This window comes from Chanodichthys erythropterus, chromosome 16, assembly GCF_024489055.1.
Source record: "Chanodichthys erythropterus isolate Z2021 chromosome 16, ASM2448905v1, whole genome shotgun sequence".
Lineage (NCBI taxonomy): Eukaryota > Metazoa > Chordata > Actinopteri > Cypriniformes > Xenocyprididae > Chanodichthys > Chanodichthys erythropterus.
In genome coordinates, this window is record NC_090236.1 from 2,367,746 (window position 1) to 2,495,313 (window position 127,568).

Genomic DNA, 127,568 nt, shown 5'->3' on the forward strand with positions numbered 1-127,568 from the left:
AATATAAACATCAAAATACACGTTTTTGAGGTACAACTTAGCGTACCTTTGTCCTATTTAAACCCATCGATCTATTAGACAAAATAGGATTTGTTTGGCGTTTTTATTATTAGTTGTTATGTATCACAAACAATGTCTTTACCTGTTCCATCGTCGTTTAACCTCCTTCTTGGCCAAGCGCGGATTACATAAGAATTACATAATATCTTCAAAATAATCGCACAACGCGTTTAGGCAGTGGAGCATTGCTCTTATTGATTGATTAAACCGCGTACGAATTTGCCAGTCCAACTCTGTTGAAGGATTGGTTCATGAATATTAATTACGTTGCGTGTGGGTGGCCATGTAGTCCTACCTGATTGGCTGAAAATAAAGACGTTAAGCACCAGTAGCTGGCAAAAAGAATCCTCATGTCACACACACACACACACACACACACACACACACACACACACACATATATATATATATATATATATATATATATATATATATATATATATATATATATATATATATATATATATATATATATTTGCCATTAAGAAATCATCTAATACCCAAATATGAAGTGTCTTTAATTATTTTATTAAATTGTAGGGCTTGTTTTGTTTGCTTAAGGGAGAGCTTGTCAGGCTTTTAACTATTAATATTCCTTTTTATTATACAAATGTGTCATTAAATGTCTACAAATTTATAAAACTGATCCGAGATCCGGTAAAATTCATATAGACACTCTGGTTTACGGGTTCACATAATCATTCATTTATCAATTTATTCATTTATTTGTTATTTATTTATTTATTTGCGAACATTGACATTTCGAAACATTTCAAACAGTTAAAACGTAACAAATGCTGCATCCCCTAAAGGTACAGCACTGTTTTGTGAAGAAAAAGTACACACTTTGTGTGTAGCAGAGCAGGCTTTGGGTCTTTAACGGACTGTCGCCAAAAAAAAAAAAAAAACTATTTTTTTCAACAATATCCATATGGGCCGATTTCGAAACACTGCTTCGGAGCTTTACGAATCGAAACAGTGAATCGAATGCCAAAGTCACGTGATTTCAGCAGTTTGGCCGTTTGATAGGAGGTCCGAATCACTAATTTGAAACAAAAGATTCATAAAACTCAGAAGCTTCATGATTCATGAAGCAGTGTTTTGATATTGGCTGTTTCAATATGCGTTCTTCAGCGAGCGTCCTTGTGTTCTTGCTTTACGTCATCATCAACCGTCGAAGTTCATTCCAATACTCAAGAACGCAAGAACGGAGGACGCATGAAAGTACCCGGATGTGTTCTTAGACATCATATAGGTAGACGCCCTATCGAACGCTACTGCCTATTGGCACGGACGAGCCGTGGAGCCGCCATCTTGGACCGGTCGCCAGCTCCACTCAGTGTAACTTGTTTGACAGGTGCAATGAGCTGTCAGCGCATTTAATTAATCATATCTCACTGAATACCTAACTGATTTTGACGCGGGTTTTTTTGCTGCAAAGGTCATTCATGTAGCTATGATACAGGACACATTGTTCAGTGTATTTTAATATTCATAGTAGGCTTAACAGTTATATAATATTCTGATATAAGATATAAAGTGACCAGACGTCCAAAATCAAAATATGTGATGTAGGATATAAGGTAATTTATAAATCACACACTATAAATATGATAAAGAAGCAGAAACAGATAGTTGCAGTAAAATAAGATATCTCAGTAATAGCAGAAGTGGGAGGGGTAACTCGATTTGCGCTTTGCCGTCATGTGTGAATACATTGCTTCCTGATATCACGTGCACAAACACAAATAACAGTTATTATGTCCGGTCGAACAATGTATGTATAACTTCAGATTGGATTGTGTTGGTAATAGGCACTTAACGTTACCTAACGCTAAAAGTAATTTTCGTGCATTGAGCGCATTCTAACAAGTGCTTTCGAACTTCTTTCTGATCTGAATAGTAGGCTAAATTATGTGGAAAACACTTGCGAGGTTCGACGGTTAAGCAGAGCGGTTAAGATAAAGGGGCTTGAATAATTAATAATCAATATAACCTGACGAAAAGATGTTTATTAAATGTTATCCACATTATATTTCATCTGCAACAGCATTGTGTACTTTTATAATGATGCGTTGGTCATTAATTTTTAAATGCATCATTATGCAAAGATGAGGAGAATTCTCTGCATGAAAGACCCATGACTGGCAGATCAACGTGCGACTACATTTCTCTCCGAAATGGTAGGAAAATAAATTTAATTGAATGTGGAGGATTTTAACTGTGACAAGATGATTGACAGGGTAGTTTAAACAGTTATAGGTTGCGTAAATAAGCGACGTTAACGTCAATTAAAGATGCAGTTATGACGAGGTAGTATGTCCCAAAGCTTGTCTACTCTTCTGCTACACACTCAAAAGTATGTACTTTTTCTTTACAAAAACAGTAAATGCTTTTAGGACGTAGTATAAGTAGGCGAATTGGGACGCAGCTTAAGCCGAGTTCAGACTGCACGATTTTAGCCCCGATTTTGGCTCGCCGACAGGTTTTGAGAAATCGCCGACAAATGCCCGAAATCACAGGCAAATCGGTGCTCGTTCACGCGAGTGACAATCACGCAGTGTGAATGAGCAAAGACGCGATCTGATAGAATCGCCGACGAGTCAACGACACCCGTGAGATATTTGGCATGCTAAATATCTGGACCTGTTGGCGATTCAAAATCCTGCAGTGTGAAAAGTGTTCTGACTGAAAACTACATCGGCGATGACTGACAGCCAATGAGAGAGCGATATACAGAGCAGCGGGGAGTTCGGGGAGGAGTTATAGACCACAATATCAGCAAGCATGGCTTCATTCACATAAACATTACAATTCTATCAAACAGAAACAAAGCACAAACATTTGCTTGACCATCCGCAACAGCAGCACATTGAAAAGTTATGTATTTAGCTCCAACTGTCATTGCAGAACACACAATCCTTGTACTTTGCGTCTCCCCAAACATTTCCTCCATATTCTTCTTTTCTTTGTATTGTTTTCACTGCAAATCAGCGCACAGGCAATTCGTATTTCAAGCTTCATGCGGGCTACTATTTTTAATAATAATCCCACCGTGTGTCTCAATCAGCTCCCTAGTTCAGTAGTCAGGGCACTGATCAGGGTATCAGCCACATTCACTTTCATTATGTACTGATTCACTACCTAGGGAGCTAGGGAGCTGATTGAGACACAGGGCCAGTCTCACGTGAGAACTTCGGTCTTGAACGCGTGATATCGCGTCGTTTCCTTGTCAGGTCTGGCGTGTGTTTGGTTGTGAAACGTTGTTTGCGTGCCAGACAGATTTGTCGGCGATTCTTCCTATTGTAAAGTCACGCAGTGTGAAACCTTCTGTCGCCGATTCATCGTGCAGTATGAACGTAGCAGCGACTGAATGCTGGCCAAGATAGTCATGCAGTGTGAAAATAACAGTGACCCGACTGCTTTGAAAATCGTGCAGTCTGAACTCGGCATTAGGAGTACGACCGGTCTAAGATGGCGGCCGCAAATCTCATCGCCCAGCGGCCAATAGGGCGTCTACCTATATGATGTCTATAGCTGTGTTCGAAACCGCTCACTCGTTCACTCATTCACTATTCCCTATATAGTGTATGGCATTTGAGTGCACTATATCTGCATGGAGTGAACGAAATGAAGTGAGTGAATTCAGACACTGACGTATACACTGTGCGTCGGAGAGCTGGAGCTGTCGCAGAAACGGCTCGACGCGATAAAACAATTTTATCCTACATGTTACTTACATTATAAAATAATGTTAATAACAATAACAATCATAATGACTTTATTTTGTAATCATACATGCCTCCGTGCCAGCTTTGTAGTTTAATTGATTGTATAATTGGTTTGTCATGCTTAATATGGGTTCATAATCATTAAATACTATAAAATACTGTAAACAAAAAATAAACACATTAACAAGTGTACATTATTTCATGCATTTATTCTTTTTAATAAAGTTTTTTTAGTTTGTTATAAACTCTCACGCTCACAGATGAGGTGGTGTTTGAGCGCCCTCAGGCGACCGTTATGATTTGAATACGCTACTGATGATTAACGACAGTCCTCTCCGCATTGGATTTTGGGAAATAGTGCTTCAGCGACATCGAATGTACACTCGAAATCAGAGAGAATTGTGGGTAAAAAGTAGTGAACGAATGTAGGGAATTAAGTCACTCACTTAGAATTCGGACACCACTACAAAATGGCCGACACCCGATATAGTGGACTATATAGTGGATAGGGATAGGTTTCGGACACAGCTTATGTCGAGGATGCATCGAATATAAACTTGAGGGAATCGAACCGTTAAAAATCCCAGAAGACGCTGCGGCGGTCGACGTACGGAAGCCTGTAAGCTTTGAAGTTCTCGTGAGATTCCAGCTAACGTTACAAGCTCGCAAATACGTGACGGCTCGTGAAAGTAAACCGTTTGTTTTGCTTAATTTTAATAAAATGATAACCTGAAGAAAGCCTGCAGTATTTTTATTGACATATAAAAAATAATCTTAACATTGACAAAGCATAACAGCCAAAGGCTACTCATTTTCATAAATACACGCGGTGAAATAAAAAGATAATTAAATGAAAACAATGTCTATAATTATATGAAATATTTTTTTGAACAGTTTATGACATTTGTTTGTGATGTTATGTTGTATTTACTGTGCATTAGCCACTTATAATATGCTGGGACGGTCAGTTGAGCAAGACCGCAGCACATCTCAATTCTCAAATGATGCGTTCTCTGTCCTCGCGTCCTTCCGAGATCGTTCTTTCAAGGTCGCCTGGCAAGACCGGACTCCACGAGAATGCAACTCCGTTCTCTGCGTTCTTGGAATTGAGAAACATTGTTGAAAAGTCGTATATATATATATATATATATATATATATATATATATATATATATATATATATACATGGGCGAGGCTAGCCCCATTAAAGGGGTGCTTCAGCACCCCTAAAAAGGAGCTCAGCACCCCTAAAACTTGGAGTAAGAAATGTTATTTTAAAATTTTTGTTCGTCTTTTACAAGGTTAAATAATGTCCAAAACATACTCCGTAGTTTGTGGTTTAAAATGTATGTGTTAAGGATGAAAATGAAAACATTCCCCTTAGCAAATCGTGTCATACTCTTCTCTTCTTCTACTTCTCCTCTGTACCTGCACCGCTGAGCACGACCGTCATCCAGCGCGAAACAGATCAGAGTGAGAACCCCTTATGTAGTGTTATGAATCAACTAAGTTGCTCCAAAGCTGTGTATCACTTTCCTTTTACCTAGAGTTGTTCCGATTCCGAAACCATATCGGTGAGTAGCCTACTGGAGTCACCCCCTGGGTGATGCTAATCCTCAAACCACCAACAGAGCAGATAAAATACCAAAAATTTAGTTTATATATTACTGTCTCTTTACGACCACAACAAACGGGACATTTTTCAGACGCGCGTTCCGACCTCGCCTCAGCGCCAGGTGCAAGTCAAACGAGGGAGCTTCAGTTGAACAACAGTGAACTGCGGTCAGATGAGATGTTGTCAGGCTATGTCGGTAAAACTCAGAAAAATGAACACGACTGTCCAATCAGCTGTTATTCTGTGCTCGTGGCGCGCACTAAAGAATTGCATGCGCAAATGCGCCGGCGCGCACTGCATAATTATTTTATTATAGCTTAAATAAAGCGCAAGAGAAACTGCGAGCAATGACCATCGTTGTTCTGTTGTAAATTAAGTCATGGAATTACCAAACATAAAGCTGCCTCAAAACTGTGCATGCATGTATATATGTGGACATGGTTTTAAAGCTATTGTTATCCAATTTGTTGGCCTTAAAACGTCTTAAAATGCACATATGTACACCAGGGAAATCTAAATTTGGGACCAAACACGATTGAATTTGTGCCTTGTTATTCAATTAATAACTAGGCTATAAAAAAAAAAAAGAAAGAAAGAAAGAAAGAAAAAAGTTAGTTGAATCAATGTTAAAATGATAAAGTTATTTTTCAATAGACATATTTTTTGTTTTTGTGTGAAAAGAGGGTGGGTGGTGGCAGTGGGGCTCATTGACCCTAAATCGCCCCTATATATATATATATATATATATATATATATATATATATATATATATATATATATATATATATATATATTTTTTTTTTTTTTTTTTTTTTTTTATTTATTGGCGCAATAATATCGATATAGGCCGATTTCAAAACACTGCTTCAGAGCTTTACAAATCGAATCAGTGAATTGAGTGACAAAGTCACGTGATTTTAGCAGTTTATCCGTTTGATAGGAGATCCAAATCTTTAATTTGAAACAAAAGTTTCATAAAGCTCAGAATCTTCGAGCAGTGTTTTGAAATCGGCCCATATAGATATTGTTTAAAAGTCGTTATTTTTTTTATTTTTTTTGGCGCACAAAAAGTCGCTTTATAATATTGAGATAGAACCACTGAACTCACATGAACTGAGCCATCAACAATATCTTAATTTGTGTTCCGAAGATTAAAGAAGGTCTTACGGGTGTAGAACGACATGAGGATGAGTAATATATTATTTTAATTTAACTAAACATTTAACGTTAATGACTGGAGCGAAACAAATTATTCGCTAAAGTTTCGAAGCTTCACGTGTTTCAAATCGCCCATCACTGTTTCTACATAATTTGCTGGTAAATGCCAAAGACTATGTGTGCTTGAACCGGTAATTTTCTGCCATTATCCGTTTTTCTACAGATTTGTTATGCAATATGTGACATATGCATTTGTAATGGCCAGAATACATGATGGACATGCAATCTGGTGATAAGTGTATTGATTTATTTTTGTCTCAAAGCCAGTCAACCCTAATTGTCTATGAAAAAAAATGTTGTATGTCATGTATTTGCTTGTATGTGGAGCATTCCCCCCTCCACAAATCCCGTCAATCATTAATAGTACTGACAAACATTTTGTAGACTGGACCTAGGTCTCAGATCAATCTCAAACCAACTATTTCAGCTATGTGTCGGTTTTTGTTTTCTATTTGTATGTTTGGATTTTTTTTAGAATGTTTCAGTTACCATGTTTCTGCCAAATTTACTGATGATCTACTACAATCAACAAGCAACAGGTAATAACAGATACTTTACTTTTAGGAGCTTTTCATGTTGTACTGTGTTACCATATTTTGTCTCTTCAGAGCTAATGCATCTTTAAGATACACCAGAGGAGTTAATACTCCCCCTCCTATTGACTGTAAACTCAAGAGCTGGTCGCCATGGTCAACCTGTAACACATGTAGCGAGAAGACGGTAAAACTCTAAAACTTAATTATAGTCATATAAAACTTATAAAATCCAACAAATATGGAAAATAAAGTCTGTTTTTATTCATTGTAATGATACAAAAAGGTTAAAATAAATACATAAAAAATATATGTCCACTATGCTTCAGAAGAAATTTGCAAATAAATATATATAAATATTTAAACCGTGTATGATGCTTCACAGTTTCGCTTCCAGTACTTGGAACGGCCATCTCAGTTCGGTGGTGAGCGGTGTGTTCACAATCAGTGGGAAGAAACACAATGTCCACAAGAGGGCGAGTGCCAACTCCAGGAAGACCACTGTGGGGACATGTTTGCCTGTGGGCCCGGTGGTAAATATTTCTGCCTGCTGTTTTTATCTACATGTTGTCTATATGCATTTTAAATGTATTGTCTATGTGTTCTCACAGGACGTTGTATTGGACAGCAGCTACGTTGCAATGGTGAAATAGACTGTGTAAATCAGAAAGATGAGACTGACTGTGAAGTGATGAATACAAGAGAAACCAAATGTACTGGCATGTTGAGTATACCAGGAGCTGACAAAGCCACTCAAGGGTAAGATTCAGTACACTGATTTAGAAATGTATTGTCTATTTTAAAGATTGAAATAATGTGCTATTCAGCATTAGAAATATGTTTTATTAGAGATATCACCTTTAAGACAAGTACTGCAGATTATTAACTTTATTTATTAAGAAAGCATGTATGTTAAGATGTGGCATATGTTATTATATGTGTACTCACAAATACCCAGACAAATGCTGGACAATCCAGGGCCGTAACCATCATAGACAGTGAGGGAGGATGTGTCTAATATAAATAGTACTACATATACAGCACTACCAGTATATGAATCAATATCATTCAAATCTACTGTATAATTTCTGCCCATAGCTTCATCACTTTAAGTTTTTGTATTAAAGGGATATGTCACTCAAAAATGACACTTATGTCAACATTTACTCACTCTTATGTCACTTCAGTTTTCTTCTTTGCAACATAAAAAGAAGACACTTTGAGAAATGTCTCTGTCTTTGTCTATATAATGAAAGTCAATGAGCTACGATACTGTTTGGTTTCCAACATTCTTCAAAATATCTACAGGTTTGTAACGACATGAGGGAGAGTAAATGATGGCAAAATGTTCTTTTTTGGGGGGTGGCGTATGTTTTTAATGCTAAATATTAGTAATTCTACCCAAGTGGAAAATTAAATCAATAACTGAATGGCATACTATACATAGCCAAATGTACTGATTTCCAATCTAGCAGATTTGAAGAAAGAAAATTACTTAAATCCACACCATCACATGTGTATTAGCTAGTAAAACATGTATCCTGAATTATTTTTGTTTAATTCCCTCAGATATAATGCTGTAACTGGTGCTTTTATGAATCATGTTCTGGATTCAAGATACTTTGGAGGTGTTTGTGAATACATCTATAATGGAGAGTGGCGGAAACTCACATATGATCCTTTCTGTGAACACCTCAGTTATGAAAATTCTGAAAAGTATTACCGGAAACCATACAACTTCCTCTCATATCATATAATGGTACGCTCTAATAGCTCTTGTTCTATTCTATTATATTATCCCTGGGGTTATTCTGATGAAACAGTGTCATTTATGTTATATAATACAATGTGCTATTATGCTGATCATGATTTTTTTCTTTTCTTTTCATAGTCATTTTATTTGAAAAATTTACTTTTGAACAATTAAGAAATCTCTTTTTTTGTGATTAATCATTGATAAATGAACCTTTAGGGATATTGTAAATGAAGAAGAGACAACAAAGACATATTTTGTCATATTTTATGCATTAAAGGTGCAATATGTAGAATTTTCTGTCCGCTAGAGGTCGCTAGAGGCCTATTCAAAACAAAGGCGTAGCTTGTTGATGGCATGTTTGAGCGTGGAACCTTGGGACATGTGGGAAGGTTAGTTCATTTTTCAATAGTGTCTGTAATTATCAATGACAAAAGTATTCACATCAGTATTTGTTTTCTTCCTAAATTAATCTGACTTTTGAACAAATTGGCTGAATGAACGATTTAAGTGACTCACTCAATAAAAATGCGAATCGCTGCCACCTACTGGCGGTTTCAATATTTAACGTAATTTCTTTCTTTTTAGAATCACTCAGTTATGTTAGAATTTGATGAATGATTATACAAGATTTCATAAAGTTGTGAAGTATAGATAGATCGGTAGATAGATAAAGAAGAAATAAATTATCCAATAATGCTACACATAAAACAGATTATTATTATTTTTTAATTAAAAAAATAATAACAGGCAGCATACCAATGTTCAGCCCCCCCAAAGTTGAAACCAAATCTGCGCCCTTGGCTGTGAGACACTTATTTGAGACACTGCAGTAAGATAGATCGATTTTAGAATATCATATTAAATGCTGGATGACTTGTATTGATAAATTGCATGGAATTAATTTTAAAACGTATTGTATGATGGAGAAAATTCTGTATTACTGTTACTTAAAATAAAGCTGCATCTGATTATGCTATGTTAGCTACTTGACAAAATAGTGTTTTTCTCTGAGGCATGGTAAAGCATGGTACTCACAAACAATCAAGAAAATTAGATTTAAACAATAAGTCTAAACATGTTGAGCTATATAACAATTAGTTTTTTTTTTGTCTATAAACGTAACCAAACAGTTGTTCCCTTGTCTGTTAAAACATGTAATATATTAAAGCGCCTTTGGTGTTTCCATGGTTTCTACAAAATAAAAACGGAAACCGAGGGCAACACGGGTATGACGCAATTGACCGGGGACTCCTCAAACATCCCAGAGCCTTGGTTAAAACTGCAGTTTTCTCACAATTTACAAATAGTTGGAAACATTTGGGATATTCACTGGCCTAGTGGTTTTTTGATATTTTACTGCAAAAATATTACGTATTGCACCTTTAAGGCCACAGACTTGGCTCAGATTGTAAACAAAAAACTGCTGTGTCAAATTTTCATGTTTTGATTGTTCTCTAGATAATTGGTCAACCAACAGGGTTTTCAATGGCTGATTCTTAAACTACTAACAAATTATTTTTATTATAAAGTATTTTACCAAAATTAATTTTAAGAGTATTTTCATGCCATGCCCGCGGTTGGAAACCTTAATGACGCAGTCATGCGGACTTGCTAGACTGTCTCATTATTGCATTTATTGCTAAAGAGGACTCTATTCTAAAAGCCTCAGAAGGACTGGGTGCAGAAGGACACAGTCTAACAAGGATGCAACCTTCCAATTGAGAAGCACCACCGACTGTGCTTTTGTCCTTTCCAGGCACAAGCAACTACTGAGGAAGCATCAGATTATTATGAGGATGCTGTTAGCTTTCTCAATGCAAGAAAGACCGAAGGATCCTCCAACTTTGGTTATTCATTGAGAATCTCATATGTGGAAGTTGGTGTGGAAGAGAGTAGCGAATACAAGTTTCTCAAGAATATATCACAATACAATAATAAGGTAAAGTAATACATTTTGAATAATATATATCAATTCAACACTCTTTATTGTCGCCATGTGCCAGTGTCACCAAGTCTGCATATTATAAACAGTTTGTTTTTTTCAAGAAGTCACTTATAGAATTGGGCAGTCATTAGCTGGGGGGCCTTATTTCCAGAATACAACTGGGTATGTTGGCTTGTTAGCTGTTGTGACCCAAAGAACAAAATGAATATTTAAGGCTCCAGCTTGTAATGACTCTCCCAACCTCTAGCTGGTGTTGACACTTCTGCCTTGTAAAGTCTCTCTTGGGCTGCGTTCCAGTTCGGTTTTAGACACACGCTCGCGAACTTCCCTAAACACTTCCCCTCGGGGGAATCCCTGTCGCCATTTTGAAGTCCGTTCCACTTCGTGAAGTGGACGAGGGAAGTTTATATGGACAGACCCTCGCTCCCTCGATTTTGACCGAGGGAGCGAGTCTACTTCATATGTACACTTCAGGCAGCTCCATAACCCACAATGCAACACGATTGTGACGTCACCGCATATCGCGTTTAATTTACCCCACCACAAACAACTCTATGATATATTAATTATGTTTTAAACATTTAAAACACACATATATACATATAGGGTGCTGTATTAAACAATTTTGTAAGGGGAAAAAATAAATAATAAATCAGCTCCATTGCGGATTCCAAGTGATCAAGGGCATAGGACGTTCCAGTTCAGCCCATACAAAGGTTCCGCCAGAAGTGGGCACTCGTGCAACGTAGCAATGACGTACATCCGAGTCAACGAGACCGAGTGAAGTTAGCGAGGGAAGGGCATTTAAAAACTGAACTGGAACGCAGCCTTGGCCACTAAGTGGCCCCACTGCTATGTTGCTGCTTATTAGCAAAGAATATACACTAACAAGAAGCGGAACTCAATAGAACTTTCCATTGCAACACCAGCACCCAGCAGCAGCCATGCGTTTCTGCCATTTTGGCGTGAAAGTGACTCATCGGTCCACTAGTTTCTATGGCAATATAAGCTGCTTTGTTAAAAAAAAAAGTACATTAAAGCTAAAATCCAACCTGAATGATGACAACACAATAAAATACTATCACTAGTGATCATCCAATTCTTTTAACAGTTTATTTTACAGACTTTGTGTTTAAGTCTTCCACTTTTTTTCACAAAACCTTTGCTCTCTAGAAACCCAGTCAGTTTGGGTTAAAATTCTTTAAAGTATTAGCATTATAAACACTGACTTAATACCAACATATGAAATTACATTAAGGACATGCATTACAAAAATTGGGAATGTTGGACAATAAATATATAACAGAAAATAAGTGTAACAGCTTGTTTTTGCAGTGTTGTATATTAAAGCAAAAGTGTCCAAAAGTTAATAAATTATGTGATAACGGACACAGCAATGCATCTGTATTATAAGAGCATTATGTTTGTAGTGTGATCCATTAAAACATACTATATATATATATATATATATATATATATATACAGTAATGTATATGTGTGTGTGTGTGTGTGTGTGTATGTATGTATGTGTATATAATATATATATATATATATATATATATATATATATATATATATATATATATATATATAATATATTTCAATCCAGATAGTGGAGTAATACTATTATTATTCCATTAGGTCTGATCTATATTGTTTGTGCAAACATGATAATCTTAAATGTATTAATTATTAATTTACTATTGTAAGGCCCGTCCAATCGGCCCAATGGCGGTTTCCCACAGGACGGGGAAGGTTTCTTGGTGTTCGGTCTTTTCAGTGTGGCAAATTAATTTAATTCCAAGTAAACTTTTATCTGACTCCATGTTATTACGACCTCGAATTTAGTTTAGAATATCAATTGATTATTGGTCATTTGTATAATAATTTAGCTATACATTTGAATATTCTATTTAACTCTTTACTCTTATTGTACTCGTTCATTCGGTTCTCAGAGTCGCACAGCGTCCTCACACTGGCCATTCATTAATTATGCAGGCCCACGATCACAAACTCGCCAGTCTTGGTCACTAGACAGAGGTAATTGACTATACTGTTTAGAAGGCTGCTTTCATGCTTGCTCTTTCTAAAAGTATTTTGTTTAGTCCCCATAGATCTGTATACACTTGAATTAAAGAAACACTATCTCTAGTCAAAGGTCATAACCACTACTACAGATAAGCCGACCAATATTACTTCTCTGACAGTAGCTTTGGTTTGTTATGCCATGGTTTCCCACGTACACTTAGCTAGAGTAACATTACATTAAACAGAGGTAAGGCTCACCCTATTTAGGTTGGTCGATCAACATTTTGTTGTCCTAAACGGAAATTCCCTTTTTAGCCTTTACAGTCTAAGTACACTTGAACTAATGCCAAGCGTTAGCCAGAACTCTAAAATCACAGTTGGTGTGCCCTACGATCCACTCAAAACTGGACTTTAGTCCGTTACTAACCTGACGCAGAATTGCGGTAACAATGTAATCTACTGAAGTCAATAATTTCAGAGTAAGTCAGAATAAAATCAAATGTGACAATTTATTAGTCAGGTAAATGTATCATGCCAGTTACATAATCAATTCAAAGATGATCAGTACAAAACATCAAATGCTCAGAAGTACAGTAAGATGCATACTTGACATTAGAAAAATACACATTGCTGAGTGTCCTGGACACTCAGCAATGTAGGCTCATCTGAATACAGCATCGCCTCAAGCCTTTTGCAACATTTCTTTAAATACTCAAGACCAAGACAAAACATCCCCCAATAGGCCTTTTTCACAAGAATCGGAAATCACGTGACGCAGGGTAAACTTAGTTCCGCTATGCGTCTACGGCTATTAGATTGATATGCTCTTTTCTCAAATATCGCTTCTTACCTTTTCTGTTTTGTCTGTTTTCCAAGTCGCTTTTGTATAATCTACAAAGAAATTATTTTCTACTGGTTTGTAGCTTGTACGGCTGCTAAGACCGTTGCTCGAATTTACCAGCAGGTGGATTTATTACGAGCTGTCATAAAGTAAAGGCTACGCAGCTACTCATTCAGCAATTCCCCCGATCGTATTACCTACGACGAACATTATTTATATAATTTATTAATTAAAAAAATAACTCCCAATATATACTTTAATAGGGGATATAAAATCGAGATAATATTGTCGTGAGTTTAATATGTTTTAAAAATATAAGCATGTATTAATATCATATGGCATCACATCCCACATTCAAGCATTTGTTATAACTAATCCTGATCGATAAAAATGATTAAACTAAGACATAATTAATTTCCAACACCACATTGTACAACTATCAGTCTTTGCATTAATGTTGCAACAGCACAATAATACTGCACATAATACACACTTTAAGCTGACGACAGGAAAATGAGTGAGAGACTGAAGTGTTTATATCATAGACTGTAAGGTTTATATCCAGAAATATCAGGTGTTGTATCAAATATCAAATATCAATGTTTATATCCCCAGCACGTTGCTAAAGGCACTCTATACATCCCAATGTGCATACTATCCACCCTAAATAGCACTGAATATTACACATAGACTACTATTTAGGATGGATAGTATGCACTTTGAGACGCAGGCACCGTCTACAGCACACGGAGCTAGATAATGCACAGCCGCGCCAAACGGGCACGAAGAATATTACCAGTTTAACCGCCATCACTTCAAACTATTTATTAAATTAAGCTCTTAATGAGAGCTCTGTAGTCTCACCAATAATTCACCAAGAACGTTCAAACATTTTCATGACATTTAATTCGTAAAACGACTTTGATTCCCGAGCTGGTTCTGATCGAGGCTATCTATCACTGTAACTGGAAAAACTTTTACACTGCGTGGATCGTTCCGGAAGCCAAAAACCCGGAAGTGTGAAATTGGCCTATGTGGGGCATAAACTTGCAATCAGAATTTGCATTGACTAGGGTAGACCAAGGGTGTTCTCACCTTGCTGTGGAACAGGAGGTATTTTGGATGAAGGACCCTGGAAAAGGGGCACACCCACGGTTGCAACCAAAGTATCTCTAAACACTTAAAACCCTTAATATCTTTGGTTTACTTCCATGTAGATGAGACCATTGTACCAGTTGCACTGAGACATTTCAAACGATACCAAACATGTATAGCATTCTGTGATGATTGTTCACATTAAACCATATAGATTTTGGGTGAATTTCAGATCATCTCTGCATGCAGAGAGAAGAGATGGGGGAAGAGGGGGTGAAGGAAGGGAAATGTAGATTAAGGCAGGTGTGAGGTGTGATTGACCCAGTGTGATTGCGTCTCGGATGGGGATGCTAATTTTGCAAGAGAGAGTTCAATTGTTAATATCCATTGTTTTCTCAAAGAGTAGCCCTTTCTAGGTCCAGGCACTCCAGCATCAGTCTTACACTATTAATAAATAAGTATAAAGTTGCATAAAATGGAAATGCTTAAAGTAGGCTAACTACGTTACCTCAGATGTGTAATAGTTGGATTCCACAACTGGTAAAATAAAACATATAAGACAATACAACATTTACTGTAGGTGCCATAAAATTTACCAGTGACTTAATTTGAAAAATGTTTTATTGCGCTTCTGATTTGGTTGTGAAATTCGCTGATTTTGGGTGCGTAAGATGTGAAGTATTCTATGGTCCAGTTGGCATTTTCACCCCATAATGGCGGCCGCGCTACCGGAGCACCATCTAGTGACTGTTGCCCAAAAAAGATAAGAGTTTCACCTCTTGGGTTCTATACTCTTTGGGTGTGTCTCAATCAGCTCCCTAGCTCCTGAGCTCATGAATCAGTATGTCGTGTACACGAATTTGGGCACGTTTCAGTGCCCTGGAAGGATTCTGCGATTGACCCTGCATTCCATTCGGAAGGGCTCAAAAAAATCCCTATGCCCTAATCTCTTCAAAGGGTTTACCCTTTGGAGTGAGAGCTTCGAAGGGATTAAGGGTGTAGGGGTCAAAAAACTCATTTCTGTGTCATATTAATGAGACAGTCGAGGAGGACAGATTGTGCAAGCTGCACCTTTTGTTTAATGTTAGTTTATATATTTATTTATTTTTTGGTTTATCGCATAGGGCTGCACGATTAATCGCATGCTATTCTCACGCGCATTTCGTCAGTAAAGCCGGTTCCCTGATTACCGCTAAATCGCCATCACCTGCTTTCAAATGAAGCGGCATTTAATAGACAGAGCCGTAGATCACTGAAAAGCCACGCAATATCGCGTTCATATCGCAGATGAATCGCCTGCGATAATGAACGCGATATTGCGTGGCTTGTCTGTGAACTACGGCTCTGTCTATTAAAAGGCGCTCCGTTTAAAAGCAGGTGATGGCGATTTAACGGTAATCAGGGAACCGGCTTTACTGACGAAATGCGCGTGAGAATAGCATGCGATTAATCGTGCAGCCCTATTATCGCACCATAATGTATATTGTGTCTATGTATTTGAAACATTTGAATGAACTGATAAAGGGAGCTGTAAAGTATTTTTGTTGAAGTACAATGTCGTTTTGACTCATATAAATATTACAGTAATATAGAAAAATACTAATATATATAATATACATTTATAGGTAAAATCGAACTCTGAGCTTCCTGTACCCATTCTGTGACGACAAACAACTTCACTGTGCAAAGGATCAAGGGGGCCCGAAGTGTCCATCAGTTGTACCCTTCGAAATCCTTCATTCCGAAGGGCCCTTTGAAGTGGCCAGTTTTGAGCACTTTGGTTTGGTTTGGACCCTTCAATATGGCGGCCATGATTGTTTTCATTCCAAAGTGCCCTTCGGAGGGCGATATATCCTGTTTGGAATGCACCGTGAGACAGCTCATTTGTCATTAGTTCCCTTTCAAGGGAACTCGCACTGCGTCGAGAATTGACACTGTGGGAACGCTCTGCGTGATTGCATCATGAAGCACTTGTAAAATCAGTCCAGTGGCGTGACGGAAGGTGGGTGATGTCAGGACCAGGAAGCTATAAAGCGCATCCAGACCAAACAATGCTTCTGTGCATTCAGTAAGCGCTCTTAGTTACATTTTCTCTGTCTATTTATTGTTGTTTGTCCACAAGCATATATTTATCTAGACAGGAGAATAATGGCGAGCAAACAGCGGTTTGAATCGTATGTTCCTCCCTGCACTCACTATACCAGTGGTTCCCAACCTGGGGTCTGGGGGGGCGCCAGAGTTCGCAAGGGGGCTCGAGAGTTTATATGCTTTGAGGTCAAACATGGATACGAAAAACCTTTTTGTATAGTTTCTAGGAATGCTCCAAATGATTGGCCACTTATCCGAAAATGTTGTCAGTTACTTCCTTTGATTCTATACATGGTCTCTCTCATTGCCAATCACATAAACTGATCACATTTTTATGATGCAAAAGACGCGAGCTTGTTCACACCAGCAGTGAGAGCAGCACCAAAAATGAAAAGTCAGCAGCGGCTGGTGTGTGTACAATAACGCAGTGAAAACGTGTAAAAAAAAAATAAAATAAAAATCCATAATTTTTCCACTCTCTTTTCTTTTTTCCCTAACTTGTGAGTGTGTTCTCCTCATTAGAGCTTCAGGTGAAGGGTTGCCAGAAGTAGAGATGCACCCGACTAAAGACCATCTGTTTTTACTTGTCTGTTTGATATTTGGCTACATTTAATTCCTCAAAATTAAATGTAGCCAAATATCAACCAGACAAGTAAAATGGTCTGGATGAGAGGCTGAATATAGTGTATTAATATAAATATCTTAACATTTGCAAGACTTTTGGGTCTGATGGCAGCTGCATCCAACAGGATACCTTTTGACCTGCTGTACATAAGACCTTTGCAGTAGTGGCTCAAGACCAAGGGCTTCCTTGAGGGGCAACCCATTCCGCATGATCAACGCGCAGGTGCTTCGTACTTTGGTTATGTGGAAAAAGTCTTGGTTCTTGTAAGTGTGGAAGTGTGGGTTTGGCCTCTGAAGAGGCCCAACTCATAGACTAAGGTCTCTCAACTGAGGTTGTGAGACAACGCTAACTCCACAGCTCCCTGCACAAGGAAACTGGCGGAAATCATCAGCTGGATCCAGTTACTGCCCGGTTGGTACAGTGCTGGAATTTCTGCAGAATCGATTCTCTGCAGGGTTATCCCCCTCCTCTCTAAGGCTTTACATGGCGGCCTAGCTGCTTACCACGCACCTATGGGTGGTGTCTTTGGGGAGAAACCCATTGGTGTTCAGAAATATGGCAGCTTTGAAAGCCTTTTAATAGGAGTATCTTTACAAGAGGTCTGTGATGGAGCGGGCTAGTCCTTTCCGCAAACATTCATCAGGTTTCACAAGACGGGCACTGGTCAGTACGGCGGTGTGGGTATAAATGTTACCACAGAGTCGATTTTCGATGCAGCGCAAGTTCCCTTGAAAGGGAGTGTTTCGGTTACAACTGTAACCTTGGTTCCCTGAAAAGGGAACGAGACACTGTCACCCTGCCATACGTCCAGCGTGCCTGTGATTGACTTGCTTCGGCCTTTCAGAAGCTGACATTGTTTTGTCTGGGTGCACTTTATAGCTTCCTGGTCATGACGTCAATCACCTTCCATCACACCATTGGACTGATTTCAAGTGCTTCACAACACAATTATGCAGAGTGTTCCCACAGTGTCAATTCTCAACGCAGCATCTCGTTCCCTTTTCAGGGAACCAAGGTTACAGTCGTAAACTAAACGATTTTATCACCATCTATGCTTTGACCTATTTAAGCATGCCTCTTTAATTAAAGCCTTTTTCAGACTGTCAGTCCAAATCCGATTTCTGTGCATATCTGATTAAAATCTGATCAGATTTAGCAAGTGTGAATGGCAAAATATCAAATGATATAAATCTGTATAGAGCTACATTCATATGTGGTTTGAAATCCTTTTTAAATTGCATTTCTGGAAATCTGTTTTCAGTCTGACTGCTCTAATTGGATTTCGCATGGTTTATGTGACTTTCTCATGCCATGTAAAATGGTCAACTTCAGAAGTTGTTATAAGAAACATGCTGCAGAAACAAGGTTGTGTTGTTGTAAAGTGCTGGATGAGCAGAATGTCAATATAACGGAGGCATGTTTTGAAACAAGCGACTGCATGGCCACGCATACCAGCCTCCTACGGTTCTGTCACTGCCACTTGCAGTTGTTGTTGTTGTTTTTGCCGTATACCTACCAACAAAATGTCATTGCCATAGAAACCAATGCAGATATTCCAGAAACTAACAAGTTCCACGGGGCACACAAATCGGATCTGAACACAAATAATGGACTGACAGTGTGAATGAAGCCAAACTCCCTTTAAGACAAGTCACTTCACTTTACACAACTTCCGCCATATTGTGCGTTGCACTTTCTCCCATTCATAGTAATACAAATGCACCATCTTTGTATAAATAAAGTCTTTGGTTGTGTTCAGTCTTGAGTCTACAATGCATGTGTGATCCTTGCCAAGAAAATGTCTTTGGGTTTGCCTTTTGCCCACCTTTTGTTTCTTGCATATTTCTGAGGAAGCTCTGCTTCCTTTATGTTGTATTTTTAAAATTTTAAATCTTAGCCTCCTGAGATTCTTCTGCCCTTGGGTCCATCTGCTGTCTGCCATCCACAATAGCTCATTGCTAAAGGAGCAGTTTAGTTGACTAGAAGACCAGAGATAAATCCCAGCCTCAGACACTCATCACAGTATTAATGCTTTATTGTTATTTAATGTGTTGTGTTTCTCTGTCTGTCAGTGCCATAGCAATCAATGTTCTGTTTTTCCTGTTTCCACCCAAATGGTGCTGTTATTCAAGCCAGAGCTGCATGTGTTTTAATCAGGGTTCCTACGCGGTTTGGAAAAGTATGGAAAAGTATGGAATTTGATTTGAGTTTTTTTCCAGGTCTGGAAAAGTATGGAAAAAAGAAATCAGAGTTTGGAAAAATATTTGTGTTTCCAGACTATTGCCTCTATTCAGTTTTCTAATTTATTATACCTGCAAACTAGTCACTTTGTGGCTAAATTAGCAGTTTTGAATCAAAATATATAATTTATGTGAATCGTTTACATCCGAAGAGTTATTTTTTCGGGGTGAGTGACTGTGTGACACAAGATTCTCATAAGAATTACAAATGGGCTACTACTTTCGTAAACCCTAATGCTCAAAATACTTAATTCGTTTGAGTAGGACAAACTTAAATTAAACAAATTAGTTCAGTTAAATTAACAGTTATGAGTATTTAAAACTTTCTTTTACTTTTGAGTTCACAGCACTGACATATTTCAAGTAAACTAAACTGTTTTAGTTGCAGCAGATTTCTAATTCCCAGCATGCTTTGCATCAGACTGTCTAAATGTTGAAATAAAGTGTTATTTTGTGTGTTTTTGCATAAGATTAACATAGGGAGACATAAGTTAGTGTTTAATGTTGTGTTATGTTGGGATTGACAGGGGGTTCTGTTATGTTAGTTTTGTAGGGTTACCATTCTGGTGAAGAGTAGACCGTGTGGTTAGGTTGAGGATGGGCTGCAAAACTTTTAAGACCACATATACTGTATGTAGTTTGATTATATACATGCAAGTATATATTGACAGTCTCTTTGATAATTATAATAGCATGTGTTTTTTGCTAACTAACATTTAACCAAGATTTGAATGTGATGTTTATGTAAATTAACTATATGTGCTTGAGTAGGGCGAGGCTGAGAACTGTGGGAGCGAAGGAATGCCAGTGATGTGATTGTTAATGAGAGACACCTGTGCACCACATTAGCATTGCTCCACTTCCATGGCTCTCGGCCCCGCCCCACTTGTCACAAAAAAATTAAGTTCTACTAACTTAAAAAAAAATAAGTTAGTTAACTTAAATGTTTTGAGGTAATAAGTTTCCTCAAATGTTTTGAGTATTCTGAACTTATTGAGTTTTACAGTGCATAGACTGGAGTTAGTCACGATCTTTCTTGGCGCTCTGTGGCGTGACAGATCGCTGTAGCGCTCGTGAACCAGCCATCTCTTTGGCTTTACTAGTTACAACACAAAATGATTGAGAATCTGAAGGTATGTTGAAAGATACAGTACAAGTTACCAAAATCTGTCATGTCACATGCAATCGATTAATCAGCGTTTCAACCGCAGAAAGGCGTCAATAAAACAGCTTGTAAAAATGTCACATTTAGCCTACCTCAGAAAAGCCTTACAATGTCCAATAACTCATCATTTAGCTACAAAAATGAACTTTGAGAGGAGCATTTTGATAAATATATGCTCTATAGGCTATTACATATTCATTGTATTTGTACTTAACATGTGCTTCTATATTGAATACATAAATCTGTTTTATGACAGTCACCATTTAAATGTTTAGGCCTACATAAAGAGTAGAAAAATAATTGTCACTTTTATTATAACGTTATTATAAAAACTTCCTTATGTGTAAGTTAGCCTATATGTAAGTAACTTACGATCAATTTAACCTAATATTATAATGACGTACCAGCTGTGGTTCCCTGTATTGTTTACAGCATTAGTTGAGAGATTTTTTTCTTTGAGGAAATTTGCCATGTACTGTACCTGATAGGCCCAAATTAATCAATACTGAATCTAAGGTAATCAAATCAAAATCAAATTGCAAGCTTCTGAATAAAAATCGCATTCAATTATGAAATTTGTCAATGCTCAGCCCTGGTGCCAAAATGTTTTATTTTTTTATTTTTTACTTGAAGCAAATGTTGTTTTTTCCATTTTATGTTCTTTTCAGAGTGCACCAGAATGCTTCCTTTACATGTTAAAATCACAAAAATCTTCTCCTGGGGGAGGATGCCCCCAGACCCCCTACAACTATCTACTTTCTACATGTCACCTTTTTCACCTCTCTTCACTTTGCAAATATGTTTATAGAGTTACGAATTTCTAAAATATTACGGAAACTGCTTGTGCTACTCATACTCGTAGGCTACTCTATAAAAATACTTTGATACATATAATATATGAAACATATGTTTCATATATTATATGTATATATGATATATGATAATATATGATACATATAATGTCGAGAACAGAGCAGATGGATAAATCATAGAAGGATCTCTATAAAGGAAATGTATCGAATTAATAGACAAATTAAATATTCACGCCTATGTAGCGAGTGGTATGGCCGGAAAGGGAAACAAACTAAGTCATGACAACTTGTTAAATGGAATATATTAATACTTGTAGATTTTATCCCCAACAAAAGTTACACAGGTACGTGGATTTTAAGAAGAGAAGGGCCTAGGAGATGAATACTAAATACAAAACTTTATTTCAACAATCAAACACTAATTTAAAAATCACTAAAAGACTGTAGGACCCGGACTACAAACATGAAGCAGTGACATTTCCTCTCTCAAGATCCATTAATCAGTTCATGTGAGTACAGTTGTTCAATATTAATATTATAAAGCGGCGAGAATATTTTTGGTGCGCCAAAAAACATAGAAAAGGAGACCGAGGCTCACCAATGGCAGAAATTGTTTGGAAGGAGGTCTGGAAATTTGAGTATGGAAAAGTATGGAATTTTGAAATGGAAAATGTGTAGGAACCCTGTTTAATGACTACGTTACTGAACCAACAAACTGACTTCTATTTTTACATCTGAAATTATTTTATTTGGCATCTTTATATCATTACAAGCTGCTTTTTCAAATAGGAGAATATTATGCTAAAGGATAAAGTAGTCCTGAAGCCTGGGGACTTGATGGTGCAGTAGAGTATGGTCATCTGCATACTGCAAATAACCGGAAGCTAGTTATAACTTTATAACGTTTTAAATATGGATATTTTTCTTACAAAAACGCATCCATTTACTTCAAAAGGCCTTTATTAACCCTCTGGAGCTGTATGGATTACTTTGATTATGGATGGATGCTTTTTTTTTTTTTTTTAACACCCCCCCCCCCCCACAACCATTATAAACCAGGGAGGACTAAGATCACTTTTAAATATATCTCTGATTGTTTTTTTGTTTTTGTTTTTTCTGAAAAAAGATAGTCATATACACCTAGGATGGCTTGAGAGTGAGTAAATCATGGGATAATTTTCATTTTTGTGAACTATCCCTTTAAGTCATAAAGATGTGGCATAGCTCAATATTCATGAAAGTAAGAAAGGATCATTTTGATAAGAAACATGATACAGATACTGTATACAATACAAAAGACAACATGCACAGTAATAATGCACACAATGTCTTAGAGATATGTTCATTCATAGAAAGACTTAGCCTATGAATTAATTGTGGAGTCCTTTTTTGTGTGCATTATGTCTCTGTCTTAGTATTTCATTTTTAATACATTTGCAAAGTTATCACCATTCTGGTTTTTGTTTTCTCATTACAGAGTATGGAGGGTAGATTGATGTGGGGAAAAAAACTTTTAGCATACGGCTGCAACATAAGAAAATGTGAAAAAAAATGAAGGCGTCTGAATACTTTCTGAATGCACTGTAACCATTTGTATCTTCAATTGAAAATGTAATCACTGTGACTCTATCTGGCACTATCAAAAAACATTGTTTTCTGTTTGCATCCTGACCAGCTGGAAGCAGCAACACTGACTCAACCAATGGCATGAGTTTCACTCTTTTAAATATGTTTTGTTTGTCTGAACTATACAGTTATTTAATGGTAAAACTATACAGTCTGGATAACTACTTGGAAACTGCATGCTATCAGCTTTTAAACATTTTTGCATGTTGTCTCCTTTGCATGTTTAGGAGATGGGCTTTGTCAGGCTGTTGTCAACAGTACAAACGGCTCATTTTAAGATGAGAAGCAAAGACTTGACTCTTGATGAGGACATGCTCTGGGCTCTGGATGATCTGCCTGATCAGTACAATTTTGGTGCATATTCCCATTTCTTTAATGAATATGGTACACACTATGTCACAGAGGGAACCATGGGTGGAGTCCTAGATTATGTTGCTGTTGTGAACAAGAATGCCATGAAAAAAAATGGTAAGTAAATTAAACAACCTATGGACAAAAAAATGGACAGGGAAAATAAATGACTGAACTGTATTTAGCTAGCTTTATTCAAGTTAGAAAAACTAATTGGTACTTGTACTTACCACCTTCTTTTTGCTATTAGAAAAAAATGGGCAACAGATCGGAAATTGCCTTGGTTTTTCTTTGGGCCTGACATATAATAAATTCAAAATTACAACAAAAGAAAAATCATGTGAAAAAGCTGGAACAATGGATGAGAGTATGTAACTGTGTACCCATGTATTTTCTTTTCTTCTTTTGGTATTATACTTTTTGAAATGAAACTTTTATTATTGTTACTTTTTAAATAAAATAAATTAATTTTATTATCTTATTTTCAACAGTTCGTGATCAGTCCAACGGTGCTATTGAGGATTTCTTTGGCTTTGTGAAGGGTGGACACACAGGCTCCAGCAGTGGAATTTTGTCTATCAGAGATGCCAAAAGTTACAAGGATTGGGGGAAGAGTCTCAAATATAACCCTGCGCTAATTGAGTTTGAGGTGCATTTGCCTTACTAACTTAATATACTTGTCATGTACTTTTTTCAAACTTTAGTTCAGGGGTTCTCAACTCCGGTCCACGAGGTCCACTTTCCTGAGTTTAAAGAATGTGCCCTAGAATGCCCTATAATGTCCATTTCACAAGATGTAATATAAGTCTAAGGTGTCCCCAGAATGTGTCTGTGACGTTTCATCTCAAAATATCCCATAGATTTTTACTATGCCATGTTTTAAAAAGCTCACGACTCCATTAAACACTGCATTTAAAAAAAAAAAAACTAAAAAAAAAAACAAGTTCACAAAATAACTCTCAAAATGGATCTTTACAAACTGTTCGTGATGCAACATATCAGATCACGTAAGTTTGGCATGTATTATGTGGATTTTTTAAAAAAAAATTCGATTCTGAATGAGTTTGATAGTGTGCTTCACAGCTAACGTGGCTAAAGCTACACACTGTTGAGGAGACTCCCATAAGAATGAAGATGCTTTATGAATTATACAGACTGCAAGCTTTTTAGGTTTAAAAATTAAAATAACGACATGGCTCTGGTCTCCGTGAAAAAAGTAAGAAACCAGTAAGAAACAATGGTAACTTTAAGCACATTTAACAGTACATTAGCAACATGAGAAGAGCCTTGGTGAGAGAGGTAAAGAAGAACCCAAAGATCACTGTGGCTGAGCTCCAGAGATGCAGTAAGGAGATGGGAGAAAAAAAAAGAACTTAAATGATTTTAGCAAATGACTGCAATATAACAAAGAGTAAAAAAAATATAAAGGGTTTGAATACTTTCCATACCCACTGTAGACACGCGCACAGTAATTGTGTGACTTGTTTAATTTCAGCTAGTATGTTTAATTTCTTTATAGTTATTTCTTCTCTATTTCTCGTTATTGTGATTCTATCATAGATTTTACCAATATATGAGTTGGTACGTTTAAGCACAGCAGCCGAGCAGCTACGCACAAAGTTGCCCCACCTGAAGATGGCATGGGAAGAGTATATGGAGAACTTCAACCCATGTCACTGTGCCCCCTGCATGAATAATGGAGTTCCCGTGCTCTCCAGGACAGCGTGCAGTTGTATGTGTAAAAATGGATTCAGAGGTAATGCCTGTGAGGAGACTGAAAGAAAAGGTAATGTACTTTACCAAAATATAATTCTTACTTTACAAATGTATGTGGTTTGAGTATTGGTGGTATGTCAGAAGAGGCAAAGAAGACTGAGTCACTACAAACTCTATTCTAAATAAACATAATGGCTGTTTCTGAAAGATGAAAAATGGGTGCCTCCATAGGCAGCATACGGAGGTAGGAAGGCAGTAAGGCACAACCAAATCCTTTATCACATCCTGTCTACTGAGATACCTTCATCTGATTGATTTTTGAAGGTAGATGTATCCTTGGCTGCCTATAATATTCCATTATTATGTGCATTCAATTTCATGACACCGATTGATTCCATTTCTAGTGACAAATTAGTATTATAGTAATTAAATATTTCATAATTTTTTTTTTGTTGATCATTAGACCATTATGCTGCCTGGAAGTCTGTACGAAATCAGTTTAGGAGGTAACTTTATGCTTGTGAATTAGGAAATTTTCCCACCATTTAATCAACATGTGACAACACCAGTAAAACCGATATCACCGGGGGGCATGGCCTCCACCTCTTTTTTTTAATTTTTTTTTTAAATCGCTTATGAATTCCGATGTGGCCATGTGCATTTTACTTTCACTTTCAGATTCGCGGCAATTGCTTTAATGGTGGGTTATTATTCTTACTGAAAAACACAACAAAAAAGTACAACGACAAACTCACTTATATTAAACATAGAATGTTTAATAACAAAATGAATAAGAATGCACCATGCTAGGCCTAATATAAAATAACAAATAATAGGCTAACTTACTCAACGTTTTTATAAAAAACTGAAATGGAAACTGTGGAACTACATAAATTAAAAATTCTCTTTTGTCACGCTTGAATGGTTTAAAAGCATTTGTATGACCTTGATCATACATCGTATAATTGTGCTAAATATTTTTAACATGTTAAACTGAAAAAAATTTGCCTCTTTGCTGCTGTGGGCAAATGATGAAACCGGTGTTGCGACTGACCACCGGTAACACGATTACCATAGCAAGCCTATTGTGAAGTCATTCCCTGATAGGGCAGCGAGGCAACAAGTCAACTGCCTAAGCCAGGGTGCAAAACTCAGTTCCTTGAGGGCCACAGCCCTGCAGAGTTTAGTTCCATCCCTGCTCTGAAACACATACCTGTAGTTTTCAAATAAGCTTGAATGGCTTGATCAGGTGCATTTAACCCTTAAATGCATACCTCGGGTCTTTAGTGACCCGGGACGTCATTCACTACCTTCCTCCTCGTTCATTTTTTAAAGTTATACATCAACCTTCTTGGTATTCCTCAATCAATTCATTATAAAGAATATAACAAGAAAAAAATCATAAAATTATAAAATAATGCCTATTTTTGTATTCATTTCTTGTAAAAATTTTATAGGGTCACAAACGACCCGAGGTGTGTATGAGTGTATGAGTGTATATTTTTCTGCACAACAATAATTTAATCTTAGATGACGGAATACGTGCATTTCACCTTTATTCCACAAGGTGGCATGACATAGATCAAATTCAAAATGTGCAGAGGTTAATGCAACAGGTGAAGAGAGATGTTCAGTAGAGCAGGGTTTCTCAACTCTGGCCCTAGAGATCCACTTTCCTGCAGAGTATACCTCAAACTTTGATTAAATTCACATTCCTACAATTTTCTAGTATGAATACTTTTATACTAGTATGATTAGTTCCCATTCAGTCGGTCACGTTCGACGTACGTCGGACAGACCGACGAATAGGAATCTCGCTAGAGAGGCCAATCTACCTCGAGTGTAACTAAACGAGCCAATGCACATTGGCATGCAATCATATGCATCAGCTGCTCGCCTCGCAGCGCGGGTATATAATGAGCAGCAGGTGCGTTGCATTTTCAGCTTTTCGCTTCGGAGCCGAACGGTGTTTGTTCCTGTTCTCTGCAAGCGAGTGTCTGCTAGAAGACGAGTCAAGCTTTTGGTTGAACTTCTCTTTTTTTTCCGAGTGCGGGCGAACAGCACAGCAGCGGGGTCGACGTCCTCTCTTTTTCTGTTTCGTTTGCCGTTTTTGAGCAAATAGCTGTTTGACAGCGTCAGAAGGCTGTTCTCACGGCCGGTACGGTGCGCTTTTGAGCGCTGAAAAGCCGTTTTTACGGCTGGTAAGAGTGAGCGCCTTCAAAGAGAGAGAAAGCACATGACAGGCTGCACACAATCCCTGTCTGTGTTGCGGTGGCCGTTCCCCTGCGTGCTTCAGCACTTCTAAAAGAGTAAAGTCCCTGAAAGAGCTTACACAAGTAGATTCGCGTCTTTTTAAAGACGACATCCTACTTGTGTTTCTGGATGCGATCGTTCCTGTCCTCACTGACGGCCACGATCACCGTTTCGCATGTCTGGGCGCGTGCTGAAATGATGTTCGTGGGTGTTCATGTTTTCATATGAGAACATGATCACGTCGACACGCCGGTCGTGACTCTTCTTTCTCCGGGAAGCTTGAGTCCCCTCTGTTGTTGGCCAGCTGCCGCTTGTGTGTAAAAGCACAGCCGCGGCTCTGCCCGACACTCTGGGAGACCGCGGAGATCAGCGAGAGCAAACCTCTCGCTCCTCTGCGTGTCGTGTGCCGTCGAGCTGCCGGGCTGCAGCGCGGGTTGTCACGGCAACCCGGCGCTCGCTCGGCGCTCTAGATGCGCGGTTCCCTTGCGTAATCTCCATTGTAGCGCCCTCTCTGGTGCACCAGAAGAGGTCTACTTTGCTGATATGGCTTGGGTGACATGAGGTTGAGGGGTTCCTTCGGGGAACCAACCCCCTAGGGCCCCTCCCTCTCTAGCGCATTGCAAGCTGTGCAGTTTCTGGATTGGATTGCTGGTCCTTTTCATAGGGGAACCTAGCATTTCATTCAGAGCTCCAGCTGAGGGACAGACGTCGATTGCAGCATCGGAGAGAGTGCTGTTATGCTCTGGAAATGAGGGTGACGCTGCCCACTGTAATGGTGTGTGCTTATGCTGACTCAGATTCAGAGTTTACAGCCATGCTTTCCTGGGTCTTCCAGATGTGCATGGAAAACTTGGCAGTATGGGGGTATATTGGTGCCATAAATATGGAATGCCAAAGGTGCCAATCTGCATAAGTTTTTCCTCTCTCACTACCCTCTTGGATGGGGTGGCTGTACACAGACCACACCCACCCTGCATGTGAGGCCAAGGCACTCTTTTTGCATGAGGGTAGTTCTGTGCTGGGGTTGAGCTGCGCTTGTTGACTAACCGTGATCAAAGTCACGGCGCAGGCCCTCAGCCAGACGATGTCCACCTCCGTGGTCCAGAAGTGCCCCCTGGCTTACCTTGTGAGGTGTGAGAGGTTGTCAAGCTAAATGCTTTCTCAATGCTCCCATCTTACGAGGTGGCCTTTCGGTGACACTGTCGAGGACTGAGCCCAGCGGTTCTCCTCAGTTAGTAGCGGATAGGGGAGCTTCCCATGACAAACCATTGAGTTCCTCTTGGGCCGCCCCTCAGTCTGCTCGTCGCCAAGGGTGTCGTCCCCTGCAAGAAACTCCGGCCCAGCAGGCTCTGCTGTATCCATTGCGGGGAGATGACGCCTCCCGTCTCTGCAGCTGTTTAACTGGTTGGTGAGAATCACCCCTGAGACGGGCGACCCAGAGATGGGTGGGGCTGCTCTTCCACCCCTGGAGGAGGGCCAGGTGGTAAATCCTTTATTGGGTTTGTTTCTGTTCCGCCACTGACCCAAGAGGCAGCGGTACCCAAATTTTAAAGAGCAGTTCCTCCATTTCCAGGTCTGAAGAGGGTTTGGAGAGCAGTGGGAGGAGAAAAACCTCACCACTCTCATCCCCCTCTTCTGTCGCCAGTGGACAGCAGCGAGCAGCGGGCAGCCAAAGCCTCGACTGCTCCCTCTGTCCATCCGTGGAGCCAGGTAAGTGTTGCCTAGCACACTGTGACGCCGCTTCGGGCCGCCTCACAAAGAGAGCCCCCCGAGCCGCGTCCCTGTGTTCCACCTCGCTGCCCTGCTGCGGGTACACCGGTGGTCCCTTTGGTCCTGCTTGTACGGTCTCTGCGAGCCGGGTTAGCGCTCCCCAGTCCGTCTCGCTGGCTCCTTCGGACCATCAGGGTCGGCTTTGCGATTCAGTTCGCCCGGCTCCCCCCCCCCAAGTTCAGGGACGTCCTCTTCACTACAGTGAAAGATGCCGATGCCCCTGTCCTGCGTGCGGAGATCGCAGTCCTACTGGCGAAGGACGCGATAGAGCCGGTCCCTCCAGCCGATTTGAGGTCGGGGTTCTACAGCCCCTACTTCATTGTACCCAGGAAAAGCGGCGGGTTACGACCGATCTTGGACCTGCGAGTTTTGAATCGGAGCCTCCACAAGCTACCATTCAAAATGCTCACGCAGAAACGCATTTTCGAGTGCATCCGTCCCCGAGATTGGTTTGCAGCGATTGACCTGAAGGACGCGTACTTCCATGTTTCAATTCTTCCGCGACACAGGCCATTCCTGAGATTCGCGTTCGAAGGTTGAGCATATCAGTACAGAGTCCTACCCTTCGGGCTGGCCCTGTCTCCCCGCGTCTTCACGAAAGTCGTGGAGGGAGCCCTTGTTCCCATGAGAGAACGGGGTGTTCGCATTCTCAACTATCTCGACGACTGGCTCATTCTAGCACAGTCCCGGGATCAGTTGTGCAAACACAGGGATTTGGTGCTCAGACACCTCAGCCAGTTGGGGCTTCAGGTCAACTGGGAAAAGAGCAAACTCGCCCCGGTGCAGAGGATCTCTTTTCTCGGTATGGAGTTGGATTCGGTCGAGCAGATAGCACGCCTCACAGAGGAACGTGCTCGGTCAGTGTTGAACTGCCTGAATACATTCAATGGCAGGACAGCGGTCCCACTGAAGTTCTTTCAGAGGCTCCTGGGGCATATGGCGGCTGCTGCGGCTGTAACACCGCTCGGTCTGCTTCATATGAGACCGCTTCAGCACTGGCTTCATGGCCGAGTCCCGAGATGGGCGTGGCAGCGCGGCACATTCCGGGTGCCAATCACTCAGGAGTGCCGCCGAACCTTCAGTCCGTGGTCGGACCCCTTGTTTCTTCGGGCAGGAGTGCCCCTAGAACAGGTGTCCCGGCATGCTGTGGTGTTCACAGATGCTTCTGCCACCGGCTGGGGTGCCACGTAATACGGGCATGCAGTCTCAGGGGTTTGGACGGGACCCCATCTGCATTGGCACATCAATTGCCTCGAGTTGCTGGCAGTACGCCTTGCTCTGAGCCGCCTCAAAGGCCTGCTTCAGGGCAAGCATGTACTGGTCCGTATGGACAACACTGCGACCGTTGCGTACATCAACCGTCAAGGTGGTCTACGCTCCCGTCGCATGTCACAACTCGCCCGCCATCTCCTCCTGTGGAGTCGGAAGCATCTGAGGTCGCTTCGCGCCATTCATGTCTCCGGTGTGCTCAACCGTGTGGCCGACGAGCTATCACGAGCTGCGCTGCCAGGAGAGTGGCGACTCCACCCCCAGGTGGTTCAGCTGATCTGGAGAGAATTCGGAAAGGCTCAGGTAGACCTGTTTGCCTCACCAGAAACCTCCCACTGCCAGTTGTTTTACTCTCTGACCGAGGGGACACTCGGGACAGATGCACTGGCTCACAGCTGGCCCCGGGGCCTGCGCAAATATGCGTTTCCCCCAGTGAGCCTACTTGCACAGACCCTGTGCAAAGTCAGGGAGGACGAGGAGCAGGTCTTGTTAGTTGCGCCTTACTGGCCCAACCGGACCTGGTTCCCGGAACTCTCACTCCTCGCGACAGCCCCTCCCTGGCCCATCCCTCTGAGGAAAGACCTTCTTTCTCAGAGACGGGGCACTCTTTGGCACCCGCGTCCAGACCTCTGGAAACTCCATGTCTGGTCCCTTGGACGGGATGCGGAGGTTCTAGGTGACTTACCCCCTGAGGTACTTAACACCATCACTTCGGCACGTGCACGGTCTACGAGACGTGCTTACGCCTCCAAAGTGGAACCTGTTCGTCGAGTGGTGCTCTTCTCGCCGGGAAGACCCCCGAAGATGCTCGATCAGAGTCGTGCTTTCCTTCTTGCAGTAGGGTTGGAGCGTAGGCTGTCCCCCTCCACCCTCAAAAGTCCATACTGCTGCTATATCCGCTTACCACGACCACTTAGATGGCAAATCTGTTGGTCAGCACGACCTGGTCATCAGGTTCCTTAGGGGGCGAGACGGTTAAATCCTTCTCGTCCCCTCTCCATACCCTCTTGGGACCTCACTCTGGTGCTGAGAGCACTTCAGATTGCTCCCTTTGAGCCTTTGCTGTCAGTAGACTTAAAGATTCTGTCTATGAAGACTTTGCTGCTGGTGGCATTGGCCTCCATCAAGAGGGTAGGGGACCTGCAGTCATTTTCGGTCGACGAATCGTGCCTGGAGTTCGGGCCGGGTGATAGCCACGTGGTACTAAGACCCCGGCCTGGCTATGTGCCCAAGGTTCCTACCAGTCCCTTCAGGGACCAGGTGGTGAGCCTGCAAGCGCTGCCCTCGGAGGAGGCAGACCCAGCCCTGGCTTTACTCTGTCCAGTCCGCGCTTTGCGACTGTACATAGACAGAACCTAAAGCCTCAGGACCTCAGACCAGCTCTTCGTCTGTTATGGAGGCCAGCAGAAGGGAAAGGCTGTCTCCAAGCAGAGGATGGCCTACTGGATAGTGGATGCCATCGCCCTGGCTTACCAAGCTCAGGGTGTGCCCTGCCCGCTCAGGTTGCATGCTCACTCCACGAGAGGTGTCGCATCCTCCTGGGCGCTGGCTCGTGGCGCCTCGCTGACAGACATTTGTAGAGCTGCGGGCTGGGCGACACCTAACACGTTCGCTAGATACTATAGCCTTCGTGTCGAGCCGGTCTCCTCCCATGTTCTCGCCACAGGTCAGAGGCACGGAGAGGCCCCGGCTTAGTGTCGGCTTGCTGCGCTACATGCGCTTCTTTTCTCCAGAGAGTCCCTACAAGGCAGACCCTGTCGAGTCCTCCGATATCCCTTCGGCAGCCGACGTGGCGGAGCGTCTGGCGCCAGGCCTATACTCCGTTGTATCCTTGAGAACCGGGTTTAGGCTGGGTTCCATATGTGTGACCCTACGGGGATCCCATATGGTTGGTTCCACGGTTGCTCCTAAACGAAGCCCGTGTCTTTCCCTCTGGGAGAACCTACCCTTCATCGGGTTGGAGTCACCCCAGCTCTTCCATATGTAGCACAGCCCTACAGGGTTAGTCCATATGTACTTCTCCACATAACTCCTTCGGGGAAGGATGTGGCTTCCGCAGCGTTCCTTTCCCAGCGAAGGGTACGCTTTCCCAGCGTTATCCAATAGTCTCACTGAATGGGTTTTGGGGAACAGCAGTGATCGACTCTCTCTGTGTTAGCCCTGTCCCACCATCCTCAGGCAAGGGGGTTCAGGTGGCTTGCAACAGAGCGCTGGAAGGGGGCAGCTCCTGTGGCGCTTTGGTAGGGATTCCTATTCGTCGGTCTGTCCGACGTACGTCGAACGTGACCGACTGAATGGGAACGTCTCGGTTACAAAGGTAACCCTCGTTCCCTGAAGGAGGGAACGGAGACGTACGTCCCGTCGCCACAGTCGCTGTACCCCGCTGATGCTGCCGCCTATCCGGTTCGGCTCCTCAGCGAAAACCTGAAAATGCAACGCACCTGCTGCTCATTATATACCCGCGCTGCGAGGCGAGCAGCTGATGCATATGATTGCATGCCAATGTGCATTGGCTCGTTTAGTTACACTCGAAGTAGATTGGCCTCTCTAGCGAGATTCCTATTCGTCGGTCTGTCCGACGTACGTCTCCGTTCCCTCCTTCAGGGAACGAGGGTTACCTTTGTAACCGAGACGTTTTCAGGTATGTTTGATTAGTGTTGGAGCTAAACTCTGCAGGAAAGTGGACTTTGAGGGCCAGGGAACACTTGCAGTAGTGTTGTAACATCTGTAAATAAATCAATGTAAATGATAACATATCTGTTGTGAGGGTCCAAAGTAACACTCGACCAAATGCAAGAAAATATAACAAAATTACTCTATTACAGTGTTTCTCAGCTCTGGGGTCAGATTCACGAAAATCGTCTTAAGAAAGAAGTTAAGAAAATTTTTAAGATGAATTCTACACTGTAAAAGTGCTCTGTCAGAATTGGACAAATTCAGCATTGGGTTGTTTTTACCCAACTGGCTGGGTTAAATGTTTGACCCAACATGCTTGATTGTTTTATAAAACTCAACTATTTACTAAAAAGTATTATATTGCTGGCTTAAAATGAACCCAAAATACGCTGAAAATTAAAATCATGCAGAGAATTACTTGAGTAACAACACAGGCAACAGTAATAGTCAAAAGGTGAACATTTATTAATAAGCCAGAACACCCAGGAATGCACAAAAATATAGTCAAGAGAAAAAAAAAACATGTACATGTGTATGTGAGTGAAATGGTTCAGAAAAGAATGACTAGTCAAGTTTATTTATAAAGCAAATTTAAAACAACAAACGTTGAACCAAAGTGCTGTACAATTAGAAAAAAAAAAACAGTAACAGGAAAAAGAAAACCTGCAAGAGCTAATATGAGTAACAGAGTAAGATAGCAAGAGAGAGAGAAAAAAAACAAAAAACAAGAAGGGCCTTAAATCAACAAGTCATGTTAATACAAATGGGATTCATACAAATCAAGCGTATAGCGTTAGTTCTGGCAGGTCAAGTTAGTCAAGCTCGCATCAGCTGACACTCAACTCATTCACATTGACCTATAGGAATACGACGTCTATCACCACATTTGTATATATATGGTCCATTTAGTATTATCAGAAATTGTATATTATAGGGAGATGAGAGGGTCTGTATCTCTTACCATTGGAGAAAGCGTAATGCTAACTTAATCATGTGCGGCACCTCTCAGCCTATTGTTTAATGGCAGTGACATCAGTGCCCGCCATTCAAATCTTCTTCCCTGCATACTGCCTCTGCATACTGCCAGAGCCAGAGCGTTAGCTTTAGCCATTACACTTTTTTGGCTAAAGGTTGCAGGCTTGCCTTTTTTAGTGGCTTTGGCGTTATCAGCAGCTTTAGCGCATTGCTCAGGAGCTAATTAAACGGTGAATTCAGTGGGCGAGACCACTATGAATTGTGCAGGGAAAACACACCCTAGGAAGTAAAATTAGCTCAAATTAAATAATTTATAGGGAATTATAAAGAGTTGTAAGTTTACGACCGAGCAACTGAGTCGTCCAGCGTTCATTTGCTCGAACCGTAATAAGCTCTTGTAGCAGATATAAATATCCAACAATCGTGAAAACACTGATTAGAGCACGGTAACTTAAGATCACTTAAGAACACTTTAAGACATAAAATTTTAGAAGCACATAATATAAGACACTTTCTTTTAAAAATCTACAAGAGACTTTATTTATTCTAACACAAACTAATCTAACACAAACACATACATACCCACATTCATTCATACGCGTTGCAGTAAGAAAGGAAATGAGAAAGAAAGAGTTTTAAGAGAGAGAAAGTGATATGATGAACATAATTCCTAGCACGAATTGAACGAACCATGAATCATTAATTTAAATGCACCAGTTCAGTTTTAATCTGGGGTACTTGCTTTAGTCGACTTTAAACGTGAATTTCCCTCGTCGACGTGCAGAGAAGGGTTTTCCAAGTCAATGATTTGTCTCTTCAGGTCCAGAAGGTAGTTAAGTAAAACCCAATCACGTTTTAGCTTGCTGGAACAATGAAAGAAAAGTCTCTTTGTCATGGCTGGAGTTAATGTTGAAGCGGCAGAAGTCGTTGGTTGAACTTTGCAGAAAAACTTAGAAACACAAGACTTTCAGCGGAAAAGAAAATTTAATAAAAGAAAAGTGAGTGAAAGTTGAATGAGCTGCTTGTCTGTTCTTCGTGTTACTCCATGGTTCTTGGTACTTGTCTTTTTTTTTTGTTCTCTTGTCTTGACTTGCCCAGTTCACTCTCTTGCGATATGACTATTTAAAGGAGTTTTGGCCAATCAGATATCGTCCTGTTTCAAAAGGGCTTTTCTCTGCCCCCAATCATGAATAGGTGTTACTTCCCATCTCTGCTTTAGCAGAGAATACCATCTCAACCACAATTTCTATTAAATGGAATATGATACATTTTAAACAGATTTCATTCAAGCCAGGATTTAGGAAAGAGGAAAATAATTAAATCAAGTCCAAATAAGGCATACTTTCAGTCAGTCAAGAGTTAACATATTTACATGAATTGTGAGTGTTCTAAAGCAAAACTGGTTACAGGTAGTATTTGTGGACACGATGTAAAATGTATGTAGTTAACAGATCCTAAGTCCATTTAAAATTGTTTGGAACAATTTTGATGCAGTTTTAGTTGCAGAACAGTCTTTATTGGGTTTTCTGTACAGTTTTAGGTCTCTAAAAGGGCCTACATTGTTTCTCTTTTCTCTTTTGATCTGGTGATCAAAGACTCTTTATCTTCTATGTGACCATTTGGTGTCACAAATAGCTGAGTTCATCACTTCTGCCAGGAAGGATGGGGTTATAAAAGCAAGGATTTTCCTGTAGATGGCTGGAGCTGGAATTCCGATTCTGAATTAGAATTATGTTTTGAAAGAATCATCAGAATGATTAATTTGTCTGGTTCGTCCACGGTTCCTACAATTGTGTAATCTGGAATTTAGCGAATTCACAAGGATTTCACTTCATGTTCAAGTCTTGAACAAACACACTAATTCGCTGCATTGATTATAAGCTGCTCGATTTGGAAGTGACCTGAAACATGTTCAGATGAGATCTGCACTCATCACACAAAGGGGAAGGATATCAAGAAGGAGATAAAGAATCCACGTCACAGCTGGCTGTATTTCACCCACCATAAACCTCAACGTCTTCACAAAGCAAAGTTTCCTTTTTAAGCTCTTTCATTGCTCCCACATTTTGTGGATGGGAAAACATAGATTGTGATACCTGATGTGATAAAATTTCAAAAGGCTATAATTTCATGTATGCTCCTTGGTTTTAAAGTTAAATGTTGCGCTGTTGCACGTTCACCTGCTCACGCAGCGTTCAGACTGCTTCAAAGTGGTTCACAATCAATGTAGGCAATACTATACTGCACGTTCATGCCATGTTCATGCCAAGCGATTGCTTATGCTGATATGACTAATGCCGTTCAATATTGACAATGGTTTACTTTATAGTATTGTAAAATATTGTAAATTGTTGTAAAAATGTATATTTTTATCTACCTCATCTAAACTTGAATGAGCAGCCCACAATAGTAAGCATACACATTTCAAAATAAGAGTCCGAGTCTATTAAATAAGTCTCTAAAATGTATACTCCCCCTGGTTACTATTTGGTTACACAACTGTATTTAATTTGATTCAAATTCAATTAATTTATATTAATTTAATTTCATATAATTGAATTTCTTGTTAATTCGAAATTAACTATTGTAGCTTCTGTGGGAAGCACTGTTTTGCTGATTGGTATCAGGTTATTGACAACATGATCTTTAAGGCATCTGGTTCTTAAGGTTTTCTAGCTTGTTCCTTAAGCTTTTTGGGTATTGCCACATGCTGTTGTCTTAAGCTCATTCAGGTAAAACTGCTTTTAAAGGGGCTTGCTGCTCTTCTCAGATGTTGTAAGAAGAGCACCCCTCGCTGCTGTTCTCATTCTGTATGGGGCATGAAGATGCTTTTAACAGAACAGCACCCCTTCGCAACTTCCCTCCTGTAAGGGGCATGCTGCCTCCAGTTTGCTATTCAGAGGGATATGCTGCTCCTTTCTATTATGTCCTATTGTCTTTCCATCTTTCCAGCATACTCTTTTCATTCAGATTTCGCAGTTAGTTTGTGGTCGGGGGGTTGTCAGCATATGGTTTTGTTTTGGGGGGTTATCACTGCTCTCCCTGCTTTTATCCATTCTAGGCTGCATGTATGGGCAGGGAGTTTTTGCCCAGAACAGAACCATACCGCCAATCCAAACTGTATGTTAACTGCCAGTCATCTTTGACTATAGGGATCCTGACAGAAATCAAGCGTATAGCGTTAGTTCTGGCAGGTCACGTTAGTCAAGCTCGCATCAGGTGACACTCAGCTGATTCACATTGACCTATAGGAATACAACGCCTATCACTGCATTCATATATATATATATGGTCCATTTGGTATTATCAGCAGCTTTAGCGCATTGCTCAGGAGCTAATTACCCTTCTCAATCCCCAGCTCCTCCTTTGTCCAGTCAGGACTTGACCTTCTTATATTCATTTTGATCAAACTCATTTGTTCAATTATGTTACATTAATTGTCATCAAGAAAATTAATGATATTGCAATTCTTGGTTCTGTTTTCCCTAAGGGGGTTATCGCTGCTCTCCCTGCTCTTATCCATGCTAGGCTGCATGGATGGGCAGGGAGTTTATTTGCCCGGAATAGAACCATACCGCCAATCCAAACTCTATGCTAACTGCCAGTCAGTTAAAATGGTTATTTTCTAAGAGCCTGTCTCAAGAAGATGCAGTGATTATTCCCATTCATTTGCAGCCCATCTTTTTGTGCTCTCTCTAGAGTGAATGCGTCCTGTATCTGTGTACTTCTAGCTAATAGAAGCATCATATATAGGAGCAAATGATCGATTGGTGTCACTTTAGAGTACTCGTCCACATTCCACATCATTACCTGTAGTCCCAGATGAAAAAAAAAGTACACTTCTATAATGTACTTAAAGTGCTCTATTTTCACGCACTTATTTTATACTTAATATACTAAAAATTCTTGTTTAGTACTTCTTAAGATAATCTCAAAATAGCACAGTTGAGTACACTTAGATGTTCTTAAGATTATCTTTTTAAGTACTAAAGAAGAATTTTTTGTATATTAAAGGTGCCCAAGGCACTTCTAAACTGTATACGGTTATATACACATACACTTTTATATAAGAACATTGAATTATTCAGTTATACTTTTATTCAATTACAGTACGTTCCAAAAATGTTTTCGCTCTATTGTGAGATTTACAGATTTACATTGCCTTGACTGTGTGTCTTGTGCAGTGCGATGTCGTTTTGTCCAGGTCTTTACATATTTCTCTGGGTTAAACAGTGAAACTGGTGGGCCACTGAGGTTGATCGTCATCAAATTTGAAACATTTGAAACAAGAACCACAGACCTCTTCTTTGTCACAATAGAATTCATGATACTGAAACCTCTTTCACACTCTGCAGTGCTTACAGGAAAGGTCTGCATGCAGTTCTTAAGAGGTTTCAAATCATGAGATTCAGTTTGGGGAGATTCAACTACGTCTCTCATTCTCCTAATGGCTTGGTCAGGGCACAAATTAAAACGTGCACAGAGCTTATGAATCTCTGCCTCACCATAACGAATGCCAGCCTCTGATGGCCACCTGTTTGTCTCCAGAATGCTCAGATCTTTAAGAATTTCTTCTTCAAAAGGAAGACGTTTCTGTAGACTTTCAATTAGGCTTTGCAAGAATTCCTCAGTGTTGATAGACTTAATCTTAGGATTTGACTTCAAGTGCACATCTTTGAATGTGCCACGATCTTTTGCCTCCAGTGCATCTGAAAGTTTCGCCCCTTGGCTGAGTTTTAAATGACGTTAAAACCAGATTGCTCTTTTCACAAGAAGATCTGCTCTGAGTAGAGTCATATTTTGAGCTTCCTCAGAGACAATGGACAGTTCATGTAATGTATTATACCTCAAACCAATTTTACAGAGAAATTTTGGACTTTTCAGTCTGTCACCTAAGCCTCTGTATGTCTGTCTCTCAGTGCAATTCCTCTACTCATCATTGGAGGCTTTTTCAAAGTGTCTGACAAGGGCAGTAAAAGATGTCCAGACAGCCCGAACAGTCCGAAAACTGCTGGCAACCCATCTAACATCTAAGATTCTGCCAATTTTGAGAACCTGAGTTCCAACCTCAGGCGCTGATTCTTAAAGCTCTCTCTGATTTTTGTTTGATTTACTATAGACGTTGTGCAATTTTTCAACAAATATTTTGATTGAGAACAGTAACTTTATCAACAGCATCTGAAACAGCCAATTCTAGCCTGTGATTCATGCAGTGCCAAGTGAGAAGTTTTGGGAATCTTATTTTCAATTTTGTGGATACACCAGAAAGCTTGCCCACCATAACGCTAGCACCATCTGAGACAAAGGATATCCAGTTTTGTTTTAGCCACTCCTCTGTGAATCCTGCTTTTGTTAGGCAACTCATTGAGGCTTGAATTATTCCTTCAGATGTCTGGTCCTGAAGTTCCACAAGATCAAGAAAAATTCTGGTGGTTCACCAACAGATGCTTTGATGTTAACAATCAAGGTGGCTTTTCTACTCAAGGTGGATGCCTCATCTATGAGCACAGCTAATTTGCTTGAGGAGCTAACAATGTTGTTCACAATTGAAAGTGCACAATTTGTCCCATTTTGAGACCATTCATGCTGGAGTTCTACGAGCGCTTCATGATCTGGGTCGGGACGATTATTTTTGGCAAGGTAGTATGAGGTTCTGAACACGGAGTAGGTCTCTTTAATTACTGACATGTTCATTGCCTCCACATTTTTCCCAGGACATCATTTTTTTCAAGTTCTCTATCTTTTCAGCAAGAGCATGTGCTTTTGAACAAAAATGTCTTTTGATTTTGTTCCTTAATGAAGATAAAATGTCTCTGTTTTCATTGTTGGAAACTTGAATTTGAAATGTAGCCTACTCCATGGAGATCTGGACACCTTGTTCTTTGAAGACCCCCATTGATCCTGCATTAGAGCAGACCAGACCATCCTGTGTCACGGAATTAAAGGCGGATGTAAGTTGCAAGTAAAAATATCTTTATTGAGAAAGACACACAAGTCAAACACGTAGCAGCCAACAGAAGTGTGTTGTTCTGGGACAGATGAGTGAAGACCATGTGAAGAGTGCCCGAAGTGAAGGGAGAACACCAGGTGAGTAATCCAAACGAGACTGGAACAGGAACAGCACAACACAACACGACACGACACGACACGACACGACACACTTGACTCAGAACACAGGAGTAGAACAAGGAACAGCACGAGGGAATCTCCAACAACAATCTGACAACATGAGACGAAAGACATGGCAATAAATAGGCTGGTTGATGACACTCAGCTGCCACTGATCATTGATAATCAGGCGCGACGCCCACATGAAACAATCAGCATGACGAAACTCACACACACACACACACACACAAACACACAAGACCAGAATGAGACAGCGGATTACCAACCGTGACATCCTGTAATAGAGAAAATTCCCATGAAATTAGTTTCATGCTGTTTAAAGGTGCCCTCGAATCAGAATTTGAATTTACCTCGGCATAGTTGAATAACAAGAGTTCCCTTTCAGTCGGTCACGTTCGACGTACGTCAGTAGTGACCGACGAATTGGGATATCGCTTAGAGAGCCCTATCATCTTCGTGTAAACTAAAACAAGCCAATGGAATTGGCGTGCGCTATTTGCATAATGCGCACCGCCCCCGTCAGGTGTATATAAATAGGAAGCAGATGCAATCGCACTCTGTCTTTCGCTTCGGAGCCATTCACTGGTGTCCTGTTCAGAAGATTCCTTTCTTCGTTTGTTTTATTCTAAAACATTGCCTCAGAAGAGGATTTACAGCGAGCTTTCAGTGCTGGTGAAAGGGCACGTTCAGCGAGGTCGCGAGTCTCCGAGGAGCTGAGCTATAAGCTCGAAAACTGCTGTTTTCACAGCAACACAAAGAGTGTGTGCGTGTGTAGCAATTTGGGCCGGTTCCTCGGTGTGTCAGGGAGTGGTGTACCTGACACATCGCGTCGCTCCCTGGGTGCTTCAGCACGAGTGAGTTGACTTCCCCTTCTAAAAGAGCTTTACAGACGAACCCTGACAGTATGTCATTTCGTCTGTGCGTTAATGGGTGCGGTCGTTCCCTGGTCCCTGCTGATGGGCACAATCGTTGCATCTCGTGTTTGGGCATTCTGCACGCTGAAGCAGCTTTTGTGGATGGTTCATGTTCCCATTGCGGGAACATGACTATCGCGATGCTGAGGTCGAGACTCTCCTTCCTGAAGTCTCAGGAAGCGGGGGTCCCCTCTCCTATGCCGCGTACGACCGTTTTTTCCGGCCCCGGGAACCGGAATGACGGTACGGCGCTGTATAGGAAGGGTGACCTGAGGATTACGGTCAGGGCTTCCCCACCGAGCGGAAACGCTCCTCGGGCCCCTGCCGCCTCATCAGCACCGCAACCCATCGTGCCACCGTTGGTAGCGTTGCCCGAGTCGGATCCCGAGCTCACGGCTGTGCTCTCCCGGGCCGCCTTGTGCATCGGGCTTGAGTGGAACCCTCCACCCTGTCCCGGCCCATCTCGGTTGGACGATTGGTACTTGGGGGGGGGTCGCGCTGGTCAAATCCAGCGTCCCGCCCCAATGCCTTTCTTCCCGGAAGTACACGATGAGGTGACCAGGTCTTGGCAAGCTCTGCATGGGGCTCGTACAGGGCCTGGTCCCTCGTCCGCCTTCACCTCCCTGGACGGCGGGCTAGCCATGGGGTACGCGAGGATCCCGCCGGTCGAGTGTTCTGTTGCGACGCAGTTGTGTCCAACGGCCGCTGGCTGGCACGGTGAGCCGCGTCTCCCGTCCCAGGCCTGTGAATTCTCAGCCGGTCTGACTGAGAAAGCTTACAGTGCCTGTGGGCAGGCTGCCTCTGCCCTGCACGCGATGGCCCTTTTGCAGGCCTATCAGGCAAAAGCGCTGTCGCAGATGCCCCAGGAAGGTCCTGACCAACAGCTGCTTGGGGAGCTGCGCGCTGCCACTGACCTTGCCCTCCGGGCAACGAAGGTGACAGCGCGTTCTGTTGGCCAGGCGATGTCTACTCTGGTAGCCCAGCAACGCCACCTCTGGCTGACCTTGGCAGACATGAGGGAGTCCGACAAACATCGGTTCCTGGATTCCCCCGTGTCTCCGATCGGCCTTTTCGGCGACGCGGTGGAGAGCTGTGCCCAACAGTCCTCCGCTGCACAGAAGCAGGCTGAGGTTATCAGACATGTCAGGCCACGGCGGTCCGCTGCTGCCTCCACCCAGCCGCCCGTGGCTCAGCCTCAGCCCGCTCGTCGCACAGGGCACCCGCCTGCGTCTTCCTCCGCCCCTGCTAAGTTGGCAAAGCAGCAGCCTACACCAGCCAAACAGCAGGGTGCCGGTCGCGGACGTGGTGCCCAGCCCGTCTCTGCCAGCCAGGTGGCAAGCGGTCGGGGAAAACTCTGCCCTGAGACGGGCGACCTGGAGCGGAAGGTTCCTGCCCTTTGGGAGAGTATTCCATCTGCTCTCCCACCCCCGGAGGAGGGCCGGGGGGGATTTTGTGGCGGCTGTCCATCTACCGCTGCTGGCTCTCCGGAGTCCAGCGGTACCCACTTTGCCACAAAAAGAGCAGTTTCCTCAAACTCCAGGTCACAACAAGGGGTGTCTGCCAGTGTGCCAGGCTCTGCCTCGCCGCTGACAGCTCCCTCCCCATTCGCCAGCAGGTGGCAGTGTGATGGTGCAGACCGCGTCCCGTGCGCCGTCTCCCATGCACACTGCTGCCTCGCAGAGTCCGACTCCGCTCCGGGCCGCCCCCAAGCCGTCCGAGTCGGGTCCCTCTCTGCCTTGCTGCCCCACCCCCGGTGCGTCTGTGGTGCCTTTGGTCCCGCTGGTTCAGTGTCTGGAAGCGTGGATAGCGCTCCCCAGCCTGTCCAGTTGGCTCATTCGTACTATCAGACTCGGCTATGCGATTCAGTTCGCCCGGCGTCCCCCGGTCTTCAGGGCTGTCCACTTCACTCCGGTGTCGTTGGACAGTGCACCTGTTCTCCGGGTGGAGATTGCTGTCCTCCTGGCGAAGGATACAATCAAGTCGGTCCCTCCAGCCGATATGAAGTCGGGGTTCTACAGCCCCTACTTCATTGTACCGAAAAAGGGCGGTGGGCTACGGCCAATCCTGGACCGTCCCCAGGATTGGTTTGCAGCAATAGACCTGAAGGACGCGTACTTTCATGTCTCGATTCTGCCTCGACACAGACCCTTCCTAGGTCGGTCTGCGTTCGAGGGTCGGGCATGTCAGTACAAAGTCCTACCCGACATGGTTGTAGCTCCCAGCTGGTTGGGTCTTCAGGTCAACTGGGACAAGAGCAAACTCGCCCCCGGGTAGAGGATCTCTTGTCTCGGTCTCGAGCTAGACTCGGTCGCACGGACTGCGCGTCTCACCGAGGCGCGCGTCCAGTCGGTGTTGAACTGCCTGAGCTCGCTCAAGCGCAGGACAGCGGCTCCACTGAAAGATTTTCAGAGGCTCCTGGGGCATATGGCATCTGCAGCCACGGTAACGCCGCTCGGATTGCTTCATATGAGACCGCTTCAACACTGGCTCCGCGGCCGGGTCCCGAGATGGGCGTGGCAGTGCGGTACGCTCCGTGTCCCCGTGACACCGAGCTGCCGTCGCACCTTTGTCCGGTGGTTGGACCCTTCGTTCCTGTGGGCCGGAGTACCCCTCGAACGAGTGTCCAGGCACGCTGTGGTCTCCACAGATGTCTCTGCCACGGGATGGGGGGCCACGTACAACGGGCATGCAGTGACAGGTCTTTGGACGGGGCCTCAGCTGCATTGGCATACCAATTGCCTCGAGTTGCTAGCGGTTCGTCTTGCGCTGGCCCGCTTCAAGAAGCTGTTGTCAGGCAAGCACGTTCTAGTCCGCTCACAAAGCACAGTGGCCGTTGCGTACACCAACCCTCAAGGTGGTCTACGCTTCCGTCGCATGTCGCAACTCGCCCGCCATCTCTTGTTGTGGAGTCAGAAGGATCTGAGGTCCCATCGGGCCAGTCGTGTCTCAGGTGTGCTCAACCGTGCAGCCGACGAGCTGTCACGGCAGCATCTACTTGCGGGCGAGTGGCGGCTCCACCCCCAGGCGGTCCAGCTGATTTGGCAGCGTTTCGGCGAGGCCCAGGTAGTCCTGTTTGCCTCCCCGGAAACTGCCCTCTGCCAGTGGTTTTATTCCCTGACCGGCGGCACGCTCGGCACGGATGCACTGGCACACAGCTGGCCCCCGGGTCTGCGCAAATATGCGTTTCCCCCAGTGAGCCTTCTCGCACAACTCATGTGCAAGGTCAGGGAGGACGGGGAGCAGGTTCTGTTAGTGGCTCCGTACTGGCCCACTCGGACCTGGTTCTCAGACCTCATTCTCCTCGCGACAGCACCTCCCTGGCCGATTCCTCTGAGGAAGGACCCCCTGACTCAGAGACGGGGCACCCTGTGGCACCCGCGTCCTGATCTGTGGAACCTCCACGTGTGGCCCCTAGACGGGATGCGGAGGTTCTGAGTGATCTCCCGCAAGCGGTCGTAGACACCATCACTTCCGCTAGAGCTCCTTCCACTAGGAATCTCTATGCGTTGAAGTGGAACCTGTTCGTCGAATGGTGCGCCTCTCGCAGAGAGGACCCCCGATCATGTTCGGTCGGATCCGTGCTTTCCTTTCTGCAAGATGGGTTGGAGCGAAGGCTGTCTCCCTCCACCCTCAAGGTGTATGTTGCCGCTATTGCCGCACATCACCATGCAGGTGAGGGTAAGTCCCTGGGGAAACACGATCTGATCGTCAGATTCCTGAGGGGGGCCAGGAGACTGAATCCTCCTCGCCCTTCCTCCGTACCCTCTTGGGATTTGACCCTGGTTCTCACAGCTCTCCGGGGTCATCCCTTCGAACCTTTGCAATCAGTCGACCTGAAACTAATGTCTCTTAAGACGGTTCTTCTGGTTGCATTGGCTTCCCTGAAGAGGGTAGGGGATCTGCATGCATTTTCGGTCGACGAAACGTGCCTAGAATTCGGGCCCGGTGATTCTCACGTCATCCTGAGACCCCGGCCTGGATACGTGCCCAAGGTTCCTACCACTCCCTTCAGAGATCAGGTAGTGAACCTGCAAGCGCTGCCCTCGGAGGAGGCAGACCCAGCCCTAGCTTTGCTCTGTCCCGTCCGCGCTCTGCGCGTTTACGTGGACAGAACGCGAAGCTTCAGGACCTCAGATCAGCTCTTCATCTGTTACGGAGGCCAGCAGAAGGGAAAGGCTGTCTCCAAGCAGAGGATGGCCCACTGGATAGTGGATGCCATCGCCTTGGCGTACGATTCCCAGGGCGTGCCTTGCCCGCTCGGGTTGAGAGCCTACTCCACCAGAGGGGTGGCCTCTTCCTGGGCGCTGGCTCATGGCGCCTCGCTGACAGATCTGTGCACAGACAAGGTAAGCAAGCAAGAACAACAGCGAAAAATGGCAGATGGAGCAATAATAACTGACATGATCCATGATATCATGATATTTTTAGTGATATTTGTAAATTGTCTTTCTAAATGTTTCATTACCATGTTGCTAATGTACTGATAAATGTGGTTAAAGTTACCATCGTTTCTTACTGTATTTACGTAGACAAGAGCTGTCACTATTTTCATTTTTAAACACTTGCAGTCTGTAAAATGCATAAACACAACTTCATTCTTTATAAATCTCTCCAACAGTGTGTAATGTTAGCTTTAGCCACAGAGCATATAGCCTCAAACTCACACAGAATCAAACGTAACCATCTAAATAAATACTTTACTCACATAATTCGAAGCATGCATACAGCATGCATGACGAACATCTTGTAAAGATCCATTTGAGGGTTATATTAGCTGTGTGAACTTTGTAAATGCGCTGTAATATAGTCGACAGCTCGTGTGGCAGAGGAAGCGCATCTCTTAAAGGGGCCGTGCTGAAAAAATCAGTGCATAGTTAATGATGCCCCAAATTAGGCAGTTAAAAAAATTAATAAAAAAAAATCTATGGGGTATTTTGAGCTGAAACTTCACAGACACATTCAGGGGACACCTAGGACTTATATTACATCTTGTAAAAAAATAATCTAGGGCACCTTTAATTGATTACTTTGTTTGATTTTCACTCCCTGTTCTCATTTGGGTTTAATAAATACCACAAATCATGCTTCTTACAAAGATAGCTAGGTCAAGATTTTCATGTTGTTACCTGAAATGTAACCTTAATTATGCTATAATAACTTAAATATATTTAATATTAATTTATTTAACTGGAAATCAACAGTCTCTGCTTTTATTTTACCAATGGTGAAAAAATGAATTAAAAGATTATGTGAATTCAAGACAAATAGAACAATGACATACCAAGATTTTTGTTCTTGCACCCCAACCAAGGTTTCTTTGATTTAAAATCCTCCCATTGGCTTTTACTCCAAATGTCCGGCCAATCATTTGTACATGGTATGCCAGGACCTAAACGAAAACATGACTTCAGCACACACAATTTCAATATAAAACCTATCCTATAAGACTGATGTGCTTGATAATTAATAGTGGTTACAACCAGCTGAATGTTAACAACTGCAATTCTGAATAAAAATAATGGATGAGCCATTAATGTTTTAGTTGACAACCTGTTGTCAGACAGACGCTGTCTGTTGTTCAAGAGTGGCTTGACACAAGGAATGCGACAGCTGAAACCCATGTCTTGCATACGTCTGTGTGTAGTGGTTCTTGAAGCAATTACTCCAGCTGCAGTCCACTCTTTGTGAATCTCCCCCACATTTTTGAATGGGTTTTGTTTCACAATCCTCTCCAGGGTGCAGTTATCCCTATTGCTTGTACACTTTTTTTCTACCACATCTTTTCCTTCCTTTCGTCTCTCTATTAATGTGCTTGGACACAAAGCTTTGTGAACAGCCAGCCTCTTTTGCAATGACCTTTTGTGTCTTGCCCTCCTTGTGAAAGGTGTCAATGGTCATCTTTTGGACAACTGTCAAGTCAGCAGTCTTCCCCATGATTGTGTAGCCTGCAGAACTAGACTGAGAGACCATTTAAAGGCCTTTGCAGGTGTTTTGAGTTAATTAGCTGATTAGAGTGTGGCACCAGGTGTCTACAATATTGAACAATATTGAATCTTTTTATGTAACCATCTTCGTTATGACCAGTCAAACATGTAATTACTAACTTGTAATTGTAGTCCAAGCAGTTTATGCAACTGGCCCCAGGACATGGTTTCCAACAAATTTCGGGGTAATAATAACTTTAAAGGGTTAGTTCACCCAAAAATGAAAATTCTGTCATTAATTACTCACCCTCATGTCGTTTCAAACCTTTAAGACCTTTGTTCATCTTCGGAACACAAATTAAGATATTTTGATGAAATCTGAGGGGTTTTTTTTATCTTCCATTTAAACAGCAACAAATTTACCACATTCAATGTTTGTTTGATTTCCTCTGATTTCAACAAAGCTGGTACCACAGGTGTATGGCTCTCAGTTCTACCAAGGAGTCTGACAGTCTTTAGGGTAGAGTCTTGCTAGGCTTCCACTCATTTTAAAGAGTCATTCTGCCGAGGCACTCTTTGGAGCTCCGTCTAGACAGTAGCGCTAAAAGTGTATGACTTCTGTGAGCCTCCTTGTTGAAGCTGTTTTTAGGGTAGAGTGTTGCTAGGCCTCCTCTCATTCTAGAGAGTCATCTTGCTGAAGCCTCCGCTCCCCAGAGCTCCACTTGGATAGCGATACCAAGTTTTAGGGCTCTCTGTGAGCCTTCTTGGTAGGGCTATCCTTAATTTAGGGTGTAGTTAGGTCTCCTTTTGTTTTAGAGAGTTGTCCTGCTGAGACCTCTGCTCTTTAGAGCTCCGTCTAGACAGTGGCACTAGACAGTGGCTTAATCTTGTTTTAGAGAGTCATCCTGCCTAGAACTCTGCTCCCCAGAGCTCAGCCTAGATAGCAATATCAAGTTGTATGGCTCTCTGTGAACCTTCTTGGCTAACTGTCTTTAGAGAGAGTGTTGCTAGACCTCCTCTCGTTCTAGAGAGCCAGTTTCACCTGGATAGTGGTTTTGAGTTGTATGGTTCTCTGGCGCCTCCTTGCTAGAGCTGTCCTTAGTGTAGAGTGTAATTAGGTCTCCTCTCATTTTTTAGATTCATTTTGCTGAGACCTCCACTCTTTAGAGCTCTGTCTATGGTGCCAAATGGTGTCAGTGTGTGTGGCTCTCTATGAGCCTCTTTGGCTAACTTTAGGTCTTTAGGGTAGACTGTGGCTAGGCTTCCTCCGTTGTAGAGAGTTGTCCTGCTGAAGCCTCCGCTCCCCAGAGCTTCACCTTGATAGCAATATTGAGTTGTATGGCTCTCTGGAGCCTCATTGTTAGGGCTTTCCTTGGCTTAAAGTGTAGGCCTCCTCTCAATTTTAAGAGCCATTATGCTGAGGCTTCCACTCTCTAGCAGCAAGCAGAGTTCTCTAGCAGCAAAGTTTAGAGTTCTCCCCTTGCTCAGAGGATCATTATGCAGAGTGTCTGCTCCCCAATATGTTCCGCTCCTAGAATCTGGTGTAGTTATTACATGTTAGCAATTCCTTTCTCATTTAGGGCTGAATCTAGGGATTCTGCTGACGGGTTGTAGGCTTCTCACAATTTTTTAAGTGAGAGAAGTGAAGTTATTTTGGCCATATTCCCTTAAAGGTATTTGGAATTATAATACCAAACCTCTGAGCTCTGCCCGTGGGCTGAGACTTAATGCTTGGCCTGCAGGTAAGGGAGTAAGGGTTTAAGATGGGGCCTTCCTTGTCAGGGTGTGTAGCTTGGGTTGTGGCTGTAGGGAAGAACGCCACTGACATCTCTGCTGGCGCGTACCTGTAGGGTGGGGAACTTTGAGTCAGGTGCTTAGTCACAGCCGATAGGGCATTCATTCCCCTCAGCATGGCAGAGTATGTATTTGTTCCCTAAAGTGTCCTAGGATGCAGTGCGAGTTCTCATGTCTCAGGTTACAAATGTAAACATGGTTTCCTGAGAAGAGAAACAAGACTCTATGTCTCATTGCCATTCTTCAGGCATGCCTGCCCACATCTCCTTCAGAGAAAAGTATATGATGTGCCCTCTTATACTCACGGTTGCATTGGTAGTGATGTCACAGGCTGTTGCCGGCAAATGACATTGTCGCATTTAGACACATGCTTCAGACATGAGTCACACTGGAGGTGTTCCCCAAAGCGTCCTAGGGTGCATTGTCTAGTTACCCTTCTCAGGAAACCATGCTAACATTTGTAACCTGAGACAATTTCTTCAACATCAAGGGATTTCTGGTCTTTGGCATTTATTAGACCTGGTAAAAATCTTGTGCACTTTCTGTCATACGCTCTCAAGTGTAATATAATATAATGATTATCACATTTTGCAATCAAGTGTTTTATTGGTATATATGATTTGTCACAGTTGTGATCAGATTAAATAATGAATGTTAAGCAAGACCTTCACAGAGCACATATTCTTATGTTTTTCCCTCTGACAGGGCCTACACATGGAGTCTGGAGCTGCTGGAGCTCCTGGTCCCCATGTGTGTCTGGAACAAAGACAAGAAAACGAGAATGTAACAACCCCCCACCAAAAGATGGTGGTCTGCCTTGTCAAGGAAGCAGTAATCAGAGGAGAAGTTGTTAAAATTCTAATATTCTCATGTTGACATTCTTGTCATCAACATAATACTACTTCTGTCTAAAATATTGATTCTGTCATGATGATAATTTTTTTTCACAAACTACTTAAATGACTATTTTGGATTTACCTTCCCTAGTGAAAAATAAATATACTAGAATCTATTTGAAATGCATTTATTTTATGCTAAGTGTACTACAATTGCATTTACATTTTCATGTACTTATTATAGATACCCTGCAATTGTACTTTTAGTATACTAAATTGGTTATACTTAAAGTCTGCTTTGTGTTGAAGTCCAACTAAAGATATACTTGATTATGCTAAAGTGGAACTATTGCAAGAATACTTTAGTACAAGTGTATATATATATATATATATATATATATATATATATATATATATATATATATATATATATATATATATATATATATATATATATCTTGCATTCAAATTATACAGTGATCATATTATCCTTACTAATAGTGATATTAAACACATTTTAGGCTTAATATTTAGAAATATGCATTGTACAATAAAGAAGAACTGCAAATAAAGTTTGATTAAAATATTTATATCAGTATGTCTGTAAATAGTCAACATTTGAAGCGGATCAAAACCCTTCATCAAAGTTGTCCTAAAACCTTTTTCTAAGGGCAACTTTGATGAACCTTTTTGATCCACTTCAGATGCTGACTACTGTATATTAATGGGTTTTTAGTTAGTGTGAAATGAATGTAGGCCTATTTTAAATACATTTTGGTAGGGTTTTTTCAGTAGGGCAGACTCTGCATCCATTGCCTCTGACATGTTTTCTCAACACAAGTCTCACTGTGTATTTCAAATCCGAGAACGATCAAATTATTTTTAGATGATGCTATATGTTTTAGATGAGACTTTCTTTTTGTGCAAACCACAGAAAACATGAGGTATGAATTGAAACCTCTAGTTTGTTTCTGCTTATTGGCTGTAAGGGCAGAATTTTCAAACCCAACTTTTGCCTACAGCTCAGATGTAACCATGAGAAATTTGCAAATAAAATGATTTCATTTGTTACATTTTTACTTCAGTCATTTATTTTTGTTGAATACTATGCTGACCTGATATGATTAAATGTCCAATTCAATGAACAGTATTTGAGTTCTACTTGTTTAGTACAAAACAAATTGTATTGGCCTAGATAAAAGTTTACAGGAAATGTGTTTTGAGTCGCAAAACATAATCATAAGTAAGTTTATAATTATGACCTACCTTTTCCCTTTTTTAATAATTTGCTCACACTTTGAATATCAGGTAGGCTATTGTTTAATTCAATAGCGCTTTTCACAATTTTGCATGGTTGCAAATAGATATACATACATATAGAAAGTAGTTACATAAGTAAATATTTGTAATTATGACAAATAAAGAAAACAATATATAGTCAGTTTGAAATGGTGAAAGAAATGCATGCACCTGAATTCCAGAAGTTTTATTACATTTGTGTTTCCTAATGCACTTCAATGCACCCATACTGTAATACACTTTTCCCATTAATGCTACTTTAATGGCCCTTATTTGCACTTTGAAATATGGACTGCAGCCTGCAGCTGTCAATATATTATGAATTATTCAATTAATTAATTAAATTAACCCTGTATAGTATGCAATATGATATCAATGAGGAAAAAGATTATTTGTGTTGGTTTTCCTGCTTAAAATTGGACACTTTAACAAAATCAATGAACATGAATTTTTAATTAATTTATTTTTTAGAAGTTTGTTGCCTCGAGGCAACATTGTATCACAATGGAAAAATGTAAATATTTGGCATTTTCATGGAGAAAAAAGAAATATATTTATTGAAAACATCAGTTTCTTTAACTAGACAGTTGAACAAATCTTTCCAGTTTTTAATGTATTAAAAGTTTCATATTTAATAAAAAGTAACATTTTATATCCAGTTGTTGCCCTCAGGCAACATTGTACCATAGTGGAACACAAGTATTACCATACCATCATATTATTATGTTATTATATCAAGTTATCATATCCATCTTCATCCTTATCTCCATCTTTTCTCTCACCCTCACTCTCTCCCTGATGGATTGTCACTATGATTTTATTTTCCACAGTATGACTCCTCATTAACTCCTCATCATCACCCTCATCAACTGGCTGTGCTACCTGTGTTTTATACGTTTTTGAAGTGCTATAGAAAATGTGCAGATCATAATATATGCAGATACAGTTTGTGAATTATTATTCTTATAAGTGCATTACAAAATCATGTGAAAATGCATTTGTATTCAAACCTATTATGCCTGTATGGCCTTATGCGATGCCATTATGGTACAATGTTGCCTTGAGGCAACACACAGTTTTTTGTTATTTTCTGTAAAACATTTGATGATATATAATGTAAAGTTCTTAAAAATACTTATTTACTTGCCAGTGAAGGTGGCTCATATTTTTGTGAGTGATTAAATGGATACAAACAAGTGAAAAAAGCACATTTTCATTGGAGAAAGTATGGAGAAATGTGCACGTGCTGAAACAGGACACAAAATGGACCCCTGTTGGTCATGTTTTGGACTTTTTTGCACTTTTATTTATTAGTATTTGAGCTATTCTGTCCTGAGATACGTTTGATCAATCAATTGGTGCCTTATTTTATTACAAACAAACTAAAATACACCATTGTGATGAGCAGGGCGGGCGAGAGCCGTGAGGGAATGGCGCGCGCCCGCCCTGCTCATCACAATGGTGTATTTTAGTTTGTTTGTAATAAAATAAGGCACCAATAAGGCAGTCTCTCACAGAGGAGCTCCGGAGGCATAAAAGGAGGAGCGACGACAGTGAAGGACGGGAGAGGACCAGGCCTGGACTTTATTTTATGTTTTATTATGTTTGTGCGGCCGGCACAAACATAATAAAATTAAAGTTTTGTTGAATGTTCGCCGGTTCCTGCCTCCTTCCCATATTTACAAACTGTGTTACAACCATGTTGCCTGGAGCCAACACCAAACCATTCAGGGTTTTAATTAAACTGATTCTGAGCAAAAAAAAAAAACGCAGAAAGTTAAAATGTCAAATAAATCCAGAAACGTTTACCACATAAAAAGTAAATCATTTTAATTTATGTGTCACATATAAATCCGCAGCTTAATGCAAGACCGGCCAATCATTTAATTGCGTTTTTGTCAGGAGCATTGAGAGTTGAAGCGCGCAGAGACAATCGGCAGAAGAATGTTATGGATGATTATATTTCTGCACACACAGAAACACAAGCAGTTCTGCACGTTCACATTTTTCCACCAATGAACAGAACTGTCTGTGTTTTAATGCTTGCACAAGGATAAAACTAATGTGCTGGTTTATGCAATTGCTTCATGTTGTGTTAATGACAGATAATGTCAGGTAAAAGGGAAGCAAAACATTCTTGAAATTTAATGTTGCGTCTAATGGTTTTATTTCTTCAACAGTTTAAAGTTTAATGCATGTTCATGTTGTATAGCAACAAGCCATTTCACGTTTATTTCCACGCACCACTTTACTGTGTCTATATTAATAATTTTGTCAGCGATTCACAGTCTTTTAATCCATATAATTTGTGCTGTCATAATAGTTAATAATGTCAGCGCGCTTATACAAACCCGATTCCAAAAAAGTTGGGACACTGTACAAATTGTGAATAAAAAAGGAATGTAATAATTTACAAATCTCATAAACTTATATTTTATTCACAATAGAATATAGATAACATATCACATGTTGAAAGTGAGACATTTTGATCACATATTGGATTTCATGAGAGCTACACATTCCAAAAAAGTTGGGACAGGTAGCAATAGGAGGCTGGAAAAGTTAAATGTACATTTAAAGAACAGCTGGAGGACCAATTTGCAACTTATTAAGTCAATTGGCAACATGATTGGGTATAAAAAGAGCCTCTCAGAGTGGCAGTGTCTCTCAGAAGTCAAGATGGGCAGAGGATCACCAATTCCCCCAATGCTGCGGCGAAAAATAGTGGAGCAATATCAGAAAGGAGTTTCTCAGAGAAAAATTGCAAAGAGTTTGAAGTTATCATCATCTACAGTGCATAATATCATCCAAAGATTCAGAGAATCTGGAACAATCTCTGTGCGTAAGGGTCAAAGCCGGAAAACCATACTGGATTCCTGTGATCTTTGGGCCCTTAGTCGGCACTGCATCGCATACAGGAATGCTACTGTAATGGAAATCACAACATGGGCTCAGGAATACTTCCAGAAAACATTGTCGGTGAACACAATCCACCATGCCATTCGCTGTTGCCGGCTAAAACTCTATAGGTCAAAAGAGAAGCCATATCTAAACATGATCCAGAAGCGCAGGCGTTTTCTCTGGGCCAAGGCTCATTTAAAATGGACTGTGGCAAAGTGGAAAACTGTTCTGTGGTCAGATTAATCAAAATTTGAGGTTCTTTTTGGAAAACTGGGACGCCATATCATCCGGACTAAAGAGGACAAGGACAACCCAAGTTGTTATCAGAACTCATTTCAGAAGCCTGCATCTCTGATGGTATGGGGTTGCATGAGTGCATGTGGCATGGGCAGCTTACACATCCAGAAAGGCACCATCAATGCTGAAAGGTATATCCAAGTTCTAGAACAACATATGCTCCCAATCATCTCTTTCAGGGAAGACCTTGGATTTTCCAACACGACAATGCCAGACCACATACTGCATCAATTACAATATCATGGCTGCATAGAAGAAGGATCCGGGTACTGAAATTGCCAGCCTGCAGTCCAGATCTTTCACCCATAGAAAACATTTGGCGCATCATAAAGAGGAAAATGCGACAAAGAAGACCGAAGACAGTTGAGCAACTAGAATCCTATATTAGACAAGAATGGGACAGCATTCCTATTCCTAAACTTGAGCAACTTGTCTCCTCAGTCCCCAGACGTTTGCAGACTGTTATAAAAAGAAGAGGGGATGCCACACAGTGGTAAACATGGCTTTGTCCCAACTTTTTTGAGATGTGTTGATGCCATGAAATTTAAAATCAACTTATTTTTCCCTTAAAATTACACATTTTCTCAGTTTAAACATTTGATATGTCATGAATAAAATATAGAAATTTGAAACTTCCACATCATTGCATTCTGTTCACAATTTACAATTTGTACAGTGTCCCAACTTTTTGGGAAGCAGGTTTGTAGCTGTACTTGTGACAGTATAGAGAGAACACAAAGTAACACTAGTTTAGCGTAGTCTATATATGTGTGGTGGCGCAACAGGTAAGCAGAATGCTCTTGTGCGACAGCGGCCCATGTGACCCGGGTTCGATTCCAGCCCGTATTGGTTCCTGCATTCAATATACATATAAATATGTTCCCATTGTCTCACTGATGTTCACTTGATAAGTAAGTTACTGGTATATTGGGGCTGTCTGTAAAAGGCATATTCTAAAGCTATAACTTTATTTATAAAGATTACTTTATTGTAGCCTATTTGAAGCACACTATAATGATGCCATTAGCACACTACAAGTTAACTTGGAATGCCATTGCAATGGGTTTTAAAGTCACTAAAAGTTTGTTAATAATAATGTGTGTTCAACACTCTTACAATGTAATTGAATTGCAATTCTCATGTCACCAAAATATATTTAAAGTTTATGCTGAGTGAATTCTGCATTTCAAAACTTAAGAGTATATTTAAAGTGTACTTAAATATACTTGGAATAGTTCCACTTTTGCACAAACACGTATATTTAATACAACTCAAATGCATTTAGTACAAAAGTAGTTGTTCCAATTTAGCAGACTTTAAGTACAGTATACCAATTTATAGCATGCTTGTTATACTAAAGTACATACAAATAAACTGTGCTTTTTCACTAGGGTTTACTAGTTAATGTTGTAATTTAGTTAAAATATGTTACATTTTTTTGTGGGGTGACTTGATTTTAAGTGTTGGCTTGTGGCCCTTTCCCAATCATGTTCCCCTCTCTCCTTTTCTATTGTTTACACTCTATAGGCAGAAAATCCCATAAACACACACAAACACAAAAATGTAACATTTTAAGGAGAAGTATAAATAAAATGTTATGAGATTAATTGTAATGAGGTTTGTGAGTGTGTATGAGATTTGAACATGAGAAAAAGATTTTCAAAGAATTAACAGCTGACATTTCTGAAGCTTTAATGTTACTCCAAGCTAGTAGAGAACAGAAAGTGAATGGACTATACTTTTGGTATTTTATTTTTTTATGATGAAGCTTGACAGACCCAGTTCTTATCTGTCCAGTTATTAAAAGTCACTAAAATTGACTTTTTTCCAGCGTGCATTTCAGTTTCTTTAATGATCAAATTCAAACATTCAAAGAACACAAATGACATCAGTTATATTTTAGTTAAACATCATGTCTGTGTTTAAAGTTTCAAAAATTATCAGGAAAGGTAATACATACAGTCAAGTGTGTCCAAACCTCTGACTCATAGTGTTGGCTACATTCTATTCGGTTGTAATATATTATCCATGTAATGATCTTCAAATAAGAAGCAACAGACCAGAATATTAGGTAGTTTGAACCACAGTAAGAAATAATTCTGATGGTATTGACTGGGCACAGGACCAGCAAAAGTGCTTCACAAAATGTACTGTGAAGTATCACTTTTTGTGTGGGTGAATATTCAGTTTAGATAATTTAGTGTTGGTCCAAGCATAGTGGTGTTTGTCTGATAAGGCCAACATTGTATAACTTCATGAAGAGGTTATTACCTGATGCAATAGAAATAGAACCAGTAAACTGGTAGATTGTAAAGCTAACACGGTATGTCTGTGTCATGTTTCACCACCAAAATCAAAATACTTTTTGATAAAGAAAAACATCTGGAAACATTACAATAATGTTAATGTGCTTAATTGTCATGATAATAGTGTCGTGCAAAATATAATTTCTTAATTTCTTTTAATTTTGGGGTATAATATGGGCTGAACATTCATGTTTTACACATAGAGAATGTCAGTGAAAGGGGTGTTTCTAATGGAGAGGGTGTTTCTAATACAGTGACTGAGGGAGTGATGGCAAATTGACATCTTTCTCTCTTCTGACTGCTGTAATCAATCTCTCACTGTTTTTTCCCTCTTTTGGAAACTCGTGGAAAAACTATCATGGATTTTTCTTTTGCTATTACAGCAAATGCAAATACAGAAATTATGTTTGCTCTCATCTCCTGTTTACCGCTATAGAAGTTTACACACAACTATGACAACTTCTGCTTCTGAGAACCCCGATAATGTGAAAAGGGTCTATTTTGTAATTTATGGATGACACATATGTTAGAGGCAATCAGCTGATTCCTCTTGAGGCCCAAGGCATGCTGCTCCACCATTCTGCGGGGCTGGATTGTTACATTGGCGGGTGCGCTGCTGGGTCTTCCCTTTACAGGTGGACCATGAAGACCAGCAGGTCCAACTGCCATCTACAGCCAGTGCTGTGAGTGTTAGGATAATAAGAAAAATGCATGACAAAGTTAGATTTACATGTTTTCGTTTAACACAATATTTTGTCCTAAGTGGCTTACAAATGAGAAAAAAAACAGTCAGGTTTTGATTTTTATCTGTTAGTATGTGATAGAATCCATGATGCCATGTATTTGAACAAGATGTCCAGGACCTCCAGCAAAATAAATAGGCCCACGACATTAAAGATCCAGCAGTATATTTAACCGTGGGCATAGGGTACTTTTTAGCCCCATTTGCACCAAACCCATCCGATGGGTTACTGTTACTCGGTAGGTACTGTTTGGTCATTTTATTTTAGGCTTTCTGACCCCAAGACTCAACTAATTTGCTACAATTCTCCATCTGTGATCCATGGAGAGTCTTTGGCAATTCAAACTCTCCTCCTCATCGCGCATTAGAATGCTATAGACACACATCCTCTTCCAGGCCGATTTGTAACATCTTTAGTTGATTGGAACTTCTTAAATATTGCCCTGATGGCGGAAATGGGGATTTTCAATGCGTTAGATTTTTTTTTTATAGCCATCTTTTGCTGCACATCAGAACAATATTCTTTGTTTTTTCTCATTGTGATGAATGATTAAGGAAAGTTGGCCTTTGTGTTTCCTGATGTTTATGCTCCCTTGGTACAGGAAGTCATGGCTGGACAATTTCATGCTCCTAGTCACACTGGTGTGCTTAAAAGTGTAAATATGAATGGGAATATACTTCAGAGATATTTTACTCATAAGAATTTCTAGGGGTGCCAATAATTGTGGCCAACATGTATTGGAGAAAAACATTTATTTCATAATGTGATTTCCCCCCCACTTTCAATTGTTTTACTGTGATGAAAGGTTAGAATTTTGTAAATTATTTATTTTTTATTTTTTTGCTTTAATAAAAGATCAAAAGAATAAACAATGCAGATTTATTTTTTTTACAGCCACCTTTGCTCATATTTACTAAGGGTGCCAATATTTGTGGAGGGCACTGTATATTCATATTGAATTTGTTAAAACATAGTGGCTGTAAAAAAAGTTTCTTAAGGCCATGCTGTATTGTGAGTGTAGTGACCAATGTCCCTTTAAAATGCAAGTCATTTCACTTGGAAGCCATCTTTGAAATGCCTCTCGGTACAACTATCTATTTGAATGGGGAAACATCAAATTCCCCAAAGCTATTCATGAAGCTTACAATTAAATTAAATTTTTTGAAATCACCAATGAAATCTGACAACAACTGTCTCATAAATGTTTCTAAACACTCAAATTATGACAAAAAAATCAAAAACAAAAAAATTTCCAAGCTGTACCAGCCAATTCCCATGTGCAGTCCTAAGCACGCATCTCAGAACACTGTTTCTATAGCAACCGGAGCTTTTGCAGCTACAGTGACAAAATGACTTTACCAATTTATGATTTGCTCTTTTATTTAGAATGTGGGACTTACTCCACCATATTGCACATTGCACTTTCTCCCATTCATAGTAATAAGTCTAGTGCACCGTCTTTGTATATTTCGTCTTTGGTAGTAACTCCATTGCACACTGTGCCAGAAACAATTTTAACATAGCCTCTGGTACCTTTTCTCTTAAATATGATATAGTGTTCAGTTGTGAGAGAGAGAGCAAAAGCAAAAGACCCTGAGCAAAAGCAGAAGCAGAGAAAAGGGCAATGGTAAAAGTGAAATCTTAAAATGAAACACCATAGAGTAGAAGATTATCAGTAAATAATGACTTACATTTTGGTCTGTGATAAGTAAGGCACACAAACTAATTCATGAAACTTTTCTTGCATTTTTGTCATTTTGACTTTTCTGTTGGTCAGGCAGCTAAACCAGCTTTGTAACACCAGCTTGGTCTAAAAGTCCAGAGATGTGTTTCCCAAAAGTTTTGTAATCCTAAGTAGATAATAGAAACCATTGGCACCAATGGTCTCTACAATATACTTAGACTTCCGTTGCTTTTGGGAAACACTGCCTAGCTTGGCTAGTATGGGAGTCCATCTTCAACCAGCTAAGTCCAGTAAACAAGCTTTGAGCAGGTTTTTCAGCAAGGTTTTCTTTGTACTGTTAACTACATTCCATCAAAAACACAGAATTACATTTTTGTCATATTTTGTGTTGTGATATTGTTGATAAATGTTACACTGTATATTACTGGTCACAGAAAGTAGGCAATAAACAATTTTTTTTAATATATTTTTGCGAAAAAAAATATTTTAGTACTATTTTATTGTTATTATAACACTATATTTATTTTTCTTGTCATTGCTTATTATGCTGTATGTAAACAATCATGCTAATAAAGTACTTTAAAACTGAAATTGAATTGATTTTTGACTACAGTTTATATGATGGAGAACAGTGTCATACTCAGGCATTAATACAAGCATCCTTTCTGCAGGTCTAAAGAGCCCATTCAGACCTTCTAAATCACAAATTAACAAATGGGAAAGCTCTTGAAATTAATGGACATCCACATTAAGTGCAGTATTTGAGACAGGGCCAAAGCATCTCACTTTTATAGATAACATGCCACACAGACAAACCTTTCCGTTGGGTAATCTCACAGCTCACTCCACTGAAACCAGCTGGACAAATACAAATACACCTTGAGCCTAACGAGAGAGAGAAAAAAATACAAACAATTATTACACATATTGTATAGTTTTAACAGACACACATTCTGGCTGTATGAGATTCTCCAGCTGTAAAGGCTCTGCCCTCTTCTGGAAAGGGGGCGGGGATCAGCAGCTTATTTGCATTTAAAGGTACACACATGAAATACACCCAAATAAGGGCAAATTGGACATGCTATAATAAATGATCCATGGGGTATTTTGAGTTGAAAATTTACAGACACTTCTTGGGGACACCAGAGACTTATAATACACTTTCTAAAAAGGGCCATGATAGATCCACTTTAAAACATTCTTGTGTGTAGAACTTCTTGTTTAGAAACACCATTTTAGAACTAGCATCGGAGGCTTTGGCAGTTGCAGTTAACGGAAAGATAGAGCAAGATTCCAAGCGGCACTTTTGCGTCCTTGATTGGCACTGCAGGAAAGGCACACTACTTAAAGGGTTATTCCAAATTAAAGTGAGCAACTGAATCCTATCAGGAAAGACCCTTATATGAGGAAACAGTACACAGTCTAAATAATTTTGAATTACACAGAGAGGCTATTTTGGCTGTTATCAAGATAACATTCCAATTAAAAATACATTTACAGTGACATATGTATGTGTGTAGGTTGTTCCAAATTCCAAATTATTATTAAGTTGGGTCATCCTGGAACGGACTGAGTTTATGCTCATCTTAGGCACTACTATTGGATCTTAAAAGTCAGACAGGCTGTGAAGAAGCATCAGAGAACCAAGTGTCTGGAATGTGCCAAATGGAGAGGTAAACCAACCATACCTAGGATGGCTGATCTCCCCTCATCTAAGCTCAATCTATTCAAGCCTCCCTTCTGGTCTAGAGGAATGGACTGTTTTGGGCCGTTTATGATCAAGTCTGTTTGCAAGACTGAGAAGAGATGGGGACTGCTTTTCAAATGTCAAACCACTAGGTGAGTTCATTTAGAACTTCTGACCTGTCTTGATGCTGATAGTTTTTTAATGGCACTATGTCAATTTGTAGCTCGTCGAGGACAACCTTATGAAGTGATCAGCGATCAAGCAAATAATTTTCATGGGGGTGAAAGTGAGCTGAAAAATGCCTTTGACCAGTTAAGTCCAGTCTTGCAGGAAAAGTTGTGGAATCATCAAATTAAATTCACCTAGAATCCCCCCTATACTCCACATTTTGGAGGAACATGGGAGAGGGAAATACGATCTATCAAGGCTGCAATTCAAGCTACTTTAGGAAGTCAGGTTGTAACAGAGGAGGTCCTAACAACTGTATTGGTCGAAGTTGAAGAAATACTGAACTCTAAACCTTTCGGATATGTTTCCTCTAGTCTCGATGATTTGGATCCTGTTACTCCCAATTTGCTCCTGATGGGGCAGCGAGATGCTTCTTTACCTCAAGTCATCTATGCAGATTCTAATACTTTGACTCAGAGAAAATGGAAACATAGCCAGGTCCTGGCAGATCAATTTTGGACCACGTTTATAGGAAATTATTTGCTGAATCTACAAGTCTGCCAAAAATGGCAGCAAGATGGTCTTGGACCCCCAACTCCCCTGTGCTTTATGGCCCACCGGTAAAGTACTGAAGACTTTCTTGGGAAAAGACAGCTGTGTCAGAGTTGTTGAAATAGAGATCAGTGGGAAATCGCATGTAAGACCTGTTAACTGCTTTATTCCTTTACCCTTTATTGAGGATTAGGATTTGAGTCTGTCATGTCATCGGGATTTTCTAGAGTTAAAAATATGATGACATATTTTTGGGGCGGCCTTGTTAAAAATCCCTTTGACACTGTTAAAAGGGGTGTTCGAGCTCATGCAGCGCCGCACAGACCGATCGGCGGCTGACTTGAAGCAGTGCATGCCAGTAAGAAATTTTGTCCGACTTGAGACAGCGCCGACACCATGTGACTGTGACGTATTGCTTCCAAGTACCACGAGAGCGATTCAAGATCAGCCGCCTGAGCCTTTAGCATTGCATAGATTGTATATTTCTCCCTCATACAGTGATCAGAATGCCAAATGGAACACAATTGGAAGCTATTTCAGACACTCGCTTGTGTCTAAAAGTGACCTTTGAGCTATGAATTGTTTAAAATGTCTTAAATTTTGAGATTAGCTGGTAGCCAGATAACATGGGAAATGAGCTGCAGTGATGGCCCTCTCCAGACTCAGATAAATAATAAAGATAAATATATAAAAATGTCCATAACAACTCAAGCATCAGCTGGCCCGTTTTGGACCAAGATATTCAGCGGGGCAAAAACCCAGGGGGAGGAAGCCTCAAAGAGGCCCAATCAAGTGGAAACACGGCTGGCCCTGGCACACACTAACATGCTTGCTTTTGGCCCGATAGTGGAAACTTGGCTAATCAGTGTTGCACAGCAGCATCAGAGAAAATCTTTAGCTACTTCAAAAAGTATCACTATTGAAAAAAAATTACTGTTGAAACTTTTTTTATGCAGTTGGAAAGCATTGACAAAATTCTTCTGTGCATACAGTAAGTGTCTCTGTGTATGTGGGAGAGGAGGAAATTGCTTCACTGAAAACCCCATTGACTAGTTTTTCCAGCAAATCTGTATTTTCGCTGTTACAGATCTTCTGAAATAGCATCTCTGGATTTAAAAACAAGTGAAGAAGAAGATCTGCATAAACCAGAAGGAGTGAACACAAGCATTGCTTCTGCACAAGTAAGCTAACATGATAATCATAAGACATTCAACAGCATATCAATAAAAACTGCCTAACCTTACCGAATGAAATGTCAAACAAATGGAGAAATAATGTCTGTGAAGCTTTGGGGGCTTGGGGGAACTTTGTCTATTTCTATTCTAAATGTTGTTGTTGTTTTTTTTTCAAATGAAACTTACCAACATTCAACTGTTGATAAAAAAAAAATTAAATTGGGAAACAACATTATTTTTATATAGTTATTGGTGGTTTCTGATTATTCTCACCTTTGAGCACTGCCATGCCATTATTGAGACAGGGGGAGCAGCGACAGGAGCTGATTTCTTTCAGGTACTCTGACAGAGCTCTCCTCAGGTTTTTCTTCAGGATGTTAGCATTTGAGTGTTGTGATGGCACCAACTCATAAAGTGGTTCTATCTGTAATTTTTTTTTTACATGTAACATTACAGAATTTTGCAAAGAGAAATCAATAATCAAGTACAAATGGTTCTGAGAATGGATGGTAGGAACACAAGGAACACTGATACTGGTAAAATGTGTACACTGAAAAGTTTCTTTAGATAAAAGCAAATGCCAATGTAAAAGGCTTTGCCAAAACTGCAGAAGTTTTTGTTGTTGCAGTCCATCTAACATTCTATGGTGAGAAAAGTGTTAACATTTTGCATACAAATTTAATTTATCCCTATTTTATTAGTTTATAAGATGTTTTGGTTAATTGATGACAACATTGTAATGACTGGTTTATAGCAATATAGAAATATTCAGATTTAAGTCATGTATTTTCTACAAGAACTATGCAATTGAACAAACTGGACAAGTTGAGGCTTTATCTAGATGTGTATATATTGAGTGAAAAATGTTACCTTCTTGTGAATAAAATCTGGATTGTAGAACACAGCATCACCCCACTGCTGCATAATGTCTGGAGTTGGTAGCTGTTTTGCAGCTAGACGTGACGCTGTTTCACTGTCACCCCCTCTGACCACAATATACACGTCTTCCACCATTTCCCTTTCTTTAGTGGAATCTGAAATGCCAGACAACAAAACAGAAAGTTGAAAGTGGGAGGCAGGGCTGTCACTAAAGGGGCAAAAGGTGATTATGGTCGGGGGCCCCATGATTCTCCCGGAACGTATTTTCAATCGACTTTAATAATGTAAACCATGCCTTCTGGGAATCCCTATTCAAAGATGCAATACAACGAAATGCACAGCATCAATATAACTGGTCCTACTTTCACTACTGTAGTAGGACCAGTTATAGGAGTTAAACTACTGTGTTCTCGGGGACAGGGTTTATGTAATTTTTAGGGTTAGTGATGTCACTAACACGGGAAGAAGCTGTTGTAGTCCTTAAACAGAGAATTCTTTAAAAGAAAATGGGCCCTATTTTAACGATCTAAGCGGTTAACGTCATCTAAAGTGCATTAGGCTATGTCCGGATACACTTTTGTTAGTTTAAGGATGGGAAAAATGGTTGGTGCGCCAAGCGCATTGTCTAAAGAGGTTGTCCCTTTTCACTTAATGAGTAATTCCCTTTAACATGTAAAATAAAAATGCTTTGGTGGAATCCAGCTTTTGCCGTAGGTGGTCTGCTCCCGCACTTTAACCTCGCGCACAAGCAGACCATCTATGGGAAAAGGATTCCACCAAAGCATTTTTATTTTTATGCACACAATAATAACAAAAATAAAAAGACCTTAAAAACATATAATTAAAAAATATAAATACTGCTGGACTGCTGGTTTTTACTGAAAATGATAACTTCACACTCATTTGAAATTGTGAACATCCTATGAAAGAAATTCATCTAAATTTAAATGATCTCATGGATGTGGCTGTTGCGGTTTGTGGTCACACTGGCACCAGCTGGCTGCAGTAAATGTGACATAATCAAATTACTTTGACATAATCCTTTGACATTTACCTGCTTTAAATTCATATTGCCCATCATGCACAGCTGCCCTTAAATTCATACTGCCCATAGTGCACAGCTGCCCTAAAGCCACCGGGGTGGCGGTGGCATTGGGGCTTGGGCTCGTCATCGCAGCTATATTACTTGTTTTGTTTTATTAGATGCATTTAGATCCTTTAGAAGCTTTTAGTTTTGAGGTTGTAGTACCACAACAGAAAACATTCCACCTTGAATCAATTTAAACAGTTAACCCTAGATTTTAAAACTGTTAATGTGAATCATCAGATCTTATCAACGATCAAAAAGATTTGTTAAATTTTATCTTTTTTTTTTAATCTACAACACATTGTGCACCTAACACATTTAACAGTTTACTAAATGCACCACTATACAAAAACATGAGAGGAACTCTCTGTATCAAACATTGATTTTGTAGGGACATTTCTGACTCTTAGGATTACAAGATTATTTTACAAGATACAGATCATGTGTGCTCCACCGACTTCACTGGCAGATGCTGCTGAAAGTTGCAGCTCTATTTCATAAAATATACTTTTCTCAGCTTTGTTGTCTCACTGTTCTCTGGTGCAGTCTCTGCATATTAAGCTTATTCAGAAGAAATTATTTCAACATCAAACACTTTACATTTCAGGTTATTTGATCTGAACAGTATAATTGTGGCTTTGCTCACCTCCAAGCTCATTCAACAGGCCTTCACAGCTACCACCTGAAAATCCTACAGCCACATACACTTTCTTAATTTGGACTCCAACTTTAAGCCCAGCCTGCACACATTTCTTGGTTTCTTCAAGTGTGTATCCTATAATGAAACAAAATACCCTTGCATTCAGTGTAGGCTCAACTTTTGGAATAACAGGGTAGTCCCTGTTTTGATCACATCCTATTTATTCCCTTACTTTTACCTACCAGCTTTTTCAAGTCGTTCATCATTGAGGACAACGGTATATTCAAAATCTCCACCGAGAGTTGCCTCTTTGATAAAATGTGTCCCATAGTCACTGTAGAGCTGCCGGTATTCTCCATACGTGTATTCCAGTGGCAGGGCGTGCAAGCGGGACAGGAATTCAGGGTGTAACATCAGGTTTGATGTCTTTAAAGCATAGCGTGCTACTTCGAGCTCAGAGTGTGCTCGGATAAATTTTTTTTTCTGAGGACAACACAAAATAGAAAGTCATGACTGGCTACAAATATTTCTCAGTCATATAGATAATCATATAAATAATAGATTTCACAGTCAGTCAGAATTTAATATTGTCTTAGTCATCTTTTATTAATATTGTTAATATCCTCTTATTTTCTCATAGTTAGTGGAGTCTGCTAATACCAGCATCACTATTACAATTATTTATACTTAGTACATAAATGTACTTTAGTACATAAGGAATACACAATGGAATATAATCATACCCCTAACTCCGAACTTTAGTGTTACTCCTCCTGTAACATTTGTGCTACTGATTAGACTTACATTTCTAATTGGCAGACAATAAAATTGGTATAAAAAAATATCAGATTTACATTGAAGGACCTGAGCCATTTGGTTCTTCATAGCAATGGCCATTTTCTTATTTTATTTTTGGTTTCATCTCACTAATTTAGATAATATTGTTCAAATTAAGTTTCACCTCAGTGACAGAAAAACAACTTACCGTCCCTGAATAATTGCGCATCTTCTTCACTGACTTCTTGTACTTGTGGTCATTGTAATTAAAACTGAATTCAAAAGCATTAGGAACAGCAAATCCAAATGAGACGCTGGTCTTGGATAAAGTTGCCTTGCTTTCACTCATGAAGTATTCACTGTAAGACTCAAATGCCTCCATCGTGAAATCATAGGAGCCTTTTGTCTGGGAACAAAGTAAATTATTTCACACACATATGTTAAAGGGGTCCTATGCTTTAGTTAGTGCAGGGATAGGCAACATCGGTCCTGGATAGCTACTGTGCTGCAGAGTTTAGCTCCAAGCCTGAAAAAAGAAGAAGAAGAAAAAGAAGAAGAAAACTCACCTGCCTATAGCCTTAGTTATCCTGCATTAGAGAAGACAGTGTTGTCACCATGTCACAGAGACACCACATTTTCCACCCCATTTCCAAAACTCATGTGTTAGACCTTCCTAAGGCTGACAAACTTAGAGTGGTTAAAATTTATTTTAAACAATGTTGCTGAACATTATAACCCCATTGTTTATCTGCGTGCTGCACATTTTACGGAGAACAGTTTCCAGAACCTAAGAGAGTACACAAAAGCTTCTCCTGAAATGGAGCAGTTCCCACTTTGTTGGGACAATCTGTTGTTTGTGGATCACAACTTGTAAGTATGTTTTATTAAAGGTGGGGTAAGCCATTTTTCAAAAACGCTGTTGGACATTGTTGATATCTGAAATCATTCCAAACAAACCCATCCCTCTCTTTCACCCTCCAATCCTAACCACCCTGCTCCGAGTTGGTCTCGAACCCCAGCCTGATTGCTGCTGGCAGGCGAGGCAAGTGCACTAACAATAACACCAAACATTGCATTCTCTAGTCAGTGCACCTCTCTCTTTTTTTTTTTTTTTTTTTTTTTTTTTGTGATCAAATTTTTGTTGTTTTTACATATAACAAATAACAACATAACATCAATTCAAGTAAAAAAAAAAAAAAAAAAAAAATTAAAAAACAACAGATAAGAGAGAGAAGATAGGATGGCAAAAAAAAAAAAAAATTCATTCTTTTATATAATCCAGCATGTTAGAAGAAAGGCATTGCCAAGCATGAGTAGTACTAGGTTTGGCCTTCGTGCTGTTGTACATTCACAGGTCACTATTTTAAGAAGACTGTGGATCCAATATGTTTTCCCACACATGTGCGGTCTAAACCACTTCTGAATCTTTTTTTGCAGCTGTAAAACCAGCAAACAACATTCTTTTTTTGTTTTGAGGTTATACAAGTCAAAATCATCATTAAAAAGACAAACTTGGCTTAACCATGTTATCAATTTGTAGTAAAGAGGATAAAACAATTTTACGTGTTCATAGATTTAGTCAGAGCACCTCTTGAGATATGTTTACTTTCACATCTCTTACTAGCTGGCCACTGTTACACACGCAATGCGAGAGTGGATGTCTGTTTATCACAGGTGATGCACAACAAAATAATTTGTCACGAAAAATAAAGCACAGATGATGAACGAATGACAAGGAAGCACAACAAATGAATGCACAGTACACAAGAGTAAATACAAACAACAATTTGTTGTTAGTCGCCAACAGCACAGCAGTTACAGACACTCAAACCCAGTGTTACTCACGTGTGAAGCGGAATCAAAGCAGCCTTCGCGTCTGTTTTCAGGCCTTCCCGCTTAGCTCTCTCCAGCACTGGAAAGCTTTTCTAATATTAACATGGGTCTTAAAGCGCTTGCCCAGTCATAAGCCTTCATTCCAGTGATATTCTTTTGAGCTCTTTTGTATTATGTCTCATCTCTCATTCTGCATCTCTCTTTCTGTTTTTCTTCAAATCCCCCTCTTGTTCGTTCTGTGTCCTCAACCATCATTCACCCCCCTATGCTGATTGATTACAAGTTTGTTGTTGGTTTCGGCCTGACTAACTTCCAAAAAGTGTTTTTGTAAAATGACTTAAGGGGCTCGCACACCGGACGCGAAGCTCAGTGCCACGTGGCGTCGCGACATGTCTTTAAAATTCGAACGCGTTGTTTTCTATGAGTGTACACACACCGGCTGCGACATTCGGCGCCTGTCCACGGTGCCCAGAAAACAACAGAAAACAATGCGTTTGAATTTTAAGACGTGTCGCGGCGCTGAGCTTCTCGTCCGGTGTGCGAGCCCCTTAACCCCACTTTTAACAGTTTGCTCGCCTGCTAGACAACATTAGTTTATTAAAGCTCTTTTTGCCATCAAGTAAACATATGAAAATGTGCTAATTGTTGCTTATCACAATTTCAAAATAAAAGTCAAAATCTCTGCTCTGAGTTTGTTTCTTTTGATGTGTTCATGAAATCACAGTTTCTGTAGCATTTAGTTACAAGTATAAATGTTTGAATGATAGAACCTTTGAATTTAATAAATATTCTTATAGTGTATAATAGTGCATAATTTGTGTATATATATAAACCATTAATTATCACTTTATTTTTTCATTATACACACATTTGTACATTATAAAACTAGCCTGAGATCAGTTAACCATATATTAGACACCCTCTAACAGCAAATATCAGAATTTCAAGACGGTTTAAAACAATATGACATAACAAAGCCTTGTTTGCTGAAATTACATGACTTGGTCAGTTTGATGCTGCGCTCTCAACTACTGATTCAAAATAAAATATTTGTAAATGTTTCAAAGCATGAAGCAGCGTTTTGAAAAAAGCCCATCACTACTCTTATGTACTACAGCTTTAGATTTTAAAACACGCAAAATACCTCTATTGTGTACTGTTGTATGTTATATGGCTTCCTGAAGCGAACATCCTGGATAAAATGAGGCAAGCAGCCACCAGCGTAGTATCGGTTATCAAGCACCACTGCTTCCAGTTTCCCATTCAAAATGTTGATTCTAGGAATAAAGAACAAATTATCTCCAAATATCTGATCTATGACAGTTTTTACATTTGGCATGAAGTACAAGAGCAACAAAAATGTCCTTAAGTACATGTTTAAAAAGTGCACTTTGTAATAATGTCAAATAAAAAAGTTTTACTTTAAAGTATTAAATCATTGTTTTAATAGTCTTTTGTTGTGTTTTGAAGAAGCACACATTTTGATGTGCTGACTAAAGTTACTAAAGCACATGAAAAGTACTTGATTATATTATATATTATTATATATTAATATTTTTTCCATAATATATAGCCTACTCTTTTTTTGAAGTATGATAAAGTGTACTTCTTTTTTCACAAGGACAATGTCATGTTAGTCTTTGCATTAGAGATCTAAACGGAACTGTCTTTTTTTTTTTCATTCTTCTCCCACATGTTTCTATTGCACACCTGCCCGCTCCAGCTGAATTTTAATCAGTGTACCCCCACTCTCTGCTTACATTTTCAAAAGCTTGTCTGAGAAAATGTTGGATGACAGCCGTATTTAAGGTGGGGCACAGCGAAGGATCTCTTCTCAGCTGAAGAGGTGTAAACCAAAAGTAAACCATTTCTGATTTCAGGTTTCAGTAAGCAGAGAAAACAATACATGCAAATACTAAAATGCAATTAAAAATATAATTATTAGAATAGCAAAATAAATCTTTTCAATTTTAACAGGGAGAAAAAACTATTCTGACATAATTTGTTATTTATGTCAAAGGTTGTGCATCTAATCAAACAATTTATTGATTAGATTATTCGATTTTAATTTCTGATTAATGCAAATTAATATGTGACTTGGTAGTAGCTAACCAAGTTGCATATATTTTTTTTTCAAGGGTAAGAACGCCCACATTTGTTCCAAAAAAAATTAATATTACTTTATATTATTTAATTTATGCATGATTTAGGACATTATAGTCACCCTTTGCAAAGCTATTAATTCAGTTTAGTTTTTAAAAGTAGTTTTTAAAAGTGAGTACAATAGGAATGGGTAAGTACAGGAGTGTATTAATCACACGCACCCTTTGGCAAGGTTCTCAATTCCATAATATTCCTCAGTTGGCTGATTGCATGCTTTGTACACTTTATTACAGCCCAGTTCATCTGAACCATCCCCACAGTCATCATCACCATTACAGCGAAGACTCTCCAACACACAGCGACCTGTTACAGGAGACACTTGTGTCCTTACTTTAAATATTACATGTAATAATTATATTGCAGCAACAAATGAGTAACACAATATTAACATTCTAGTAACTACTAATGAACAAGAAACTCTGATTAACTAATTAGTTCCTAATAACACTCAGCTGAATGCTGATGTTCACTATTAGCTAATCGGTAACTACAATTTTTTTCATACCTCCCAGAGAACTAATAAGAAACAATATACAGTTTCATTATTAAATGCAGGAGATAATAGCTTTTTAAATGTAATATTTAACCATTTATATAATAAAATAGCAGATATGGTAATAGCAGACTTATGATTTGGTTAAGCAGTTTATAATTCATACATTTTATCAGTCCTTTTGCAGCTAACTATTGATCATTTTAAAGGGTTAGTTCACCTAAAAATTAAAATTCTGTCATTTATTACTCACCCTCATGCTGTTCCACACCCATAAGACCTTCGTTAATCTTTGTAATACAAATTAAGATATTTTTGTTGAAATCCGATGACTCAGTGAGGCCTCCATAGCCAGCAATGACATTTCCTCAAGATCTCTCAAGATCCATTAATGTACTAAAAACATATTTAAATCAGTTCATGTGAGTACAGTGGTTCAATATTAATATTATAAATTGACGAGAATATTTTTGGTGTGCCAAAAAAACAAAATAACGACTTATATAGTGATGGTCGATTTCAAAACACTGCTTCAGGAAGCTACAGAGTGTTATGAATCAGCGTGTCATATCACGATTCGGATCACGTGTCAAACCGCCAAACTGCTGAAATCACGTGATTTTGGCACTTCGAACAGCTGATTCGATACACTGATTCATTTGTGCTCCAATGATGCCTGAAGCAGTGTTTTGAAATGACTATATAAGTCGTTATTTTGTTTTTTTGGTGCACCAATATTCTCGTCGCTTTATAATATTAATATTGAACCACTGTACTCACATGAACTGATTTAAATATGTTTTTAGTACCTTTATGGATCTTGAGATAGGAAATGTCATTGCTCCCAATGCAGGCCTCACGGAGCCATCGGATTTCAACAAAAATATCTTAATTTGTGTTCCGAAGATTAACAACGGTCTTACGGGTGTGGAACGGCATGAGGGTGAGTAATAAATGACAGAATTTTCATTTTTGGGTGAACTAACCCTTTAAAGAAATGGCTTTTTACATGCAGTTTTCGGGACCTACTAAGAATGACTATAGCCATTTAGAACAGCATTCTATAGTGAAGATCATAGTAACCCACTAGTATGACTCAAATGTTACCAAAAAGTTTCTTGTTACTCATTTGTTTCTTTGTAGTTATTCACTAATGGCGGAACTGTAGTCAAAAGTGTTACTTGTTAAAGATATCATTTTGCTTTCATACTTATTTGTGGTAAAATATTTTTTGGTGTCATTGTTTTTGGATCTAAAAATGCATTTAATGCACCTGTGACAGTACAACTGAAGCCTTGGCATGGAGGAGTGGGTTTCTGGCAGGAGTATCGTGATGGAGCAGTGCAGGCTTCCTCCTCTCTGCCATGATTATGACATGGCTCCCCTCCAAACTCAGACGGCTGGATAAGCGTGGCGTAGCGATACTGAAGATGAAGAGAGAGGTGGAGTGAACCATCAAAAAGATGTGCAAATCTCTAGCATTTAGTAAAACATGTTTATGTACAGATTAACATATCTATTAATGTGTAAAGTATACTCTAAAGATTAGATACTTAAATGAGGTCCAAAAGTTTGAAGTCTGGGATTCAGTCAGGGATTTATATTAGGATGATTTTATTTTACCTGAAAATAAACAATTCAAGATTCTGCACTTCTAGGTCACTATTATTAGTAACACTGCATGTCACATTTCCTTGGTTTCATTGAAGCACACAATATGGTCTTTGGAACACTGTTAAATAGTGTTGGGATAACATGGATCATTAGGTTTTGCACTTGTGGAGTCATAAACATCCGTGAACAGGAGGACAAGACCAAGACTGATGCTGGACTGCTTGAAGATACAAAACAATCTTGCACGGGACAACACATATGAGATGGATTAAATAGGAAAGGAGAACCAATGCAGAAAATAGGGAACAATTTAATGACCAGTGGTCTCTATGATTCACTTATAATGCTTTTTGGAAACGCAGCCCTGACTGATCTGCTGGCAGCAAGACAGTAAAATGCACAGGGAAAAACCAAACGTTTACACTTTATTCCGATACTCACCAACAGACGTTCTACTATAAGTAACTTTGCAACTACATGTCAACTAACTCTCTTAGAGGTTAGAGTTGGTGGAATAAGCTTACATATTGTTCAAAATTACTTATGGTCAGTACTATTAGAATTTCTTTTGGGGAGCATATTAAGCAAACAGTCTACTAAAATGGACTATCAAAATCAAGTGTTAACCGAAATACTAGCCTACTAATACTAAATCTGAATTATTTTTATCTAATCATCTTTTACAAATGAAGTTTAAAGGTTTAGTTCACCAAAAAAATAAATTCTGTCACCAATTTCTCACCTTTCTCACATGTCGTTCCAAACCCATAAGATTTTCGTCCCCCCACAGTCCACGCAACTACCACACTGATAGTTCAAAAAGTTCATAAAGAGGTTATAAAACGAATCCATATGAATTGAGCAGCTTAGTCAAAATTTTCAGAAGAGACACGGTCACATTATATGATGAACAGTTTGAATTTAGGATTTAAACAGTGGTCAGCGGACATAAACAGAAGCTAACGCGTACGTGCTTGATGTGCAAAAACAAACCTCACTGATTCTTCCCAGCTAACCAAAATACGTGACTGTTACGTAACTGCAACGTAATTTGGTGACCAAACTTTCGTCTTGGCGACGTAACTAGTTACGTCGTGGCAACCGGAAAAGTGAAAGGTGCCTATACGTCGCCACAACGTAACTTTGTGACGTTGCCAGTTAGTAACTGCGACGTCGTGGCAACGTTGTGTATCAATAGTTGTGTGTTGGTCATCAGTTGGTAATTCTTATTTTTATTTATTTTTCTATGGGCGGACATGCAGTAGTTTAACCTAATTTATGTCCTCATTTGCCCAAACTAATGTAAAGGCTATTCCAACAGCTGTGAACGATGAATGCAGACTCGAAATTAATTCAATTCATTTATTTTGAAAAACACACAGAACATGAATAAAACTCCAAATAAAAATAATGAAATACACTCAAACTATAAATAAAAACATATAGCCTACAGCGAAACATAAAATAAAAGCATTCAAGACGTTTTGCTCAGTATCATTAAAAACATATGCTATGCTAATGTAACATTTTGCATAACATATATTTCAGACGATCAAGGAAATCACAAAGGTAAAAATATTAACAAAAGTACTTAAAGTAGACTGTGGGTAATGTTACTTAACCAATCTGACGCAGTTGTTGAACTTTATTGCTATAAAACTGACGAGAAACACGGAGAAACGTACTCGGTTACTAACGTAACCTCGGTTCCCTGAGATACGGAACGAGTACTGCGTATGGGGAAAGGTCTCCCTTTTTCCCCGCTGCTGAAGCCTTTTTCAATAACGCAGTGTAACTGCACCGTCATTGGTTCACTCATAGACAAGTTGTTGAACCAATGGCGGCGCGGCATAGCTGCGCGGCCTATGGCGACAAAGCGCGCGAATATTCCCGCCGAAATGGGCGGGGTATAGGGCTATATAAGCAGGCGTTTCGCCATAGGATTTCAGTGTCAATCGACTGAAGCGACGACCCTGAGCCGCAGCCTCGTGGCACGGCAAGTGACGCAGTACTCGTTCCGTATCTCAGGGAACCGAGGTTACGTTAGTAACCGAGCACGTTCCCTTTCGATACTTCACTCGTACTGCGTATGGGGAACGAATTCAACCACGCCGTGCCACGGCTGGGAACGATATAGCTTGCATTTGGCCACCCAGAGGGGGCAAAAAGGACAAGCGGAGGCAAAGCCTAACCGAACCCATGGTTACACTGAAGGAAGATACTTCCTATGGTGGCGTGAAGCGGGACCTGTTGGAAGCCGCTAATCACACCGACAGGACCCGAGCTTGTAAGGTCGGGACATCGAGGTGATAGAACCTGACAAAGGTGGACGGCGAAGACCAGCCGGCCGCCTCACAGATGTCTTGGATGGAAACTCCGTTGGACCAAGCCCACGAGGAAGCCATTCCTCTAGTGGAGTGGGCCCTGACTCCTATGGGGCAATTAGTGCCCAGTGAGGAGTAGCACAGGTTAATAGCATCCACTATCCAACGGGAAATGCGTTGTTTCGAGACCGGAGACCCTTTGGTGCGGCCGCCAAAACAAACAAAGAGCTGATCCGACAGTCTGAAAGACTGTGATCGGTCTATGTAGGTCCTCAATGCCCTGACTGGGCAGAGTAGCTGCAGCTCTGGTTCGTCCGCCGAGGGAGGAAGAGCAGAGAGCGAGATGACCTGAGCTCTAAACGGAGTTGAGAGCACTTTAGGGACGTAGCCATGCCTAGGTTTCAGAACGACCTTAGAGTCACCAGGCCCGAATTCGAGGCATGCAGGGTTCACAGAGAGGGCCTGCAAATCGCCAACACGCTTTACCGATGCTAGTGCTAGTAGCAGAGCGGTTTTTTAGTGTTAGGGGCCTGAGGTCGGCTGAACCCATTGGTTCAAATGGGGCTCCTTTCAAGGCCCTGAGGACCAACGAGAGGTCCCAGGAGGGAATAGTGAGAGGGCGAGGAGGATTCAAACGCCTAGCACCTCTCAAAAAACGGATCACGAGCCCGTTTCGTCCCACCGATTGGCCAGCAATAGGAGCGTGGAACGCTGCAATGGCTGCTACGTAAACCTTAAGCGTGGAAGGGGAGCGCCCCATTTCCAAGCGTTCTTGGAGGAAAGACAGTATGGAAGATACGTCACTCTCCACAGGGTCTATGTTGCGTGTTGAACACCAATCAACAAAGACTGACCACTTCTGGTCGTAGAGGCGCCTCGTAGATGGGGCTCTAGCCTGAGAAATGGTATTTAGGACGTCCTCGGGGAGGCTAGTCGGCTCCCATCGAGGGACCAGAGGTGCAGAGCCCAGAGCTGCGGCTGTGGGTGCCAGATTGTTCTGTTTGCCTGAGAGAGGAGGTCCCGTCTCAGGGGAATCCGGCCACGGGGCTCTTAGAGAGAGCCTGAATAGCTCTGAGGACCAAACCTGGTTCCTCCAGAGCGGGGCCACCAGAAGGACTCTGTGCTGGTCTTCTCTGATACGCCTGATGACCTGGGGGATCAGTGCGATCGGGAGGGAAAGCATAAAGGAGCGTGCTGGGCCATGTGTGGGCCAGAGCATCTACTTCCTTCGAGAAAAATGTTGGGCAATGAGAGTTGTCTTCTGAGGCGAAGAGGTCTACCTCTGCCTTCCCGAAGAACTCCCAGATCGTGAGGACCACTTGGGGGTGGAGCATCCACTCGTCGGAGGGGGATGTTGCTCCGTGACAACATGTCCGCACCCAGATTGTTCCTGCCAGGAACATGAGTCGCTCTGAGCGACTGAAGCCTCGGAAGAGCCCATTCCAGCAGTCGTTTCGCCAGAGCGCATAAGCGGCTGGACGAAAGACCGCCTTGGTGGTTCAGGTATGACACCACCTTCATACTGTCTGACCGAACCAGAACATGACGTCCCGTCAAGTAAGCCTGAAAGAACTGAAGGGCTTTCATCACTGCTAGCATCTCTAGACAGTTGATGTGTAGATGGCTTTCCTCGTGGCTCCACGAGCCGAAGGCCGGTCTGCCCTCGCACACAGCGCCCCAGCCCAAGTTGGAGGCGTCTGTTGAGAGCACCGTCCTCCGTGAGACCGCCTGTAAGGGGACTCCGCGTTGGAACCATACGGGATCCATCCAAGGTTTCAGGGCTAGAAGACAGGCCCGATTGACCTTGAGACATAGGCGGCCGTGCCGCCATGCGCTGGGAGGAACCCGGAACTTCAACCAGTACTGAAGAGGCCGCATCCGAAGAAGGCCTAGCTGCAGCACCGGGGAGGCGGAAGCCATCAGCCCTAGCAGCCTCTGGAAAAACTTCAGAGGGAGATAGGCTTTGTTCGTGACAGATGCCGTGAGCTGCTGAATTGCCAGGGCGCGCTCTGGCGAGACTACTGCCGTCATACGGACCGAGTCGAAAACTGCTCCCAGAAACGAAATTCGTTGAGTGGGGCATAGCGAGCTCTTGGCTAAGTTGACCCTGAGACCCAGGCATTGTAGATGGCTGAGGAGCACGGATCTGTGGCGTTCCAGCTCGTCTCGCGAACGGGCTAAGATGAGCCAGTCGTCGAGGTAATTCAGAACCCGGATTCCCATCTGTCTCAGAGGGGAAAGCGCCGCGTCCATGCACTTGGTGAAAGTGCGGGGAGCCAGAGACAGCCCGAAGGGCAGGACCGTATATTGGTATGCCACCCCTTCGTATGCGAATCTCAAGAATCGTCTGTGACGGGTGGCTATCTGGATGTGAAAATACGCATCCTTCAGGTCCAGCGAGCAGAACCAGTCCTCGGGGCAAATGTGCGCGAGGATCTGCTTCAGCGTCAGCATTTTGAACTTCCGTCTCATGAGGGAGTGATTCAAAAGCCTGAGGTCTAGGATGGGTCTGAGACCGCCATCCTTTTTGGGGACCAGAAAGTAGCGGCTGTAAAAGCCTGTCTCGCTCTCTGACGGAGGAACCATTTCCACAGCTCCTTTTTCCCGCAACGACATGACTTCGGCCCGGAGGACATGAGCGTCGTCCGGATTGACCGATGTTTGAAGCACCCCGGCGAAGCGGGGGGGCCGTCGTGCAAACTGGAGCGAGTAGCCCTGGTTTACGATCCCCATGACCCATTCTGACACATCGGGGATGGCCTGCCAGGCCTCGGCCCGAGTGGCTAGGGGTTGAATAATGTTGGGTGACAGACCGCCGTTGAGAGGGTCGTACACCGCGAGGGGTGGAAGAGGAAATTTGCTCTTTTTGTGATGAGGTAAAAATTTGTCCGCCGTGAAAACGGCGTTTGGAGTGGGCGCAACAGGTGTGGGCCCAGCTGTCACTTGGAGTATGTTTCCCACGCCCGGAAATAAACGAGGCGGAGGGGAAATTACCCGTGGGAGCTTTTGGGGGTGGTCCGGTCGTAACGGGACGGTCCCCCATCCTCTTCCTGTCCGACGAATCAGGACGACTTCGGAGGCACCGGGTCCAGCACAATCCTGGGCCGGGGTCCCTGGCGCTCGGGAAGGGAGGGCGCTCGCAGGGCGCGAGCGCTGGCGATGCTCCTGGGGCGGCGCTGCCTGTGTTGCAGGTGGGGCTGGTTTGTTCTGCTGAGCCGGCGCAGTCCTGGGGCGGCTAGACGCAGAAGCGGAGCTGGAGCGCTTAGGCAAGAAATGCCTCATAGCCTGAGACGATTTCTGCGCGGCAGTAAAGCGCTCAGTGAAGCCATCCACTGCAGGCCCGAAGAGACCAGAAGGCGAGACCGGGCGTCTAAGAAGGCCGTCTTGTCTAGGTCTTTGATCTCCGTTAGGTTGGAGCCACAGGTGGCGCTCCAACACGACCAGGCTGGCCATGGAACGACCGATGGCCTGGGCCGTAGCCTTCGTAGCTCGCAGGGCAAGATCCGTGGCGCTGCGGAGATCTTTGAAGGCTGGCGCGTCGATTCCAGACTCATCCAGAGAGCGGAGGAGTTTGGCCTGGAATGCTTGAAATATGGCCATGGTGTGGAGCGCAGAGGCAGCTTGGCCCGCCGAGGTGTAAGCCCGTCCAGCCAGAGTAGAGGTGGTCCGACAGGGCTTGGAAGGAAGGGCCCTCTTCGTCTTCCAACCCACAGCCGCGGGAGGACAGAGGTGAGCAGCCACCGCTTCATCTAGGGGTGGCAAGCGCTCGTATCCCTTCTCCTCGGCGCCGTCGACGGCGGTGAGGGCGGAGCGGTGCGTAGTGTGGAGGCGGGCAGAGTAAGGAGCGCGCCACGACTTCGTCAGCTCTTCGTGGACCTCAGGAAAGAAGGGCGCTGAACGCTGGCGAGGTGCTTGGCGGCGGCCTGGCAGAAACCATTCGTCCAGGCGGCTGCGAGACGGCTCCTCTGGAGGGGCCCACTCGAGGGTCCAGCTCTTCAACGGCTCTAGACAGGATGCGGAAGAGCTCGGCATCCATGCCCTGGCCATGCTCGATGGGTTCCAAGGGAGGCGGTGGAGCGGGGTCTTCCGGCTCGCCAGCCCATCCTTCCGCTTCGGAAGCCGCAAGAGACATGGAGTCGTCTTGTTCGTCGTCTGTTCCCCCGAATGAGACGAGGTCACTCGCTTCTGCGGAGGGACGCTGCTCAGGGCGAGAGAACAGAACTGGAGAGAGTTCCCTGGGAGGAGAGGGCGAGGCACGCGGGGCTGGGCCGGCGTGAGCTCGCTCAACTCCTGGCGCTGAGTCGCTCTACCCCGCTGTCTTTTCCTCGCCGGACCGCGGGAGGAAGGAGACGGGAGGGCGCGAGCGGCGAGATCGCCCTCAGTGAAGAAGGCGACCCGCGAGCGCAGGGAAGCGAGACTCATACACTCGCAGTGCGGGCATGAGTCTCCAGCGAGCGCGCCGTCTGCGTGGGGCTTGCCCAGGCAAGCGACACACTCGCTGTGTCCATCGTCGTCGTGCAGGGGGGCCCTGCAAGTACCACATGAGTGGCGGGGCATCGTGAGACGCCGCTGCCGTGAAAACGGCAATTGGGTGGCTCTTTAGAGCGGCGAGGGCCGCGGAAGCTCTTAAAGCGGTGAAACCGCTGGAAATCGCTCTTTAGAGCGGCGTTTAAGCCGCGGATGAAGCTCTCAGGCGGCGCGCCGGATGGCGGCAGGGGACGCACAGGAAGCGGCCGGAAGCGGGAAGCGGGAGGCGGCGGCTCGGCGACGGCGCTAGAAGCTGCAGTCCGCGAGGGCGCCGGCGCTTTCTTCCACCGGCGAGTCCAGGCGAGTCCGCTGCGGGAGCCTCTTCAGACGGCGGCGAGAGCAGAAGGCGGCGAGCTTCTTCGGCTTCAGGCGGAGATCAGCGAAGAGAAGTAGATGTCGTCGCTGAAGGAGAAAACACTGAAATCCTATGGCGAAACGCCTGCTTATATAGCCCTATACCCCGCCCATTTCGGCGGGAATATTCGCGCGCTTTGTCGCCATAGGCCGCGCAGCTATGCCGCGCCGCCATTGGTTCAACAACTTGTCTATGAGTGAACCAATGACGGTGCAGTTACACTGCGTTATTGAAAAAGGCTTCAGCAGCGGGGAAAAAGGGAGACCTTTCCCCATACGCAGTACGAGTGAAGTATCGAAAGGGAACGTCGACGCTGTCCTCTCCAGCAGCTTGAATGTTTTCCCGGTTGCCATGGCAACTCTAACGGCCACCTGCACTAACGTAAACATAACAATAAAAAAAGGTTTTGCGTCTTTCCAAAGTTAACTTTATACATTTTTATAAAAGCCATTTATTCGTTGTCACCTCGGAAAAATAAATTCTTCTCTCAGAAAAATTAACTTTACACTCTTATCAACATACTGTGGGCACGCGCGCACTACATTTGTGGAGGCGCGCGCTGTATGTCACGTCACTATATATAAAAAACAGTCATCCATACTCTGATTTGGTGAAAAGAAACCTTTTTTTTCTTAAGGGGACATTTCAGTCTTGTGTCTGACATTTAATTACACGTTTTATATTGCAAATTCTGGTAATAATAACATATAAAGAATGTGTAAATGATGGTAATGAAATTACGAGCACATGACGTTGCTGCTACGTTGCCAGTAAGTCATGGAATGACCATTATATTACGAATAGAGGACGTATCTGGAACGTCCTTGGTAATCTTGTAACGTTTGGAGAACGTACTGACGACGTTGTGATATGGTAATTTGATGGTAATATTATTACGGGCATACAACGTTGTAGTTACGTTACTAGTAAGTCATGGAATTACCAATATATTACGAATAGAGGACGTATCTGGAACGTTCTTGGTAATCTTATAACGTTAGGAGAACGTACTGACGACGTTGTGAGATGGTAATCTGAAGGTAATGAAATTACTGGCATGCGACGTCGTAGTTACGTTGTCAGTTAGTAAGTCATGACATTACCAAAAAGTACGAATACATTACGTAACTGTTACGTCATGTGTTAGCTGGGTTGTGGAAGCTCAAATGTGCTGCACAACCAGCCTGGTCTCATTGTTAATACGTAGTTATTAATACGTAACTTTAAAACACAAAAAACGTACTTATTTGAACGTTTTGAAAGGTGCTAAAACGTACAAATACTGATGTAATTATGGCACCAAAACGTAAACATACTTACGTTTTTACTGCGAATAAAACTTAAAAAATGTACGAATCTTTCATGTCATAAAAATATATGTATAAAATATATATAAATGTTCCCTTTTTAACATTTTTAGATGAATGTAATATCCCTAAACCCCACCCCGAACCTAAACCTACCCATTTTATACACAATGTTAAAAGAATAAATCATAATGGACAGAAATGTGTAGGAAAATGACAATTTTAGTAAAAATATGACATTAAAACGATATTTTGAGCCACTTATCCTACACCTACTACCCATAACAATTTCTTAAAACTACATACTGTTAATAAATGAATAACAGACAAACAAGCGTAACGTTAATCACAATCATTTATTTTTTGCAAATATGTCAAAAGTGGTAACGTTACCAAAAGTTAAAATGATGATGAGTTCCAGTCGCAGTCCTCTCTGGCTGTAACGTAATAGTTTTTATAGGGTACAGAGCAGAATATAATTTATTAATCCGTGAAATTATGAATCTGTCTTCTCTACGTGAAGGCGCGCACTCATTTCAAATGTCAATCCACTGAAACACGGCAAATCGCAATCTGCGACGAAGCAGGTGAGAACCAATGAGCGTTCGATATCAGTGCCGTAAACCATGTCATAACGCTTCTCGAGGGTGGCGCAGGCGCACTGGCGCTATTTTTTTAAATTTGAATCATAACGTGCGCGGGCTTTGATTGTGACGGTCGCTGTTGCTGAGAATGAAGGTGAAGATCGACAGATAAAGGGCTGAATTTGAATCTGTTCCTCGCAAACATGGATTATAAAGATATGGAGTACAGCAAACAAATAAAATGGGTGTGATTTGTTAATTTATGTTGTGCTTTGGTGTATCTTATGGTTGTATTGTCAGTCACTGCATAGGGAAAAAATCGCACAGCAAAATATTACAAAACGATTATAGAAATGTTATTCATTTTAAGGTTTCAAAGTGTAGTCTCGTTTAACATTATGTAACGTTAATGACAATTAAACACAACATATTTGAATCATTAAAGCCACGATTTTAATATTAATACATGGTAATTCATATACATTCACACTTTACGTTAGATGTTTAACGTTTTTTAAGCTGCTATACGTAAGTATTTGTACGCTTTAGTGCTATAAATACGTCAATGTTGTACGTTTTTGTGTGTATGAAAACGTTAGTAAATGTACGTGTGGTAGAACCACACTTCACGTAAAAATACACACGTATTCTCATGAGATCACGTTGCAACAACACATGAAAATGAATCTCATTGGTTCTTGTGGAAGCTCAAAAGTGTTACTTAAGACGTGAGAATTTTGTTTACCATACCTGAAGTGTGCTTTGATTAAATATCTTTTTATATGTGAAATCTGTTCATCCTATAAAGCGACCATATCTCTACAGAAAATTTGGACTAAACCATTCAATTCATATGGATTAGTTTTATGATCTCTTTATGAACCTTTTAAGTTGTAGTTGCATGGACTGTAAATGGAGTGATGGAAATCTCTGAGATTTCATTAAAAATAACTTCATTTGTGTTTTGAAGATGAACAAAAGTCTTTGGAATGACATGAGGTGAGTAAGTAATGACAGAATATTAATTTCTGGGTAAATTAATCCTTTAAGGTGGTGGGGGTTTTCAAAGCAATACTTGAGTTAAATGGTGTCAGTTATGGACTGAGCTGGTGATTCATAATGTTAACATGGTCTTGTGGTTTTAAATTAGAAAATCAATTTTTTTAACAAGTATATTCTATTTCTCTGCACATTTAAGTTAGTGTGGTTTTTGGTGATAAATAAATTAATAAACATATAAAGGACCGGACAGACAACCAGACAATATTCAGAACACTATGCTCACCCTCTTCTTATGGCAGGGGTCACAGCGTGTCCATGAAGACCATTCAGACAGTGAACAGTCCACAGGGTCTTTAGGCAGTTGTACAACGTCTCCTGAACAGCAAAGCACTACAGCACTGTTGGAAGCAAATTTACGTTTTTTTTTTAGTAAATCATCAAGCTCTTAAAGAAAGTAGTAATATCATGTATGACCATTTATAACACACTTAGCCACTATGTTAAGACTGTGTCTAAAGAACTAATTTGACCAACTAGCAATTAGTCTGGTAACCACAGTCTTACTTTTTTGATTCAAATTAGACTGATGTACCTTCTAGCTGATTGTAAAAACTTGAACAAAAAAAATTAGATGACTAAAGGTGATGATACACAGGGCAACTTTTTGAGCAATGTTGCCCGGGCAATTTTGCTGAGCGTTGTTGCTTGGGCACTTTCCCATTGAGAATAAGCAACAAATTTAGATCTAAAGTATACAGATAGAAATTTGTTGCCTATTTTCAATGGGAAAGTGCCCAAGCAACATTGCATGAAAAAATTCCCCAGCAACATTGCCCAAAAAGTGTATCATCACCTTAACTTTTAAGACCTTTTTTGAAAGAGAAAACTTTAATTTGCCTAAATTGTTTGTATTTTTGTATATTTTATTTTATTATAATAAATTGATAATTTTCCAGTCTATAGTACACTAAAGTCACAAAACTAAATGGTCAACAATTCTCTGAATGGTGCACACTGACCAAAAGAATTACATCAAAAATTGAATCATTGAAACCAAAACATTTATTTACAATACTGGAAACCAAGCAAATACACTGTATATTCATGCTCATTAAGTAAAATGTTCCTACATACCATATAATTCCCAGACAAAGTATTGCTTCGCTGTAAGCTGAATTTGCTCTTAGAAAACTGTGCATTTTAATGTCAAGGAAACCTAGACCGTAGTAGACTAGATAACAACAAAACAGACCTTAAACCCTTAAACCTACCCAGCAGCCCCTCCCCTAATCTGTGACAACATTCATATACATTGACTTTTATAAACAAGAGACAGCACTGCAGTGAAACTGAGCTCCTTTATAATATAAAATATTGCATTAGAGGGCATTTTATTTTTTGTACTAGCAATGTAAAAAAAAAAAAAAAAGTATTTTGAGCCATCAAATATTTTAACTTTTTAAAAAGATAACATATTTTATGATGTGTAATATATTTTGATGTGTTTTCCTTTTATGAGTAGAACAAATTAAAAAACTCTAAAGACATTCAGGTTTTTCCAGGATGTGTTATTTGAAGTCTTGATTACTCGTAAATGAGTCCCATCAAAGTGAACTGAGAGAATCAATAGAAAATTGTTTGTTTTGAGCTGCATTCAATGTAACCGTTGGACTCTCTGTTAAACATTAATGATCTTATTTACATTTACTGACTTGAGTAATTACTTCTTCTTTTTTTTTATTATTATTTTTATTTATTTTTTTACCATTTACATGCTTTTCTTAAAGTATCCTTTTTTTCAAGGTTTTCACACAGTTCTTTTCTATTATGCAGCATAACGCACCTCTTAATTTCTCTCCCAATATATGTCTCAAAATAATTTAGAAACATAACAATGAAAGACAAAATGGCGGTGTGGCGAGGGGGGCGTGGTTCAGCGAGGTCTGCAACCGAAGAGAATAGCGGGAGACGCTTGGTAAGTGAGTGGGTTGAATACAAATCACGAACACCTGTTTCTCATTCCAGTGATTGGCGCGGAGACAGGATAAAACGCTGTGAGAAGCAGGAGTGTGTGTGTGTGTGTGTGTGTGTGAGAGAAAGGGGAACTGCTGACTGAGTCGTGTCGAGGTTCTGGAGTGAAGCCCTTGTGGATTGTGTATACCAAACTTGGAGAGAAGCCCTTGCCTTGTGTATGGTGTATACCGAACCTGGAGTGAAGCCCTTTGTGGATTGTTTATTTTTGTTGTTGTGCGCTGCACAGTCTTTCTGTTGAACCCTTTTGAAAGTTAATAAAGTCTCAGTCAGCAGTTGTTCGTCGTCCCTGTCCTCTTCCTTCCCCCAACTACGAACTGAACTGTGTTACAGGCGGTAGTTGTACAGTGTCAACAATCAGTGTTGGGGAAAATTACTTTTTAAAGTAGGCTAATGCATTACAAAAGTAACTAATTGTATTATTTAGTTTTTTATGGAAAGTAATGATTACAATGCAATTGTTTTTCTCACCTGGGCTTGTTTGTTTTTTAAGAACAAAAAACAAAGTTCTATTTTTGCTAAATGTAAAAGCCATTTCATAAGCCTCAGGCTGAAGGAAATGAACCTGCTTCACCTGGTTAATGACCTGCCACCGAGCTGACGAGTCATGTAGACCTAAGGGGAGGAAACAAAGTTTGTTAAAATCGACAAGAGAGCCTGAAGAACCGAATTCAAGTGATTCATGTTCGGATGACAGTGATGCTCTGAGAGCTCACTACTGGTTCCACTCCTCTGCACAACAGAGATCTGAGCAGAGGAAGACTATACCTGAAGGTCATTGAAGATGAGATTCGATAGTGTGGATTAATCTGTACGGAATGAAGAGATTATTCTAGGAGTAGAGGAAGAATACTTACCTGAGCATGTGGCAATCTACTCATTGACTGACTTACCTGTTGCACTTGAACCCAAAGTGATGGAGAATGAGCTGGGAGAGATGGTACTTGTGGAATAAGAAAGACAGATGGTTGGTCCAAAGGGATGAGGTTCAAGAGAGAAAGGAAACCCACATGAGGCTTCACTTACCCCTCATTGGGTCAGCCTAATTATAAACTGCCTACACTCTAAAAAATGCTGGGTTAAAAACAACCCAAGTTGGGTTGAAAATAGACAAACCCAGCGATTGGGTTGTTTCAACCCAGCAGTTGGGTTAAATGTTTGCCCAACCTGCTGGGTAGTTTTATTTAACTCAACTATTGTTTAAAAATTACAGTATTGCTTACTTAAAATGAACCCAAAATATCTTGAAAATTAACATTTATTAATATGTTTAATAAATGAACATTTTAATTTCATTTTAGATTCATTTTAAGTCAGCCATATAGTCATTTTCAAACAATAGTTGGGTTAAATAAAACTACCCAGCAGGTTGGGAAAGCATTTAACCCAACAGTTGGGTTAAAACAACCCAATCGCTGGGTTTGTCCATTTCCAACCCAACTTGGGTTGTTTTTAACCCAGCATTTTTTAGAGTGTACTGAGATAGGTGCTGCACAGCTGATGCCAATATAGCGGTAACCTGTAACCTGTGCCTACATTTCCTTACCAGATAGGGTCTTATTCTACCTTATCACCTTATGCTGCCTTTGGTGGATACTAAAAAGGTAGTACCTACAAGAAAACAGAATTAAGACACATGCACAGACAGACGTTAATGTAAATACTGAATACAGGTGTATGCCTTTAGATAATGCACATTTACACACAACGCTGGAAATCTGTTGAAATGTGAGAAAATTAAAGGGACAGTGATGTCTGGAGCAATTTCTTTTGTTGGTGAGAGTGTGACATCCTGAAGGTCACATCTTTTTATGCATTTGATTATTTAATTCTCTTTATGCATGTAATCAGTTGTTTCCCCATTGTTTATGATTGTTATATGAATGCTGGACTGATTACATGAAATGAGAAAATGTGAGGGTAAAGGTGAGCATTACATAAAAAATCTTTGTTATACTCATTGAATTTAGGCCTGAGTGTTTATTTTGTATTACTGGAGGCTAGCTCAAGTATTTAATTCAAAAGAATGGTAGGCCTACTTTTTTTTAATGACACATTCTCATTAGGACATAGAAAGAATATGGTATTGTAATATTAGTTTATGGGGACTAAGTATAAAATATATCCAGGTAATAGACTTTAAAAATGTACAGAGAAGTGAAAGCAAAGTAAGAGCCAAAACAAGGGTTTGGTTATGCAATATATACAATTTATTGATATTGCTGAACAAATGTAAGGTTTTGGAGAATGTTTATTGCTGAATAGAGATATTCGTTGAGGTTAAACAAGACATTATGGTTAATTTATTGTAATAAAGCCATTAGAAGAGTGACTCCATTGTGAACTATAGCACATCTTTGACGGTCTCGTTATTGCTGTTATATAGACTTTTACTGCAGCGCCGCCAGCTGGGCAGCGGGCGTACTACATACGAATGGCGTGCTACATACGGATTCATTATTCATTTTCATTTTAATTGGTCTCTATTTGGATCGGAAGAACTCTCAGAACGAGCTTCCAGATACATAATGGGACTTTGGAGTTGGAGAAAGAATGAGAGAAAGGGTTATTGAGCTCCACTTTAACCAACTCAACCTGCAAACCCTCTGATCAAAGCCACCGTGTCGCCTCGGTAAACACGGGACTCGACCCAGGGGCCGCAGATTTCTGATTCTTATCCTTTAAGAACAGAGTGAGACGGGAGCAGACCTTCGTTATTGTGAATGCTCACAACACAGTCAGCCCCATGAAGAACTGATTCACATGATCTGTCGACACTATGGCACAGCCTTATGGTGCAGCATTAAAGTTCGCTCTAAAGGAAACTTCTATTTCTTGCATCAACATCTCTTCTCATCTCTCATGTGAGTGACCATGAGGATGGTCACTCACATGAGATTGCAGCAATAGCAAAATCAAAAGAAAGAAAAGACTACTGCAACTTCTGTTTCATGCAGACTTTAATTTTTAATCTAGAGATAAAAATAGAAATAATAATCAGAACTGTAGACAGCAGAAAATATCTGACATCCAAAAAATATATATTTTTTCATTTCTGTTAAAAATTTCTCACAAAGTGAAACAGTTGCACTTCTTTTTCTCAGACAGAGTGAATTTTAATGAGCATGTGCTGAATGGGTGTAATTGGAGGAAAGAAAAATCCTTATTCTAGAGACCAATTACAATGATGATAAGTTACATACAGTATGTTGAATCTTATAGCATTTGTGGCAGAATCAACCTTACATTTAATACAAAATCTAAAATAATGACATCAAAAATGTTCAGTAGAGTGATGAAAACATACATCAAGGTTATATACACCCAATACCAAATGATGTAATGTAAAAAATTATATTTTACCCATTGAAAAAGTAAAATCACGTGGACAGTAAATATGTAAATACAAAAAATGTGATGTAAACAAATCTAACCAATGACATAAATATTTGTTTTATTTCAGTTGATTTGCTGTTAGTCTTCTGGATTTATCATTGCACCAAAATGAATGATAATTAGCTACATATAGTCATGTATTTTTGAAAATCAAATGGAGTTTATATAAATCGTACTAAATTCTTACAAGACAAAATAAGGCAAATTAAAAATGCATCAGTACAGAGTAGGACAAAACTTAATAAAATGGCACTTTCTTAAATTTTTATCATCAATGGTCACATGAGAAAATTACTACAGTACAACAAAGAAAATAAACTGATTCTAGTGATTTTTTATTTATTTTTTTTTGTAAGAAAATGGACAAAGATATTCAGATAGTAACTGTCTTTGAACCGCTTTATCTGCAACACTTCTTGATTCAGTGAAACTTGAAACCCTTGACAAGGACCTTTTACTCTAACAGATTCAGAGAGTAAAACAAACATCAACCCTGGAGAGGAACATATGTATACAGTAGAGCTTATGAACCACACTGAACTTGCAACACTGATCAAATCAAATCTCAAAACAGAAAAAAACCTCCAGACCAGACCATTTTGACATTCAAAAACATTGACAGTATCATAATACACACTGAAGCTAGAAAATTGTAGATATTTTGATTATTTGAAAATTATTATTAAAAGTATTTCATTTTTGAATACCATAAACATCATATATCACCGTATAAAATCTAAAAGAGAATGAATGTCAAGTCGTTTTTTAAAAAAAAAAGAAAAGAAAAAAGCCATTGAAAGAAGTTTTCTTTCCTTTGAGAAAAACCTCACCACAACGCTAACATACAGTATAATGTTTATAAGAAAAGCAACATTATTTTAACCAATGCTTTTTGGCTTCTCCATATGTAGAATGCAACTACATAGCTTCCTAGGTGAAAAATAATCACAGTCAAGAAATTAAAATTTGAATGCATCCATGAATTAGAAATGTCAATTGAAATTAAGTCCATCAAATGCACAGTTAAACTTTGATCTCACTGGTCCATTTTGCCATATTGTGACAGCTCAGTATTATTTTACAAAAAAATATTTCATATCTGAAGTGAATAGTTAGTGGCTACTGGTAGACAGTCAATTTTCAAGTCCATTGCAAACTAAATGTGCTCTTTATTCATTAAAATAGATATTACTTTCTCTATTATCAGTCATCAGAGTTTTTGAAATGTCCCACAGAGCTCAACACAGCTCAGCAGTTATTTTATGTCCCATCTGCACCACTGTGATTTTTGGATTCTTCTCAATGTTCAGAGTGACTCTTCCTAAGGATGAACATGCAAATACAGGTTTAGTCAACAAAGAAATAAAGTTAAAGTAATAAAGTTTATGGAGATGAGAGACAAAAAAATTGATCTTAAAGTTTTTAAAGCCTCTTTGAGGAACTAGCACACCATAGAGTGTTTTTCTAAAGAAACCCGACAGTAGGAAGGTTTCTGTCCTGACACCACATTTATCATCCGTTTAAATAGTTATCCCAAAAGGAGAATGCTTCTGCACTATTAATAGTTCTCACAACTGTCACTTCCAACTCCTAAGAGAAGAGGCTGAGCAGAGGTCAACCCCAAAGCTGTGGTGTGGTTGTCAATAAATCTGGCACATCACCTTAGAAAAGGTCAGCTCAGTGGTAATGGCCATGGACTGCCCTGTATCAGACATTGGAGAAACGGGAACCAATGTTTTCTTGGCCATTTGCAGTGAATCAGTAACACTCTGTAATGGCCCAGTTCTTCATGTCTGAACACATGTTGAATCAAGGGTAGAGGAGGAAAAGCATCTTGGATCTTGGGAAAGCCCAAAGTAGACATTACTAGGTTTCCTGGAGGCAGTGCAGTAGTCTGGTACCCATCTGAAAGTACGTTATACTGCTAACATGTTGTCGGTCTTTACAAACACATGCTTCTTCTGTAGAAACTAAATCAAGTCCCTTAAGGATAGATGGATCACCCTCAACTACAGAACATTGGTGTGCTCCACAGTCCAGGTGAGCATCCATGATCCCCTGAGTATTCTGTCCCTCCAAATGGCCAGTCAGGGAATCCAGTCAGGGAACCATCTGTAGTCACTACCATTCTCCTCACCGGGATATTCACCAAATGGCCCATTTGAGACACATCATTTTGTTTCTCCACAGATGCAAAGTCTGATTACTTTTCTGTATGACTCTTAACTTCACTCATTTGTGTTATTTAGGGTGGAGTAAAAAAGTTAATCCATCATTGCAGTGGCTATGCTTTGAAAAGCCTCCTGGGTACTATATTTTATTGCAGATATCATACCCATTAACTTTTGGAACTGAGCCAACCCTCACTGCTTGCCTAATTGGAAAGATTGTGGCAGAGAAGTAAATTCTGTGGAGTCTGAAATGGTGTCATTTTTAAGGAGTTAACTAAATTAATCAGACATTTTTTTTCAAGGTTTATAACAGACTCTCTCTCATGATCTGGTGACAAAATTGTGTATATCAAACAGTCATCCCAAGTTTGGGAGTATCTTTAGGCCCACCACCTATAAAATACCCTGGCACATTAAATTTTCATGTTTGGTTCCATGATCTACAAAAATTGTGTTGTGGTTAGCATCTTGAAAGGCAAAAGCTTTAAATGAAGACTGCCATCTTTCTTGGGCCTGAGGAAATATTTCAAGTTGTTTGTTGATATCTAACCGATAAATTGCCTTTTTTTTTTTTTTTTTTTAAAGAATTACTGTGCCTGGAGTGGATCTTTGACCACAATCATGTGGACCCCTGAAAAAGATGAAGGTTGTTGCTGGAACTGAATTTCTTATTGTAGCGAGTACCTTAGGATCTGAGTTCAGGCATGGATGGGGAAAAATTATTGTTCTGTGGTTCCCCCATGAGGCTTTGCATCCCTGGGTGTCCATGTCTTATCCTTAGACATCCTTGACTGAGGAACGAGCCACAAAGTCTATAGTTTGCTCCTTGTGTACTGACTTCGCTTTATCAAGCACAAACTGAGAGTCTTGGTGAAATACAGCCTATTATTATAACTGGCATGCAAGTTACAGTAGTTCCCTTCTGATATTATTGGGCAGGTAGGTTTAATCTAACCTGATCTGTCTGCTAGTTCATAGAATCCTGGTTTTCTGGATTTACAACCTTCTACAGACTGTCCAGTGCACTACACAATCTGGCAGCCTGTGTCACTGTATTTTAGGTCTGACATATCCCCAGAAGGAGACTGAAAGAGTGTCATGGGTTATCAGTCATCTTGTCTAGGCCCAGGGGTGCTGGCATTTCATGCTCGTGTCTAGTGCTGGCATTTCACTGGCATACCCCACTCATGCCTGCACTGAACTGAGATGCAGCTTTGGGACTGTTCCAAACTTCACTGAGCATCTATGAATAATCTGCAGCAACAGCAACAGAGAATGAAGGGTGGGGCTGAGAAACCCCAGCCTACACTCCTTGCAATACTGATGCAGTTGATGTTTCAGCATGTGGCATTCAACACATAGGCTTGTGTAGAACAGGGATGTTCAATTCTGCTCTATTGGGGCCAGTGTCCTACAGAGTTTAGCTACAACTTGCCCCAACACACTTGCCTATAAGTTTTAAAGACTTTTGTTAACTGTTCCACATTTGTTTAATTAGGATTAGAGCTAAACTCTGCAATATAGTGGCCCTTCAGGAGGAGGATTGGAAACCCTTGATATTATTTTGAAGAAGGAAGTGAGGAAGAGAGGAAACCAACCCAGAAGATATCTCCCTTATGCATCTAGCTGCGAAGAGTCTGGAAGGCTTATCTGAGCATCTGGTGGTTTCTCATCAGTGCTGAGAGTTTGAGCACAGGCCTCCTGTAAGAAAGAGAGAATGGCACGACTGATGAAATGCAACAACAACAACAACAAAAAAACCTTAAAATAGCTGAATCACAGCCGTGCTGATATGGCCATAACACAGTGGAGTATACTTTGAAAGATGTGCGGACACAACTGTGCGAAAGATGGAGCCGAATGTGGAAAATGAAGTATACCTGTGCCTTTACTCAGAACAAAGACATGGAGCACAGGTTACTATGGCAGTGAACACTAGAGGTCTTCACGGTTCCAAAAATTCATACCCGAACCCGAAGAGAACCCAGCCGGGAAGACACAGGCCCGACTAGACCCTAGACATGTTGTTGATTATAGTTGAACTAACGTTGAACCTATATGTCATCTAACTCTCATTAGAGTATTAATTGAGTATTTGTAGACAATTAGGGGTAGGGTTAGTAGAATAAGTTGATGTACTTGCAAAGCAACTTATAGTGAGTATGATGTCTGTTGTCGGACCATCACAATAAAGTGTTAGCAGATATTAGGCAGACATGTTACTAATACTCTAATGAGAGTTTGTTGACATGTAGGTGCAACATTACTTATAGTCAACAGAATGTCTAAGGAGGACCATCAAAATAAAGTTTTACCAAAAAATCTCTTGTAAAACAAACATAACCATTACCAAATCTTCTGGCTCATTGACTGAGCTGTCTTTTGCAGCCAAGAGTGATAGCTCTGTTGAAGGGGCATCTGCTGGGGACATGGTTTCCTGCTCAGGACCAGGAGTAGCACCTATGGAAAGGGAATCAAATGAGTAAGAATAATGCATGTCACATGCTAAATCTCAATCTTTGGTCGTAGTGTTTTGAACTCACAGGAGTCAGTTGAGGATAGTGGTAATGACCCTGAAGTCAATTTCATCTGTGAAAAATCAAGCTCAGCAGTGCAGTCCATTTCCTCTTTCCCAGAGGGCTGTACAGTGTCGTGTTTGCTTGTGCAAATGTGAACTGCTATGGATTCCTCCTGGGGGTCCTTGTTTAGGGCATGCTTAGATTCACTCTGCTGCAGGCTAGAATCTACAATGTGCTGAGGACTCATGATGTTCGACGAAGCCTCAGGAGGTTCACAGGAGTGGGGGCGCATGGCAGCTATGGGGACAAGACCCTGAAGCACTGCGGCTGGAATTGGATGCGCCCCCATGCCAACTGTCTGGGCTGGTACAAATGCCCATTGCTGCTGGCCAGTGGCCGGAGAGTGGAAGAGGTTTGCCTGACCCCAAATCACAGGCTGGCCTCCAGGAAGCATCTGGGCCACCTGCAATGGTGCCTGAACCCCGAAGGCCATTTGAGTAGCCTGGGTAGCAAATGATTGTTGGGTCCAGTGAGCAGCCTGGATAGCACCCATGGTCATATAACCTGAGAAACAAGAACAACCTTTAAGAACCAGTTTCATTATTAGCACTGATTTTAAAATAAATGGCTGCACTTTGGTGAAAAATACATTTTACAGTGGAACTGTCAGGAGATATCAGACTCGAGAGGGAGAGCGAGATGGATGAATAACAACACAACGCTTTATTGAACAGTGTCCAAAGCAGGCGAGTATACAACAACCGATGAGCAATGCAAATATAATGCTTCAGTTCTTGGGTTTGCAGATGAAGATAGAGGAGATTACTTCAAATGGTAAGTATATCCACATACACCTTTTGGTTGCCTTAAGAGTGAATGAATAACAAACTATGTCTTTTTCTGAGAAGGATTGCGGGAATGCTGGAGATAGAGAATAGATGGGGGAACTAGGAGACCGGATCTTGGAGAAATCTCAGAGGGTAAAAAACTCAGGTAGTCAGGTAGGTACTCCGTAGTCCAAGTCATAGACCAGACAAATGACTGAGGCTGAGGTGTGTGCTTGAATACTGTGGCGATGAGCATGCTGATCAGGTGCAGATGATGGCTGACTAAGTGCAGGTGATAAGCAGGAGGAATGCTGGGAATTGTAGTTTTGAGTGATATCCCTGGACTATTTGTGTGTGAATAGAATATGGAGAGTATGAGGGAAAAGCTGAAAGGGGAACTGTGACAGGAACGAAGTAACTCTCAATAGAAAATGGCAGTTGCTATAGGTTACCTGAGGGCACAGCCGGTGGGCTAAAATGGGTAAAGAGTTCTGGGCGGAGTTGACGTCGTCTCCTTCCAGGATCCAGTGTGGTAGCAGGCGACGCTGGCATCTGTGATGAAATTGATGACATTTTTGGTTATATATGATATTTTGATTTATTAAAATATTTTTATTAAATATTACTAATTTTAAATTAAATACACTATGTATAGTCAGAATTTTCATTTATTTTTATTTTATTTTATGATGTTCCTTGAGATTCACTTATAATGTTAATAAAGTTTGTTTGGTTTTTTTTCAAAAGAAACAAAATAAGATATTTTGAAGAATGTCAGTAATGCTGGGTACACACTAAAAGTTTTTTGAAAACTTATAAGATTTTCAAAATGTGAGACCACAAACATGAGGACAAAAAAATCCTAGATTTAACCATTTTGCTCCTACAGAAAATCTGTTTGTGTGTGGTGTGCTGTCTTTGTCACAGAGTCCCGACTGTGAACAAGAGGAATCTCGCAAAATCTCGAGACTTCAGGCAGGAAGAAATTGTGTTGATAGTGTTTGGAATGATTTTGGTATGTTTTACAGCAGTGGTTCCCAAACTTTTTAGCTTGGAGTACCCCCTGAACGGATTACCATCCTTCCACATACCCATATTTGGCCCCTTAATTGATTTTCCAGTGCATTTTTTTACCTTTCTGAATAACTTTATAAATTAAATACTGTTTTAAATAAAAAATTTTCAATAGAGAAATATGCAATGATAAGTAAAACTTTTAAATAGTATTTTAAAGAGTCATCGAGTCATTCATTCAGTAACGAAGCAAGTGGCAGTGAATGAATCATTGAATCATTGACTCTCCCGATTCGTTCAAAGCCGCAGAATTGTTTGCGAAACACAGATGTGTGTTGTAGTTCTGCTGCTATTATTTCATTGCAAAATAGTGACAGTACTGTGTTTAAAATTTACGTTTTATTTTTTTACATGTTGTATAATAATGTCACGTTTGCAGTCATGTGGATATATTTGGGAACAATGCATTCTTGCTCGTTATCATCATACAAGAACTCACACAAGGTATGTTTTTGTATCGGAGAAGTTTTGAGTCTTAAATCAAAATTAATCCATTATCTTTGTCTATATTTGTTCTTCCTGCGAGTAAGTGCTGAATCCCCACTTTTACAAAGGTGCATTGTCGAGAATGACAGTAATTTAGCGCGATTTAAGGCAGCAGATTCTGCATGCAATCTACCATATGCATGCTGCTTGTGTGGATAGAGTCATTTTTGACTGCAAAAGATGAGGTCATTTGATTAAATGTACTGGATTTACTACATTTTGGCAGTTAGAAATACATGCTCGATTTTAATATTATTTTAAGGTAGAATTAAATGAACTACTCAGCAATTTGTTCGAGTACCCCATTTTGTCACCTCACGTACCCCCAGTTTGGGAACCACTGTTTTACAGGACAGGTTGTATAAACACTCGTACGGTTGCCACAAATCGACAAGCTGATCCTCCATTTCTGCTGTCCAAATCCATTTAAGTTTAAACTGCGCCATAACTGCGTTCGTTATGCTTCTGTCAGCTCGCTTTCTGATGGATATTGTTTCGTTTCACGTGATAATCTCCAGAGCTTGCGCGTGTTTGTCCTCGGGGTTCCCCCCACACATCAGGATTTCTGATCGATTCACGATCAGGGCGCCTCCGATGTTCTTACGAACAGATTCAGTCACTCTTAACACACCTCACACCACAGGAAAATCTGATAAGATAATCTGTAGAACCATCAAGATAATCGTAAGATTACCTAGGACTGTTGGAAGGGGAGAAATCGGACCAAAATCAGCCCGATTATCTTGTGGTGTGTACCCAGCCTATCCAAACAGTTGATGGGGCCCATCAACTGTTGTTACCCATATTCGTCAAAATATCTTCTTTTGTATTCAGCAGAAGAAAGAAACTCATACAGCTGTGGAACAACTTGAGGTTGAGTAAATGATGACAGAATTTTCATTTTGGGTGAACGATCCCTTTAAGTTGGGTACTATTAAAATATGTAATTTAATCAGTTTGCATTAAAAGTGAGACTGACCACAAGGTTGATTTTTCTCCTGGGGTTTACTTACTGAAAGGATGTCTGGGGGGGTGGCCATGTCACCAAAAAGATCAAACTGGTTTATATTCTGCAATACAGTCAGGGAGAAAGATAAAGGAGATATAAAGCCATACTGGAAGGCATTCTACAACACATAACTGCAACTATCTGCACAAGTTCAAAGAATACTTCTTGATTTTGAGTTAGTGCTCACTGAGGAGAGCAGTCCACAAATGGAATAGTTATTAATCCATTAGTGGATCAACAATGAAATAATGCTTTGACAGTGGAAATACTATGGAGCCCATAAAGGGACAAATGCAAAAAAAAAAAAAAAAAAAAAAGCTAACTTATGCGTTTGTCATTTTTTTAAGAGTGAAACTCCTCTTTATATAATGCAATGCTTTCTAAAGTCATTTATGTATATGGCTGTGCTTGCAATAAGCGCTGTTAGAACTGAATTAAGAAAATCAAAATGCATTAAATCCAACAAAGTGGTTTAATAAAGGGTGTTTTTATCGTGTGAAATACGAAATCTTTTTATATTTTACTCTACCAATAATGGCCGTTAAAGGTTTATATTGGACAATATAAATATACTGCCCTAATGAAATCCAATTTTTTTTTTTTCACTTTTTACTCTACCAATGTTTTTTTATGAACCATTAAACTTAGCATCAATGCACACTGAGCTACTGCACCAACAACCCATTTCACGGTGCGGTTTCTTGGCTGCCACAAAGTTAAATTCATTAAAGCAGACATAAGGCCTTGAAATATGATGTACTGTCCAAACAAAAAACTAATTTTGAGCACTGTATCAGATTTTTTTATGGAGGCTCAAACTTGGCAAATAGGACAATGCACACAGCCGTACTGCACCATGAGCCCATTTCTCAGCCGACACAGATGCAAGTGGATATAAGCCCATGATATTAGAGGTATACTGCCTTAACAAACCAAATTTTCAGCTAATAGAGCTTTATTAATTAATGCACATCTCTCATTTTCTTCATAGTTAAATGGCAGTGACACACAAAGGAAATAGGTTATAGACAGTATACATGAACCGGAAATTGTAACATGTGAACACGCAAAAAAAAAAAAAAAAAAAAAACGTACTCACGTGAAAAGTTTCTTGTTTCTCGTGTGCACACAATAAAGTCTGTATTTTTTATTTTTGCAAAGGTCCCTTTAGGGGCTCCCTAAAATACAGTAACTACTACACATGCTCTAGTGATTAACAAGGGAAGGTTTCAATGAGGATAATGATGACATTTGAATGACACCAACAACTGAAGGGGATCAGTCAACAAACATAAAAAAAAACAAAAAAAAAAAAAAAAAAAAAAAAAAACAGAAGGTACAATCAATGAGGTGGATGATGACCACTTAACCAGAACCCAATGTGTATGCAGAACAGAAAAAAAGAAAACCAACACAATGGTCATGTTCTGTAGAAAAGCTAGCAAATCACACCAGAAGACACAGGTGTTCAAAGATTCAAGCAAGATCAATGTTTGGCACATGTGAGCAAACATTGCAGAAGATTTATGCAAAGAAAGCTCCAGGCACTCGATAGGCTCCGACTGAATGAACAGACAAGCAATAACACTCTGTGAAATGGATTGATAATCATTTAACATGGATTCAATCTGGTGAAAGCAATGCTCTGTTTTGACTTTTATAGATCTATCTGGGATTTTGCAATGTATGCGTGGATCTTCAATTTTTTTTCCCCATAAGATTGTTATAAAATAATAACCTCTAGAAATTTTAGGAAGACATCCCTCTTTTTTTGTTGTTCAAGCCAATCATCTTTATTTCATTTGGTCAAAAAAAAAACTTTATTAAAAATATTTGTCATTAATGCAGGCAATGCTTTATTTTGATAGTCCACTTTAGACGTTCTAGTAACTATGTAACTTTGCAACTACATGTCAACTAGCAGTCAGGGTATTAGTAGACTGTCTGCTTAATATCTGCTAACACTTTATTATAAGTAATTTTGCAAATACATGTTATCTTATTCTACTAACCTAACAGCCTACTAATTCTCTAATGAGAGTCATTTGACATGTAGTTGCAAATAAATGAGAGTTTGTTGACTTATTGCTTAGTTAGTAGAATATCTAAAGTGGATTATCGAAATAAAGTGTAACCTTTAATGCATTGCAATTGTCACATTAACTTTTTTCAAAATCCATGCAGTACATCCATACTAGAGGTGAACCCCCCAAACAAACCTCTGTTTTATTTTCCCCTCATCCATTTCCCTTGTATAATGTTGCTACTTTAAATAATACCGAAAGACTCACAATGTGGACAACAACAAAGAAATATTTTAGTACAGCATTCGCTTTCAATTCGCTATGGGATTCAGAACTAATCCTTGAAATCTTTAAATGAAGAATGGGGAAGAACACTGAGAGGTTTGTTTGATGGAAGTAAGGGACTGGGAGGTTGAGCGAATGTTTGAGATATGAGAGAACCTACAGTCATATGGTGTTTTGGAACATCATAGATCCCGTCTTTCTGATGACTTGTGGGGACCTAAAAATTATAGTAAATTAACACAAGGCCACTGCGGTGCTTCATTAATATTTCATTATATGTTTACTGCATCTATTGCAGGTATGTTTGAGTATACGTTTTAAACTGACAGATTATTGAACATTTTAATTTGGGGAGATAATATTATAAACAAACAGTTTTTAGATTCCCCTTCTTTGTGATGCTATGGCTGCGTCCGAAAACTGGAAAATGCTGCTGCCTTAGGACACATTTCAAGGTAGGAAGGCATCAAGGCATGTCTTGATTTTTGAAGGAAGCATAGATGTAACCTTATCTGCCTTTGATATCCCACAATCATGTGCGTCCATTCTGTAACAGTTGAGCTAGAAAAATAAACATGGCATCCGAAAGTTGCGTTTGCTGGTCAGTTTGTGTATAAATGTTAGATTTTGACCAACATTTTCCAATTTTGATGTGATTTCTAGCTAGAAATTACTACTGTAGTTAAATATTTGTTTAATTCTCACCAAAGCTCACACTATTTTGCTGTAGATCATTAATTAAACTGTTACGCTGTCTGTCCAAAATCAGTTTTGTGAGGTGCCTTCATGCACAAACGCTGCCATACAAGTCATTGTCTTAAAAGGCAGCGAGGCAGCAAGACAGCTACCTAGGTTTTCGGATGCAGCCCTTATCTGTAGAGGTGTGGGCAAAGAGGGGAGTGGCTCAAGGAAGTACCTGGTAAACGCTCTCCTCTGATTGGTGGCCATGGAGGGGCTCGTGTCCAGCTTCAAACACAATGTACTACAAGGAGTTGGGAAAGAAAATGAGAAAGGCCCCATATGGAACTAATCAGACAGAGACAACACTAAGAACATTCATTGCTGACTATTTATCAATAAAAATTATTTTGTAACTGTAGGCTGGCCCTTTTTGTTTCCACAGGATAGAAGATCAACAATATCTCATTCATTTCTTAATTGTTTTTCTGTTGTTTCTCCTACTTCTCATCTCACAAGTCTCCCATTTTCAGAAGAGATGCCAAAATACCAAAATCTGTGATCAAAAGTCAGAACACTGATCAGGCATAACATTATGACCACCTTCCTGGTCTCCTTTTTGCTGCCAAAACAGCCCTGATTTCAATTCAATTCATCAGACCAGGCCACCTTTTTCCATTGCTCCGTGGTCCAGGTCTGATGCTCACGTGCCCACTGTTGGAGCTTTCGGCGGTGGACAGGGGTCAGTACGGGCACCCTGACTGGTCTGCGGCTATGCAGCTCCATATGTAGCCCCATTAACTTCTTGAGCAATTTGAGCTACAGTAGCTCGTCGGACCACACGGGCCAGCCTTCTCTCCACATGTGCATTAAAGAGCATGGCCATCCATGACCCTGTTGCCAGTTCACCAATCTTCCTTCCTTGGACCACTTTTGATAGATACGGACAACTGCAGACCGGTAACACCCCACAAGAGCTGCAGTTTTGGAGATGCTCTAACCCAATTGTCTAGCCATCACAATTTGGCCCTTGTCAAATTCACTCAAATCCTTATACTTCCCCATTTTTCCTGCTTCTAACACATCAAATTTGAGGACAAAATGTTCACTTGCTGCGTAATATATCCCAGCCACTAAAGGCAGGAACACACCAAGCCGACCAACTAGTGGCGACGAAAGCAGACTGTGGGGTTGGCTCACGTCAGCAGCGTCTGTGTCCAAAGTTGGCCTGACACACCAAACCAACGCTCGACAGCCGACGACCAAGTAGCATGTCCATTCTGCGCCTGCGTAAGATGAAATGCCTTTCCGAACCAGCAGGTGGCAGTAGCTGAACAGCCAATCAGAATGATCAGATGGCCCGACGGACCGACGAACTCCGAAGCGATTCAACATGTCGAATCGGCTGAAAAAAAGCCAACGAGGACTAACTTCAGCTGACGGTGCAGAACACATTGAGAAAACTTAGTCGGCCGATGAAGACAAACTGCCCAACGGCTGACCGTCGGCTTTCTGTGTTCCTGCCTTAACAGGTACTGTGATGAAGAGATAATCAGTGTTATGCACTTCACCTGTCAGTGGACAAAATGTTATGCCTGATCAGCATAACATATATATATTATCTCTATACTCTTAATGTATGCATATATTTTTTCTCCTAATTTTAGGAGAAATCTATCTAAAAACATGAGAACTTGATACTTAACTGACAATTCCATTAATGCTGCCCACACACTACACACTGTTAGCCTTGACTGCCAACAGTTAACAGTGATCACCAACAAAATCTTGAAATCAGAGGCAAATCATGGCTTGTTCACATGAATGAAAGATATTTAGCAGGTTAAATATCTAGACCTGCATTTGATACAAAGTTTTGATTGGAACTGACATCTGTGGAGATGGACTGTTGCGCAAAAAAAGCAAATAGCAATACAACAACTTTGGAAGTCATGTAGTGTATGGGCGGTATAAGTCTCCTGGGCAGGAGAATTTTCTCTGATAATATTATAGGCCTAATCTAAAATAATATACATTTAATTTATAACAATGCAAAAATAACATCCAGAAAATTACTATTTCAACAGTTACACTGGACTTTTTCCGTCACAAAACTGGTGCTAATGCTTCAAAGCTTAACTAAATCAATTTTGAGCTGCTATCTAAGGGATTCTGTTTGGAGATAAAATATGGATGGTTAAATGACGGTTAAAGTTGTCTGTATTCAGTGTGAGCGAGTGAGCACTGGGTTCTACATATCAGTAAAGTACATCCAGTGGGGCTGTTTATGACTCTCAGTAGAACATATACACAGAACCACAAAACATGACTGCATATCAATACACTGCCAATGACAGGAGCTGAATGGTTAACAGAAGTTCTGTAAGCATCAACTGCAAACAATATCAACAACACTTAAATGGAGGAGTTAAATGATAATAAAATCAAATAGAATGTCAGTTCTTAATAAAATCAGGTTATGTGGTAATTGAGATTGGCGACCACTCACCTGATAGACTGGATCATCAATCTCATCTTCCAGAATCGTCTGTGTCAGTCATTAAGAAAAACAGGCATTATTGGAAGTACATTTTGAACTTTTTTTTTTTTTTTTTAAAGCCAGTGCCAGCATTTTTGACTATTTTTACAAATATTTCCCAGAATATTTTGTTGTATGAATATCTGAACATGCAATATATCAAAACAAAAAAGTTGATAGAGTAGAGTAGATCAAGTCCATCAACACCCCCAAAGGTTCAGAGTCCTATACCTTGTCCTGGGTCGACATTACATCCAATAACATTAGGCAGTTTTGACTTCTATGTTGTTTAATGTCACATTGCATAAGCAATGATTTTATCACTTTCTGCTGGTGCTTCACAGATTCTGTACTCTTTTGGAAGATGCGTAACAGCACCCCCTACTGTATAACATTGAAAACATGGATTGCCAGAAATTTCCATCAATGGTGGAGAAAGAGTTATAAATGAAATTATAGAAAAACAAAACATACACTCTGTGAAAAAAATTGCAAAACTTTTACCTTTCGGGGTACAACAGCTAGTCGCTGGGGCATAACCCTTAAAAGGACATCTTTGTATTTTACTTACCCCTAAAAGGTTCATAATAGTACCTTAAGGTACGTATTGCTATTCTAAGGTGCACCTTTTAGGGGTAAAAAGATACAAAGCTGTCCTTTTAAAAGTTATGCCCCAGTGACAAGCTGTTGTACCCCTAAAGGAAAAAATTTTGATTTATTTTTTCTGAGAGTGTGTGGAACTGAAAAACATCATAAGCAAACCACTCTTACTTCTGGAAAAAGAAAAGGTCCATTCTCCATTCACAAGGGAGTTGGTAGATTTTGGATCTGCCACATCTTTTATTCAATCATCAATAGCTGATATCATTAATAGCTGATATAGGGCAATTAACTGGCCTGGTTGGTAGAATATCCGTGTATCATTAATTCATTAGTTGTAAAAACCGCAAATAAACAGCTTGTTTTTCCTCTCCTCTACAAAATCATCAGTGACTTAAAGGATTAGTCCACTTTCAAATAAAAATTTCCTGATAATTTACTCACCCCCATGTTATCCAAGATGTCCATGTCCTTCTTTCTTCAGTCGAAAAAAAAATTAAGGTTTTTAATGAAAACATTCCAGGATTATTCTCCTTATAGTGGACTTCAATGGATTTCAATAGAATTCGCCATTCCGCCTTCCGTATTCTTCAAAACACTTGCGCTGTATGTCCTACACCTTCCCTCTTCTACTTATGGAAAAAACGGAACTGGCGCCACATTCATTCTGTAAGTTGAATAGGGAAGGCGTAGGACATACAGCATAAGCTTTTTGAAGAATACGAAAGGCGGAATGGCGGAACCACTTGCAAGGCGATCATTTGTGTTTATAAAGCATATACATTTGTATTTTTTTTTTTTTAAGAAAATGATCATTTCACTAGATAAGACCCTTATTTCTTGTCTGGTATCATTTAAAGCCCTTTGAAGCTGCACTAAAGCTAATTTTGACCTTTAATCATTTGGAGTCCATTGAAGTCCACTGTAAAGAGAATAATCCTGGAATGTTTTCATCAAAAACCTTAATTTCTTTTCGACTGAAGAAAGAAGGACATGGACATCTTGGATGACTGGGGGGTGAGTAAATTATCAGGAAATTTTTATTTGAAAGTGAACTAATCCTATAAGTGACTGAAACGGAAACATCTGCTGCTGCTGTAAACATAATTTACATGAAAACATATTCTTTTGTATTTTCAACATGGTGGCATACAATCCAAACAATGGAACAGTTGTTCAACATGTAGTCTAGTTAAAAGGAGTTGTAAACTTTGATAAATCTCAATAAGTTGGCCATGCATCCAGGGTGTTTCCCTGCCTGCGGCCCAATAGGCTCCAGCATCCCTGTGACACTACAAAGATCAAGGTGTCTGGGAAATGGATGGATCTCAATAAGTTGTCAATGTTTTCTCTAAAGGAATCCGCAATTACAGCAATTGTGGCAGAGAAAATTGCTGTTCAAAACACCCTCTTGAACGATTTTTATTTCATATGTGAGATTCTAGGATTTATCTGATTTATATGTCAGTTGTTTCTGGCAACCCACAAAGAGTCATCAGCAATTTATGAATAATGTTTTTGAAGAACTTAGTTCAAGGTCTTACCTGATAAATGGCTTGTTCACAGTGCTTGTCCTTCTGAGACTTTTTTTGTGACTCCTCCCTCTGTTTGATGTCATAGACAAGGGTGAAAAGGTCACGCAGGTCCAGTATAACTGGCTCTGCCTACAAGAGGATAACTAAGGTTAAAGAAAAATAGTGTCGCTTTTAACAAGCAATATTATTTTAGAAATATTATGGTCTATGACCACAAACCGAATGGCTTGTTTTGATTGCCACAAATTTGTGGTTGCCTTTTTTCCCACACACATAGCCAAAGGCGCGATGGTCCCTTGTGTCCTTTGCAATGTAGGAGATTTCGTGTACTGAGTGATGGTGTTGTAAGACCTGAGGATTGGGGATGTTATCACATCATTATGTAATGAACAGTTACTAAAACAAGGCCATTTTCATATTACCAGTTCATGCAAAAAAAAAGTTGAATTTTACATTTGAATTTTAAAGAGTCTCTGTTCACAAGTCCACCCAACATTGCTCAGAAAGGAGTACTCTGACACTGGAGTGGAGAGAGTTATTACATGAGCGGAAGCTGAAGAAGAGGAAGTCTGTGGCACCAAAAAGGCACCTATGCACTGGCACCTACAGGCACCTATGCACTGCCCGCAAATATTTCTCATGTGACTGTGTCTGGCCCACAATGGACTGAAGCAGCCTTTATGTATGTAATATACATTGTGTAAAAAAATCTAAAAAAAAAAAAAAAAAAAAATCTATTATTGTGCTATTTTGCAGCTGAATGTCACAGTCTACTCCTTTCCCTTTTCAACACACAGCCCACCCTTGCCCATGCCTACATCTACACAAAATGTTTGTAGCAGAAACTTCACCATAAATGCATTTAAAAATCCTAAGGAAAAAAATCTACCTGCTAACATACCTTTGATTCAGTATGTGTTGTGTGAATTACTGTGATTCTGTGAATGATCATTAGATGGCAGTGTAACCCAATGAGCAGGAACATGGAGGGAGACTAGATGTAGTTTAGTTCAGTTATGGAGTTGGAGATGAAAAGTTCACATGCTTCCATGCATTAAATGCTTGCTGTCTGGATTCAGTTCTTGCTTTATTCTTTTACACAAATTACAACATAAAAATATGCCATTTTCCATTTAAATGCCATGCATCAATTTGCATGTGCAAAAGCACTGTGTTTTTTCTAGACAGTGTGTGTGCTTGACTGGCCTGACTGCAGTTCATTTTTAGTGCATCATGAAGAGGAGAAACAGAAAATGATGGCCACGGACTGTTGTGAAGTCTAGACCAGTAGGGTTGACCATGTGCATAAGAAAGTAGTTCTACATGCAAGAGCATGGGGGAAAAAAGTGAAATTTTTTTTAATTGAACCTAGGATTGTGCTGTAGTACGGAGCCCCACACGACATGCAAGAAAAAAAATTTAATTGTGCGCATGATTTACTATTTCGTTCCCTCGGTTTACTAATTTGTGCGCACGATTTACTATTTCATTCCCTCGATTTACTAAATTGTGCAAACGATTTACTATTTTGTTCCCTCGATTTACTAAATTGTGCAAACGATTTACTATTTTGTTCCCTCGATTTACTAAATTGTTCAAACGATTTACTATTTCGTTCCCTCGATTTACTAATTCATGCGCACGATTTACTATTTCGTTCCCTCGATTTACTAATTTGTGCGCACAATTTACTATTTCGTTCCCTCGATTTACTAATTCGAGCAAGCGATTTACTAATTCGTGCAAACGATTTACTATTTCGTTCCCTCGATTTACTAATTCGTGCGCACAATTTACTATTTCGTTCCCTCGATTTACTAATTCGAGCAAGCGATTTACTATTTCATTCCCTCGATTTACTAATTCATGCGCACGATTTACTATTTCATTCCTTCGATTTACTAATTTGTGCGCACGATTTACTATTTCGTTCCCTCGGTTTACAAATTTGTGTGCACGATTTACTATTACATTCCCTCGATTCACTAATTTGTACGCACAATTTACTATTTCGTTCACTTGGTTTACAAATTTGTGTGCACGATTTACTATTTCGTTCCCTCGATTTACTAATTTGTGTGCACAATTTACTATTTCGTTCACTTGGTTTACAAATTCGTGTGCACAATTTACTATTTCGTTCCCTCGATTTACTAATTTGTGCAAACCATTTACTATTACGTTCACTTGGTTTACAAATTTGTGTGCATGATTTACTATTATGTTCCCTAGATTTACTAATTCGCGTGCACGAGTTACTATTTCGTTCCCTCAGTTTACTAATTTGTGCACATAATTTACTATTTCGTTCCCTCAATTTACTAATTTGTGCGCACAAGTTACTATTTCGTTCCCTCGATTTACTAATTTGTGCGCATGAGCTACTAATTCGTTTCCTTGATTTATAAATCATGTGCATGATTTAGCCTACTATTTTTTTCCTGCATGTCATGTCCGGGGCTCCGTACTGTAGTACTGAATATTAGCATGGCTGTAATTACCTGCTGTCTCCTTCCTACAGATGAATCACAACTATGCTAATATTCAGTGTTCATATTGCTTATAATTGTCAGATATCAGAAATTATATTTACATTTAGAGCAGTGTTTATCTGACACAAGGGTTAGGGTTAAACAGATATAGGATTTACACTAATAAAACTAGAATACACTTCTAGAATACTCTTACCCCTGATCTCTCATCATAAATCTTGATTCCACCAAAAGACACAGTCAAGAATATTCTCTGTTTGTGGTTCCCTTTTGACCGTGCTGAGGCAGCAATTCCCTGTAGCAATAAACAATAAAAAAATAAGTATGAGAAGAATTACAAGCAAGCGTGGATAAAAATGTACTGTAAAGGTAAATTCTCACTTTATTAGCAATATGTTGACATACTTTGAATAGTGGGTTTCTGCGTATAGTGTTCTGCATAATATGTAAGGTCACTCTTGTTACTCATTCAGCACTTCTAAACATTTGAAAGGGATGTATCTAATTTGCTAATTTTCTCAGACATCTGAGGGCAGAAAAGAAACAGATCATGACTGAAGTCTGAAGCAGACTCTCTCATTGTATTCACCTTGTGTTGAATAATCAATTCTAAGCACACTGCATGGTCACTTGGAGCAAGTTTGAAACCTTGATCTGTCTCAAGACAATGCTCAGTGACTTGACTACAATATATACATAGAGTACATTCAGAAAGAATTCAGACACTTTTTTTTCACATTTTGTTATGTGACAAAAATGTGAAAAAATGAAGGGGTCTGAATACTTTCTGAATGTACTGTGGATGGCTTCCAATGTCAATGGTCCTCAGCACTGAGAAAAGAACATAGGGAATACTGAAGCTTATATTATTATTTACTGACAGCTGAGAACCAGCTACCCAGAACATTCAGTATACTAAAAATCTATGGCTTTGTGGTAAAATTGTTGGAATCTTTTTTCAACCTAAACAACATAAAACCACACTGAAGAAACCATGAATCTGAAACAATCTGGAGGAAAAAAAACACTCTATCCAAAAAAAACAAACAAACAAGCAAAACACTTGATTTTACTTAACTGCAATAAACAATACTTTTTACATTGAGTTCAACTGTCAAGGAACATCATCAGAGGTCGAATTGTAAAAAAAATTCAAGGGGGTGTTATTGTACCTTTAATATTTTTATTTATTGGTTTGAAGAGTAGAAAAATAGACGTTATTCATTAAATTATTTTTGGCAGAAGTAGTGAAATCGTTGGTCTGCCTAGTTTTTCCTTTGTGTTTTATTTAATGACCACTAGGAGTTGCTCAAGGCAAATGTTTTCCTTGATTGGTTTTCCTGAATAGAAATGTTGAGTTGAAAACGAAAGCAAAAGAGTTTTCTTAAAACACTAATCAAAGTAATATCATACCTTCTGTTCTTTTCTTTTTAAAGAACGTCAAAAGATGCGCTTGAACCAATCTCCTGATCTTTCTGAACAAGCATGAAAAATGAAAATTTGCTTAAATCAGAGCTCTGGCTTGACTGTGCATAGCGCGTTACAATACTGAGTTCTGATTGGTCAATCGCTGTTATTTGTAGTTTGTAAATTATCATACAGAGAATTTTAAAATTTCATTTCCATGATAACTTTTACATAATACATAACACTGCAAATCTAAAGGGGATGGTAAGGGGGGGATGGTGGCTTTATAGAGGGGATGCTTTTTTTTTCAACAAGGGGGATACTATTATGTTGCTCACAGAAGTCGGAAAATACTCGCATGAATCTTTTCCACAGGGATGAGTGGGAAAGAGTGCTCATGCCTGCTGTCCACTATAGCTGAAAATCTAGATCAAAGCAACAGATGGAAGTCTAGAAAACTGAAGCGTCTTACCCAAGAAAGTCTATAAATGCAGGACCACACAGTAGGACTTGATAAAAAAATAAAAAACTTGCAAAGCAGTTTATAGGTGCTCTTCTGCTGCCAGGTTTTTGAGCCAAACACCAAAGCTTACTGATTTATGACTCTACAGCCATAGGAAAATAACAACGTCAAACGCTTCACTAGCAACTATTATAAGCAATGACTCAAATGCAAAAGGGGAAAAAAAATTCCATAATATAATATTTATATAATACAATTTCATTCAATTCGTCCAAGAGTTGTCTTTGTTTGCATTAACAATTACTAATGTGCTTTCCAGCATTGTTCCACTGTCTTCCATATCCTAACATAGCTTCTCTCAAGCAATCACACTTTCCACTGCTATGAGGAAACTTTACCTTTAGCTTCAACATGGAGTCCTGACACAGCTTGTCACCACGTGTGGCCGTCACATCATCAATCCCAATCAGTTTGGCCTTGTAACTGATGCCATCCCCTCTGAAGCGCTGAATCAGAGCCTGCTCACTGCGATCCTGACCTACACAAAAAGAGAGATAGATGGAGTGAGACTGTAATTCATTTAAGCTAATAAATCTTGTAACCATTTAGAGAGTGTTATCCTGGAATATTCATTATGCATATGTGCACATACATCATTTTATGGTAATGTGATACTTTGGTCAGTGTAATATGTTCTGACAACCTTGTGACAAAGTCTTGGCAAAATTCCCCTTTTTTTTAAAAGAATCTTGGCTGCCATTACAGAAATGTTATGGACAAAGAAACAATTTTCATCAACTAACATTTTACTTAGTAAATGCTTATTATTTATGATATTTTCATTTTGTGAATTAAAAATATTTTCTGATGTGACGTTGGATGCAGACTCAGAGACAGAATGAAGGTCCATTTGCAGAGTTGAATGGTGTTGTCAGGCATGCAAAACCCTATTTCAAAACCCTAAGGCAGATATACTCGTTTTGCAGTTTTTAGATACTCTAGATTTCGATGAACAGTCAGAATGGTGATAGGATGTTCAGCACCCTTCAACCAGTGTTGCCATTCCTTTAAAGCTGCTTTCATGGCAGGAAGTTCTGATAGCCTACATCAAAGTTCTGCTCAACTGGGTTTAACTTGTGTGAGTAGGAGGCACATGGGTACATTTTCTCAGGGTTGACGTGGCCTTGAGAAAGGGCTTCCCCCTTATACCAATGTTGGAGGAATCTACCTCTACAAAGAAGGCTTGGGATAGATCAGGATGGTGGAGTACAGGGGCTGCGGTAAAATGATGCTTTAGCGATTGCAATGTATGTTTGTTTGGTTGTTTTTTTAGGCGAAGTAGAACCTCTTGTACAAGTTTGATATGGGACTCCAATTTGTTTAAATGGATGAGGATGTCAACAATATAAACAATCATACTTTGATTCAACGTCATTCATGAAGGTTTAGAAAACGGACAGTGAGTTAGCTAGGCTCGGTGTGGGAGTAAGACTGGTGAGATTACATTTTAAAGGTTGGATGGTTTTGATGCAGGTGGAGAAACAGGCTGTTCCCTTATTTGGTGATTTCTCCATCTGTCCAGGTGATTGGGGGATTATATTATATTTGGCCAGCCAGGGGTAAGCAAGTTGAATTTGTTCATGATGCATACTCCCAATTTGAAGTGAAACTGGTTGAGTGAAGCGTTGAATGGCACCATTGTTGAATGGCCAAACATCTAGTTCGTAACAGACACAGACGGCATACAGGGAGTGGATATGAGAGATAATTTTTCACAAAGAGAAAAGTCTATAAAATTGCCTGCAGCTCCCAAGTCGATGAGAGCATTAATAGTAATCATTCTACAGTATGTTCTGAGAATACTAGGACTGTCATACTAGGACTTCTGCTTTTATGAGGAGGAATGAGAACACTCATCAAACTGTTTGAGCGGACTGGGCATGAGGAAAGGAAATGGCCAGGTTCTCCACAGTATAGGCACAAGTGAATTCTTTATTGCCATTCATCTCTGGAGAGCCGGGAACGACCCAATTGCATGGGTTCATCTAGCTAATGCAGATGATTGGTTGAGGGGAGATGAAACTGGAGTGTGGCTCCACTGCAAATTATCAATCTTAATGAAGAGAGTGATTAATTGGTACAAGTGAGAGATTGTCATCATGATTGTCTATTTTGGTTTGAAGCTTGAGATAACCCATTTCTGTGAAATTTTATTCTGTAACAGTCAACTATTTTTATTTCTCCTGAGGAATTTTAGGAGAAACATCACTATTGATACTAAAATGAGAGATATCTGAGATTCACCACTTAGTCTCCAGAGCTTAGGAAAAGCATTACATTTTTTCCTCTGTTACTACCAGAATTAAATCAGCAACATCAAGCCCCCTCAAACTGTTAACAACAATCTTGGTACTTTGTATTCTTAATCCCTTTCCATAACCTCACTGATTACAATCATAAAGGTCGATCATATGATCACTTGGTTTCTCTTATCACTACTATGCAGATCATATGTAGTTCTTTATTTAAATAAGGAGATTTTACTTTAATGCCAGTCATTTGACTGTTTTATCATCCAACTGTTTGTAATTGTATTAATTACAGATTATTTTTGTAATTTTACATAAATTTCAATGTCATTTAAGACAACAGAAAATGCTGTATAAAAATACAACCAGAGCATGGGAAACGAAAGTGGGCTGCTTACACAAAACCTGCATGGGCCAAAGGTACAAAAGTTGCTCTGGGCCCGAACAGGCTGGCCCACACTGGGCCATCATGGGCTTAATGTGGGCAGTTCGCTAGTGTGGGCTGCCCACAGAGAGCCTGCAGTGAGCCCAAAGCTGTGGGCCTTGTCTGGGCAAGCCTGCACTGCGCATGTTTAGGTTTGGTGTGGGCTGGCCCTAGCCCACTGTGCCCGCAAAAAGCCAGCATGGGCCACACAGGGGCATGTTTGCAGGGATACTAACCACATCTGAACAATAGCCTAGTCCTGTAGGTTCACAATTTTAACATCAGGAAATTCAGTACACTGTGCAGCTCCTTGTCCAAGTTTTACTAAATTCAAGAGTGGACTACTAGAAATCTATATTGGCCGACCTACTGGCAAGCATGACTAAGCCTTAGCCGATGATCCAAGGGTCTTCTTTCAGCCTCAATCAGTCACACCTCTCCTGGTCCCACTCCACTGGCTTCACCAGCATTCACATCAAATGTAAAACCTTGATGCCGGCCTTTAGGACTGCCACATCCTCCTATACTCATTCAAGTGTATGCTCCCTCCCGCAAGTTACGGTCAGTGAACAAGCAGCTCTTGGTTGTGAGGTCGCTTTCCAAAACCCTTACCTGTTCCACTCATCTAACTTTATATGATAGTTTATACTTTTAATGCCAAAGCCAAGCATTGTGTACTGTGAATATTATTGACAAATTGTTTGAGATGTCGCTTTTAAGTCGCTATGGATTAAAGAGTCTGCTAAATGAATTATTCTAAATGTATATTTAATATGCTACTCTCAATGCTTTAGACAGTAAACAAAAATCTCACTGACACTCAGAAGAGCTCCACACATTTACAGCACAGCAACAGCTCAGCATCAAAAACATATTTAATGCAAGTTCTACTGCTAACCAAATTGATCCAGTACATATTCTGTTAATAGATAATAAAAAGATAATTTAACTTAAATTACACCAGAGAAAAGGTAGAACAGCCAATTGCATATGAAGAGTTCATTTGCAAAAAGTGATAAATGCTACTTTTAAAAAAATGAACTGACTGCTGTCTGTTATTCTCCACATATAGCATGTTCTGAACCCTAAATACATTTTGTCAGAAAAGCTGGTATTGTCCACTGTCAAGGATCCGCAAATTCACGTTTTGCAGCAGTAACTGACAAGCGCCTTTGTTGTTTGTGTACAGAAACTGAAGTCAGTTTTAGTGAATCAGCGCACAGTATTCAGGTCAGGTGACAAGGCTGCTGACAAAGCTGTGAAAATGTCAAGCTTTGTATTTTTCTTGCATCAATATTTATATAATACACCTTTTTCTGACTCATACAATGTCAAGGGTTTTGACTATTTAAGAGACTCCTAGGCAAAAAAAAAAGAAAAAAGTTTTTAATGTCTTAACCACAAATTATTGGTGTGAGCAAATTCACTTAAACGCCATTTCAAAGTACCACGTTTTTGGCAGAATACAAGAAGTTGTGTGTCACAATGAATCACAATGAAACAGTTGCATGGTGATGCTCCAGTATGGTGTCTTCAAAAATATGCTGATAAATATAATAATAAATATATCATTGAAGCATATAAACCTTTAACTGTTATGGTTTGAAAACTGAAACATAAAACCGCTCTGCTCAATATTTTTTGTTCTATTCTCACAGGAAAATGCATAATCTTATTGGTTCCGCTGTAATGAAAGTAGATCAGTGAATTTCCTAAAGGACCATGTGTCAGCCATCAAATGTTCAACAGTTCGGTGAGAGCAAGACAGATGGCAGCATATGGGGAGGAGGAAGAGACTCTCTAGACACCCCAATCTGTCAAGAGGCTGTTTAGTTTTTGGAGGCCTGACACAGAAACTCATTGACCTTTTAACCCCCAAGAGACAAAAGACCAGATATGCCTCATATTCAATGCAGAATATTCAGCACTTTTTTGTAATTAATAAGCTGGGTTCCAAAGAGAAGTTAGGACAGTTAGGATACATAAATAGGAAACCATGTTTTTATCAAACTTTGATAAAATCATAATTTTAGTCTTTTGGAAATTAATACACTTTTTTGTGACATTTTTTTACTATATATATATTTTTTTTTTCATCTGAAAAACTTTTTGAAAGGGGCAGAGGTGAAATAAGAACACAAGAATAGAAAAATAACACAAATAAGAACAGAAAAAGGAGATGTTTTAAATAGATAAATAGAAGTTATAGTAATTTCTAATGTCTGACATATTTCCAACATTAATATAGCTTTGTGTGTCTGGGATTCTAATGCATAGCTCAAAGCTCTTTAGCATAATAGCACAATGATTAATCATGTCTACAGGAATATTAATCAGAATTAGGCATTACCCCACTAACGCAATCATTGACCTTGTAAGCAAGAAATGCACGATAAATAAATGGGAGATTGTTGCCACTAAGTGGTTCTTGAATATTCTGATTTGATCAAAGGAGGCCTGACAGGTTTGAGGACCTCTCAGAGTGAGGGGTCACCAACTGACCATGTGCTACATCTGGACACAAGACTGGTTGCATTAATAAATATTAATTGGTTCCATAAATACAAATGAATTAATGAGAGCTGATTCACAATGTGGGTAGAATCCATAGGGCAGGGCAGGGCAGGGCAGGGCAGGGCTGGGCAACTAGGGCCCTTGAGATCCACTAGCTCCAACCCTGATCAAACACACCTGCCTCGCAATGGGTTGTGGGCAATATCAACCGTTAGAGTGTTGGACCACAATCCACTAATTGGTGACTTCTGCTCTAACACATAACAGTGTTTACAAAATGCATTATTTAAACACATGAATATCATATAATATCAAAATTAAAAATAAAATAAAATCTGCTAAATGTATAAATACATTATATTATATATAACAGCTGGAGGACCAATTTGCAACTTATTAGGTCAATTGGCAACATGATTGGGTATAAAAAGAGTTTCTCAGAGAAAAATTGCAAAGAGTTTGAAGGTATCATCATCTACAGTGCATAATATCATCCAAAGATTCAGAGAATCTGGAACAATCTCTGTGCGTAAGGGTCAAGGCCGGAAAACCATACTGGATGCCCGTGATCTTCGGGCCCTTAGACGGCACTGCATCACATGCAGGAATGCTACTGTAATGGAAAACACAACATGGGCTCAGGAACACTTACAGAAAACATTGTCGGTGAACACAATCCACCATGCCATTCGCCGTTGCCAGCTAAAACTCTATAGGTCAAAAAAGAAGCCATATCTAAACATGATCCAGAAACATAGGCGTTTTCTCTGGGCCAAGGCTCATTTAAAATGGATTGTGGCAAAGTGGAAAACTGTTCTGTGGTCAGACAAATCAAAATTTGAAGTTCTTTTTGTAAAACTGGGATGCCATGTCATCCTGACTAAAGAGGACAAGGGCAACCCAAGTTGTTATCAGCGCTCCGTTCAGAATCCTGCATCTCTGATGGTATGGGGTTACATGAGTGCATGTGGCATGGGCAGCTTACACATCTGGAAAGGCACCATCAATGCTGAAAGGTATATCCAAGTTCTAGAACAGCATATGCTCCCATCCAGACGTCGTCTCTTTCAGGGAAGACCTTGCATTTTCCAACATGACAATGCCAGACCACATACTGCATCAATTACAACATCATGACTGCATAGAAGAAGGATCCGGGTACTGAAATTGCCAGCCTGCAGTCCAGATCTTTCACCCACAGAAAACATTTGCCGCATCATAAAGAGACAGTTGAGCAACTAGAAGTCTGTATTAGACAAGAATGGGAAAACATTCCTATTCCTAAACTTGAGCAACTTGTCTCCTCAGTCCCCAGATTTTTGCAGACTGTTATAAAAAGAAAAGGGGATGCCACACAGTGGTAAACATGGCCTTGTCCCAACTTTTTTGAGATGTGTTGATGCCATGAAATTTAAAATCAACTTATTTTTCCCTTAAAATGATACATTTTCTCAACTTAAACATTTGATATGTCATCTATGTTGTATTCTGAATAAAATATTGAAATTTGAAACTTCCAATTCATTGCATTCTGTTTTTATTCACAATTCGTACAGTGTCCCAACTTTTTTGGAATCGGGTTTGTATATATACCTTTTCACATTCAAGTATGGACAGCATTAAAATGGAAAATGTGAAAATCATCTGCTTTTTTATAAGGTGCTTCACAATTTATGCTAATGATGCCCAAGACTACCACTTAGACTACTTCCCTAATCCAAGTAGAAATTTTCACCCATTTATCAAGTGTACTGCATGTATTAAACATTTAAAGAACATTGATGAAAGTGTCTCAGTGTGCTCAACCCAGAATGCCATTTTTTGTTACCATTATTTCACAGGCCGTGTTCATTTAATAAAAGTTTGACATTCTGCCAGAATTGCCATAAGTTACTATGTGTGTGTTTGTGCAGCTTGCATCATGACAGCTCTGTGCTTGAATCAGATTTCACATGGATTTTTGTCGGTAAGCAGCAGTTGCTATGGAGATGGAAAAAAATTCAAGGATGAGGCCATTTCATTTATCATTTGTGGGTAGTGAGAGCAGAACACAGGTATACTGAATCTCTCATCAGAGACAATATTAAAACATGACAGCAAACAAACAATTATACTTGTTACTTGTTATGTTACTTTTCAAAGCGGCACTCAACACTGCATCTTGGACTGATGCCATGGAAAACGCCCTCAGCGTGATTGTTGTCTGAAGCACCTGTGAAAACACACTAAATATTATTCAGTCCATGACGCCATTATGTCTTCAGGAGCCATTTGTAAATCTTCTTCTTCTTTGATCTCTAGCTGGCACTTGGTTTGGATAATTTCCTAAGACTGTACGCTGCTGTAGGTGCAAATGTTTGTCGAATTTCGTTTACAAGACATTTTCCTTGGGGTCCAGGTAGATGTTTTCTCAAGTCATCATTGACATGTTTGATCCATATCTTCTTTGTTGCTGTTCAGTGGACTTTCCATTAGGTAGGTTGATTTCACCAGAGGAGTTTGTATGGTAACCTGCTGTCAGTCAATCTACAGATGTGGTCAAACCATTGCAATCATCATTTCTGAATCTGCTCCTTGACCGTCGGCTGATGTTCACATTGACAGCGAATATCCTCATTTCGAAGGTGGTCACGAAGGGAAACTCATACAATCTGGCGTAGGCACCGCATTTGAAAGACCTCAAGTTTGGCCAGGTGTAATTTAAGTAACGTCCAAGTTTCTGATCCATAGACAAGAAGTGGCAGGATTAGGGTCCGGAAGAGGCAAACCTTAGTTTTGATAGGGATGTTGGAGCACTTCCACAGGCACCACTTGAGGAAAGAAAAAAAAAAGGCTGCGGCTGCTTGACCAAATCGAGTGTGGATTTCTGCTGTAGTCGCTACTTTCCTTTCTTGTACTATCATTCCCAGGTATTTAAATTGTTGAACTCACTTGATTTGGTCACCCTCGAGATGAATGATGACCAGTGATCTGTCTGTTGTCAATACTTTTGTCTAGTCCACGTTGATTTTAAGACCATATGACTGTGCGATGCGGGTTATATCACAGAGGATCATATCACAAAGTTAATCGATTAATCGCATGCGATTGTCATGCGTGTCTCATCAGTAAAGCCGGTTCTGTGATTAGCGGTAAATGTCCATCACCTGCTTTCAAATGGAGTGGCACTTAATATACAGAGCCGTAGTTCGCGGACGTTCATAATCGCAGATGAATCGCCTTCGATTATGAACACAATATTGCTTAGCTTGTCCGCGAACTATGGCTCTGTATATTAAGTGCCGCTCCATTTGAAAGCAGGTGATGGACATTTACCGCTAATCACAGAACCGGCTTTACTGATGAGACACGCATGACAATCTCATGCGATTAATCGTGCCCTACTACCAGTCACGTCAAATTACAGCACTGAATAACGAATTACTATGAAAATGCATCTAAAAATAGTGAAGAAGAAAAAAAAAAAACAGATTGAGCTGCTGCGGGAAAGGTACATGATCCAAGCTGCCCAAAACATGTTAAATTGATGTTGCTGTTATGATACTGTTATGGAGTTTTTGGAGTTTGACAGCCTCTGGTCACCTTATAGAGTATGGAAAAGGGAGTTCCACAGAAGAAAGTCATGCAGGTTTTAAACAACATGGGTAATCACATAGTGGTAAGAGAGTTGTCACCATTATGTTCGGTTTAGTTTTGTTCATGGACTTTTAATTTGTAATTCTTCAGTTCCTGTGTTCCTTGATTTCCTTACCACTAATCTGTAACCATGGACACTAACTATCATCATAGCTGTTTGTATTTAAGTTATTCACTTAGGCTAAATCCCAAATGGCACACTTCTATGAAATTTTGGTCTTGTGGACTTACAATGGCTGCCACGTGCGTGTGTCCGTTAAGTCTACGAGACCATAGGATGTTCTGTTTATCATTTTAGGTTTCAGAAGTGTGCTCGCAAGCTCCCCATTTGCAGACGCTATGTGTGCAGCATGGCAAATATGGTGAGAGAAATATTTTTAGATAATACACAGTAAGCGAGTCAGAAGCTGGAATGTTTGCCTTAATAGGTCGTGATAGGAAAGACAACAGACTGTGGTGGAACAATGTTTGCACAATGCCATTAAAGAAATTCTTAAAGTTAATGTCATTAGCCTCTGAACTGACCTCTTCTCCTGGACTCCTTTTTGACACTGAGTTTGACATCTGCTTGATGCTCTGCCTCTGTTGACATCCTCCTGTGTCTCTATTCCTCTCAGTAGCATGGAGATGGTTATCTTGTAGTATCCTCTAGTCATCTGAGGCAAATTCAAAATGCTGCATTATTGTCCACAACACAAGGAACTGGTCCAGTTAGTGCGATTGTCTATATTTCTCCTGTACTTTCCTGCATACAATTTAACAGTGTTCCTCTGTGTTTGCAGCTGATCCAGTGGCATTCACATTATTTCATTATTCTTAGTCTGCATCCAAACTGCTTGGCTGTCACTCTGTGGAGAGAGATAGAAATAGAAGAGGTATTTTATCACAGATTGTACCGATGTTGCAATTATATATGTGCTGAAATTAAAATATTTTCCCATTTGACTTATGAACGACTACGATCCACATTTCTGATTTGAGAGGATTTACCCTATTTTCTTTTTCTCTATTTTCTCTAACTGTATAAAGTATATTCTATCATATTTGGTACACAAATTTTTAAGGTAATCACAACTGAAAAAAAGTATTGCACACAATCTACTACATGATTTCTGCCCTCTAAGCAATAGTCGAACTGAAAGCCTTTTAGTATAATTGTAAAAACGTCCTCCTTCAGGCATCCTTCAAACTGCAGGCATTTTTGCTGTGAAATCTTTACTGATTTTTATGAAGTAAATGTAAGAATAACGTATATATTGTTAGTAATATTTCAAGATGGACACTTACTGGACTGAAGCAGCTTTGGTTTACTAAATTATCCATACATAATTTTTTTTTAGACAAATCATGAGTATCAAATACAATCCATTAGGCTTTTGAGGAAGGTTTATTCATTCATCTCTCAATCATCATTGTATTGCATTGCATTACAATATATGTTTTACAACTACAGAACTCTGATCATAAAACTTAGCATTTAAATATCACCATATTTTTTGGCAGATATACTGTAGAGTGATAACTGTGATAACAAGCATCAGAATATCATCTTACACTAAATATCCAATATTAAATTGCATATTTTTGCTTGGTTTGAGTGCAAATTCACTCTGCCATTTTTGAAATGCTTCTCGGGCAGCTATTTCCGTCTTGCAAGTACAGCTCCCATCTTTTTGAATGGGGAAACAACAAATTCTTGTTCAGCTGTTCACCAAGCTATCAAATTTGAAATCACCAATAAAATCTTACATGAAATGCCTCATAAATGTTGTTTCTTACACTCAAATGGCATTAAAAAAAAGTATATTGTGAATGCGCATGTGCAAATCTCAGGTTTCTATGGGAGCATCTAACGGCAGCTGAATGACTTCACAAACTGTTGACTGGTACTTATTTTCAGATAGCAGGACATATTCCGCGAAATTGCGTGTTGCAGTTTCCCCCATTCATAGTAATATGAGTGTCCCATCTTTCTATATATATAGTCTTTGGTATCATAATAGCATAATGTATAAAATATGACACTCAAAAACAAAAACCACAAACTTTTTAATTGTTATTATTATTGTAATTATTACTAGATTTTGTATAGAGTTTCAATAAACTGCTTTTCATAATGTTCATTAAAATATAAAACGTGTAGAGTTTAAAGGTGCAATATGTAAATTTTCTGTCCGCTAGAGGTCGCTAGAGGCCTATTCAAAACAAAGGTGTAGCTTGTTGGCGGAAAGTTTGAGCATGGAATCTTGGGACATGTGGTCTTCACCTCAACGACCGGTGGAAAAGAATTGGGATAGGACTCAGGAAAAATCATGTTCATGAATGTGATTATTAACGTTACTGTAGTATGAAGCAAAGCAAGACCGAATGTTGTGGGAACTGAACGAGGCCGCTGGAGCGATTGCACAACATGCCGCGAGCAGCAGAACCTTTATTATGCCACAGTTGTCGGCGCCGCTTCCGCTTTTCCAGTCATGAGTAGGAGGTAACGCAGCTCTGTTTATCATATAAGATACATTTGAGTGTGTTGAAAATGATGTTATAACATTACTCTGTGCGTTCACTCGGCGGCGGCTGCAAGACACTTGTTTGAGACACACTGCAGTAAGCTAGAACAATTTTAGAATATCATATTAAATGCTGGATGGCTTGTGTTGATAAATGGCATGCAATTAAAGGTACAATTTGTGATATTTTTTTCCGCTAGAGGTCTCTAGAAGCCTATTCAAAACAAAGACGTAGTTTGATGACGTAAAGTTTTAGAGTGGAAACTTGGGACATGTGGTCTCCATCTCAACGGACGGTGCAAAAGAATAGGGATTGGAGTCTGGAAGAACTCATGTTCGTGGATGCGATTATTAACGTTACTGTAGTATGAAGTAGAGCAGGACCGAGTGTTGCGGGAGCTGAACGAGGAGCTGGAGCGATTGATCAACACACGCCTCACGAGCAGCGGGACTTTTATTATGACACAGTCGCCGGCGCCGCTTCCGCTTTTCTGGTCATGAGTTTACGGGAGGTTTACTTGTCGACAGAACCAGCGGCAGATGGTAAACAGTAATTATGTTCCATAAATAATTAACACAATCCACCATAAAACGTGCAAGAAGTAAATAAGGAACTGCTTGAAGCAAGCTAGTGGTTTGCTGGACGCTAGACTCTACTTCCGCATTTGTCCACGGCACTGTTGTCATGTGGTTTCTACGTCAGTAAAGGCGGTAACAAAGGTAACTGCGTCATTGACAGGCGACTGCACTGCCCCGTGTCACTGTTTAGAATGGGAATTTTCTCATGATTTACAGGTAGTCGAAAATATTAGAGATATTGTTAGTAATCAGCTGGACAAAATATATAACACTAGCCTAGTGGTTTTTGGATATTTTACTGCAAAAATTTTACAAATTGTACCTTTAATTGTAAAATGTATTGATGATGGAGAAAATGCTGTATTACTGTTACTAAAAATAAAGCTGCATCTGATTATGCTATGTTAGCTACTTGACAAAATAGTGTTTTTCTCTGAGGCATGGTAAATTAGATTTAAACAATAAGACTAAAGGTGTTGAGCTGTATAACAATAATTAGTTTTCTGTCTATAAATATATCAAAACAGTTGTCCCCTTGCCTATTAAAACATGTAAATAGTAAAGCGTCTTTGGTGTTTCCATGGTTTCTACAAAATAAAACCGGAAACCGGGGGTAACGCGGGTATGACGCAATTGACAGGCGACTCCTCACACGTCCCAGAGCCTTGGTTAAAATTGCAATTTTGTCACGATTTACAAATAGTTGCAAACATTTGGGATATTGTAAGTACTCAAGTGAACAAAATATCTAGTGGTTTTGGGATATTTTACTGCAAAATTGTTACACATTGCACCTTTAAGTTGTATATAAATAGTATTCCTTAAAACATCAAACAATTCTGACCACTAAAATGAAGAACATTATCCTCTACTCTTCAAAGATGTGAGCGCTTCTGCTGGTGAAGTCATGCATCATTAATAAACAAGCTTTCATTTGCAAATAACTGATGAAGGTTAGGAAAGCTGCTGCCTGTGATCAGACTCCCGTAAAAGTACCTCAGGCAGCAGACCGGAACGTGTGCATATCCATCTCTGCATCAAAAAAGGAAAAGGCCTGTTTTGTCACTCTGGGACAATGCGTTTTTTATTATGAACATGCCTGAGTCTGACAAAAGAATGATTTAATGTGATGAATGACTGCTCTTTAAACCCCTTTTTAACTAGGTCACCACACCGCTCAATCTGCTGTGTGGTTAAAGAGCTCAAGCACTGCCTCTCATCTGGGTCAGAGCCGAGAAGCATTGCTATTGCCTGAACTGTTTCACAAATATGCTTGCTCACATTTTTCATTGGGACAAATTTTATAGGATTGTAATCGGTTATCCGACTGTTACATGTCTTCAGGTTTTGTTATCTTTTGAATTTTGGTTTATGCCTACTGCTTTTATTTTTCTTATTTTGTTCATTGTCTTCTCCTGTCTTGATTGTCTCTTTTTGTATCATTAGTTTCCTGTGTATTTACAGCCGTCAAGTTTTGTTGTATTAAAAATATATCAAGTTTATCCATTTATCCATGTCATGTCATTTCATGTCTAGTTTAAGTCAATTTGTACATGTTCTTCATTTGTAGATGTCTGTAATCTTTTCCCTTAGAAGGCAGCCGGAGGCATTGAACACAACTGAGGAAAACCACCTGTCTCAAGAGAATAATTGCCTTGAGGGAATGTAGAAGACATGACAGGAAACTGAGGAGAAAATTAAGGTTTTAAAAAAACAAGCACAGCAACAGGCCAACTACCGTATGCTTCTGCAGGTAATAGGCAATATTATAATTCTCTGCATTCAGCACAAACAACTTCTCGGCATCACAGCCCTGCATTTTTCTATATCTACCACTGACAACCTCCAGTGCTTGCTCAATTTCACAATCCTCTAAACCAGCAACTTGGCCCATTTCAGTTGTTCCCCAGCCAGTGATTGCCATTCCTTCACATCAGCACCTGTCATAGTCTCCATCATCTGAGAATCCACAGCCAGCATGTGATCAGTACTAGTCAGCGTAACACAAATATACTGTTCACGAGTTCACACTTACATATACTAAAGGTTATGCATATTTGCCGCGCTGTCCAGAGGGAGGGCTCTGAGCTCGGAATTTTGCCCTGAACCCAGAGTACTCCTCCCGGTCGTGATAAGAATAGTTAGGACGAGAAGTAAGGAGATGGGGTGGTGGGGGGATGCTGATAAACTGACAACAGACGTAAGTCTGCTGCATATATACCTCTTATCATTAATTGAGTTAATTAAAGGTGCCATAGAAATTAAAATTGAATTTACCTTGGCACAGTTGAATAACAAGAGTTCAGTACATGGAAATGACATACAGTGAGTCTCAAACACCATTGTTTCCTCCTTCTTATGTAAATCTCATTTGTTTAAAAGACCTCAGAAGAACAGACGAATCTCGACATAACACCGACTGTTACGTAACAGTCGGGATCATTAATATGTACGCCCCCAAAATTTGCATATGCCAGTTCATGTTCAAGGCATTACACAAGGGCAGGACGTCTGGATGTGTACAGCTGAATCATCAGACTAGGTAAGCAAGCAAGGACAATAGCAAAAAATGTCAGATGGAGCAATAACTGACATTATCCATGATAACAGGATATTTTTAGTGATATTTGTAAATTGTCTTTCTACATGTTTCGTTAGCATGTTGCTAATGTACTGTTAAATGTGGTTAAAGTTACCATCATTTATTACTGTATTCACGGAGACAAGAGCCTTCGTTATTTTCATTATTAAACACTTGCAGTCTGTATAATTCATAAACACAACTTCATTCTTTATAAATCTCTCCAACAGTATGTAATGTTAGCTTTAGCCATGGAGCACTATCAAACTCGTTCAGAATCATATGTAAACATCCAAATAAATACTATACTCACATGATCCGAAGCATGCATGCAGCATGCATAACAAACATTTTGTAAAGATCAATTTGAGGGTTATATTAGCTGTGAGAACTATAGTCGAGAGCTCGGGGGCAGGGAGCGTGAGGATTTAAAGGGGCCGCAGCCTGAATCGACGCATATTTAATGATGCCCCAAAATAGGCAGTTAAAAAAAAATTATCTATGGGGTATTTTGAGCTGAAACTTCACAGACACATTCAGGGGACACCTTAGACTTATATTACACCTTGTGAAAAAATGTTCTAGAGCACCTACAACGAAATCTCATGTTAATTAGGTTAATTATCTGAACGTGCTCCTCCTGAACTTTGTTAATAAAACATTATTTAATTAGGGGAAAGCTTGTTTGTTTACACCTACTGTACCCAACTACACCTACTATTTTTGAATCTAGTTACCCTGCCGAATTCTGTAGGTCATTTCATCGAAATTATAAAATAAGTTTTCAACAAACGTTTAACGCTATTTAAAAAAATTTACAAATGACAGTGTATATGACATGCCAAAGATGTATAATCACATGTGTTTTTCTTGATATTCAGTTACTAATTAGACCAACTTTAAATAAGGATAATAATTTGGCTAAAAACTATAAACCATTAAAGAAAGACATATTTATAAAAATGAACTGATTAAGGACAGTATTTTTTATTTTTTATTCATATCCCTGGTTTTGTAAAGTTTAATATACACCGATCAGGCATAACATTATGACCAAATATTGTGTTGGTCCCCCTTTTCCTGCCAAAACAGCCCTGACCTGTTGAGGCATGGACTTCACTTGACCCCTGAAGGTGTGCTGTGGTATCTGGCTCCAAGATGTTAGCAGCTGATCCTTTAAGTCCTGTAAGTTGCGAGGTGGGGCCTCCATGGATCGGACTTGTTTGTTCAGCACATCCCACAGGTGCTCGATTGGATTGAGATCTGGGGAATTTGGAAACCAAGTCAACACCTCAAACTCTTTGTTGTGCTCCTCAACCCATTCCTGAACTATTTTTACTTTGTGGCAGGGTGCATTACCCTGCTGAAAGAGGCCACAGCCACCAGAGAATACTGTTTCCATGAAAGGGTGTACATGGTCAATGTTTAGGTAGGTAGTACTTGTCAAAATAACATCCACATGGATGGCAGGACCTAAGGTTTCCCAGCAGAACATTGCTCAAAGCATCACACTGCCTTTCTTCCCATAGTGCATCCTGGTGCCATGTGTTCCCCAGGTAAGCAATGCACACGCCTCAGGCCATCCACATGATGTAAAAGAAAACGTGATTCATCAGACCATGCCACCTTCTTCCATTGGCTATTGGCTATTTCATACTATGGCAAGCTTATTTAGCGTGTTAATGCTTCAGTATGTGCATAAGATAAAATACGTAAAATATCAGCAATTTCTTCAAGAAAATTCTTGTAATGTCTAATCTCATGTGTGTGTTTGACATCCTTAAGTGACACACTTCTGTCAATATTAGAGCTGCATATTAGAAAAAAATGAAAGAATAACTTTTCATAAAGCAAATAATATTCTAATACTACTTGTTATCGTGAAAATTGCATAATGCACTGATCTCACCCCTGGACATAACTGGAAGGCATTTAAAATATACAAATAGGTATATCGAGGAAAGGGTTTCTCTTGAAAAAGCAACACCTGAACTCTAGTGTTGGTCTAACTTAAATTAAATGTGCTGAATGACATTATTGCTTAATGGTTTTGTAAAGTCATGTCTTCAGTAATTATAAGGAATGCGTTTCAAGGCATGCAATATTGTGCTTTTATTATTGCATGAGGATATAATTTTATGCAATAAAAGAGCTTAACATGATATGTATGCACCTGACTCCATGCTGAAAGGCCAGTATCAGCCATGAAGAGAGAATCTGAACTAAGGTCATGTGGTGCGCTTCAGTAGTAATGAAATCAAGCCATTCTACAGCATGATGTCGTTCCCCTGCAGGGTCTTCTGCTCACTATGCATCATATCTGTCTGTGCTTCTCTTTTAGTTTCCCTTTTATGGTAAAACAGTGTGAATGAGTAACTCAATTTTTATAGCATAGAAAAAAAAAAGATATATAAAACCAACTCATAATTTGTGCAATTTTTCTGTGTTTTTGACAAAAGTATTTTGGTAATCGAGTGATCAGTCAATTATTTTGACGAGTAATCTATTTTTTTTCTTTTTCTTTTTTGTGGTAATAAAAATAGACCAAAGCAAACAACAGTCTTTAAAAGGACTTAAAATACATATAATATTAATGAGGCAATCATTTTTGGTTCAAATAAAGTTTTAAAAGCAAGCAATCGTATGGTTTTATAGAACAACACTGTTAAAATATACAATATAATATACATAATATAAACAATCATCTATTATAACAAATGTCTGCAGAGGGCGCCAACGGCCTGGTAATTGACCCTTTGCCAGGAGTTTGATTGACAGGCGATCTAACCAATCATAATGCATTGTACTGCCTCAGACCAGAGACATTTATGACTTTGTGGGAGCTATGAATAAAATAAAAATAAATTATAGAATTCACGTTTTATCATTTTATTTGTCTTATCTTATTATTTTAGTGAGTAGAATTAGTAAATTAGGACTAAATAATTTTTAAATACTATACTAAAAAAAAAACAAGAAACCCATTCTCTCCCAGGTCCCAACTTGCGAATTATATCGCAGTGGTACGTGAGATGACTGTCTTCTCGCTCTGTTCCAACTATAGTTGAGGCTTACGTTAAATAGTAGGCTAACTAAACTAAATGGAAATTTATTCATCGTTTTTTAAAATAAACCCACAATTAAAGGAGAGGGGCTCTAACTCTTGACGCTTCAGAGGCACAACTCGGAAAAGAGGTGGCTTCCTCTGCATTACATAAGTCAGGCCTAAGATGTTTTTTGACTCTCTGAATAGCAGCCTTTCATTATAAATTTTAAATGTAGAAGATATGATACACATAATAACTGTATGAAATGTAGAGTACATGCAGCCAACATAGACATTTAGAGGGACTCCCCTAAGTCTCCCCAAAAATTTGAAATTGCCAAATTGTCCCTCAGTATTTTATATTCTTGACACTGCTCTGCTGCACTTCATTATGCGCAGCTCTGTTTGTTATTTGGATGACAAAATTTTTTTAAAGTTTTTAGGTTGCAATGCTCTCTCAGTAGTCTAACAGCACTCATCAATGTCAAAAGGAGTGAGATGACCAATCAAATCAAAGAAGACTGGTCTAAGAGAAGATGAGTATGAATTCCAGCGCAACGCATTAGTTTTATCTCTGAAAGAATGCATGTAAAGTAGCAGCTAAACATTAATTTAACTGTTTTACGAGAAGAATGCTGAATGATTGAGAGTAATATCCAGAGACGCAAGCAACTCAACTTTTAAAAAAATGTCAATGTTTTGAATTTAAAATATGGTATACATTTGTGTGACGAGCAGGGTGGGCGAGAGCCGTGAGGGAACGCGCGCAAGGAAGGTGACGTGAGTGAAAAACGAGCATCAGCTGTGAGTCGCACCGGCTGAGTCTCTCACGGAGGAGCTCCGGAAGCATAAAAGGAGGAGCGGAGCGACGACAGTGAAGGACGAGAGAAGACCAGGCCTGGACTTTATTTTATGTTTTGTTATGTTTGTGTAGGCGGCAGACGTCCGTGAGGGTCTGCCGGCATTTCGTTTTGTTCTTTATTTTATATTAAAGAATATTGTTTGAACAAAAATACGTTGTGAGCAGCCGCAGGAGGAAGAGAATTCAGATGTTCAGGAGCCATCAATCTCGATTAGTAATGAGCGGAACAACGTTAATTCTAATGTTAACGTTAATGTTAATTTAGCTATTTTTCCATCACCAGCAACACTCCATTCTCCAATGTCTAACTCCCCTATGCGCCAGTGTTCAGGTAGATACAGCCATGTCTTAGGCTAATTAATACATACAAATGCGCAATAACGAAAATGAATTAATCATAATTTACTATAGCAGCGTTATGTGCATTCATTGTTGGTTAAAGGGATAGTTCACCCAAAAATGAAAATTTGATGTTTATCTGCTTACCCCCAGGGCATCCAAGATGTAGGTGACTTTGTTTCTTCAGCAGAACACAAATGATGATTTTTAACTCAAACCGTTGCAGTCTGTCAGTCATATAATGCATGTCAATGGTAACATAATCTATGAGAGTAAAAAAAACATGCACAGACAAATCCAAATTAAATCCTGTGGCTCATGACGACACATTGATGTATTCATATCATTTTTTACCTCTAATACACCACTATGTCCAACTGCCTTATCAGGATTGCTCAAACCGATTTAGGTTTCTTAAACTAAAAGATTATGTTCTCTCGTGCAAACTCATTTGGGAGTGGTGAGTCTGACTTTCCACGTATTCCCAACTTCTGAGCCTGCTCACCTGAATTTATGGTTGATTGCTCTTTGGCTGGATATCAACACACCCATTAACGTACTAAAGTTGTTGAGGGTCTGCAGCGATCGTTTTTCCCCTGATGATTTTACATTCCCAGGAGAGGATCACGTAACGTTACGATTTAAACCATCAGCTGTGCCTATGGTTTTTTCCACATCTATCGAGGTATGTGAACGAGATCTGCCCTTACGAAAAGTAACAAAATAAAATGAAGTTTTGATGTAATAAAACCATGTTTTTAGTGGTTTACTTCAATTTGTATAACAACTGTTATACTAAAGGCTCCATGTTTAAACTACGCCAGTCATAACACACCTCACGCACCGGATGCCG

At 40.1% G+C, this 127,568-nt stretch overlaps 4 protein-coding genes across 5 annotated transcripts in view; 1 reads left to right on the top strand and 3 right to left on the bottom strand.

The window, feature by feature from the left end:
- The window catches only part of si:ch211-188c16.1 (uncharacterized protein LOC562677 homolog), an 11,720-nt gene extending 11,569 nt beyond the window's left edge, over positions 1 to 151 (bottom strand). The window contains exon 1 of the mRNA XM_067362112.1: positions 143 to 151. Coding sequence (XP_067218213.1) covers positions 143 to 151 — 9 coding nt within the window. The remainder of the gene's footprint in view (positions 1 to 142) is intronic.
- A 6,870-nt stretch (positions 152 to 7,021) lies between these two features.
- c8a (complement component 8, alpha polypeptide) lies at positions 7,022 to 50,323 on the top strand. 2 transcript variants are annotated; one of them, XM_067362835.1, is made up of 11 exons: positions 7,022 to 7,163; positions 7,233 to 7,344; positions 7,543 to 7,690; positions 7,769 to 7,916; positions 8,727 to 8,916; positions 10,670 to 10,852; positions 23,606 to 23,846; positions 23,980 to 24,096; positions 24,221 to 24,378; positions 25,290 to 25,515; positions 49,855 to 50,323. In XM_067362835.1, the coding sequence occupies exons 1-11, from the start codon at positions 7,054 to 7,056 to the stop codon at positions 50,001 to 50,003; spliced, it is 1,782 nt and encodes a 593-aa protein (XP_067218936.1). In that variant the 5' UTR covers positions 7,022 to 7,053; the 3' UTR covers positions 50,004 to 50,323. The 2 variants fall into 2 exon arrangements, with proteins under 2 accessions (XP_067218936.1, XP_067218938.1); XM_067362837.1 differs by lacking the exon at positions 49,855 to 50,323 and adding an exon at positions 40,239 to 40,388.
- A 5,506-nt stretch (positions 50,324 to 55,829) lies between these two features.
- Positions 55,830 to 83,608, bottom strand: c8b (complement component 8, beta polypeptide). Its single transcript, XM_067362396.1, has 12 exons — positions 83,517 to 83,608; positions 82,666 to 82,780; positions 71,943 to 72,093; positions 70,338 to 70,479; positions 69,158 to 69,290; positions 66,389 to 66,586; positions 65,646 to 65,886; positions 65,410 to 65,538; positions 63,668 to 63,831; positions 63,071 to 63,221; positions 60,032 to 60,100; positions 55,830 to 57,469 (listed from the first exon to the last, which is right to left on the bottom strand). The coding sequence occupies exons 1-12, from the start codon at positions 83,579 to 83,581 to the stop codon at positions 57,315 to 57,317; spliced, it is 1,713 nt and encodes a 570-aa protein (XP_067218497.1). The 5' UTR covers positions 83,582 to 83,608; the 3' UTR covers positions 55,830 to 57,314.
- Positions 83,609 to 91,594: 7,986 nt separating this feature from the next.
- On the bottom strand, positions 91,595 to 117,393 carry dab1b (DAB adaptor protein 1b). Its single transcript, XM_067363121.1, has 13 exons — positions 117,327 to 117,393; positions 108,317 to 108,456; positions 106,245 to 106,343; positions 103,776 to 103,907; positions 103,566 to 103,685; positions 101,392 to 101,430; positions 99,121 to 99,186; positions 98,365 to 98,421; positions 95,900 to 96,013; positions 93,779 to 93,878; positions 92,524 to 93,063; positions 92,331 to 92,440; positions 91,595 to 91,681 (listed from the first exon to the last, which is right to left on the bottom strand). The coding sequence occupies exons 1-13, from the start codon at positions 117,391 to 117,393 to the stop codon at positions 91,595 to 91,597; spliced, it is 1,671 nt and encodes a 556-aa protein (XP_067219222.1).
- Positions 117,394 to 127,568: the final 10,175 nt, after the last annotated feature.

Bases quoted from the DNA above. Each gene is read 5' to 3' on its own strand.
- c8a (XM_067362835.1), top strand. From the start codon at position 7,054: ATGTGTCGGTTTTTGTTTTCTATTTGTATGTTTGGATTTTTTTTAGAA. The intron at 7,345-7,542 runs GTAAAACTCTAA...GATGCTTCACAG, and splicing joins ACACATGTAGCGAGAAGACG to TTTCGCTTCCAGTACTTGGA. The intron at 25,516-49,854 runs GTAATGTACTTT...TCCCTCTGACAG, and splicing joins TGAGGAGACTGAAAGAAAAG to GGCCTACACATGGAGTCTGG.
- c8b (XM_067362396.1), bottom strand. From the start codon at position 83,581: ATGCACAGTTTTCTAAGAGCAAATTCAGCTTACAGCGAAGCAATACTT. The intron at 60,101-63,070 runs GTGAGAATAATC...CTCTCTCGTTAG, and splicing joins TGGCATGGCAGTGCTCAAAG to GCTCAAGGTGTATTTGTATT. The intron at 57,470-60,031 runs GTTTGTCTGTGT...TAACACTCACAG, and splicing joins TGAGATTACCCAACGGAAAG to CACTGGCTGTAGATGGCAGT.
- dab1b (XM_067363121.1), bottom strand. From the start codon at position 117,393: ATGTCAACAGAGGCAGAGCATCAAGCAGATGTCAAACTCAGTGTCAAA. The intron at 98,422-99,120 runs GTACTTCCTTGA...TATAATTTTTAG, and splicing joins CAGAGGAGAGCGTTTACCAG to GTCCCCACAAGTCATCAGAA. The intron at 93,064-93,778 runs GTAACCTATAGC...CTTGTTTCTCAG, and splicing joins CCCACCGGCTGTGCCCTCAG to GTTATATGACCATGGGTGCT.